The 144,179-nt window shown below is 45.9% G+C and overlaps 2 protein-coding genes across 2 annotated transcripts; one reads left to right on the forward strand and one right to left on the reverse strand.

Annotated features, from left to right (window-relative positions):
- Window positions 1-6,659: 6,659 nt before the first annotated feature.
- Window positions 6,660-18,577, forward strand: PLD4 (phospholipase D family member 4; the record flags this gene model as incomplete). Its single annotated transcript, XM_080619504.1, has 10 exons — window positions 6,660-6,719; window positions 7,333-7,538; window positions 8,217-8,400; window positions 9,748-9,868; window positions 10,229-10,356; window positions 10,513-10,713; window positions 11,110-11,249; window positions 13,725-13,890; window positions 16,772-16,868; window positions 18,163-18,577. The coding sequence occupies 10 exons, from the start codon at window positions 6,660-6,662 to the stop codon at window positions 18,369-18,371; spliced, it is 1,512 nt and encodes a 503-aa protein (XP_080475630.1). The 3' UTR covers window positions 18,372-18,577.
- A 4,627-nt stretch (window positions 18,578-23,204) lies between these two features.
- AHNAK2 (AHNAK nucleoprotein 2) lies at window positions 23,205-97,877 on the reverse strand (the record flags this gene model as incomplete). Its single annotated transcript, XM_080619757.1, has 7 exons — window positions 23,205-41,681; window positions 42,491-42,672; window positions 43,456-43,597; window positions 44,185-44,241; window positions 44,461-44,550; window positions 45,369-45,439; window positions 97,823-97,877. 7 exons carry the CDS (start codon window positions 97,875-97,877, stop codon window positions 23,205-23,207), a joined length of 19,074 nt encoding a protein of 6,357 aa, XP_080475883.1.
- Between the last annotated feature and the right edge of the window lie 46,302 nt (window positions 97,878-144,179).

The raw sequence follows: 144,179 nt of genomic DNA on the forward strand, positions 1-144,179 counted from the left end.
GACCACAGGCAAAGCAACCTCTCTGTAAGCAACAAAACTGTTCTTCAGGAGGTGAGGATAGCAGTTGGATCAGGCCAGTGGTTTCCTGGGTAGCCAGATTCTTTGCAAATTGGAGTGTAATTTTTTTAGTACAAAGCCAGATACATTCAAGGCAGACAGCACAGATGATGCTTTTTCTAATACCTGCACCAGGAAAAGCAACCTATGACTGGAGGGCAAGCGCCAGACAAGGGGAGTGACAAGACTGAGAAGCAAAGGCCTCTGCAATCACTTGAGCTATGAAAATCACTGATTTTTTTAATTTTTTTTTTTTTTGAAACAAAATACCTTTTAAGGATGAGCAAAATTATTCCAAATAAGTGTTAAATATTTGAAGTTAAATGTTTCAAGTCCATGGTTAGATACCTTAGCGAATTTACTGGATTTTTTAAAAAAGTGGAAATTGAGGAAATATTTTAAAATATTTCCAAACAAAAGAATCATAATTTTGGTTTTACTTATGTTCTCTAGGCTTGTCAGCTGAATCACTTCCCAGTTCTTGACCTGAAATGACTTTCCCCCCAGCTCATTTGAGTATACAATCTTTTGGCACAAATTATGCATAGAGCATTTTTCTTTTTAACTACTCCTGCCTCCCGTCCTTCTGTAACTGCTGGTGTTTGGAGCCCAGCCACCCAGTCCTCGTGAAATGGAAAATGTAAATTTGTAGTAATGGCTGCAGTGGTAGCGATGTTTTTGTCTATTATTAGCTCTTGGAGATGAGAACGTGTCAAACTGGCAGTTTCTTCTTAGCAAACCTCCCACCCAGGCGTTAAAAGATCTTTCACTGTATCTTTTAACGCACTTTTCTAACAAGCTGGAGTCCAAGCATGCTTTTTAGAGGGTGTAAGTTAATCACAGTAACGTCCAGTCGTACAGTGAGAGATGTGTTTACTCCCTGTGTGGGGTGGTGGCAAGGCAGCCAGAGCAACTGGTAGAAGGAGCCTTGCCTGAGAGATGGAGAAGAGGAGGAATAAAAAAGGTTGCTTCTTTGCCTTGAAACTTGGCAGTCTTTTTTAATTTCCTCTCTCCAGTTGCATGGGTTGGTCAAATAAATCATATTCTCCCCACAAACGTACTTCCATCCTTAAACCCTCAAAGCTACAACACTGCTAGCAGGGTCAGAAATGCGTCATTGATGTTGGGCTGGTAAATGAGATCAGATAAGCAGAAGGAAACCAGGGTTTTGCAGGCTGGAGAGGAGGAGGGAAGATGATGAGATTAATCAGTGCTGTAAGTGGTTAGAGAGCTGCCAAGGAGGAGGAGAAATACGGGTCCTTTTTCTGGAAGCTGCTCTTCCCATCGATGTAACCCAGCCTCTCCCAGTTTGAACTAAACTGATGGTACTGAAGCAATAAATGATAAGTCCTGAACTTCATATGAATGAATGCTTGTGTGGTATGAGCCTGAACTCGCTGCATCAGTGGGAGCTTTTGTGATTTATGTCAGCATAGTGCATGCCAGGATTTCAGTCCCATGCATAAACAGGGCAACAAGGCTTGTTGTTAAGCTTCCTGACATGAGGTGTTTAGCTGAAATACTTAGTTTGGATGCTCTGCCTCTGAAGTCAGTGGAGAGACAGGGACACTTCCCAGAGGCGATCAGAGCCTTTAGCATGGTGGCTCACTGGAATTGCTTTTTTATTCCTGCCTGCAGAGGAAGCCTTAGTGAAGCAGGATCCTGCCTTCAGCTTTCTGGTAACTGGAGTCTAAAGGGATGGCAGGAGCCTTTGCCTTGTTTTTAAGCTCTGTTTTAATAGAGATTTGAGATGGCCCCAGTGATAGGTGATCTGTGCACAGCAGTAAATTCAGGATAGAGGTGGCTGGTCAGACAGGCATTCTGCTCCACCATCTTCTTTTCTTTCACTTTTGACATTTGAGTTACTGCTTGTGTTTTCATAGAATCATACAATGGTTTGCATTGAAGGGACCTTAAAGATCCTCTAGTTCTGCACCTGTTGCCTTGGTGTTCCTTGGTTCCTTTTTTCCCCTTTTTAAAAATGGGGGGTTTAGTCCCAAGGGAAGCAGAGGATTCATGACACATTCAGCTTCCAGAGAAAGGCCTCTTTCTGCCAGACCTGACTTATCCTCTGGCTCCTTTCAGCTTTTCCATCTTAAGCAGCTTAATATAAACTATGATAAAGCCTTCTGAACATTATCAGTCCTCAGGTATCTCTCCACTTTTAGTCCCCCTTACAGCAGCCTTCCTCAGGTACTGGACTAGGGAACTGCACCCTTTGGTTCAATAGGGTGGAGGGACTGCCTGGAGAATTAACAGCAGCACTGCCATATTGGGTTGTATTGGCTGAAGTGCAGCCTTTGGATTTTTACTGAAGACATAATTCTTAGAAACTGCCTCAAACTCAACATTGCATTTAACTTCCCCCTCAGCAACGTCACTACAAATTCCAAACACCATTTGTTTAAGACAAAAGCTGTATTATTTCAGCAGAGGTAGTTTGCTCCCTTATGTTTGTCCAAGGATGACCGGGTAGGAGAGTGTTGTAAGAGGAACTGGGTAGGAAGATGGATTTGGAGGGTTGGTTTGTCTGTTTGTTTAAAATCAAGCTTCTGGTGATCTAAGAATGAAGCAGTGAGAATAGTGCCATGTCTGGGATGCAAACTGCACCGAAGCTGAGCAGTCCTTTCAACCAGTGTCTTCTAGTGCTGATCTAGGCTGATCTTAGACCACTGGGGGCAGTGGGAGCTTAGCCATTCAACCGAGTTTGGACTAGGTCACAAAGTTACATCAAAGAGGTAAAGATCAGGACCTGGAGCTTAAGAACTGGATCACAACAACTGGATGATTAGATGAACAACCTCGCTTGGAGTATTGTGTACATTTCTGGTGCCCTCAACATAAAAAGGACATGGAACTGTTGGAACAAGTCCAGAGGAGGGCCACGAGGATGATCAGGGGACTGGAGCACCTCCCGTATGAAGACAGGCTGAGAAAGTTGGGGCTGTTCAGCCTGGAGAAGAGAAGGCTGCGTGGAGACCTCATAGCAGTCTTCCAGTATCTGAAGGGGGCCTATAGGGATGCTGGGGATGGACTCTTCATCAGGGACTGTAGTGATAGGACAAGAGGTAACGGGTTCAAACTTAAACAGGGGAAGTTTAGATTGGATATAAGGAAGAAATTCTTTACTGTAAGGGTGGTGAGGCACTGGAATGGGTTGCCCAGGGAGGTTGTGAATGCTCCATCCTTGGTGGTGTTCAAGGCCAGGTTGGATGTGGGCTTGGGTGGCATGGTTTAGTGTGGGGTGTCCCTGCCCATGGCAGTGGGGTTGGAACTGGATGATCTCAAGGTTCTTTCCAACCCTAACTGTTCTATTATTCTATGATAACTTGGGACTCTTAATTGCCAGTGCCTGTTGTGAAACTCTGTGTTTAAGAGGAAGTATCTGAAGCAAGAAGAGGAAAAAACAGAAGAACCCCAAAGAAATCTGCCGGTGAAAAGCACTGCTTCTTGTAAGCAGAGTTGGAGTAACATCAGACTGCAGTAGGAGATCCGCACAGGAGGAAGTCTTGCGGGATGGTAAGTACATTTGCCATAATCTTGAGAGTACTGGGGATTTGTCTGAGAGCAGTTGGTTCATCCGAGGAGCTTCAAACAGCTTCTTGAGGATGGTTTTGTATAATGAAAAGTCTCATCCTTGTGTTTGAAATCCAAAATGTGAAACAGGTTGGTGCTGATGGAGAAAAGAAGTACCAAAAGTCATTTAGGGGGCAGGGAGAAACCAGCTTTAATGTTATAAACAAGTCTCCTGTGTGCAGTCAGCAGATTGTGGTATTAGCTTGTGTTCCAGTCTGTGAAGCAATGGTGAGCAATACTTGTATTTATTGCTCTTGGATAAACTTTAGTCATTGAAATTGGCAGCTGGTAGAGCTCTGAAAGCTTTGAGGAAGCCACAGTTAATTACTGACCAGCTACAATATTTTTCTTAAGCATTCTCGTCGAGTCTGTGCTGTTTTCTTTCTTGAAAGTTAAATTTTGTATTTTAGTGCAGTTCTCATGACTTCTGTAAGGCAGCTGGGAATCTAACCCATTAGCAGTCAAAGACACCAAGAAGCACTTTGACCCAAATGGTACATGATTCTATGATTGTGGCACATATGAGATCTGTTCGCTTTCATATTTTTATGAGAACTGCTGCTTTTCGAAGCCATTTTGTAACTGTTGCTGGAAAAGAGAACTGAAACAAGTTGTTTCTCAGAAGCTCCTTCCTTCTGAAGCCATCAAATGGCTGTAAATGCCCTTACCAAGATTCTGCTTGGGTCGCTTCATTGTACTGTGGGCAGCACTTTAGTTCTGGGGGCCTGAAGGACAAGGTGACACCTCTCAAGTTCTGGTTCTGTGATGAGAACTGGTAGGGACAGCTGCTGCCAAAGCTGTGACCTGCAACCTCACTGGGTGTTCCTGGCCAAGGCTGAAGGGCTGCTGCTGCTGTTTTTCAGCTGCCTTTCTCCTCCTCCTTTAAAATCCCTTTGCCTCAGTTTCCTACAAACTCCTCAGCATCTTCTCTCTTGCTCTTTCTTCCTTTTCTTCCCACTACATTTTCTGGGTTGGTATTTGACCGCTTCCTCTCAAGATGGGGGAATGATGTGTGTTGCTGTCAAGCAGCTTTCTCTGCTTGGTGTGTGTTATATTCCCCTGCTCTGCTTGGGCTGTAAGCTCTTGGGGGTAAGATGCTACATCTTTGTGCTGTGCTTAAAACATGAGATGGGATTTCAGGGGCACGGGGACCTAATATGCACCAGGGAATGGCCCACTGTCTGTCACTGCTGGCAGCAGCTCAGTTCCTCCAGCGCTGGGAGGGTAGGTATTTCACTGCCAGCATTATAACTATTTCTAGTGTAAAAGCTTGCATCTGAATCTGGGGGCAGCAAAAGAAGTGCTAGTGAAAAGTGTGAGTAAAACTGCCTTAGAAAGAAGGTATCGCTGTGGTGATTACAGCTGATAACAACAACAAGCAGGCTCTGGAACAGAAACTTTGCTTTCATCTCTGCAGCTCTAGCATGCTTTTTAACATGACTGTTCATACTTTTGCTTTTTCCTCTCTTATTTCCTCTTAACTTTCTTATTCTCCCTTGTCTGCTCTTTTACCTTGGGTCCTCTCTTTTCAAATCCCTCTCTGCATTCCCAAAGTCATTGTTTCAGATTCACCTCCCTTGTCTCCCAACACATCCTCCACCTCTTTGGTTCAATCATACTAGTTCTTGTGAGTTAGGTCCCATAAGAAGCCTTTGGGGCTATGTCGCTGCAGTGTCCAACTCCTGCTTGTTCCATGTGGTCGCAGCATCTATATAGAAAGGTGGAGTAGGCAGGAGCTGGATGCACCATGGATATGTGTGGCCATACTGCCTTATGCATCTGGAAAGGCAGACACCATGAGCCCATCCAATTCAGGTGACAGTAGCCGTGAACATAGGGCAAGATGGATGTGACAAGCCTGGCAGGATCCTTCGTATCTAAAACTTATTTGAGTGTGGCCACCCACCACATATGCTGTGTTGCCACAGAGCAACTGCATATCTGATACCATGACAGCATGTTTACCTTCCTGGCTACAAATGCCCAGTGGCTCAGGGATAGTAAGTGGTGGATTGGGACTAGGCAGACAGTGATATCACCTGCTAGCACTTTTTGAAATCTATCATATCCCAGGATGTGCCATGAAAAATGTCCAGGTCTAGTGAAAGGTGTCCCTGTCCATGGCAGGGGGGTTGGAACTAGATGATCTTAAGGTCCTTTCCAACCCTAACCTTTCTATGAACCTATGATTCTAAATGACAGCTGACTCCTATGGGATAAATTCATCTCTGCTGATGCAGGGATAATTCATGATCTATTGGGCATGTGTGAAGTTCTTGGTCTGACCTTTTGAGAAGGCAAAGTAGGCCAGGGGCTACCTCCCCCTTGCCTACTAACTGCTTTGAGTTTTGCCGTATTTTGGTACTTTGTTTTGGGGTTACCTCTGCTGGTGATAACACAAGATTGGAGCAATATTGTCTGAGGAGGAAAAGAAGTCAAATTATTTTCTAGGGTCATTATTGCAACAGGAGTGAAGAGGAGTTTCTATTTTGGGCTGGTCCCCATCCACTTCACAAAGTCCCTTCTGGATGTGGCGCTGGCATTGCAGGCAACTCATAGGCATAGGAAGAGAGCAGGAGCCTAATGGAGTCACACACAGGATGACATTGATATTGTATGCTACCACTCACAGCTCCTGCACTTAATTATTGCTTGTTGGCAAATATTTTAGCTTTCAACAGGACAAAAGTGGGTGTTGAAGGATAACTTGAAAAGGCAGCGATGCAGTTCTTTACACATTTATCACTGAAGTGATTTTGGTGTGTAGACAACACCAGGGAAAAAGCACAGGGACCTGTCTCTCCCTCTCCCTTTGGAATCTGTTAATGTCACTCAAGACCCATAATACAGTGAGGATGTTGCACAGATCTGTACTTAAATCTCAGAGTGCTGTATAAAGCAATGGCAGTAACCTGCATTTTTAGTCTGTAACTGGCTTTTTACAAATGCTGCCGTAAAGCTTTATTTTTCCTCTTGCATACATTTCTGTTTTTCAGATTGTGAAAAAAGCATTAAAAACATTCCTGATGTTTAATGAGACCTCCAACATGAAATTAAGTGTGAACAATCAAAAAGACGTCAAAACGGTAATTATTGGGAAACACTACATTTGCTTACAAGAGCTAAGATTACACTGGCATTTCTGAAAAGATATAACAGATTAAGAGAAATGATTTTACTGCCCATTTTAGAAATCCATATAGGTTTCAGTCTTATTTGTAAACAAGTGAGTGACACAGCAATCCTCATTGATTTATCCAGTAGACTGATCAAACCTTGCTGAGAGGGAATAATGTGGAATCTAATCCTGCAGCCCTGGCTCTGGACAGTGTGTTATGGATTTCCTTCTTTTGATTTTTGTGGAGTTTTTGTTGAACACCCATTTGGCTTGTGCTAAAATAAAGCCAATAAATGTCAAATCAATCACAACGTTCTGGAAAAAAACCCCAAGTTTTTCAGTATGTTGGCACAGGAAAAATTAAACCAAAACTGAAATCTCAGTCCTCACATAAACCAACCCCTCTGTAGCTTCTGATCCACATTTTCAGTGGTGTATTAAAGAGTGCTGTCTGCCAGTAGCTGAAAGCAGAACTACTATTCAAAGATTGTGAGTTACCTGTAACAGATAGTCATCCATTAGCTGGTGTGTCAGTGACTTGGTGATCATTTAAATCTTATCCTATTTGCATTCTGTTCTAGTTTCCAATCTTAGGAGCAATTTTGATACTTGGTCTTGTTGTCTTGGTTGTTTACTTCATGAAAGTGGAAAGCACAGTTGATCCTAGCAGAGAAAAAGCAGTTGTCAACATTTACAAGGAGATGGAGGAGAAAGAAGAACTCTATGGAGATCTATCAGGAGCCACAATAATTAAGGAGGACACCAATGAATCAAATGACTCCTGCAGGTAAGCCAGGCTTGATGGCACATGGAGAAGTAATCACCCAGTGGAACAATAGTTACAGTGCTGACAGTATCAGCATGGCTTTTGTTCTCTTCCGATTGTATAACACGTGACAAAGTACCATTAATTTGGGAAGAGTGAGGGGTTTTTTAGGCATTGGGTCATTAGTAGTTGCCTGTTATGAGGGGCAGTAGGAGCAATATCAATACTCCTTGACTGTCCAGTGACTCTGTTGCATCGCCGCCATCTCCAGACATCCTCCCTTTGTGGCAGTGGTGGGAGGCAGCAGAGCAACCACTAGGCAAAGCAGCCGCTGCTGAGCTCACCTACTTTCAGAGGTCAGAGGGGTGAGTGGATGATTGTCCTGGCAGAGGGAAGGGGTACTAAAGCGACATCCAGCCCCAGGGTTTACTTTTCTTTTCATCTTTAGGATGAGAAGATAAAGAGCTCAGAACAGCTACTGATAAGCCATTGTGCTGGATTTAGGATCATTATGTATGATATACGCTTGGCTATAAGGACTGGGCATACAGAGTAGTCCCAGCTTGTTTGTCCAGCTATGCTTGTTTGCTTTTGAGGTTGATGTCCCAAATGGCCAAGTGTATGGCTTGAGAGCTTTCCTGCTTAGTTTCTTGTTTGGGTGACAGTCACTTGCTTCACAATATGCAACTGTCTTTGCAGCTTTGAACTGGTGGAAAATGTTCCTTATGACTTAGCTTTTGAGATAAACAGCACTGCAGCCAAACCCCTGTACAAAGCCTGGATGAGACTCCTTGATATAGCCCAGGAAAAGATTTATGTGGCTTCTTACTATTGGTCTCTTGCTGGCAAGGATATCAATGTCAATGATTCATCTTCCAAGCAGGTAGGAGCAAATCAATGACAAGCACATTTATGGTTGTATGTACATGTGGTAGATGGCAGATTGACTGTGAGGCCTGTCTTCCAGATGCTTCCTGCAAACCCAGAAAGGTTTTCCATGCTGGCCTAAAGCAGCACCCCAACTTTCCTCCTCCGGCCAAGTTAGACGCCATATGGGCTCTGTTTTCTCTGAATATTTCTGTCATGTTTTAAGAGGAACCGGACAGAGATCAGCCTCAAAACCACACTCTCTCACCCTGCAGATGGTCAGCCTGCGGTAGCGGCAGCCAGTGGCATGGGCCAGAGAGCCTGCAGGATCTGTATACACAAGTGAACATGCCAATTCCCACTGGCTAGCTGGAAGAGTCAGGAAACAAAGTCTGCTGGACTTTTACCTGCTTTAGAGGCTGCTTCTCCCCCATGTACAGGCACAGCATCTGCATCCAGCCATTTTGCAGATGTTCCTGAACCATGACATTGGGCAGCCATTTAGGACATTCATTCTTCTCCTGGGCATCCTTTGCAGTCAGGCTTCCTGCAGGGCCTCTCTGTCTCCACCACCAAAAATAAATGAGAGAGGCCACGGCACAGGCTCACCTTGCTACTGTTCAACGTGTTTAAGTGTCCCTTGGCTCTGTTCTGGCCTGTGGCAGCTGGCAGCCCCCCAGGCAATCCTGAGCAGGGTCTGAGGGACTATTCTGAAAAGCAGAGGGGACAAGGTCACCCTGTTTCAGGCAGGTGTGGAGTTTAGTCACGTGTCAGGAATTGTGCTGTTTGCTGACAGACCAGGTCCTGCCTGTTTATTACTGTAGGCCAGACCTCTGTCTCTGCCCTGGCACATCTTCCTTGGCCTCATGGGCTCTCTGGCATTTGTCTTCCTCTCCACATGTTCTGGTGATGTAAGATGACTCATTTCCTCTACAGAAAAAGAAGGGAAAGTGACAGATGTAAGGCTGAGCCTTGTCTCTGCTAAAGGGACAGCTCAGTGTACGGCAGCCTCTGTTATTTTATCCTTGGGGAGAACTGATGCAGTGTATCTCTTGAGCATCACCATCGAGTAGTTGATCTTCCTTGGGGCATTCACCTTTGAATTCTGGAATATTTGTGGTTGTATTTTTAAGCACTATCTCTAATATCATCAAACAACAGAAAATAAACTTTGATTCATACATTGGATCAGAATGTTTGCTCCCTTTTTTCTCTACTTGAAGCAATCCTAAAATAGACAAAATTTGTGACCTTTCTAGTGTTGGGCTTCTTCAAATAAAGCATCCATTAGTAACACTGTACTTGCATGTATCTTACTGAATGTTCTATAACAAAATACAAAAACTAGCGATGTACCATGCAGGGTGAAGATATTCTGAAAAGGTTTGAGAGACTACTTGCAGAGAACGTCTCTGTGTATGTTGCAGCAAGTATTCCAACTCTGGCGACTAATTCAACTGACCTTGAACTTTTAGAGGAAAAAGGTAATTATTCAGTGATGCACTCAGAACTTCTGCATTGCAATAGGGCATCTGAGACAAACTGGTCTCCAGGGCCTATTCTGGCATGGTGCTTATGTGGGTTCACAGGACAAGTGCTAAGTGTTCACTAGTTCATGATTTTTGTGTATGTTGTCATGCCCTTAAGGATTTTTCTGAAATTTCACATTTTGCATATTTTTGCAAGTTACTGTATCCCCAGGAATGAGCACTTGTGAATTTTGGTAGTTATTAGTGGCTGCAAGTATTAGATATCCAGACATGTCCTGGCTATCAGGGAAGCAGTATAGATTACCATCTCCAGCTGTGTCTAAGTTCTTTTTGCCTCTTCCCACTTTTCTTCAGGGGCTCACATAAAGAAGGTTGATTTTGGACATTTGGCAGGAGGAGTGTTGCACAGTAAATTCTGGATTGTAGACATGAAACACATATACATTGGTAGTGCAAATATGGACTGGAGATCTTTATCTCAGGTAAGCTCTGCTTCAAAAAAATGGGGGAAAATTCATGTGCTAGCACATAACAGAGGAACATCATGATGTAAAATACTGATTGAGTGGGAGAAACAGCAAAGAAACCCTTGGAGGCGGCTCTTTCTGGGGCTGTGACATAGCTTGCTCTCTTTGTAGGTGAAAGAATTTGGTGCTGTGATATACAACTGCAGCTGCTTGGCCAAAGACCTCTGGAAAACATTTAGTACTTACTGGGATCTTGGACATCCTAATGCTACCATCCCATTCCCTTGGCCTCTTAATTATTCTACCCACATTAACATGCATCAGCCTCTGGAAGCAGAATTCAATGGAATCTTGACAAAAGCCTATTTTTCTGTAAGTATGTTTAGAAGTATCAGGATAGACTGTGAACTGTATTCAAACATAGGCCAGAAAATTTTCTTCAGCAGTCCTCAGTTACTTGTGTTCCAGTTGGATAATAATTAATTCAACAGGTTTCTCTGGAACTGCTCAACGAATAAGGGCTGACCCAGTTCATCCATCATGTAGTATGGCCAGAATGGGGTGCACAGGTCTTCTTTGATCACCAGTGGGTTCAGTATATCAGTATCTGACCCATCAGGTCATGTAAGGCATGAGGAAAGATAGCGGTTCACTTTAAGCGTTTCGTGCTATTGCAATGAAAACTGAACTGGTCTGAATATAAATGACTCACAGAATCTGACAGAAAAAAGGATGAAATCACTGACCTGTGTGTTTTCTTCTTTTCAGGCTTCCCCTCCAGCATTTTGTCCAGAAGGTCGCACCAATGACCTCTTTGCTATAACCAGTATTATCAGTGAGGCACAGAAATTTGTCTATGTTTCTGTTATGGAATATTTCCCTACCAGCCGTTTCGTTCACCCAGAAATGTACAATTTATATCTTGAACAAATCAGTTGACTGACCTTTTTAAAGGAAAAATATGCTATTCCGCCCCTTCTGCAACAGGAATATTCAGAGTGGAGAGAACTGAGGCTTTGCTCTGAACTCTTGACTGCCTCATGGACTGTGCAAATACTGATGCTACAGGAAGGATGGTATCCAATACTGTCCATGTGCTTCACTAGTGGTTTAAATCAGTCTCCCATGCTCTTCACACAGCAAGAAAACTGTGAAGTGACAGATCAGGAACAATCAGAATACCGCTCTCTTCAAAACATAGCAGAGCAGCTTTGTGAATAGAGAGAGGAATGGAAACAGCAGAAAGATACCTGACATCAGGCTTTTCAGGGAAAATATTCTTGTTCCTCTCTTCCACTCCTGTTTCTTTCTTTCTGTTCTTTACTTCTGAAGACTCTTGACTTCTGGTTCTGCTGCCTGTTTCGTGTACTTGACCCATAGTTTAAAGAGTGATTCTGAACTGTCTTTGCTGACCTCTGCAAGCTGAAACAGTCTCTAAAAAGAAACTTCTGGGCTTTTATTTTCCCTTTTTTACAGTTCCATCTAAGGACATCAAAGTTCCATGCATGCAGCAGGTGCTCTCAAAAAGAAGGTGGTAGTGGTGATCTGGAATGGTCAGGTTTTTTGTAGTGGACCACTGCCTAAGGTCACAGCAGAATTATGCAGACTCTGTACCTCAGCTCATATCTGGGCAATACAAAAAGTTAGTCAGCCATGGGGCAATCACTAAGACTCCAAATCCTCTTAGATATGCTTGAATTAGGATGTTTACATGCAGCCAACTGTCCTGAGTATTATCTGCTTATAACATTTCTGAGTTTTCCAATTGTTTAAATAATCTGACTGAGAAAGAAGCTCAAGCAAAATAATTATGTACAACGTGGCTTGTAAGGAATAGGGTGAGCTCTAGCTTTCCATTTAGCCAGAATTATACCATGCATCATGTCCTTTGGCATGATGGTATAAAGTCTTTTGTTGTTGCTGAGCATGTGTTAGCAGGAAGGATAATAGATAGACACAGATAATTCCACTGTCTTTGAAATGAAATCTCAAAGATGAGCTTCCAGTTGGAGGATACTTTTTATAAATCAAACAACTTCGAGGATTTTCGGTTTCTGTTGTACAGTTGAATCTCTGTGTTTCTCATCTCCTGCTATTAGCTAAGAATAGGTTCACAGAAAGTCTTTTTTCCCCTTAGGAATGAGTGTGTTAATACTCCTCATTCTTCATCTGAAGCCTTAATCCACCATTTATGACATCTAGGGCCTGATCAGATGCAAAAAAGAGTTTGAAAGGCCTAGGGAAAGCGGTGCGGGGCCTCGGGCTATCTCCACAGCAACCAGCTGTAGTGCAACGAATTGAGGCTGATTAGTTCAGGTTAGGTTCCTCCAGCAGCTGAGGCAGAAGGAACAAAGCTTCTATCTTAATGCCTGAGTGTTAATCAACTCAAACCTGATATATTTAAAAATTGGAAACTGTTGAAAAATAGGATTTCTAAATAAGTTTTTCTGAGTTTTTCAGATCTGCAAGACAGCCTGACCCTGAAAGCACATGGCTAGTCTGCCGATTGTGATAGGACAATGTGCAATGGAGAATTAGAGAATTCAGGGCTTTGTACATAAGGCCCAAGGAATAAGTTAGGCAAATTAATTAATCATTGCCCATGGGACAGTGAGCGAGTGCTGGACCTCTCTGTATCAGTCCTTCAATCTGTATTGGAGATGCTTGTTTTCCTCCGTGCAGCACTTGTTAGGATCTACAGGATGAAAGTCCTATATGGGCATTTTGGAGTTACTAGTCTTGGGATGTACATTGTCCAGCACTTAGTGTTGTGTAGTTGGGTCAAGGATGTTAAAATTTTTCCCCTAAGCTACTATCAAAGCAAGTGTCATGGAAATGGAGAGCCCCATGTTCATGAGAGCACAGATGTGTCCGTTACCTCGGGGGCACATGGCATACTAAAGAGGACAAGGAGGGGCAGGGAGGGATAGTGTCCACACTAAGTCCTGAAATGGCCATATTCTACAAAGTGGTTCTTAGGCTTTCCTCTGGGCTCTGCGCTGTCCTTTTTACTTCATGCTGTATGATCTGGCTTTACATTGGAGTTGTTATTGTTATTTTTAGTTTCCTAAAGCAATGAGCATGATGGCACCATGCAGTATGTGTAGCTGTGTACATGTGCTTTACTAAGCTTTAAACTTCTTGATAGTTTTCAACCTAATTTGGCAGAGACTGGAGGTCTCAAAACGCACTGTGAAATGAACTGGCTGTGTAGAAGGCAGAAATCTTACTTATACCTCCAGTGAAGGCACAAGTGCTCCTCTTACTAGGTACTCGAGATCCCACCTGTGCACAATGTTACTCCTATTCTTGGTTTATTATTGCAGCTTTCTACTGAACTATTTCAAAACTGCCCCTTTTTCCACCCTCCTACTTTTCTCTAGATACTGGCCAGCCATTGACAACGCTCTGAGACGTGCAGCTTTTGAATGCAGAGTACAAATTCGGCTTCTGGTCAGCTGCTGGACCCACTCTGACCCAGCCATGCTCTACTATCTGAGGTCCCTACGTGCTCTCAACAATCCACATGCTCACATCAGTGTCAGCGTGGTACGATAAGAAACCTGATTTTGAAAAGGCAGCTTGAGAATACAAGCCTCCCACTGACTTTTTGAGTCTAAGCTGCCAGTTGTGTGTGCAAGTACTAGGTTTTAGAGAAGCAGATTGTCATAGAATCATAGAACCATAGAATAGCCAGGGTTGGAAAGGACCTTAAGATCATCTAGTTCCAACCCCCCTGCCATGGGCAGGGACACCCCACACTAAACCATGTCACCCAAGGCCTCATCCAACCTGGCCTTGAACATCGCCAAGGATGGAGCATTCACAACCTCCCTGGGCAACCCATTCCAGTGCCTCACCACCCTCTCAGTAAAGAATTTCTTCCTTATATCCAGTCTAAACTTCCCCTGTTTAAGTTTGAACCCGTTACCCCTTGTCCTGTCACTACAGTCCCTAATGAAGAGTCCATCCCCAGCACCCTTGTGCCCTTCCTATTTATTGCTATTTAGTCCCCCTGGTATGAGGAGTTGAACAAGATCAGTGCCCTCAAATACAATCCAATATTTTCTGTGGTACTGCAGGGGCAGAATAGCCTGGTGTCACCCATGAATGCCAGCAAGCTTGGAATTAGGCAGTGGCAAATAGATTAGGCTGTTACACCACAAGATACAAGCTTGCTTTCAGTACTTATTACAGGCAGAAACAAGCTGAATAGAGGATTTATTTGGCTCTGACGGTGCCCATTTTAACCCATTACCCCTTGTCCTATCACTACAGTCCTCAGCGAAGAGTCCCTCCCCAGCATCCCTGTAGGCCCCCTTCAGATACTGGAAGGCTGCTATGAGGTCTCCACACAGCCTTCTCTTCTCCAGCCTGAACAGCCCCAACTTTCTCAGCCTGTCTCCATACGGGAGGTGCTCCAGTCCCCTGATCATCCTCGTGGCCCTCCTCTGGACTTGTTCCAACAGTTCCATGTCCTTTTTATGTTGAGGACACCAGAACTGCACACAATGCTCCAAGTGAGGTCTCACAAGAGCAGAGTAGAGGGGCAGGATCACCTCCTTCGACCTGCTGGTCACGCTCCTTTTGATGCAGCCCAGGATACGGTTGGCTTTCTGGGCTGCGAGCTCACACTGAAGCCGGCTCATGTTCATTTTTTCATCGACCAACACCCCCAAGTCCTCCTCCGCAGGGCTGCTCTGAATCTCTTCTCTGCCCAACCTGTAGCTCTGCCTGGGATTGCTGCGAGCCAGGTGTAGGATTTGGCATGGTTAAACTTCATCAGGTTGACATCAGCCCACCTCACAAGTGTGTCGAGGTCCCTCTGGATGGCATCCCTTCCCTCCAGTGTATCAACCGAACCACACAGCTTGGTGTCATCGGCAAACTTGCTGAGGGCGCACTCAATCCCACTGTCCATGTCACCGACAAAGATGTTGAACAAGACCGGTCCCAACACCGATCCCTGAGGGACACCACTCATTACCGGTCTCCAGCCGGACATCGAGCCATTGACCACAACTCTTTGTGTGCAGCCATCCAGCCAGTTCTTTATCCACTGAGTGGTCCACCCATCAAATTGATGTCTCTCCAATTTAGAGACAAGGATGTCATGTGGGACAGTGTCCAATGCTTTGCACAAGTCCAGGTAGATGACATCAACTGTTCTACCCCTTTCCATCAGTTCCGTAGCCCCATTACAGAAGGCCACCAAATTGGTCAGGCAGGATTTCCCCTTAGTGAAGCCATGCTGGCATTGCAGTGACTGTTTCAGGTCCTTGAAAAAATAAAGCCCAAGGAATAATCTTGAAGAAGCAGCTACTGCAAGCTACTAATGATATCAAGGGATGTGCCTAACTGCAGCACTTGTGACAAGAGCCAATGGCTTTAAGATGAAAGAGGATAAATCCAGGTGAGATATTAGGAAGAAATTCTTTACTAGGAGAGTGGTGAGGCACTTGCACAGGCTGCTCAGAGAAGCTGTGGCTGCGCCATCCCTGAAAGTGTTCAAGGCCAGGTTGGATGGGGCTTTGAGCAACTTGGCCTACTGGAAGGTGTCCCTGCCCATAATAGGGGGGCTGGAACTGGATGATCTTTAAGGTACCTTCCAACCCAAACCATTCTCTGATTATCCAGGCAGTAGCTTTTGCTGAGCACCATAACAGTGACAGTTTATATGGCAACCTAGTGCTCTTTTCAAAGACCTTTTCCTATATTAAGCATCTTAAATGGGTCTAATTACTGTCAGTTTTTTACAATTGAAATCCCTGTTGACTGCCTAGAAAAATGGACCCGTTTGTGAACACTATTACACACAGGCCATAGGCACCAGGCTGGAGTGCATCAAGTGGAGGGAGGTGGTATGGAAGCTCCTGACATGATGCAGTTACCATGAGAGAGTGAAGTCACAGAACTAAGATGGAATGTTTTTTACCAAAAGGAAAAAACAAGCAAACAAACAAACAAAAAACAAAAAAAGTAGAGTCTGATAAGAGTTAACACAAAAAGTTAGGGATTATTGCTGCCCACAGTACCCCTTGTGTCTGTGATCAGCCCGTTCTAGCACAAAATAAGAGCAGCAATCAGTGGTAAATGCAGATCTATTAAACAGCTGCCTAAAACTGCATTTAATTGTCTGCCCTGTAATGATAATAGCTGTGCCACTAATGGAACATTGTGAAGCAAACATTATCCTTATCTGATCTCAATTGCTTATCCAATTTTACGTATAGTGGAAATACTATTTGTTAGTTCTCTTGGATAAGAGTAAAATCTGTTTTATGGTACATTTAATAACAGTGGGTGGACTATTCTGTTCTTTCTGTACTATTCTATTCTTTGTAAATATAGAAAATCTGCATTGTGCAATCATGCAATCTGTTCCTCACTATGGTATTTCTATATATATTTTTAATTTCTCTCTCTCCAGAAACTCTTCATTGTTCCAGTTATGAATCACACAAATATTCCTCATGGGAGAGTGAATCACAACAAATATATGGTCACTGATAAAGTAGCCTATATTGGTATGTATTCCATTAATCCAAACACCATATATTTAGACCTGTAGGATTGAGGCTGAGATAAGGATGGGCTGCAATATCAAAAAAGACCCGATTTTGCCATGTAAATCAGTCTCTGGGTAAAGAAGAAGAGATGTGAAAGGGAGACAGTAATATAGGTCAGGTTCAGCAAGAGATTATTTCATATGACTGTGAACCAATAAGAACAGAGCATGACAAGTCTGAGTTCACAGCTTGTGACAAGCACAGTAGGAATTTCACAGACTGTGTGCTCGTAATGATGCAGTGATAGCTGATGCTCTAGTATATAACATGATGCTTTAATAAAACTAAATTGCTGGGAGGAATTAATTCCACGCACTGTTTGTTGAACAGAACTCTAGGAAAGGAAATGAAAAAACAGTAATGTCAATTGCTGCTCAATTCCTGGAAGTCAGATTTATGTTTATTTTTTACTCTCTTATTAGTATCCCTCAAGAAAAGCAATGTGAAAGAGCTCTGCCATTTCAGTCAGCTCATCCTACAAGCAATGCAAACCAGCAAATAGCCTAATCTTTCAGCGGGCTGAGCACTTGCAGCTCCAATTGCATTTAATAGAACTTTTTTTTTACTGAATTGTCTTTTGATGACAGATATGCAGATAATTTGTTTTCATGGCTAAGCACCTTCCGGAATTGACGGCAGATTTTCCTAGCTAAGGCACATACCAGGAGAAGTGCTAAGTGATAAAATGTGTATTTTTTCCACAATATTTGATTTACTGAATTATGGTAGCTTTGGAGAGAGCCCTAGACAATGCCTGCTGCTGGATTCCCAACTTCGCCTCGTTTAAAAGCTGACATTGCATGCTGAGCTCACAGCAGCTCCCAAGGTTTTATTGATCCAGGGTCCAGTTTCTTCTCTTGCTTTCATTTAACAAGAGAATTAAGTCCATTAAGGACGTTTTCTTTAAACACAGAACCTCATATCAAACGCTGACTTTTACCTCTCTTAATACCTCAATGTAGCACTCTATTCGCATATTTGTAATTATGAGGTTTGAGCATCTCTGTCACACGCTGTAAGGAATCAGAAGGTTATGAAGCTTCAGGGTTGCAGTTAGTACTCACTTTCCAAAACCTGAGGTCTGGAATAAGAAGGAGGTGACCTGATTTTTGCTGCTCTATAGGTCCTAATGAGATTTGCAGCTGTACAGCAAATCAGCAAAGCCAGGCAAATGTGGGCTTAACAAGTATGGGGATCAAACAGAACACTGGGAAATTAATGTTTTCTAATTAGGTACTTTTTCATTGCATAGGGACTTCGAATTGGTCAGAAGATTACTTCATTAACACTGCTGGCGTGGGACTAATTATCAAGCAGAATTCAACCAACCTGCAGAGAAGGCAACTGCCTATCCAGGAACAATTAAAACATCTTTTTGAGCGAGACTGGAATTCCAAATATGCAGTGAATCTGGAAGATGTGCAGGGACAGAAAGACTGTAACTGGAGAGGCAGGCTCTGAAGTGAATTGAAATATAGATTTAAAATAAAACAAAAAGCCCCACTTGAATCTTGTTCCCTGTGCAGAACAGGGAGTTTTCTCTTTCTGTCTTTGTCAGAAAAATTGTTTCAGTGTGGTATCCACATTGACATGGGGGGAACTTCTCATAGTTGACTCTGCCTGCAAAACCATTAGTCAATTGACACTTCTCTTTTTTTGTGTGATTACCTCACTCCAGAGTTAATGAAATGCATACAGTGTTATATGATAAGCTATCTGATATTAAAGCAAACCTGGAAGATACAACTGGATCTTAGTACATCAGAGACGCAGATTGCCATGCTATTTTATCTTAGGAAGCTATATACTTCAACCTTAATGTTCCATTAACAGTATTTGCTTACAGGTGTTTAACCATATTTTCAATAAACTCCTGGCCACTTTAAGATTTTGAGCTGTTTAAATAATCGCCTACAATAGCGAGGGCAGATTTTTAAAAGCATTTAGGAATTAGAGGTATGGTGAAATACCCATATTTAAGTGTTGAGGCTAGTTTCTAGAATTAAGAACCTGTGATTTAAATCGGGAGCCCTGAGTGTTTGGGGATGCTTGGATATCTGTGCATTGGCCACAGGCAGTAAATGGGATGGCAAAAGCAGAGCAAAGCTGATGTGTGAGTGCTGGGTTGACAACGGCATCCCACCTACTCTGTGAGCAGTGCTTGGAGAGCCTCCTTGCTCCTTTGGGGCTGTCTTGGTGCTGACCCTGACCAGTGTTGTGTCTCTGGGCTTCCTTTTCTGCTGCAGTCACACAGGGACCATAAACCTGAGCCATCTGGTTCCTTATGTCCATATCCACCACTGTGTGGTGGCTTTGCCCTGGGTGATTCTCAGAAGTGACAGGAAAGGAAAGCAGAGCATTGTGATGGGGAAGTCTGTACTCCCACTACCCAGTCCGTGTCTGCATCAGGAACCAAAATGCACCTGAATGAGGCCCTGCCAAGAGGGGCATGAAGCTGAGCTGCTACAGGCCTTTCGAGGCTGGCAAGATCTGCAGCACTTTCACAGCTCAGAGATGGAGTGCCCGATCTCTCCGTGGTGCCATGCTCTGGGCTCTGTGCCATGAGCACATGTGAGTGCTGAGGCAGTTTGAAAAGCTGTTTGAGGAGTTGCATCTTGAACCAACAAAAGTATTTTCTGTAGCGGAGTGTGCTCCTCTAGATGGCACTCAAAGCTGCGTTTTCACTGATTTGGGGATGATGGGTATTGCAGGAACAAGAAGGAAACTTCCATCTCCACTTGTGAGCTCAAATCTGGATACTGGATAAGCTGTTCAGAGTTTCTGGACAAGCTGAGACTTGTCTTCTGGTAATATAAGACTCATATGGGGTCAGGTTCAGCTTATATAAGAAAAATTGATGCTTATGACAGTGCTCTTTGCTGGCATCACTTGTGTTGGTTTTTCTCCACAAATGAAGGAGGGGTTTACAACTAAGACGATAAACTGAATCTAAGAGGAACTTGAGTTTATTTCCCCGGTTTCTTGTGAAACTTCTTAGGCCCCTTCATAGTTTCATTCTAAATTACTTGTTCTCTGTTACAAAGGTAGATTATGGTGTAAATTACAACCAGGCTTTGAATCTCTTAATAATTTTGTTTTCCATTTAGGAATCAGGGTTAATAATAGTCCGTATCCATCCACCTGTTACTTATTGCTTTCATTTAGATTGTGATTTCTTCAAGTTAAGGAGTATACCAAGTGTAAGCTGGGGCCTCCAGAAGTATTCATTAGCATCTATTTATTTTCCTTGAATGGATTTTCTAGTTTGGTTGCAGGCAGTTCAGATTTTTTCTCAGTATTAGTTTATTAATGTCTAGGGAAAGTTGTTGGTTTGGATCTTGAGCATGGATACTCTCCTCTGATCAGCTCGTCTCATGTACCTATGTCATGCTGGAGTACAACTTAAGCAAACCAGCCTTGCTTTACATGAGTGGCTTTCACGCAGAGCTGCTGCCTGCTCTCCCAGCAGTCTCCTTTCTGAGAGGACTTGGTTTGGTGCAGTGCCTTGTGGCTACAGTGCTGCTGACACCAGTGGCAGATAACAGCAAGACAGAACATAGCTGGCTCTATAGGTTTGTGAGTTCTGACAGGACTAAAAGTCACCTGGCTTCACACATTAGACACTACCTTGTTCCAAGAGCTTTTGTGTTATCTGTTTTCTGTTTTTCCCCATTATTCAGTATTTTCCTTTCCCAGTTGTTCCAGATAAATCATACCTTTGTTGCTTTCATCCAGGTACTGAGAAAAATTCTCATTTACCCTTTATGCTATATCAATGCACACTTAATTTTTTGGAAGTCATAAATATCTCTATAATCCCTGGAAGATAGCTCTTCCATCATGGGCACTGATCCACAGACCTCATTGCTCCCTACAGCTTCCTGAGGAGAAGTGGAGAGTGAGGTGCTGCTCTCTTCTCCCTAGTATAGGATAGGATGTATGTGAATGATTCAAGGCTGCACCAGAGGAGGTTCAGACTTGACATTAGGAAACATTTCCTTACAAAGAGGGTGGTCAAATACTGGAACAGGCTTCCTAGAGATATGGTCAATGCTCCAAGCCTATCAGTGTTTAAGAGGTATTTTGGACAACACCCTTAATAACATGCTTTGACTTTTGGTCAGACCTGAAGTGGTCAGGCAGAAGGTTCCTTCCAAATGAACTGCTCTATTCCCTTCCATTCCATTCTTTAGCTGTCTTGCCTTTGGGATATGTGAGAGGTCCTTCTTCAAATACAACAACAAAATGGCCAACCAACAATGCAAGAAATTACCACGATGGGAGTGTTTTTCTTTTAAATGCATTTATACATTCTTTTAGATGTCAAATCACAGTTGCAGGTTTGTTAGGCTGGAGACTTTATGTAGAGGTTTAGCTGAATAGCCCACTTTTTCAGATGTTAAAAAATACCAGTAATGAAGGAAATCTACCACAGTTAAAAGAACAACCTAAGCATCTCAAATTAAGGATGCAGGTGGGATCAGAACCAGCCTGTTGACAAAATGTCTATGTTCTGCAGGTTTGTATCTGTGCTCCTTGCACCCCTTTGAGCTCTGTTCTTAGCTATGCCTGTAGCCAGACCCTTGGGTTAACCTGGTTGCTTTTTCGCTAACTTTCACCTTTCCCAAAGCTGACAGTAGCCTATTTGGAGGATTGTTTTATTGCTGCTTCTTTTTTCTACTGCTCTTCCCTTAACTATTTCATTAATCTTTGAAAAATATGATAGTGATTACTGCTCTGTGGTCATTGCTGTCTCAGAGCTCAATTTTAACTGACTTGATTCTGCCACCTTTGCAACAGACTTCTACATTCAGCGTTGTGTAGGTGGATTCCTATTTGTGGGCTTAAGTAAATGAACACTACCTGCGAAACATTTTAGGTGAAGGAAGCTTTGCAGGTAAATGCAAGCTGCTGTTAGAATGCGACGTCCTTCATTACATACATTACCTTTTTCTGGACTCAATTTTCCTGTCTTGATCACAAGGTTTTCCTCAGTCCTGGTATATGCCGTTGCCATCTAATGTGGTAATTTTGGGTCTATTGAACAATAACTTTCATACTTAGGGAAACTGCAGGGAAATGTTCTAAATAAATGATACATTTATATAAACAGTCTCTTCAGAGATAATTAGAGTTTTCTTTATAACTGCCAGCAGTTCTTTTTAGAGTATTTAAGCCTACTGCAAGGATACAGAAATGAAGATCATCTCAAGCTACAGATGGTTAGACAACCAAGTACACTTCCTTTACAACCCAGTTCCTAAATGTTTTGCTGTGTCTGCTTTCCCTGTACTAAGTAGAATATGGAGAAAGAAAATACAAGATGAGAAAACTGCTCTAATGAAGCATGTCTGCACATGCCAATCTATAAAACTCACGATTGTAATGTGTGAAAAGTCTTCATTACCACTGTATTTAGAATCTGTGCTGTCATTAAGCAGCCAGTTAAGCAGATAATTGGGTATACTCAAACCTTTGGCAAATTTAAGCTGGGGTTTTCAGATTCAGAAAATGCTAACAGCACTACCAGTAACTCACAATACTCAAGTTATTATTCATATGGTGAGTTTATTGTGAATTAAGAATACAGACAGTGTTTTAATGATACACGTGAAGGCTGTCACATATGCAGTTTGTTTTTTGCTGTGCACTTGAGAGAAGCACTAATATAAACAAAGAAGCAAATAATTATATACATCTCCTGTCCCAGAATATCTTTGAAGCAATTCCACCACTGTGGCAGATCATTCTGTGTATTTAAGTATTCAGTAAATATATACATAAATATTTATTTATTCATATTTCAATAATTATTCTTTGTCAGAATGTTTTGGTTTGGTATCTTAAAAATGTGAGTTAGTTACATGGTTTTTGGTCTTGAGTGTACCCTGGTTTTCTTTTAAAATTCTTTTAAGGCTAAATATGACCCACCACAATAATCAAAAAATGAGGAGAGGAAGACGTAAACCGTTAGTCTCTCTATACTAGTATTTTGGTTTTATTTTGCATTTTAAAATGTTCATGGGATATATATATATAACCTTAGCTGAAATAAAGAAAAATATTTTAATAAGAAAGCAAAAGTAGGTCAGAAAAGTTCAAAATCTAAACAGGTAAGTGTACTTCGCATAGTACTAGGTTATATCCCATTCTGGAAGTAATCTATAATCTAAACATGATCATGAATATGTTTTAGGTTTTGTTTAATTTTCAGTTACTAAAAAATTAAGAAAACATTCTTGTCTGTACATGTAGATTATTTTATTTTCATTGACAATTGAGAAAAGACAATATTCATTTGGTTTTATCTCCAGGAATATTAGATTGACTATCTTTTTCTTCTTCCAACAAGATTAGTTCAGTTCTTGCTGAAGATGTCACGATAGTTCGAGAAACTGGAACATTGGATGAGAGTACACCAGCTTCAACTGTTTCACCCTCAGTTGTATCTTTAGGTGATAAGCTTTCTTGTGCATCAAAAAATACATCAGGTTTATCTGATGGGCTATCTTCATCTGAGATTCTTCCCTCTCCATGAACCATCTCTTCTTTGTCAACAGTTTTAGCCTTTTTGGAAGGAGATGTGAAACCAAGCTTGGGAAATCTAAACCATCCAGTTTTTTCAGTTTGCTTAGAAGAATCATGACCTGATATGTCAGCAGGTTTCACTTCTTCTGGAACTGACTTTTTTACTTCTGTTTTTGAATCTGTGCTAGTTTCATCACCAGAAGATGAAAAGCCAATACTGGGAAGCCAAAATTTGAATCTTCCAGGAGATCTTTTACTATCAGTCTTTTCTTTTCCATTGGTTATGTCTTTTTCTTCATCTTCTAGTGCTTCAGCTACATCCTCGTCTTTAGAGAGAGGATCTGCAGTTATTCCCTGAAGTGATTTACCAGGAAGACTCTCTTCAAGTTTACTGGAAGGCTTTACTTCAACAGCAGATGTTTTTAACTTTGGCAAACTTACTTCTCCAATAGATTCTTCAGTCTCACTGTGTAGATTGTCAGATAGTTTAAGCTCAGCACTGTCAGTCCTCCGTGCTGCTCCCCCAAAACTTCCATCAGCATATTTAGGTGTGTTCACTGACACACTCTCTGTTGGAGATGGCTGCGGGACTAGCACTTCTAAGTTGCTATGTGATTCAGGCAACTTCACTTTGACCAATGAGAATCCCAAGGCAGGAGTTTTGACTTCTGATGAGAGAATCTCTGATTCTTTCACTATTTCAGTAGTATAAATCTCACATCTTTCAATAGCAACATGTTCAGGTTCTACTTTCTCACTCATTTCTTGGCCCTCTACATATGACCAGTGAATGTCTTGCCCTGCATTTGGAAGGGAGGACCCTATGGTAGTAGTCATCTGTGCTGTTTTAATGTCAGGTTCAGTTAGTGTTAGAATTTTGCTTTTTGCTTTTTGAACACTAGCCTCTAGAGCCACTGGTGTTTCTTCAGGGATAGCAGAGCTTTCTTGCAGTTGCACTACTTCAATGTCAGTACTAGATCCCTTTGGATCTGTTACAACTTTTGACACTGAAACATCAGCTTCAATTGGGAGAGCTTTGAAAGTAAACCTTGGTATTTTTAGCTTGGGAATTTTTAGATTTACTTCTGGGTCATCTTGTGATTTGTCTACTGTTATTCTGGCAGATGCTTCCATATGATCTAGAGCTGGACTTTTCAGGCCAATAGATTTTTCTAATTTTTGAAACTGCATCTCTGCTGTGCCTATTTCAGCTTTAGATACTGAATCAGCTTCTGACTTTGACAAATTGATATCATCTTCAAAACCCTTGACTTCTGAATGCAACAATCCAAACTTTGGAATCTTAAACTTGTATGTTTTAATTTTACTTGCTTCTGCTCTATTTTCTACTTGCACTTCCCCTCCTGCAGACATGTCCTTTTCAACACTTTCCACTTGAAATTTCTTTTCAGGATCTACTCTAGCAATTTTAACGTCCATCTTCACTACTGGAACTTCTACCATTAGATCTTCCAGCCTAGCTGTTACATAAGCACCATCTTCTGATCCCTTTGCTGTAGACCACTCACTCATAGGCCTTTTCAATTGGCTTCCTTCACTGTCTTTTCCTGTAATTTTCATCTCACCCTTTATCTTTCCTTGTTTAATTACTGCCTCTTGATTTTGAATATCTAGCTCTTCCTTTGGAAGACTAACATCTATTTTCTCTTGTGTTGCATCCAGAGTAATTTCAGCTGATGATGGTATACATCCTGTTCCTGAAGTCTCTAACTTAGAAGAACTTTTTGCCTTTGGGACTTCTATATCCTGTGACTTGGTTTTATGCTCTTGAAGAGTCAGAGTACATGTAGAAAACCTATCTGTTAAACTGCTATCTTTATCAAATTCTCCTGGAGATACCGTGAGTTCTGAAGTATACATTTTTTGTCCTTCAGCACTGTGCTTAACTATATCTGCATAAGTTTCAGTTTTTGGAATATTCACTGTGCTATCTGTTCTTTCTGTGGACAACAATATATCTCCTTCCATCTTTGCCAAGCTAACATCAGAACTCTTCACAGAATCTCCTATTTTTGGAATCCCTTCATTTCCAATAGTAATTTCAGTGACTGCATGTGGTAATGAGAATGTATTTTCAGGAATACTCATTTCAGTTTGCACTTCGGCAGAGGGAACACCTGTCTGACCTTCTTCCATACATCTTTCGATGTAAGCATCACCTTTTTTTTCCTTTAAGGATGTCCTGCCAAATGCAGGTATTCTGAATTTTGGCATTTTAAACCATCTCTGATGTTCTTCAGTCTGACCTTCTTCAGCTTTTATATCATATTCTTCTTTTAATTTGATATATTTCTCCTCAAGGCTCTCAACAGCTCCCTCTGTCATTGGTTTAGACACTGACTGGAGGCTTACATCTACCTTTGGAGCTTCCATGCCAGCCGTCAGAACTTGTGGTGTTTTTATCTTACAAACACCTACTCCAGGATCTGACATATCAGATGTAAGTTCTGATACTGGAACTCTCACATCAATGTCAGCAGTTTCCCTTGTCATTTTTAGATGGGGTAGCCCAGCTTCTATTTTTGGGGAGCTGATTTCTGTCTCTGGGCCTTTCCCTTTTGTTAGGGAAATTCCAAATTTTGGCTTCTGAAATTTGGGCATTTTAATCTTCCCTTCAGGACCTTCCAAATTAATCTTTCTTCCATCCACAGCTAATGACTTTTCTGTTATTATTTCAGGGCTCCTCAGTTTGATTGAAGTTTCTCCTTTGGCGAACTTAATACCTATTTTCTGAATGGTATCTTCATTGGTAGAACTTGATTTTAAGGCAAGCTGTTGAAAACTCCCCTCTGAAGGAGGCAGAGCAGCACTGATCTTTGCTGAGCTGACTCCCATTTCAGTTTGGGAGGCTCCAGTTTCTATTTTTGAAAAGTCCAGGGTGGGGATCTTAACATCAGATGGTTTTATGCTTATTTGTGTCCCTTCTTCTGTCCTTTCAAAATCACTTCTTTCTATATCAGGTATCTGTATTGAATCATCACCCTCTCTCTCTGATTTAAGAATAGTAGTGTCAGCTTCAACTTTTGATGAACGAGTCTGAGATTTGGGAACCTTGATCTTGGAGAGTGAAATTTTAGGCATGACAAATTGAGGCTTTTTACTTGGACTTTTCTGTTCAGCTTTTCCTGCAGATATTTCCAGATCAAGGTCTGGCCCACTACCCTGATCATCAGTTGCAGTTTCTCTCACTTCTGTGTCTATTCTGCTTGACATTGCAGCAAGTTTATGATCTTCCAGATTCACTCCAGAATCCAGTTTAACACTTGCTTCCTTCTTTGGTGACCAATTAAAGGATGGAAGTTTGAATTTTGGCATTTTAAAATGTCCTCCTTCTCCATCTCCATCTTGCTTTCTTTCTGCTTTAATTTTTAGTCCTACATCTGAATCCTCAATATCAGTGTCTGGTTTTGGAATAGAAATGTCAGCCTCTGATGCCCTGTTGTCAGATTTGGTCATCTTGACTTTAGGGCTGTAAGTTTCTGTTCCTGTACCACATTCCACCTCCCATTTTGGTGCTTCAACAGCAATGTCAGCTATTTCTACCATTGTTTTTAGTTGTGGAACCTTGGCTTCTGATTTGGATTGTCTGACCTCCTTTTCTGACCCTTTCCCTTTAGAATCTGTAATTCCAAATTTTGGCATTTGGAATTTAGACATTTTTGTTCTCTCTTCAGCACCTTCAATTTTTATTTCTACATCACCCATAGCAATTTCACTTGATGTTCTTTCAACACTTGTGTCAAGACTCTTCACCTCAAGGAAGCCTTCAGTTATCATCTTAATATCTGAAGGGGAGAGGCTGGCATTAGCAGCGGCTGATTTCAATGTCAGGTCATTTTCTTCACATGTAGGAAGCATGACCTTATCTGTAGGCATATCCATCTCTATTTTGGGAGCTTTGATTTCTGTTTTGGAAAATTCTGAAGTTGGGACTGTAATTTTTGGCATTTTTATGTCCATTTCTGCCCCTTCTACACTACTCCCTTTCTCAGATTCCAGTACTGAAACACTTTCTTTCTCTTGTTTGGAACCACAAATGTCAGTTTCCTGTACAGGCAGAGACACCTGGACTTTCTGACCTTTAATTTTAGGGAATGAGATCTTTGGCATGGTAAACTGAGACTTCCTGATTCTGCCCTTTCCACCATCTTTTTCTATTGATGTATCAAATTCTACATGAAGGTTTTGATTCTCAGGGGTAAGAAATATTAATTCAGATTCTATGTCTCGAGACAGAGTAGACAAAGTTGGTTCTTGCAGATGTCCCTCCACTTCAGAAGGAGCAATAGCTTCTTTCTTTGGTGACCAACTAAATGACAGGAGTTTGAATTTTGACTTTTTAACTTTGTTTTCTTTCTCTTCAGTGTCCATCTCTCGTGAAAATACTTCCTGTTCTGCCTTGCATTCTAAATCTGGGCCATGGAATTCCACTTCTAGTTTTGGCATGCTAGCTTCCATTGATGGGAGACTGACATCCAACCTGGGAGCATCCAGAACAATTTCAGGTGAAGGCTTGTGCATTTTTACACCAAACTCAGCATCAGAGATCTGAGTTAGTTTGTCAGTATCAGTCATATCAGATGTTGTCCTTTCCCCAGAAATTTCAGATTCCACTTTGGAACCAACGTCAGTTTCTGATGGTTTTACCATGGACACAGAAAACCCAAATTTTGGTTTTCGGAATTTAGGAATTTTAACTGTAAACTCTGTGTCATCTACAGGTATTTCAGCAGATGGTAGTTTACATAATGGCTTCAGACTGACTCGCTCCAAAGAAGCATTTTCACTTACAATTTCAAGATCTGTTACTGAAATATTCTCATCAGCAAGAGATGACAGTTTGGACTCAGATTCTGCTAGATTCATTTGATATTTAGTAAGAGTAATATCACCTTTTGGTAATGGGGAATCCTGCTTATATTTAGAAGAACCAATATCAACTTTGGAGAAACCCAAGACAGGAATTCTGAATTTAGTATTTTTAGAGCAAGTAACTCCCTTATTAACTGGAGGAACATCACTTCCAACACTACCTGAAATAACAGCAGAAGCATGCTCTGTTACAGAATAATAAAGAGATTCTGACAAAGAAATGTCAAAACCAGACTTACACTGCGTATGAGGCTTAACACTTTTAGAAGGAGAAACCTTAGGCATATTAAATAGAGAACTTTCAGATTTACCCAAATCATCCTGTTTTCCAGGAGAGGAATCTATGTAAAGTTCAACAGCAGATGACTGGATCTCAGCTACAGCCAGGCTCACATCTACCTCGGCGCTTCCCGAGGGCACCGTCACTTGGGGCTCCTTGAGGCTGACGTCCACGTCCGCGGCCACGGTGCCCTTGGCCTCTCTGCTGCTGGACCAGCCGAAGGAAGGCATGCCGAACTTGGGCATCTTGAACTTGCCGTCCTTGGTCTTCACGGCCTCCTTCTCTGGGGCTCTGGCTTCCCCTTCGAGGGTGAGGGCTGCCTCGGGCGCCTGCGGCTCAACGCGGGCCTCTGGAAGGGTGACGTCGACAGATGGGAGGCTGATGTCCGCCTTGGGAGCTTTGATGTCCGCTTTGGGCATTTTGAGGGAGGTCTTCTCCAGCTTCCAGCCGGCCCCTTCGCTTTTGCCGCTGGGGACGTCGGCTTTGAGGCCCAGCGCGGTGCCCTCCGCCGCGGCCGTCACACTGGCGGACGGGAGGTCGACCTGTGCGGTGGGCAGGCTGACCTGGCCTTCGAGCGCCTCCGCCTTGGGGGGCGACACTCCGAATTTGGGCTTGTCGAACTTGGGCATCTTTAACTTCCCTTTCAGGCCTGTGGTTTCCAGCTCGGCCGCGTCGAGGGAGCCTTCGGCAGAGGGTGCTTTGAGGTCTATGTCGGGCGCCTGGAGCTCAAGGGAGCCTTCCACGGAGGGCAGCTTGATGTCGGCGGCCGTGATGCTGACGTCGCCAGCCTTGAGGCCAGCCTCCGGCAGGCTGACGTCGACTTTGTCCGCTGAGACGTCTGCGTCCAGTTTGGGAGCCTTGACGGTCGGCTTGGAGAAGACCACGCTGGGCACCTTGACTTTCGGCATGTGTATTTTCATGCCGCCGCTCTCAACTTTGCCGGCAGTCACCTCCAGGCCGCTTTCGGCGTCTGGACCCTGCACGGCGGCTTCGCCCTCCGGGACTTCGGCCTGAGCCTTGGGCAGCGAGGCCTCGCCCTTTGGCAGGCTGACCTGCAGGTGGGGAGCTTTGACTTTGGGCAGCTTGACGCTGGGCATCTTGACGTCGGGCATCTTAAATCGGCCTTTCTCACCGTCTCCTGCGGCGCCCGTCTCGACCGTCACGTCCACACCGGGCGCTTGGATCTCGGCCGCGGGCAGGCTCACGTCGACCTCGGCGCTTCCCGAGGGCACCGTCACTTGGGGCTCCTTGAGGCTGACGTCCACGTCCGCGGCCACGGTGCCCTTGGCCTCTCTGCTGCTGGACCAGCCGAAGGAAGGCATGCCGAACTTGGGCATCTTGAACTTGCCGTCCTTGGTCTTCACGGCCTCCTTCTCTGGGGCTCTGGCTTCCCCTTCGAGGGTGAGGGCTGCCTCGGGCGCCTGCGGCTCAACGCGGGCCTCTGGAAGGGTGACGTCGACAGATGGGAGGCTGATGTCCGCCTTGGGAGCTTTGATGTCCGCTTTGGGCATTTTGAGGGAGGTCTTCTCCAGCTTCCAGCCGGCCCCTTCGCTTTTGCCGCTGGGGACGTCGGCTTTGAGGCCCAGCGCGGTGCCCTCCGCCGCGGCCGTCACACTGGCGGACGGGAGGTCGACCTGTGCGGTGGGCAGGCTGACCTGGCCTTCGAGCGCCTCCGCCTTGGGGGGCGACACTCCGAATTTGGGCTTGTCGAACTTGGGCATCTTTAACTTCCCTTTCAGGCCTGTGGTTTCCAGCTCGGCCGCGTCGAGGGAGCCTTCGGCAGAGGGTGCTTTGAGGTCTATGTCGGGCGCCTGGAGCTCAAGGGAGCCTTCCACGGAGGGCAGCTTGATGTCGGCGGCCGTGATGCTGACGTCGCCAGCCTTGAGGCCAGCCTCCGGCAGGCTGACGTCGACTTTGTCCGCTGAGACGTCTGCGTCCAGTTTGGGAGCCTTGACGGTCGGCTTGGAGAAGACCACGCTGGGCACCTTGACTTTCGGCATGTGTATTTTCATGCCGCCGCTCTCAACTTTGCCGGCAGTCACCTCCAGGCCGCTTTCGGCGTCTGGACCCTGCACGGCGGCTTCGCCCTCCGGGACTTCGGCCTGAGCCTTGGGCAGCGAGGCCTCGCCCTTTGGCAGGCTGACCTGCAGGTGGGGAGCTTTGACTTTGGGCAGCTTGACGCTGGGCATCTTGACGTCGGGCATCTTAAATCGGCCTTTCTCACCGTCTCCTGCGGCGCCCGTCTCGACCGTCACGTCCACACCGGGCGCTTGGATCTCGGCCGCGGGCAGGCTCACGTCGACCTCGGCGCTTCCCGAGGGCACCGTCACTTGGGGCTCCTTGAGGCTGACGTCCACGTCCGCGGCCACGGTGCCCTTGGCCTCTCTGCTGCTGGACCAGCCGAAGGAAGGCATGCCGAACTTGGGCATCTTGAACTTGCCGTCCTTGGTCTTCACGGCCTCCTTCTCTGGGGCTCTGGCTTCCCCTTCGAGGGTGAGGGCTGCCTCGGGCGCCTGCGGCTCAACGCGGGCCTCTGGAAGGGTGACGTCGACAGATGGGAGGCTGATGTCCGCCTTGGGAGCTTTGATGTCCGCTTTGGGCATTTTGAGGGAGGTCTTCTCCAGCTTCCAGCCGGCCCCTTCGCTTTTGCCGCTGGGGACGTCGGCTTTGAGGCCCAGCGCGGTGCCCTCCGCCGCGGCCGTCACACTGGCGGACGGGAGGTCGACCTGTGCGGTGGGCAGGCTGACCTGGCCTTCGAGCGCCTCCGCCTTGGGGGGCGACACTCCGAATTTGGGCTTGTCGAACTTGGGCATCTTTAACTTCCCTTTCAGGCCTGTGGTTTCCAGCTCGGCCGCGTCGAGGGAGCCTTCGGCAGAGGGTGCTTTGAGGTCTATGTCGGGCGCCTGGAGCTCAAGGGAGCCTTCCACGGAGGGCAGCTTGATGTCGGCGGCCGTGATGCTGACGTCGCCAGCCTTGAGGCCAGCCTCCGGCAGGCTGACGTCGACTTTGTCCGCTGAGACGTCTGCGTCCAGTTTGGGAGCCTTGACGGTCGGCTTGGAGAAGACCACGCTGGGCACCTTGACTTTCGGCATGTGTATTTTCATGCCGCCGCTCTCAACTTTGCCGGCAGTCACCTCCAGGCCGCTTTCGGCGTCTGGACCCTGCACGGCGGCTTCGCCCTCCGGGACTTCGGCCTGAGCCTTGGGCAGCGAGGCCTCGCCCTTTGGCAGGCTGACCTGCAGGTGGGGAGCTTTGACTTTGGGCAGCTTGACGCTGGGCATCTTGACGTCGGGCATCTTAAATCGGCCTTTCTCACCGTCTCCTGCGGCGCCCGTCTCGACCGTCACGTCCACACCGGGCGCTTGGATCTCGGCCGCGGGCAGGCTCACGTCGACCTCGGCGCTTCCCGAGGGCACCGTCACTTGGGGCTCCTTGAGGCTGACGTCCACGTCCGCGGCCACGGTGCCCTTGGCCTCTCTGCTGCTGGACCAGCCGAAGGAAGGCATGCCGAACTTGGGCATCTTGAACTTGCCGTCCTTGGTCTTCACGGCCTCCTTCTCTGGGGCTCTGGCTTCCCCTTCGAGGGTGAGGGCTGCCTCGGGCGCCTGCGGCTCAACGCGGGCCTCTGGAAGGGTGACGTCGACAGATGGGAGGCTGATGTCCGCCTTGGGAGCTTTGATGTCCGCTTTGGGCATCTTGAGGGAGGTCTTCTCCAGCTTCCAGCCGGCCCCTTCGCTTTTGCCGCTGGGGACGTCGGCTTTGAGGCCCAGCGCGGTGCCCTCCGCCGCGGCCGTCACACTGGCGGACGGGAGGTCGACCTGTGCGGTGGGCAGGCTGACCTGGCCTTCGAGCGCCTCCGCCTTGGGGGGCGACACTCCGAATTTGGGCTTGTCGAACTTGGGCATCTTTAACTTCCCTTTCAGGCCTGTGGTTTCCAGCTCGGCCGCGTCGAGGGAGCCTTCGGCAGAGGGTGCTTTGAGGTCTATGTCGGGCGCCTGGAGCTCAAGGGAGCCTTCCACGGAGGGCAGCTTGATGTCGGCGGCCGTGATGCTGACGTCGCCAGCCTTGAGGCCAGCCTCCGGCAGGCTGACGTCGACTTTGTCCGCTGAGACGTCTGCGTCCAGTTTGGGAGCCTTGACGGTCGGCTTGGAGAAGACCACGCTGGGCACCTTGACTTTCGGCATGTGTATTTTCATGCCGCCGCTCTCAACTTTGCCGGCAGTCACCTCCAGGCCGCTTTCGGCGTCTGGACCCTGCACGGCGGCTTCGCCCTCCGGGACTTCGGCCTGAGCCTTGGGCAGCGAGGCCTCGCCCTTTGGCAGGCTGACCTGCAGGTGGGGAGCTTTGACTTTGGGCAGCTTGACGCTGGGCATCTTGACGTCGGGCATCTTAAATCGGCCTTTCTCACCGTCTCCTGCGGCGCCCGTCTCGACCGTCACGTCCACACCGGGCGCTTGGATCTCGGCCGCGGGCAGGCTCACGTCGACCTCGGCGCTTCCCGAGGGCACCGTCACTTGGGGCTCCTTGAGGCTGACGTCCACGTCCGCGGCCACGGTGCCCTTGGCCTCTCTGCTGCTGGACCAGCCGAAGGAAGGCATGCCGAACTTGGGCATCTTGAACTTGCCGTCCTTGGTCTTCACGGCCTCCTTCTCTGGGGCTCTGGCTTCCCCTTCGAGGGTGAGGGCTGCCTCGGGCGCCTGCGGCTCAACGCGGGCCTCTGGAAGGGTGACGTCGACAGATGGGAGGCTGATGTCCGCCTTGGGAGCTTTGATGTCCGCTTTGGGCATTTTGAGGGAGGTCTTCTCCAGCTTCCAGCCGGCCCCTTCGCTTTTGCCGCTGGGGACGTCGGCTTTGAGGCCCAGCGCGGTGCCCTCCGCCGCGGCCGTCACACTGGCGGACGGGAGGTCGACCTGTGCGGTGGGCAGGCTGACCTGGCCTTCGAGCACCTCCGCCTTGGGGGGCGACACTCCGAATTTGGGCTTGTCGAACTTGGGCATCTTTAACTTCCCTTTCAGGCCTGTGGTTTCCAGCTCGGCCGCGTCGAGGGAGCCTTCGGCAGAGGGTGCTTTGAGGTCTATGTCGGGCGCCTGGAGCTCAAGGGAGCCTTCCACGGAGGGCAGCTTGATGTCGGCGGCCGTGATGCTGACGTCGCCAGCCTTGAGGCCAGCCTCCGGCAGGCTGACGTCGACTTTGTCCGCTGAGACGTCTGCGTCCAGTTTGGGAGCCTTGACGGTCGGCTTGGAGAAGACCACGCTGGGCACCTTGACTTTCGGCATGTGTATTTTCATGCCGCCGCTCTCAACTTTGCCGGCAGTCACCTCCAGGCCGCTTTCGGCGTCTGGACCCTGCACGGCGGCTTCGCCCTCCGGGACTTCGGCCTGAGCCTTGGGCAGCGAGGCCTCGCCCTTTGGCAGGCTGACCTGCAGGTGGGGAGCTTTGACTTTGGGCAGCTTGACGCTGGGCATCTTGACGTCGGGCATCTTAAATCGGCCTTTCTCACCGTCTCCTGCGGCGCCCGTCTCGACCGTCACGTCCACACCGGGCGCTTGGATCTCGGCCGCGGGCAGGCTCACGTCGACCTCGGCGCTTCCCGAGGGCACCGTCACTTGGGGCTCCTTGAGGCTGACGTCCACGTCCGCAGCCACGGTGCCCTTGGCCTCTCTGCTGCTGGACCAGCCGAAGGAAGGCATGCCGAACTTGGGCATCTTGAACTTGCCGTCCTTGGTCTTCACGGCCTCCTTCTCTGGGGCTTTGGCTTCCCCTTCGAGGGTGAGGGCTGCCTCGGGCGCCTGCGGCTCAACGCGGGCCTCTGGAAGGGTGACGTCGACAGATGGGAGGCTGATGTCCGCCTTGGGAGCTTTGATGTCCGCTTTGGGCATTTTGAGGGAGGTCTTCTCCAGCTTCCAGCCGGCCCCTTCGCTTTTGCCGCTGGGGACGTCGGCTTTGAGGCCCAGCGCGGTGCCCTCCGCCGCGGCCGTCACACTGGCGGACGGGAGGTCGACCTGTGCGGTGGGCAGGCTGACCTGGCCTTCGAGCGCCTCCGCCTTGGGGGGCGACACTCCGAATTTGGGCTTGTCGAACTTGGGCATCTTTAACTTCCCTTTCAGGCCTGTGGTTTCCAGCTCGGCCGCGTCGAGGGAGCCTTCGGCAGAGGGTGCTTTGAGGTCTATGTCGGGCGCCTGGAGCTCAAGGGAGCCTTCCACGGAGGGCAGCTTGATGTCGGCGGCCGTGATGCTGACGTCGCCAGCCTTGAGGCCAGCCTCCGGCAGGCTGACGTCGACTTTGTCCGCTGAGACGTCTGCGTCCAGTTTGGGAGCCTTGACGGTCGGCTTGGAGAAGACCACGCTGGGCACCTTGACTTTCGGCATGTGTATTTTCATGCCGCCGCTCTCAACTTTGCCGGCAGTCACCTCCAGGCCGCTTTCGGCGTCTGGACCCTGCACGGCGGCTTCGCCCTCCGGGACTTCGGCCTGAGCCTTGGGCAGAGAGGCCTCGCCCTTTGGCAGGCTGACCTGCAGGTGGGGAGCTTTGACTTTGGGCAGCTTGACGCTGGGCATCTTGACGTCGGGCATCTTGACGTCGGGCATCTTAAATCGGCCTTTCTCACCGTCTCCTGCGGCGCCCGTCTCGACCGTCACGTCCACACCGGGCGCTTGGATCTCGGCCGCGGGCAGGCTCACGTCGACCTCGGCGCTTCCCGAGGGCACCGTCACTTGGGGCTCCTTGAGGCTGACGTCCACGTCCGCAGCCACGGTGCCCTTGGCCTCTCTGCTGCTGGACCAGCCGAAGGAAGGCATGCCGAACTTGGGCATCTTGAGCTTGCCGTCCTTGGTCTTCACGGCCTCCTTCTCTGGGGCTTTGGCTTCCCCTTCGAGGGTGAGGGCTGCCTCGGGCGCCTGCGGCTCAACGCGGGCCTCTGGAAGGGTGACGTCGACAGATGGGAGGCTGATGTCCGCCTTGGGAGCTTTGATGTCCGCTTTGGGCATCTTGAGGGAGGTCTTCTCCAGCTTCCAGCCGGCCCCTTCGCTTTTGCCGCTGGGGACGTCGGCTTTGAGGCCCAGCGCGGTGCCCTCCGCCGCGGCCGTCACACTGGCGGACGGGAGGTCGACCTGTGCGGTGGGCAGGCTGACCTGGCCTTCGAGCGCCTCCGCCTTGGGGGGCGACACTCCGAATTTGGGCTTGTCGAACTTGGGCATCTTTAACTTCCCTTTCAGGCCTGTGGTTTCCAGCTCGGCCGCGTCGAGGGAGCCTTCGGCAGAGGGTGCTTTGAGGTCTATGTCGGGCGCCTGGAGCTCAAGGGAGCCTTCCACGGAGGGCAGCTTGATGTCGGCGGCCGTGATGCTGACGTCGCCAGCCTTGAGGCCAGCCTCCGGCAGGCTGACGTCGACTTTGTCCGCTGAGACGTCTGCGTCCAGTTTGGGAGCCTTGACGGTCGGCTTGGAGAAGACCACGCTGGGCACCTTGACTTTCGGCATGTGTATTTTCATGCCGCCGCTCTCAACTTTGCCGGCAGTCACCTCCAGGCCGCTTTCGGCGTCTGGACCCTGCACGGCGGCTTCGCCCTCCGGGACTTCGGCCTGAGCCTTGGGCAGCGAGGCCTCGCCCTTTGGCAGGCTGACCTGCAGGTGGGGAGCTTTGACTTTGGGCAGCTTGACGCTGGGCATCTTGACGTCGGGCATCTTAAATCGGCCTTTCTCACCGTCTCCTGCGGCGCCCGTCTCGACCGTCACGTCCACACCGGGCGCTTGGATCTCGGCCGCGGGCAGGCTCACGTCGACCTCGGCGCTTCCCGAGGGCACCGTCACTTGGGGCTCCTTGAGGCTGACGTCCACGTCCGCGGCCACGGTGCCCTTGGCCTCTCTGCTGCTGGACCAGCCGAAGGAAGGCATGCCGAACTTGGGCATCTTGAACTTGCCGTCCTTGGTCTTCACGGCCTCCTTCTCTGGGGCTCTGGCTTCCCCTTCGAGGGTGAGGGCTGCCTCGGGCGCCTGCGGCTCAACGCGGGCCTCTGGAAGGGTGACGTCGACAGATGGGAGGCTGATGTCCGCCTTGGGAGCTTTGATGTCCGCTTTGGGCATTTTGAGGGAGGTCTTCTCCAGCTTCCAGCCGGCCCCTTCGCTTTTGCCGCTGGGGACGTCGGCTTTGAGGCCCAGCGCGGTGCCCTCCGCCGCGGCCGTCACACTGGCGGACGGGAGGTCGACCTGTGCGGTGGGCAGGCTGACCTGGCCTTCGAGCACCTCCGCCTTGGGGGGCGACACTCCGAATTTGGGCTTGTCGAACTTGGGCATCTTTAACTTCCCTTTCAGGCCTGTGGTTTCCAGCTCGGCCGCGTCGAGGGAGCCTTCGGCAGAGGGTGCTTTGAGGTCTATGTCGGGCGCCTGGAGCTCAAGGGAGCCTTCCACGGAGGGCAGCTTGATGTCGGCGGCCGTGATGCTGACGTCGCCAGCCTTGAGGCCAGCCTCCGGCAGGCTGACGTCGACTTTGTCCGCTGAGACGTCTGCGTCCAGTTTGGGAGCCTTGACGGTCGGCTTGGAGAAGACCACGCTGGGCACCTTGACTTTCGGCATGTGTATTTTCATGCCGCCGCTCTCAACTTTGCCGGCAGTCACCTCCAGGCCGCTTTCGGCGTCTGGACCCTGCACGGCGGCTTCGCCCTCCGGGACTTCGGCCTGAGCCTTGGGCAGCGAGGCCTCGCCCTTTGGCAGGCTGACCTGCAGGTGGGGAGCTTTGACTTTGGGCAGCTTGACGCTGGGCATCTTGACGTCGGGCATCTTAAATCGGCCTTTCTCACCGTCTCCTGCGGCGCCCGTCTCGACCGTCACGTCCACACCGGGCGCTTGGATCTCGGCCGCGGGCAGGCTCACGTCGACCTCGGCGCTTCCCGAGGGCACCGTCACTTGGGGCTCCTTGAGGCTGACGTCCACGTCCGCAGCCACGGTGCCCTTGGCCTCTCTGCTGCTGGACCAGCCGAAGGAAGGCATGCCGAACTTGGGCATCTTGAACTTGCCGTCCTTGGTCTTCACGGCCTCCTTCTCTGGGGCTCTGGCTTCCCCTTCGAGGGTGAGGGCTGCCTCGGGCGCCTGCGGCTCAACGCGAGCCTCTGGAAGGGTGACGTCGACAGATGGGAGGCTGATGTCCGCCTTGGGAGCTTTGATGTCCGCTTTGGGCATCTTGAGGGAGGTCTTCTCCAGCTTCCAGCCGGCCCCTTCGCTTTTGCCGCTGGGGACGTCGGCTTTGAGGCCCAGCGCGGTGCCCTCCGCCGCGGCCGTCACACTGGCGGACGGGAGGTCGACCTGTGCGGTGGGCAGGCTGACCTGGCCTTCGAGCGCCTCCGCCTTGGGGGGCGACACTCCGAATTTGGGCTTGTCGAACTTGGGCATCTTTAACTTCCCTTTCAGGCCTGTGGTTTCCAGCTCGGCCGCGTCGAGGGAGCCTTCGGCAGAGGGTGCTTTGAGGTCTATGTCGGGCGCCTGGAGCTCAAGGGAGCCTTCCACGGAGGGCAGCTTGATGTCGGCGGCCGTGATGCTGACGTCGCCAGCCTTGAGGCCAGCCTCCGGCAGGCTGACGTCGACTTTGTCCGCTGAGACGTCTGCGTCCAGTTTGGGAGCCTTGACGGTCGGCTTGGAGAAGACCACGCTGGGCACCTTGACTTTCGGCATGTGTATTTTCATGCCGCCGCTCTCAACTTTGCCGGCAGTCACCTCCAGGCCGCTTTCGGCGTCTGGACCCTGCACGGCGGCTTCGCCCTCCGGGACTTCGGCCTGAGCCTTGGGCAGCGAGGCCTCGCCCTTTGGCAGGCTGACCTGCAGGTGGGGAGCTTTGACTTTGGGCAGCTTGACGCTGGGCATCTTGACGTCGGGCATCTTAAATCGGCCTTTCTCACCGTCTCCTGCGGCGCCCGTCTCGACCGTCACGTCCACACCGGGCGCTTGGATCTCGGCCGCGGGCAGGCTCACGTCGACCTCGGCGCTTCCCGAGGGCACCGTCACTTGGGGCTCCTTGAGGCTGACGTCCACGTCCGCGGCCACGGTGCCCTTGGCCTCTCTGCTGCTGGACCAGCCGAAGGAAGGCATGCCGAACTTGGGCATCTTGAACTTGCCGTCCTTGGTCTTCACGGCCTCCTTCTCTGGGGCTCTGGCTTCCCCTTCGAGGGTGAGGGCTGCCTCGGGTGCCTGCGGCTCAACGCGGGCCTCTGGAAGGGTGACGTCGACAGATGGGAGGCTGATGTCCGCCTTGGGAGCTTTGATGTCCGCTTTGGGCATTTTGAGGGAGGTCTTCTCCAGCTTCCAGCCGGCCCCTTCGCTTTGGCCGCTGGGGACGTCGGCTTTGAGGCCCAGCGCGGTGCCCTCCGCCGCGGCCGTCACACTGGCGGACGGGAGGTCGACCTGTGCGGTGGGCAGGCTGACCTGGCCTTCGAGCGCCTCCGCCTTGGGGGGCGACACTCCGAATTTGGGCTTGTCGAACTTGGGCATCTTTAACTTCCCTTTCAGGCCTGTGGTTTCCAGCTCGGCCGCGTCGAGGGAGCCTTCGGCAGAGGGTGCTTTGAGGTCTATGTCGGGCGCCTGGAGCTCAAGGGAGCCTTCCACGGAGGGCAGCTTGATGTCGGCGGCCGTGATGCTGACGTCGCCAGCCTTGAGGCCAGCCTCCGGCAGGCTGACGTCGACTTTGTCCGCTGAGACGTCTGCGTCCAGTTTGGGAGCCTTGACGGTCGGCTTGGAGAAGACCACGCTGGGCACCTTGACTTTCGGCATGTGTATTTTCATGCCGCCGCTCTCAACTTTGCCGGCAGTCACCTCCAGGCCGCTTTCGGCGTCTGGACCCTGCACGGCGGCTTCGCCCTCCGGGACTTCGGCCTGAGCCTTGGGCAGCGAGGCCTCGCCCTTTGGCAGGCTGACCTGCAGGTGGGGAGCTTTGACTTTGGGCAGCTTGACGCTGGGCATCTTGACGTCGGGCATCTTAAATCGGCCTTTCTCACCGTCTCCTGCGGCGCCCGTCTCGACCGTCACGTCCACACCGGGCGCTTGGATCTCGGCCGCGGGCAGGCTCACGTCGACCTCGGCGCTTCCCGAGGGCACCGTCACTTGGGGCTCCTTGAGGCTGACGTCCACGTCCGCGGCCACGGTGCCCTTGGCCTCTCTGCTGCTGGACCAGCCGAAGGAAGGCATGCCGAACTTGGGCATCTTGAACTTGCCGTCCTTGGTCTTCACGGCCTCCTTCTCTGGGGCTTTGGCTTCCCCTTCGAGGGTGAGGGCTGCCTCGGGCGCCTGCGGCTCAACGCGGGCCTCTGGAAGGGTGACGTCGACAGATGGGAGGCTGATGTCCGCCTTGGGAGCTTCGATGCCTACCAATGTAGTTTCAGTTATTTCTTCTGATTTCTGTGGTGCTACGCTGAATTCTGCTTTTTTCAGTTCAAAATCATATTTTTCAGTTATTTTATATTCTTGTTTCTGTTCACTGTTATTGTTTACATAGGAAGTTTTTACAGCTTGATTTTTCAGACTTGCCAACTGTACCTCTGGACTTTTTCTTATATCCTTATCTTTTGTTTTTCCTTTTAAGGTCGCTATGCCTTTTTCAGTGCTTGGAACCGTCATTTCTTCTTCTGATACACTCATCTCTTGTTTTGGTCCTGCATCTAAAGATACTAGTTTTCCTTCACTGTCTCTTATGTGACCTTCTGTTTGCTCTGTCTCATCTTTTGCAGTTGCCCAGGTAAATGTAGGCATTTTAAATTTCGGCAGTCTGAATTTACTTTCTTTTCCGTTCATATCTTTTTCTCCTGTTTTCATGCTGAAGTCCATTTTCGAAGTTTTATGACTTGTTGGCGTTCCATCTTCTATCAGTGCCTTTGGCACAGTATCTGCTGGTTCTGTTGTGCTTTCTTCTCTTGGTATTTTCATGTCAGTTTTAGGTGTTTTTTTCATTTTTAATGATGGCATTTGTATTTTCCAAGTAGAAAGTTCTGGTTCGGCATTGGGCATGTTAGTTTTCTGACCCACATTCCTGCCGTCCTCTGAACTCATATCAGCTGTTCTTTCTGGTACTGAATGTGGAATATCACTTCCCAGCTTGGTCTTTTTAGTCTCTGCTTCTTTTATTTTGGTCACTGAAATCCCAAATTTTGGTTGCTGAATTGTCAGTATTTGCATGTCTTCTGCTTGTTTTTCACTTGTTTCCAGTGTGTCAGATGTGTGTAATTCTGCTCCAGCAGCTATTTCTAGACCTTTTACCAGTATAGATTCTTGTGCCCTGTGTCCCATCATGTCTATGTTAATTCCACTTTCTCCTTCTGTTTTATCTGCTTTTCCTTTCTGTTTCTTTTTTCGGGATTTAGAGGAGGCTGGCAGTACTTGTTTAGTTGGGCTTTCTTTCAGATCACGTGTTTCTAAACTGGGCTTTGATATCTGTGTTGTTATAGCTGGTAATTCAGGTACAGTAAATTTTGATGTTGATTCCTTGTCTTTTTCTTTTTTAATGCTTATTTCAACTTCAGGGCACTTTTTTGCATGAGACGGAATGCCATTTTGCATATCGTTTAAGTCTTTTATTAAAGTTTCATGTACCTCTCCTGTTTCAGTTTCATAAACAGGCAATGTGGTATATTCAACAGTTAAAATTTCAGGATTTTCCAGGCTAATATCTTCTTTATGTATTTTCTCTCTTTCATTTAACAGCGTAGTTTTTATTTCTTTTTTTGGCCTGTCTTGAGGTTCTGTTTTGGATCTGTGCATTTTGAACCCAATGCTTGGGAACTTCAGTTTCTTTTGGCTTCCTTTTTTTTCTCTGATGTGGACTTCTTGTTGAAATTGAGACTCTGTGTCTGTGCTCGTAGGGGAAATATCCTGTGTAGCAGACTCATATGCATCTGAGGTACTATGAGATCTTCTGTGCCCCAGTATCTTTTTATTTTTGATTGACTGGAATTTTGGCCATGACAACCTATCTTTTTTAGGTCTCTTGCTTCTTCCTACCCTTTGGCTTACAATTAATGTTTCCTTGTCTTCTTCTGAAATGTCTTTTCCTGAAACATGCAGTGTTTCTTCAGGAATGCTGTCACTGAGTTCTTTTTCCTGAAAGAACAATTAATAATCAGAAGATTAAAACTAAACTAAATACAGAATCAATATGAAATAAAATACGTATTATACAATACATAGATTTACTTTTTATTCACAGTATCTGGTTGTTATACAAAAAAAAGTGAAATATATATATAAAATACATGAAAATGTTGGATATAATTCAGGCAGAAATTACATTTAAAAAATGGATTATACGCCTGTAACATATGGATTCTGAAGGTTACGTTCTTTGCAAAACATTTCAGTAAATAGAGGTTTCTATATGTATCTTTATGTATGTCTGTACAAATATATATATATATAACATTTATATGTATATGAAGAGAAAAATAATTTTAAGTGTGGTGGAGACCTATGAGCAGATCATGTCTATACAGATATCAGTGGCTAAACACACTTTCTAGAAAAAATTTCATTTATGAGCTTTTGAGAAAAATATTTACTGTTATTTTACATTTTGAACAATACTGAATATAAATATCAGATAACTTATCTGAGCCTGTTCTATTAGTGGACATTTAACAACAAAAATAAATGGTTCCTCACTAGAGTATGTTTTTCTACCCTAGCACAAGATTGTGGCTTTATCCAAAACCTATAGTTTTCCCAGGATATTAAAAAAGCTGCAAATAGTATGTAGGATTTTTTTCTTCTCATGAACATTCATGCTAGTGAGTTTAAGCACATATCCAAATATTATTATTAAGCTTTATATCTAAGTATAAGTGTGTATTTTCTGGTCTATTTCTACATTACTGCAGTGTTATCCAATTTTTTTAAACTAATCAATTATCTACCTGGCTTCTTCTTTCCTTTTTGTACTGAGCTGTAGAGTGAGTGTGTTCTAACTCTTCTTTCCCAGCAATTTTTCTTTTGAGGCTGAATTGGACTCTGTATGGCTCGGAATATTGGAGAATCTTGAGTGCATCTTCATACTTGATATTATCAAAAAATATCGTAGCACTTAGAAGCTGATCACCTGCAAGTGGAATCAAACATAATTTTAATTAGTGTTTTCTTGCAGTTTTTCAAATTCTGTTGAATTAATGCACATGAAAAAAATCACATCCTATTTATTTAGAATATGAAATTATGTTCACAGAAGAGAATCACAGAATAGTTAAGGCTAGAAAGGACCTCTGGAGATCATCTAGTCCAGCTGTCCTGCTCAGGGAACAGTTAGCTACAGCCAGCTGCTTAGGTCTGTGTGCAGTCAGGTTTTGAGTATTTCCAAGGATGGTAACTTACAACCTTTCTAGAAATCTTGTTCCAGTGACTGAACACCCTGATGGTAATAGTTTTTTCTTACATTTTTCAGTATTTAGACTTTGGACTTTTGTTTTTGTTTAAATCATTATTGTAGTTTTGTGGCATATTATTTTGTGAAAGAATCAAAGGTAGGTTCTTCATGAATGTTATGATTTGGGTTGTTGGGGTTTGGTTTTTTTTCATTTTAGTTGTGTATATATTACTTTCTAGGTATCATTTTCACTCTTTCAGTAAAAATTTGGTAGAGTTCTTTTGATGGTATAAAAATAATCATATTATTGAGAAACTGATCTTTGAAATTATTAATATGGAAAGGTTAAGCTCACACATAACATTAGTTGGTTTAGGATCTACTATTTCTATTACCCAAAGAGATGGCAGATCAGGTAGGTATCTATACGCACACACAGCTACATACTTGATTATTTTAAAATAACATATAAAAAAACCCAATCAAAAACAAACACCAAAATAACAGAAAATCAGACTGTACCTTCTCGCAGGCTAAATATTTTTGAAGCAGGAGACTCTCTCAGTACTTTTTTAATAAATATTCCTTCATTTCCTCCACCTATCACACTAAAACCACTAGCACCAGCTTCCACTTCTGTTTTCAGGGTCACTTCCATTGTCTCCTAGATACAGAAAAAGATGTGAATTTATAATTTTTACTCATTTGTATCAGTGTTCTATGTTACTATAAAAAACTCAATCTCCTAAGTATATTTTTAGTAGCTCAATAAAGATTATCTAAAATAGAGAATGTACTTGTTCATTGTGGGTTTGATTCTCTTCTACATTAGAGCTAAACACGTGTTAGGGTTATGCTAGATCAGGGCTACAGGGAAAATAAATTACAATTTTAAAATGTGATACATATAGAATCTTTTAGGGCTGAAAGATTGTATTTTCTGTGAAGATGTTAAACCTCAATTATAGTCAATGGGCCAGAAAAATCAGACTAAGAGCTAATTCTGTACTACACTCAAACCAGAGAAGGCCAAAGAATGCTAAAAAGGATTATGAAAATATCAAAATAGGACAAGTGTTTATGTCTGTGCCACAACAGGCATTTTGTGAAGTTCCTGGTCAAAACAAGTCTAAAGTGATTCTCTCTCCATTTGTCTTTCCCTCTGTCCACCCATCCACATCTGTGTGTTGTAATAGACCTTAATATTTTGCAAGCCACATGCCTAAAACTACAGAATGCTTTTATACCAACCTCTGGATGACTCTGTTTTGATTTATCTGTAGAATACTTCTTCTTTTCTTCTTGAAGCTGAAAAACAGTTTGCAATTATTTAGCGTTCAGAAGTCATGCTGTTGTAAAGTAATTAGATGCTAAGACCTCCATGCATTGTAACAAAATTTGCATGAATGAATTCCAGAGACCAATTATATTAATACATTTGGGAACTTTTCTGTATGTTACTCATGTAGCATATTTCTCATGCTTTGATCTTTGTGAACATATATTTTTTTCATTTATTTGTCTTGCCTTTAAATATTCTTCTTCTATGGGATATTCATAAACTGGAGAGGATCCTTGCGGCCTTGGACGGATGTCTTCTACTGCCACTTCATTAACCTGTGCAAAAGAAATGAGTGGAGGGAAAGGGATGTAAACTATTAAACAATGACCAATTTTTTTAGGAGAGGTTTCTATTTAGGCATAGTCTCCTTCTGTGTACAAATCTCCCATTGATGAATGTAGAATAACCAGTAACTCTTTTCTTAGGTTAAGAACAAATACACTTCTCATTTAAGGATGTTACCCAAGAACACAGAGAGAATCCTGGGAAACAAAAAAAATGGTGTACTGATTTTGGTGTTCATTCTGTATTGTATGCATCTATGTGCTGAACAGACTGAAAATACTGACAGATCAACTAGCGAAAATTTTAAAAGGCAATAAAAATTCTCTCCTCTGCTTTATTTGTACACCTAACTTTTACATCCTGCGGCTTCAAACTCTATTGCCCTCTAAAACCACGCAAATGTCAGAACAGTCCCATCAGGAATTTCTGCTGACAAGCACTTGGCATGCTTCCTTCTGGAGTCAAACAACAGGGAACCCAAACCAGCTAAAGCTTTAAAGAAATATTACTCTAGTCAACAGTAATGTAATTGTATGTAATAGTTTGTTAAGTCTTGGTATTAAACGTATGCTGGTGAATCACGGCAAAGCGCAACTTTACGTTGGAGCATCATCCTGGCTTTTGAGATGGCAGGAGTATTCCAAGCAAAAAAAAAAAAAAAATTTGATGGGGAGAGAATTCACCAGCAAGACCCAGCTGTAAACAAAATATTTAAGATGCCATTTTAACAAAGTAACTGCCAAATCCCTCCCCCACCCCCCCCCAAAAAAAAAAAAACAAAAAAAAAAACTAACTGTATAAAACTCACAGAATCTTCATCCTCTTCATCCGCATCACCATCTCCTAGAGGCTCAGCTGGTCTCAGCTGTCGTCCAGAACCTGAAAGCAGCATACTGGTTACTGGTGTCAGCAGGAGCCGCACAGAGCACAGAGCAGTCAGCCTGCAAGCTGAAGCTCTCTGGAGCAGCACAACCAGGGGATGTGCGTGGGCTAGCTGTAGAAAGGTATGCTTTCATTTAGATCCATAGAATCATAGAATGGGTTGGGTTGGAAGGGACCTTAAAGGATATCTAGTTCTAACCCCCCCACCTCTCACTAGACCAAGTTGCTTAAAGCCCTGTCCAACCTTGCCTTGAACACTTCCAGGGATGGAGATTCCACAGGTTCCCTGGGCAACTTGTTCCAGGGTCTCAGATCTCATAAGGCTAATCTTTCCAAAGGTACCAGAAATGGTCATATCCAGCAATGTAAAGGCTTTTTTGAAGGAGAAAATCCGCAGAAAACATAGAACTAGAAGTTGGACAGATTTTTTGTTTTTCTTTTTTTTTTTTTTTTTTTTTTTTGGTTACCAATTGAGGATTGAGGTGTGTATTGGGCAGAATCGGCAGGGTTTTGACAGGGTGTGGCTGTGGCGTGGTCTCTGTGGGAGGAGGTCACAGACCACACTGTGAACATGTTTAAGAAAGAGTGGTAAATGCTGGGAAGAAGCAGTAGAAGAAGAAGAGAAAGACACAGAAGACCACACCAGAGCAGGAGGAGAAAGAAGAGATGGCAGAGCAGGAGAAATGCTGAAGCAAAATATGATCCTGAATAGGGGCTAGAGGAAGAAAAGCTGCTCAAGCAAATGCAGAGAGGAGAAGGCTCGACTCTTGTGGGTCAGCAGATGCTAGAGGAACCTACCCTGGGGCAACTGAACTCGAAGCAAGGAGTGGAAAAAGAAAAGCAGCCACCATTTGCTGACCTCGATCTCCTGCAACAGCCCTCATGTCCCCAGAGAGACTGAGTGTAGCCCACAGTGAGGTTATTGGAGATCAGAAAGAGCAGAGATGTTCATGGAGAGGAGCTGAGGTGTTTTTCCTTACATAGTTTTTTTGTTTGTTTTTTAGTTTCAGAATAAGTAATTAGAAATTCATTAATTGCCATTAAATTAAATTTATTTAAATTTCCCGTCTTGAAACTCTTCCTTGATTCTGACAGAGGTCTTAAGAGCTGGGGAGTAAATATCATGAAGATGTTATAGTCTATAAAGATTTTGCTTTCTGCTTTCTTGGTTTTTAAAAGTATTAAAGGCAGAGAGAGATGAGGTTAAGGTGATGGGCTGTTGAAAGTATGATTCTCTTGAAATGTATTAAATTGGGCACAGAAGAGTGAAAGCAGCATGAATGCATCATCGTTTCAGAGATTCAGGCTTAGCCAGTAGAGGACACTGTGGCCGAATTACACATTCCCTGATGCACAGGCTATTCTCATACAAGCGTAGCTCCTTGTCCTGATAACTGTGTCTCTTTACTGTCTTCATGCTTCAATTTTTTCAAGCCATCAGGCTGTCTAGCTCTCTCACACTCAGTTCCACAACTGTCATTAATACACATAGTTTTGGCTTTCCTAAACAGATCATGTGGCTTAAAAATATGCTCAAACACTAGAGAAGACAGCCACAAGCAGAACTGCACAACTCAGTCATCGTCTACTTTAAACGAAGAATCCTTGGGCTGCAACATGACATTTCTGGATGTGGATATTATACGCTGTGTGTGCAGACAAGCTGGCACAACTTACGCATCTATGCAATCACTGTAACTTACACAAGTTGCCAAGCTCTTGTTAGAATGGCTGTGATTTTGCTAGTCTTTCTTCATACTTTTCCAATCTACGTTTATTTTTTCCTTGACTTTTCTGAATATTAAATTATGTAGTACAGACAGGGGTTTAAATAAGTTATGCCATGTCATCAGTGATGGACCACTTTGTTAAGATGAATGGATATAGTATGCTTCCAGCGGGGATATACCACATCAGTCTGTGGGACAAGTTTCCAAACTTGACAGAATAGAAGACATCCTCATTAGCCATACGTACATCATCTTAATCAGCTCTCCTGATTGTATTTTAGCTCCAGAGAACTAGGATCATCTGAGAAAATATCAGGACTGCCAGATCATGCCTCTTTTAGCCTTCACAGAGCTAGTCCTGATGCCTAGAATGGACAATTCTAGAAAACGATCTTAATGCAGACCCCAATTCAGATTAAAGACCTGCATAAATTGGATTGGCTTGTTCTGTTGTTGGGTTTTTGGTTTGGGGTTTTTGGTTCTTTGGGTTTTTTTTTCCAAAATCTTCAGCATTTACAATATTTAGTATCTCAACAAAATTGGAAAATTACCATGACCTTGTTAAAAAATTTACATATGGATTTCTGAACCTGAATTTAGGCATTTTTGCTTGAAAATTCTAGAATCCACTTGTGAATCTGCCCACCACATGTGTTTTAGTAAGCATCATATGAGGAGAAAAGCTGCAGAACTTAGTCTTGGTTGTTTAATTTGCTTATTGCTAGTAAAGATTCAGGTGCCAGCAGAAAATTCTGTAGCTGTTACTAAAATTCCAAGAAATAGTAAAGACTTAGTCTTGTGGCATTGCTGTATTTTTCACTTGGGAGAATCCCACCCACAAGCCCTGCAGTCCAGTAGAATGACTTAACAGAATTGCTACAGCATTTGCTCTTCTGTGCTTAGCACTTCAAAGATAACTACAGCAAAGATCCCTGGTGGCTGCCAATAATTCTGCTACTGGAAGAGAAAAAGGAAAGAATTATCTGGGAGAATTCTTGGGCTGGTTCACTGCTGTTTCTCTTGTTTTATTGTGGTGTAACTTCAGTGATATCTTAGTTGTCTGGAACTTTAGTAAGGCAAATATGAGGTGCTCCGTTCTCAGGACTTGGATGGTCCTGTGTATCTTGTGCCATTGCTTTTTTACCATCCACTGGGCCATACCCTTTGAGCCTATCCTACAGGTTATAACAGAGGTGAAACTTTTAAAAGCACATGTTTCAAACAAAAGAATGATTAGGTGACCAACCTAATTTCAAAATCTTCCTGTTGCTAAGACCTGGCTACTCACAAAACCCAAGAGAATTAGATTACTTCCTGCGGTGATACCTGAACAGTTGTTTCTCATTGGGCTGACATTTTAAAGCAACAAACAACACTGCCAACTCTTGGTCAGTGTGAATGTATAGAGATAGACCTGGTCATCTCATCTGGGTCTGGACCAGGAGAGAAGTTTCTTAATTTTCACCAGCTGTTGATCAAGCAAAGCCATGGGTGTATGAGGCATTATGGTGGCTTCCCATGCTTGGCCAAATATTGGCAGACAATTGCTCTGCTGTGAAAGCCTTTAGTAAACTGCTACCTCTCGTAAATTATCATAGTAGGACACTTTCTTACAAAATCAAGCAACAGATTACTATCCCCAGGTCTAATAGAGATGTGACTGAGACTGCATGGAGGGACATCAGCTATACAAATGACCTTTGTTCACTGAGCTCCCCACCGAGGCTTTTCCATTCACCCTGATTTCCCCAAACTCTGCCCACTCTGCCCCTCTACCATAGTTGACCCATGCCATCAGAGACCTCTTATGCTCCTGATTCCTACTGTAGACTAAGATTTGCTTCAGATTTTTTCCCAATTCAGAATACTTTAAGAACAAATTTATACAAGAGGGGAATTACAATACATCAATGAACTTCATTTTCAGCAAAGCCTTCTTTCTGTGTATAACAGACTGTGCCAATCTGATTTATATGCATGTCATTCTCATGCCCCAAATAGCAGCAATGCCAATATTTTATAGGTTTTAACTTTTTTTATAAACCCTGAACAATCAATGCTTTGTTCAAAATCTTCTCATAAACAAGATGGAATTTACATCAGTGAGTACTTCTAATAGCCACTGAACTGACTTCAGAACAAGAGAATTTTTTGAAAGCACACAGTAGGAGTTATATAGGCTGGAACATTTTCATATCATGTGACTGAAAAGTGTGTTTGCTTTTTTAAATGCAATTAAAAAACAATAATTTATCTTTAATCTAGCAACCCAGCTGGACTGTTCTGGGTAAAAACTACAAAAACATAAAAAAAAAAATTGGGTTTTTTTGTATTCCTATTTTGTGGGTAACAGTCTCCAAAACTACATTTGAGACATTATAACCAATTTTGAATTTGACAGTGTCATTGAATTCAAGTCAAGTGGGTTTTAATATGCTGTATAAACTGAAGTGAAACCTAGCTTTAATTAGAACATTTGCATATAAAATTACCATAATCTGTATACATTAAAATCAAATAAAACAGCAAATTAGAACACTGGAGATGTCGTTAAAAAAAAAAAAAGGAACAATAATGTCCTTTGCTGATCATCCTGGCACCCTTGCTTACAGATTTCTCTGCAGTTCTTAGATGTGGGCTTTCTGCTTTTTAAGATTTTATACTAAAGTTATGTTTACATATGAATGCCTTGAATTTAACTAATCTGCTCTGATCTTTAAGTATATAATATTTCCTGAACTTCTTAGGCATTAACTTTCCTGCTAAAAGTGACTTTGTTTTGTTCTAGTTTATTTAATTTTGTTCTTCTTTTTTTTTTTTTTTTTGTCAAAAATAACTAAAATGCTCTTGTTGTGTTGTTTTCCCTAGGATTTTAATGTAGCTCAGTTAAAACTGACAGTAGTAGCATGGTTGCAATGCACATACGCCTTACAAAGATGCAGGTAAAATATTGCTTATTCTTGAGCAATATCTTCACCAGGAGAAGACATTCACTGTGTACTGACTGGTGTGAACTACTTAACTTCAACAAATCGCTTAATAGACAGAAACGTGACCTGTGGTGAACATTTATCTACAGCTGAAAACTTGTATGTTTTGCTCACTTATTTATTACTATTTGTTAATACATGAAGGTCACAACCTGTGCCTTTTCTTTACTAGGATTTTGGTGTTTGATAGTTACCCTTTCTTAGCTATGATAAGAAATGAACAGCCTTGTTTGTGCAGTACTGTGGAAATTAACAGCTTTGTGTCCATAGCCAGTTAGAAGACCTGTGCCTTGACATGTGGGCAAGGCTGGGCCATCTTTAGATCAGTTTTTTTCTGACAGTTCAAAGCACACTCTGGGCACATAACCTTATTTGTCTTATTAATAAGGAGAAGGAGGAGTGAACAGCTGCAAGGCAATCAACAGCAATTTAATATAATTGTCATTGTTGGCACTGTGTCTGACCCAGCAAAGAATTTATACATGTAGGCCAGCAGATTTCACAGTCATCCCTTGTGTGCTAATGTCTTGTTGTAAATAAGGCTATGCATCGCTGCTGTCAGGGACAGCTTTAGCTGGCTGCTGTATCAGACCTCTCTTCCTGCAGCCATCAGTCCCGGTACCTGTACATGTGCCTGTCCCCGTGCCCCCAGGCACCCTGTCATGGGTCTGTTACTTCCTGTGCACTGCTCCAGAATTCCTCCTATTTTCAAAATTAAATCCCTTTCTCAAAATGAGTAGTGAGCCTGATTTTTTTTCCCCACAGCTCCTTCTCCCTCTCTTGCAGGTATCGCAATTACTGGGATTCCTCCTCAGAGCTCTCACAGCTGCCTGAGCAGTGCTGCTGTGAAGCCCCACAGCCCCTTCTGATTCTCTTCTTATATTTGAAATAGGGAATATTTAGAATAGTTAGAATACCTAAAATCGTGGGTCCCAGTTCAGGAAAGCACTTGATAACAGGAACACTATGCACATGCTTGGCATTCATCTTGGCCTCTCAAGAGCACTTTTTCAGATAGATAAGTTCACCTGACTTTAGTTTACTAAGAGAAATTTTTCACTTCTGGGTTATAAGCAAAAAGGCAGCAATTCAGACACTGTACTTTTTCTTTGACAAGCTCAGTGCTTCAGATTTCCTGCCTGCTTCTTTTTTTTTTCCCATCCCAATCCACTGTCTCTCTTACTTTGATAAGTTACAGAATTAATGCACCTTGCAACGGGTTTTTGGATTTTCCAGGATATCCCAAAAGACCAGAGACTGATGAATAAATGTAGCTCAACCAGCTAATTAAAATGTCACTTCATGTAGGCAGTGTTATCAAGCATATAAATTATTCCTTTTTTTTGTTTTTTTGTTTGTTTGGTTTCTTTAAAGCTCCCATAACTGAAAAATGGTCTAAATCTGGTTTGTTTTTTTTAAAGCCCTCACAGTCAGTGTCAGACTGACAGAAAAAGGAGCACCTTTTCCATCTCAGCTACCATTTTCTGGATAAGAATATAAATTTTGGCACTTAAAATAATTATTTTCTCCACTTTCCAAAATTAACTGTGCTAAAGATCTCTGAATACACAAGCAGATCTTTGTGTTCTGCTAACTGCATCAATTGGCTTGACAAGCTGGGATTTGCTTATCCCTGCACTAAAAATTTTGTGCAAATGATACATACAAGCACTGAGTAATGCCTACGAGTTACTCAGCAGTGGCCCAAAATGTTTCACTATTTCTCTTTGTTTCCCCCAGGGTTTTCGTATTCAGCTCAAGTTACAAATAGAAGTGGTGACCTAGGGCTACATTAAAGAGGACTAAAAGCCTAGTGATGCTGTAATGCTTCAAGGTCTATTGTTAAAAACAAAGCAAGCATGGTAAATTTGTTGTCTAGAACTGCTGTCTGGATGCTATATGGCAAAGAACATCTGCTCTAACACCACACCTTGGGTTCTCCTGTGAATTTCCTTGAGTGCAAACATGGAGTGTAAAGACCATGAACAAGAACAACTGGGAACACAGGAGTGCTGCAGAGTTGCTCAGTGTGAGGGGGTTGGCTGTGGCAGTTCAGGGCAATTATCCCCAACACCCAAATCCTCCTGAGCAGTTTGGTGGTGAAGTCATGTCCTTCCAAGAAAGCAATGCTTGAGGAAAATAATCTTGCAAGCATCAGTTGGCAAAGATAAGAATCTGAAAGTGTCTGCAAATAAAACCTGTGCATGCAACATGTTCCTTGAGGAAGCTGCCATGAGGCTTAAAGCACCTCACAGGCTCTTGTACAGTCTGTGTAGGCTTGACCATAAGCTCCAGCATCCCATGGCATTCCCAGTAAGCAGCTCCAAATATGCTGGGGATCAAGAGGTTCATCTTCTACAGAGATTTCCCAGCACATGCCAAGGACCTGGATTCATTGCATTGTCCTGCAAGATCCCACAGACTGAGTTACAACAACTGCTGGGCAGGGCTCTGGGGTGCGGCAGGACTGCAGTGGGAATGTTGCGGCTGTCACTCTATCTGGGCAGGATTAGTGGCAATGGGGAGATGCGCCAGCAATGTCACAGAACAGGCTGCCTCTCCAAGCCTTCCATCGCAGGAATGTAGTGTTACTTCACTTGAACCACTGTCAGAGAGGCAGCGAGGGGCACCCAGTAGCTCCAGCTAGATGGATCAGCTTGTCAGCTTCAACTGAACAATTGCCACGGTGGAAAAGCAGCTGTTCTGACTCAGAAGAAGTGATAAAGCGAGGAATAGCACCTCCCTTTCTGTGTTTCCCCTCTGCCCTGTGCTGGGAGTAGGACCCACCCCACCAAGCCCTGAAATTCTGGTCTCCCTAACTTTCCCTGGGATGAAGACAACGAACTAGTTTGGAATGAAGAGAAAAGATTGTGCTGCTATTATCTGCAGGATGCAATCAGAACCAGCTAGGCCTGTGTTTAAGGTATACTCCTGCCTTTGTTTTGCATTTGGTTTGGTAATGCCCCCTGGCTGCACTCTGTCACTGGGCTGCATACTTGTGCTGTGATGAATGCAGCTCAGGCTTCGGAGCCAAAAGCAGGGGCTTGTAGCACAACAGAGGTAAAGGAGCAGCTAGTCTCAAATAACCAATGTGTGAATAGTTTCCTTCCATTCAAGGCATGGACAAGATGTTTTGATTCAGCGCCTTGGTATGTTAAGCTGCCCTTGTCGGCAGTTAGAGTACTTCATTAAAAGTCTTCATCTCATCTCAAAATCTTCTGAAAACAGAAAAATATACGTAAGTTACAATCAATGGTCTCCTTGCCCGGCTGGAGACCTGTTTGTGAAATTAGCTCATACTTTTATCAAAAGGAGCTGTACTCTGTTGTGCAAAGTGCATCCAACTAGAAAAATGTAGGGAATTAAGGTTCCTTACAAACCATTCTGAGCTCTGCAGGATTTTATAGAGCATTTTCTACAGGTTGGCTAATACCAGGGAAGATGTGGAAGAGCACTGGCAACTAAGAACAGATATAAACACTACCATAAAAAGAGAAACTAACAGCCCCCAGATGAAAAGGAGAGTGAATGGCTTTCCCATGAGTGTGTGTTTATTGATAAGCTCTGCCCACAGATTTAAAACTATTGAAAGCATGCCTGCTCACACTTTACAATAGGAGCAAAACCCTTAGTGAGACTGATCAAAGGAGCTCTTTATTCTTACAGTGGTCCATCTTTCCTCTGATGGTAAAGATAAACTTAATAGAATCCATAGGACATTTCAGAGAATGAGAATAAATCACTCTGGTGGGGCTCTACACAGACTCTCTCAGCCTGAGTCATATTTAAACATGAAAGGCACACAGGACCTTTCCCCTCCTCCCCTCCTCAACTGTCAATTTGAAATTTCCCAGATCCTCAGTTAAGGAGTTTCATCCAGCTATAACAATTTTTTTTTTTTTTTTGTTATTTGGCTATATAAGAAATGTAATTTGGCCAGATCCACATAACTCTTTTGGTACAAAAATAGAATATTTACTAAAGTATTTTATTAGTCTGATATTTCACTCATTGCTAAAAAAGAATCATGTTCTGTGACAGTAAGACAGTGTTTGAAAAGAAGCTCTCAACCAAAGTTCGTGGTGAGATGATTAGAACGATGTTCAAAAGAGACAGCAAAAGCAGGCAGCAGTGGTTGATACCTGAATTTGTCTCTCCTGGGCCATCCCTCCTCTGGCTAGCTAAAATACAGCTGCAAGTGGCAGGGTGAAAAAGGCAGCTGGAGAAACGTTCATGGCACCCACAAGACAACCAGAGTTTCAGTGCTGTTTCCTCTACCTGATGGTTCTGTATCATAAGTACAATTTCTGCATTATCTCTGTAGTTTTAGTCTAATGATTGCCTGCAGGGTGGGTGTAATGTCCTGCTCTGTGTCTGTGTGTTTGCTTGTCTTAGGCAGGAATTTTCCTCTCTCTCAGGTTCTACGTAACAGAATGGGTTTCCAGTGTGTGATTTACACCAGAACACCATGGAATTCATGTAGGAAGCATATTTATTGTGATGATGGTGTGACAATAGGACCCTCTCTGATAACTCTCAATTACAATCTTTCCGGGGCTGCAGGCCCTCTATTCTCACAAAGTCAGTAAAAGAAAGGAATAAATTTTTAGAAATTGTTCTTGTGTATGTCCTAGATCCTGGACTGAACCAAAATTTCTTAACACCCTTTTGGACAGGGCAAAATCAAGTTATAGATTCGTAGCCAAATAAAGCAATAAAGACTGGTCTAATTCACTGTGATCCTCAACATTTTTATCTCTTGGGACTCTCAACAGTTTTCTCTCTTTGGATATACTGTTTCTACTTGTGATCAAATCCCCACCAGTGCTGTAAATAGTTGCACAAATACCTAGCTAAAATCTGTCCATCTGGATGGTCTGGATTTTCAGAAGGGCATAATGGGCATGTTGCAAGTGAAGTGCTCTTCTCTTGCTTACCAGCTTCAGAAGCCCTAGTAGAAACTACTCTGCAGTTATTTGGCTATCCAAATATTAATTAGGCATGTTGCAGCTTTTGTCCCTCTAAAAGAAACCACTTATATAACAAACTAGACTTGGAAAGTGAATGCAAAGCTTGCTTCCTTCCAGAGTACAGAGCAGTCGATTCCTACTGTCCTCCCTGTGAGATAGCTGTGAACTCAGCTCTTATCAGGACTTTCCTAGAAGTGGAGGTAGGTGAGTGTTTATTGCAGATAAGTCCCATAAAGCTCACACAAATCAACTTTTCCACATTCTTTCTCCTTCCTGATTCACCTACCCCAAGAATACAGGCTTGTCTCAGAGCAGATTGCCTGTTCCACTGCCAAAGCACAGCCCAGCTGAGGTTTAGAAATTAATCAAATGAATGCATTTATTAAAAATTATTGTTCTGCCTGTGCGGTCTTGATTGGCAGCTCTGGAGATTTAATTTCTCTGGCTGCAGAGTCAGTATTGCCTGAGAAGCAGTGGCCATAAGCTCGATATATCTCTTAAGGTAGTCAGAGAGGTAGCAAGGGAAGCTGATTACTTTTTCCTCTCCCTGACACATTAAAGAAGGATTCTTGGTGCTTTGGCAGAGGGTCCCCTACAATAGGTCTTCATATAACAATAAGAATAGAGGGTTTACTAACATTATGCAAAGGCCCAAAGCAACAGACTACTCCAAATTAGAAACAGACTTTTCAGCCCAAACTGATCTTCAAAACCACTGCTTAAAGAAGTCCTTATCAGAATCGATGCACAGTAAAATTTTTTGTATTTATATATTAATATAAACATATGCATACAGAGAGAGAGTTCATATTAAAGATCCTTATGGTCTAGGAAGACTTTTATTTGTCTTTACTCCATTGATAAAATTCAGTGCAAAATTAAGTGTCCCAGATGCAGCAGTATTAATGTAGTGACGTTACTCTGGCCGTCTCTCTGGTATGCCAGGCATAGCCCCTCTCAAAACAGGAATGCAGCAAAATCCTTGTAGTTTTTCCACAACCTTTTATGGGGGCTTTTGTATAAATATCTGCCCTTGGAAACAGGTTTTCAGTTTGCGAGAAAATTCCCTGGGCAACTTGTTTGGATGTAAATCACCATAGAAGAAAATATTTTTCAGGCTTTTAAATTCTTTAATGTATATGTAATACAAGAGATATGGGATAAAGGTGACAGAAAATTATTATGGGAAAATATTTTACATCAAAGATAAATTTAGCAGTTCCCTCACTTTGTTAAGATAAAGATCTTTTCTATCAATAAACAGTGATGGTAGCAAAATAGTACTTGGCACAGCTAACTTTGTCTTGGTTTTGTGTGGTATACAAGAGTTGCTTTAAAATTAGAGAGGAATTCTGGATGCAGACTGTGAATTTACAGAATCATAAAAGCTCATCTACAGATAAATTGATCCATTGGGTCAGATAAATTAATTAGCATAGTTCTGCGCACATTGATGTAATTAAAATCTGAATTATCCAAATCTGGACTGTAGACTTGGGTTTCAGTCCAAAAATGCCAGATTTTAAAAGAATTCAACAGGTGAATTACCAAATGACTTTCAAAATGTTGTCTCCTTATTTCGTTTCATTGGTTTTCACCTCTTTTTTGAATGTCTTTCCCTAGCAGAGGCATACCTTACCCCAGCATTTTCTAAACTTGCTGTTTGATAACCTTCTTCTTTTACAAATTGAATCTTTGAAATTAACCTTTATTGTTTGAAATGACGAACAATTAGATATATAAGACTGAAAAGCACCGGGATTTTAAGTGCATGTTAAGTTCTAGAAGGAAAAAAAAGATGTCAAATTTGTTGCACTGTATTTTTGAAGAAATAAAAAAATAAAAAAACCCTTTGTGTATGTTTTTTAAATGATTCAGTGCTCATTTTCCCTCTCCTTTCCCTCTCTTCTAGCCAGTAGTGAGGCACCCAAAAATAACAAACCAGCATGCTTGCTTAATAGATTAGAGGAAAACACAGTTTAGTTAAGGAAATAGATTTCAGTTTCATGTTTCACAGAGACTAGAATAAATGAGAGGGAGAAGCCATTTTTTTAAAGACTTATTACTGCAGTTTTTTATTTCTTTTTAATTAAAGACTTAAACAGTGAGAAAGTAACTACACTGCAACCCATCCATGTGGTAACTGGTGAATGAATTGAGATGGGTGGAGTTGTTTGAAAGCACCAAGAGGACAATACTTCTTGGATATGATTATCAACTCTAAGAGCGATTCATAATGTTTCCAAACATTCAGAGCCTCTCTGTAATAAGAAAATCACAATCTCTTATGGAAATGAGTACCTGTTTCTTAATCATAATGGTCTACTCACACACAGATTAAATATTTTTAACTCAGTTAAAACCAGGATGCTTTCTTTTTGAAGGCAGATGGCAATGCTTTTCTTGATGACCATCTGTGCTACATTCAGAATAATGTATAAGGAAGAGTAAACTACATTTTGCCCTTTAGCCAGATCAGGGGGTTTTCTTAAATCAACTGCCTTGTACCACTACAGAGCTAGTATAAGGAAAAGGAAAAACCCAGAGCTTTAGTTACAGTTTTTGAGATTTACTGCAAGTATGTGAATCTGATTCTTCTCTCAGGAGAATTCTTCAGAGTCATTTAAATCTGTGCAATAGGAGGACAATCCAGTGGCTTGTCCCTGCTTTGCAGAATGGCAATGACCACCTAGACTTGTGGAGCTATGGAGAGTTTGACTGCAAGAGGATACAATAGGAAGCACCTGGAGATGCCCCTGAGTACATCTGTAGGTTTTTCTGCACCTGCAAAAAGTATTTTAAAACCAATAATGTTTTACTGCTTATGTTCTCTTGCACCCTGCCTCATCCAACAGCCCCAGTGAGAACTCTCTGCTTTCTGTTTATGAGCTGTGGTGGATCATGTACAGCAGAGAGACTAGTACTCTCTCCTAAGGAAGGTGTGGTTGCATTCCTTTCCCCTCCACCATACACAGCTTACAGTCAATAAAGCCAGAAAAGGAGAAATTATCCTCTCTACTATTTACAAGGTGAAATTTCACTTTACCATCAACAAACGAAAAGATCCACCACCATTTCACTGCAACATTTTAAAATACTGCACTCCCAAAGTCCTCCATGAACTGAGATGTCAATAACATTTTATCAATGACTGAAATATTTGCTTTATATAGTGCTGTTGGGATCAGTTTTGACAGTATTTAGCAACTAGACCAAAAGCAGAATGTGGTTGGTTTTTTTTCACTGCAAATATTTGAACACTATTTAATCACACATTGAATACTCTTCAGGGGAAGTTCTATCCCTATTTGACCAAAAGGGAGTAAAGGAAACAGAAAAGCGCAGCACTGATCATTGAAGAAGACAAACAGCCAGAGCTATCTCTTTTTCAGAGAGATCAAGTGTTTCACATTTTTCAGTGCAGTGCTATGATGCAGCTGGGCACAGAGGGGAAAAGGGCACAAACAGCCCAGAGTAAGTCCTAATTCAGGAGCTGCTAACTGAAAACCATATCCTTTTACACTTCTGTAGTAGGTAAATCTACCATGGTAAGATTATCCCAAAAGATTTTGAAAGGACCAGTGCATAGAACCCAGAACAACGTTAAGCCAAGCACAGTGAACAGGGCCAGGACTAAAACGTGTGATCTCCTAGGGCATTTTCTTCTTCTTATGGGTTCAGTTAGGGAAGGGGCTCTTTGAATTTGGGACACAGCTTGGGCAAGGCTTGATGCTAGATCTTGTTCTTGATCCCTGGACTTCGAAGGACCATTCTCAGAGAGCCTCTGCAACACATGCAAACTACATCTTGCCATGGGATCATCTTCTGCAGCTGGAACCACTGGCCCAGTTAGAAACTTCTGGACTGGTAGGTACAAGAAGGCTCTGAGTGTTTTGTTACTGTAATTGCTTGGACACATGTGGATATTACTTGTAGGTCACTCTGCACACCTCTGCAGCAAGCGAGGCCATGAACACTTCACAGCTGCATGTCTGAATAAAGCAGTCTGAAAATGTATCTGAACAATTTCTAGGCAAGTTTAAGCTCTCCTTGCTGAGCAGTGTCAGCTCAGGAATACTGGAAAACACATTTTTCATGCATGTGGTTTTTAGTAAATGCAGCCATCACAAAAGAGGAGGGTTTGTGTTCCTAAAAAGGTTCAGCAAAGACAAGACAATTGGTTGGAATAAAGCATTAACAGGAACGTGCCTACTCTGCCTAGGCAATAAACATCACTTCTGTAGGACCTTCCAGGCAACCTTTTAACTACCTGGCTCAGGCACTAGTAGCTGTCTAGCTGTGGGATTTCAGTGAACATTGCACAAACCCAACTATCTCCCCAGGGAAGCCAGTACTTGCTGCACAAGCCACTCCTTCGCATCCCCAGATCAGCTGGAGAGACACTGGCTCTGCACAAAGTGCACCTTCCCAGTGCTGCATAGGAACAACTGGAGATGATCTTTAACCAAACCTTGCTTTCCCTGCCATGTTGCAGATTATTATTTCCAAGTGCGTTGGGAGTGAACTTAAACCATCTATCCCAATCTGATAATGCTTATCTCTGAGCATTTTGCTACAGTAAAATTACGGAGGTGAAAACAGCAAAGGCAAAGTCAGTGTATATTTCCTTGACAATTTTCCTCTTATTCAATAGATATGGATTCAGATTTCGTCCTCTGATATGAATGTGTATTCTGAAGGAGTTCAGCTGGATTTATATCAGTGCAACAGCAGAATTTGGCCTATGATCTTCAGATGACAACATCAGTTAGCAGACTTGCTTAGTTTATTCTTTGGGTTTTCTGTGAAGTGCCTGTTTAACAAGCATAACAGTCTAGGTACAATGCAGTTGTGTGGCAACAGTGTACCACATAAATTAAGCTAACTCTGGGTAATGTCACAAAAAAAAATGTGTTTATAGCTTCATGCCAGTTTCTGACTAATGCTTTTGTTTGTTGCTATAGCAAACCACACATGAATCTGATAGCCAAAACCATGTTTATGACTAACTTTAGCTCTCTGGGGATTGAAAATATGGAGTAAAAAAACCCCAACAAAACCAAACCCGACAACACACAATGTGGGGAGAACATGACAGGAAACACCTTTTTTGGCACGAGTTACTATGAACATTAAAAGAGAAGAACATCACGAGTGGAAAACAGTAGGAAATGGGAACTGTGCGAATAACCAGCTTTAACCCATGACCATTCAAATACAACTTTTACTTCGCATTACAAAGTTGCCTGTGCAGGACTAGTGCATACTAGAGTATGTTGCAGGAAGTCCTGGCTGCGTGTTAAAGGATGGATATAAGCCTCTGAGAAGCTTTGGATCACACATTAAACCAGTCAGACACTTTACTCAAGATAATTTTTACACCCTGCCTTCACACCTAGGACACTGGTATTCACCTAATTAATTTCTATTACAATTTATACTTTGATAATTTCCAAGAGCTTCTCCCAAGACTGACACCTCATTATGCTGTACAAATACACAACGAATAACAGCGCTGGTCCCGAAGAGCTTTCTGTCAAACTAATGGAGATAGCCAAGGGGAGAGGAGGAGGGACAGAGAGCAGGAGGCAGAGACAGAGGAGATGTGACTGCACCACCCACCAAATCAAATGTTGAACTCAAGTGTCTTGCACTCCAATTCAGTTGACTGATTCAGGTTATCAAATATATTGTTGTGGGAAGAAGAATACATTATGTATCCCACACGGGAGGGAAAATCAATGCAGGTAAAGTGATTCCTAAACTTAGATAGCTTACAACAAAGCTACATTATGTCAGGCAAAATTTGTGCTAGTGTTGCCCTGTTATTCTTAATAATCTTTTTCCTTCATGGTTTAAAAAAAATAAAGGGGAGTATTGCTGTATAGTGTATAAACACAGATCATCTATCAACGTTTTTTATTGATTTTAATTACTGTGGCTCTAGACTGCATATTGCATCTTTATTCACAGGTTTTGTACTGTGCATAAAGGCATATGATCACCACAATTTGTGGCAAGTTCTTACATCATCTGTCCCAACACTCAGCAAAGAGTCTTGAGATTGTATACAGCTTTGTGGAGGGGCAGCCCTGCCCAAGCTCTAGTGTTCCGCGTATTTCCAAGAGGGTGTTCATGAAAGACACCTTGACTCATCAGTAGGATAAACAGGACAGTGCCATAAATGGAAGCTTATACAATCTGTAGGACTCAGATGATAGTTGCTGGTCATTTAATGCCACAGGATCAAATCTTGATGTATTGAGATATCATTCCGTGCCTACTCAAGCAAGACATCTATTAGCCTCAAGGAAACTAATATATGGCATGCTACATCACATTCATCTTGCAATTCAGACTCTGATACAGGTTGAGATCAGCTTTGATTCAATATTGTAAAATCCAGCAGAGCACAGAGCACCGCACATTGTGTATCCTTGTGAGAGTAAATACTTATGGGAAAAAATGCAGGCATATTGTAGAATAGCCATGAATTCAATTAATGTATACAGCAAGTAGCATTAAGACATCAGTGTTGTGTAACGTGAAAAACACAAGCAAGTAAGATATAGGCAGAAGTTTTCCAGCTACAGCCTAAATATCACTTGGACTACAGAGCGATTAATGGTGACATGTGGAAGGCCATATATGACTCACTCTTTGCTTTCACGTGCTTTTTCAGTTCTTCACATTTGGCAGAAAATGCATCTTACAAAAAAAAAGATGTCAGGCTTCTTTCTTCCACATCCACACTGAGAGCCTGAAATCAGCTCTGGAAGCACCATACAGAAACCATTTCAAAATAGCTACCCCATTCCCTGTGACCTCCCCCTAAAGCAACTGCTCTTCTCCGGGAGTGGTTAGGAAATTAAATAAGAGACCCTAAGTATTTCCCCACCCAGAACCGCTTTGCTGTCCTCCAGGGGGCTAAGAAGGCAGGGCACTTGCACCAGAAACAACCGGCTGGTGCACCAGTAAAGAAGATCTCTACTGGTGCTGCCAGGAAAAAGAGACGGGTCATAGTGGTAGGGGACTCTACTTTGAAAGGGACAGAAGCACTCATCTGTCAGCCTGACCTGGTCTCGAGGGAGGCGTGTTGCCTACCTGGGGCACGGATCAGGGATGTTGCAGAGAGGCTGCCTGCTCTAGTGAGTCCCACAGACTATTACCCACTTCTGGTGATCCATGTGGGTGCTAGTGATGTTGATAGCAGTATGCTGGAGAACATAAATAAGGACTACAGAGCCCTGGGAGAGGTGGTTAGGGGCTCTGGAGCTCAGATTGTCTTTTCATCAATTCTCCAGGTCAAAAGGGGAGGACCTTAAAAAAGCTGGGAGGATTTGCCAGGTTAATAAATGGTTAAAAGGGTGGTGCCATAGTCAGGGGTTTGGGTGTCTTGAACACGGGACCCAAGTTAGTAGGCCAGGTCTACTGGGGGCTGGTGGAGCTGATCTGGCAAAGAAGAGGAAGAGTGGTTTTGGTAGGAGGCTTGCCAGACTGGTCAAGGTTGCTTTAAACTAGATGTGTTGGGGGAGGGTGGCATCGTTCCATCCCAACACACCCAGTCAGTTGCCAGCACCTACAATAAATGCTCGGAGCGATGCAGAGATATTCCAGCCGCTCCAGCCAATGAGACTGCTTCATTTTGCTACAAACGCCTGTGGCACGGGGAACAAACAAGAGGAATTAGAGATGTGTGCACGACTGCGGGAGTATGATATAGTAGGCATCACACAAACATGGTTGTATGGCTCCTATGAGTGTTGGAATGGAAGGTTACAGGCTCTTTAGAAAAGACAGGCCTGGCAGGCGGGGAGGGGGAGTTGCTATTTATGTTAGGGATAGGCTGGAGAGTATGGAACTCTGTCTGGGGACGGGTGAGCAAGGGACAGAGAGTTTGTGGGTCAGGGTGAAAGGGAGAACAGCGATGGGAGACATTACTGTGGGGATCTGTTACAGATCACCTGATCAAGAGGAATTTGTGGATGAAGCACTCTATAGGCAGATAGGAACAGCCTCATGCTCGCAGGCCCTTGTTCTCATGGGGGACTTCAACCACCCTGACATCTGTTGGAGTGAAGGTACAACCCAGCACAAGCAATCCAGGAGGTTCCTCAATTGTGTGGAAGACAACTTCCTTCTGCAAGTAATAGAGAGGAGCCGACAAGGAGAGGTGCCATGCTTGACCTCGTGCTCACCAACAGGGAAGGGCTGGTTGGAAATGTGACGCTCCAGGGCAGCCTTGGGTGCAGTGACCACAAGATTGTTGAATTCAAGATCCTCAGGACAGTAAGAAGAGCGTGCAGCAAGCTCACTGCCCTGGACTTCAAGAGAGAAGACTTTGGCCTCTTCAGGAACCTGCTTAGTAAGGTTCCATGGGATATAGCCCTAGAGGGCAGGGGGGCCCAAGGCTGTTGGTTGTTATTCAAGGATCACCTGCTACAAGCTCAGGAGTGTTGCATCCCAACTAGAAGGAAGTGCAGCAAGAGGGCCAGGAGACCTCCTTGGATGGATAAGGAGCTGCTGAGGAAAATTCAAAGGAAAAAAGAGGCTTATAGAAGGTGGAAGCAGGGACAAGCGGCCTGGGAAGAATACAGGGATGCTGTCTGGGAAGCCAGGGACCAGGTTAGGAAAGCTAAGGCCCAGATAGAATTAAACTTGGCTAGGGATGTGAAAGATAGCAGGAAGGGATTCTGTAGGTACGTAGCGAATAAAAGACAGACTAGGGACAATGTAGGCCCCCTTCGGAAGATATTGGGAGAACTGGCTACCCTGGATTTGGAGAAGGCTGAGGTTCTTAATGACTTCTTTGGCTCAGTCTTCACTGGCAAACGCTCTGACCGCACCACCCAAGTCTTGGAAGGCAGACACAGGGACTGTGAGAATGAAGACCCTAGGATCACTGTAGGAGAGGATCTGGTTTGAGACCATCTTAAAAACCTAAACGTACACAAGTCCATGGGATCTGATGAAATCCATCCACGGGTCCTGAAGGAGCTGGCGAATGAAGTTGCTAAGCCACTGGCCATCATATTTGAAAAATCATGGCAGTCAGGTGAAGTTCCCGGCAACTGGAGAAAGGGAAATATAACCCTCATTTTTCAAGAAGGGGAAAATGGATGACCCAGGGAATTACAGACCAGTCAGTCTCATCTCTGTGCCTGGCAAACTCTTGGAGCAGATTCTTCTGGAAGGCATGCTAAGGCACATGAAAAACAAGGAGATGGTTGGTGACAGCCAGCATGGCTTCACTAAGGGGAAATCCTGCCTGATCGGTCTGGTCAGCCTTCTATGATGGGGCTATGAAACTGATGGACAGGGGCAGAGCAGTTGATGTCATCTACCTGGACTTGTGCAAAATGTTCGACACTGTCCCACACGACATCCTTGTCTCTAAATTGGAGAGACATCAATTTGATGGGTGGACCACTCGGTGGACAAAGAACTGGCTGGATGGCTGCACACAAAGAGTTGTGGTCAATGGCTCAATGTCCGGCTGGAGACCGGTAATGAGTGGTGTCCCTCAGGGATCGGTGTTGGGACCGGTCTTGTTCAACATCTTTGTCGGTGACATGGACAGTGGGATTGAGTGCACCCTCAGCAAGTTTGCCGATGACACCAAGCTATGTGGTTCGGTTGATACGCTGGAGGGAAGGGATGCCATCCAGAGGGACCTCAACACGCTTGTGAGGTGGGCTGATGCCAACCTGATGAAGTTTAACCATGCCAAGTGCAAGGTCCTAGACCTGGGTCGCAGCAATCCCAGGCACAGCTACAGGTTGGGCAGAGAAGAGATTCAGAACAGCCCTGCAGAGAAGGACTTGGGGGTGTTGGTCGATGAGAAAATGAACCTGAGCCAGCTTCAGTGTGTGCTTGCAACCCAGAAAGCTAAGCGTATCCTGGGCTGCATCAAAAGGAGCGTGACCAGCAGGTCCAAGGAAGTGATCCTGCCCCTCTACTCTGCTCTCGTGAGACCTCACTTGGAGTATTGTGTGCAGTTCTGGTGTCCTCAACATAAAAAGGACATGGAACTGTTGGAACAAGTCCAGAGGAGGCCACGAGGATGATCAGGGGACTGGAGCACCTCCCATATGAAGATAGGCTGAGAAAGTTGGGGCTGTTCAGCCTGGAGAAGAGAAGGCTGCGTGGAGACCTCATAGCAGCCTTCCAGTATCTGACGGGGGCCTATAAAGATGCTGGGGAGGGACTATTCATCAGGGACTGTAGTGACAGGACAAGGGGTAACGGGTTCAAACTTAAACAGGGGAAGTTTAGATTGGATCTAAGGAAGAAGTTCTTTACTGTGAGGGTGGTGAGGCACTGGAATGGGTTGCCCAGGGAAGCTGTGAATACTCCATCCCTGGCGGTGTTCAAGGCCAGGTTGGACGTGACCTTGGGTGGCATGGTTTAGTGTGGGGTGTCCCTGCCCATGGCAGGGGGGTTGGAACTGGATGATCTTAAGGTCCTTTCCAACCCTAACTATTTTATGATTCTATAGTATAGATGAATGAGGCTGCCAACCCAGCTCCTGCTCTGAATGACTTTTGGACCTGTAGTATCAGAAGACACTGGTTAACAGTACTTATGGATATGTATTTATGCAGGCACAGTGCTACTTATTGATTATCTTCCTCTTTGCACTCTCAGAGGGCACCCTTGCACCCTCTGGGGTATCGATCACCCAGACAGTGTTGCCTAGCACATATGAATATGCCAGCTTGGCAACTGCAGCATTTGGTCATGTTCATCAAGAAAGTCTCTGTACCTTGCCCAGAGCACCATGTGAAAGCAGGCAAGCTCTCCCTGCCTCGCAGAAAGTAAGGTAGCATAGCAAAAAAATTACTTGCTCAAAGTCACAAAGCAGCTGGCAGCAGAGCCAGCAATAAATACAACCCAGATGTTCCGGATTCCACCTCCTCTCTGCACCATGCTGCCTCTCTTCGCTTGAAGCTGGAAGGAAATGTTTTACATTTACTCATCCCTCCTTTTCCTTTGTCAATAGAAATTAAAGCAGGCATCTGACTGCCTGAGCCTTGAATACTCCAATGGTTTCCAAGGCTTGCAGTGAACTCAGCCAACATCTTTATTGAATCCAGCCCTAATGGACAACAAAAGTGTTTGCTTTGCCAACTAGCCTATCAGCGCAAAACTCATCTAAGCAAATACTACATCTATGTAAATATGCACTGTGTATATACCTATATTTCATGACTTTGCAAATAACCTTTTTTTACAAAAAGTACTATTTTTGCAACTGTGATGGTTTGGCTGGGGTAGACTTAATTTTCTTCATAGTAACTGGTATGGGGCTATGTTTTTGATTTGTGCTGAAAACAGTGTTGATAATACAGAGATGTTTTAGTTATTGCTGAGAAGTGCTTACACAGAGTCAAGGCCTTTTCTGCTTCTCACCCCACCAGCAAACAGGCTGGGAGAGCAGAAGGAGTTGGAAGGGTAGACAGACAGTACAGGTGACCACAAGTGACCAAAGGGATATTCCATACCATATGGTGTCGTACTCAGCATATAAAGGTGGAGGAAGAAGAAGAAAAGGGGGACATTTGGAGTGATGGCATTTGTCTTCCTGGCTAACTGTTATGCATGACAGAGCCCTGCTGTCCTGGAGATGGTGGAACACCTGCCTGCTGATTGGAAGTGGTGAATGAATTCTTTGTTTTGCTTTGCTTGTGTGCGCACCTTTTGCTTTACCTGTTAAATTGTCTTACCTCAATCCATGAGTTTTCTCACTTTTACTCCTCTGATTCTCTCCTCCATCCCACTTAGTGGGGAGTGAATGAGTGACTGTGTGGGGCTTAGCTGCCGTCTGGGATTAAATCACAACAGCAGCTCAGCTGAGCAGTGAACAGATTGATCTACTACTATTAAAAATACTAGAATACTGCATCGTGATTTTTTCCAGTATAAATTTTAAACAAGCCTCTGTACTTTTTTACTTTGTTGAAAGTTAGGAAGAGCTGTCAGGATGGTTCTTGCATTGAACTCACTGAAGTCTGCTTAAAGATGAATGGCTAATCAGCATTAATTTTCCATTAATTTATTTTGTGAACAGGATGTCCTAATATTTAAAATCTGCTTAGTAAGCTATCTATGGTGTCTGTGTGGGAGCCATGTCCATGTATTTTCCAGAAGCAATGTAGATCTCATTTCATGGGAATACCTCATGTCCTGTCAGTAAAATATCCTTACTGCTGTCAGCCCAAAGTGAATCCATGTCTCTGAGCAGTTGAACACACTCTTGCCACATTTTTCACCCTCAAGGTGAATGTCAGTCAATTTTTCCTGCCTGTCATGATAAAAATCCATCTGGGAGTTGTAGGTCTTGTGCTGCTGTTGCTATAACTCCACAGCCAATGAGTTGCTCTGGCTTGAGGGGAGCTGGACTGAAGTTAAGAAGTACAGCATTGCACAGTGTATTCTCTCTCCAAACACCCGACGGGCATGACAGCGGGAACAAAAACTTCAGCAGCTGCAGGCTGGCTAAAACACTTAAATCCTCTGTGTAGAACTACCTCATTTTTTTTGACTAGAAAACAAATATACATGAGATTTTGCATTCAGGTCTCCAAGTTTCTGCCCATCTGCAGGACAGCAGTGGGAGATCCCACACACAGCAAGATCACAGTGCCCATGCTCAGTTGTACTACGTGCCTCCACTGTGAGCACTTTGCAGGAACCCACATGCTGGATAACTGCATCCACAGATTTGGTCCAGACAACAGGGATTTATTATGACTGAGAATTTCTAGGGTCTTCTAGACAATGAAAAAAACCAAAACACAGCCCCCCAAAGCCTCCCTTCTTTCTCTGTAAACTGTTTCCACTACTTCCTCATTACTGCCTCCGTTTTGCTCCACTTGCTTGGCACAAAGCTTCTTAGTCCTTGGAGGTATATCCGGGTAGGTGGCTATATATCACTAAACACAGTAGGAACCTTAACCTGCCATCAGACTGCAGCAGCAATAAATGACAAGAATAGGTCTTGACAAACATGGCTGGGTTGTACCATTTTTTGTGCAACAATAGTAAGTTTGTCAAATTTGAGCCTGCCTTCATGCCAGAGACACTGCCTCCTGCAAAGTCTCTGCAAAGCAGGAAACTCTCACCCCTTCTCAAAGCTATTGCAGCCAGGTCAAGGATACTGCTCCTTGCTGCAATTTGTCAGTGCCGACTTAGCAAGTCCCAGCTCCCTTCCTCTGAGCACCTGCGGCTCTGACTGGCATTGCACACAGTTCCAAGCGTGTCCAAGAGCCAAAACCTTATCACAGCCCATCTCTGTCTCCTTGCAAGAACAGTGGAGGAGCTAGTGTGGTCTGTTTCTGCTCATGTGACAGCCAGCTCCTGTTTTGGATTAGAGGATGATGGTTTTCCCTCCCTTTCCATCCCTTTCTAGGCATTTAAAAGAGAAGGATTTGTGGGAAGGAGAAAATGATCATGGCTTTTTATACCTCTTTTGCCCTCCCTTTGCTCTGGTGCAAATGAAAGTCCCAGCTCCTGGGTTATATCTATGTGTGCTGCCCAGGGGCCTGACTTCTGTCAGCCCAGGCTGTGAAATAACAATGTGATAGTGGAGAGGTGTTCGTGCACTTCCCCACAGAGGACTGCTGGCAGAAGACCAGTTTTCAATGCATGTCACAACTTGGGAGAGCACTGCAAAAGCACTGCTTCCCTATCACACAGCAAGGTGGGGATCTGCTGACTTGACTCCAATCCCCACTTTTCAAAGCAAGGCAGAGGCTGAACGTGAACCAGCAATGAGCCTCAGACACAAAGGAGTGCAAATAAATTGATAGGACACAGGTGAGAATGGCAGTGGCCTGCAGTCAGCAGAAACACCCCAAACACCCTGGGTGCTGCAAGGGCTGCTGTGCCTATTGCTGCTTATGTGCCAATAAAGCTCCATGACACCTGAATCTGATGCAACACCTACAACGTTTCCCCTGGGCTGGAAAGGCTATGGCTGTCCACAGGGACAAGGAGGAGGTTTTGCTGTGTGAAATTGTCTCCCCCATACTGGTGTTCACTGCTCTGTGGCTGGATGTGTCTGTGTGTATTGGCTCTTTTGGCTGCTCTCAGTGCTCTTTAGAAATAATCCAAAACCAATGGCTTTCTTTCCCTGCCACTTGCTTCTGTCACTGCTCCAGCATTGTCTTTGACTCCATCACTGCATCACAAGGGTCTGCAGGCACCTTTAGGCAGTGTTGCTGTGGCATTGGAGTGTGCTGTGGACTTCTCTGCTACCAGACATTTGCCAGGGTATCTTCTCCGAGAACTGCTTCTGCTGGGCAGACTGAGCCCAGAGATACCAGCCTGCAAAGGACTTCAGAGTGGGCCTGCCAGAAACTTTATTCACAGGTACTATATTCTTCAGAAAAAAACCCTCTAGAAATGGAAAGTAGGAAATACCATTATTTCCCACACAAGATTTTCATACTCAAGCCTTGCTATCTGCTATGGTCCACATCCAACAAGCTAATCCAGCTCAGCTACTTCAGCCCGTTTCAGAGCACCTTCCAGTGATAACTGCCCTGAATATCCCACCAGTATCGCGCTGCTGGGCTGAGCACCATTTGCCTGCATGCAAACACCCCACCTGCTTAACCATCAACCCATCTGTTCTGCAACCTGCCCACCACAGCCTTCTGTGCTGCTGCACTGTGCAGTTGTTTCCTGGGCAAGCCATGGTCCTATACTGAAAGAGGCGGATTGCATCACTCTTTAAATCAAGAGAGAGAGGCATTTCTGCATGTGCACAGCAATGTGCTCCAGAGCCCATGAGGTGACTGGGACATCATCTTGCACTGACAGGATATGCAGTGAATGCTGCTGTGGAAAGTTGGCCTGGGCACCTTGGAGAGTCCTGATGGCTGCTCTGATCTCCTCACCATGAGACCCAGGGATGATTTGTTGTCACATGCACCAAGCACCCTGATTTCTTTCTCGGAAACAAGCCAGTATATTTAGGAAAGATTACATTTGTTCTTGAGCTTATCTGCAAGTTCTCTGGGCTTTAAGGTTTATTTAGAATAAATAAGGTTTATCTATTTGGTTGGTGAAGTATGCAACATATACTTTATAACTATGTAATTAATGCCCTAATCTCTGTGATGAGCTTTCCTGGCATAATCCAGTAGTTATCCAAAAGCTTCTTTTTAATCTCTAAGGGAGGATAATTTTAGAAAGAAAAATATGATTTCCCCTGCTATCTCTATCCAAACCATTTCATTCACAGATTCTTCTTAGACTGACTGAAGCAGTTGTTAAATACACTGTAGACATATAATCCAAATATAGACGTAAGATCACTGTGCCATTACTAAATGTATTCCATTCTTAACAGTTCCGCTGGAGTCCTGCCTCCATACAGCTCTGTGTATCACTGAAATGTCCCCTTATAAATACCTGCATGTGAAATAACTTTCAGAAGTCTGTTTTACACCACTTACACAGTCAATAATTTTCTAGTCCAACGCATACCCCAAAAGAAGAGAGCGATACCAAAGCCTAGGAACACACTACCCTTCATGACCACTCTAGCACTGTATGTTCACAGGAAGCCTAATTAATAAGTTAGCATCACAACTGCACATCATTGCCTTTGTAGACATCCGTCTCCATGAGTACAAATGCTACATGTAGTCATTCTCACACGAAAATGCCCAGTGCTTCCAAAATAGGCTCTGACTGTCTGGTTACTTCAATTAGGCGCTGAGCTGCCTGAGCTATTCATTGCACAAATAATTTTTGTCTCATAATCAAGCCCACTATGTGAAAAAGTCAACCTTAAGGAGTGCAAGGACACAGTTCATATAAAAATCAATGCAACCTTTCACTAAAGCATAAATCATACCAACTCTGACATAATATGAAAATATTTAGGGAATGCTTAATGACATTTTTGTGTTCTTGTAAATTATTTGCTTTCATGCTTTCGTCTGATTTTAGAAGCATGAATAGAGAAAGCTCAAACCAGGAAATATCAGCAATTGAAACCACTAGCTTTCTCATGATAGCTTCTCATATCTTCATCTCATATACAACCTGCACTCAAATCAAACAGAAAATACAACCCAAACTTTTGAATGGTTATCTGATCTGAGGAATTGCTTCTCACCTCCCTGAGGTTCACCAAAAGCTGATTTCTAACTATTTTTTAAAATAACAGGGCCTAATTCATTCATTTTCACCCTTCAGAATATAATGCAACCATCAGTTAAAGCAGTTCTTGCTGCGTAGAAAAGTTATTATCCCATCTGCTACCAAACTCTAATTTTTGCTCATGCATGCATGTCCTTTGAGTTTCTTCTTTGTACTAAAATTTCCACTCTGACATTCACTCCTCCAAGTAATTCTGCTAAGGCTGGTTCTTTGGATTACAATGAGAATGACATGAGGCAAGGAAAAGTTCCTGCATGTAGTTATTTTGAGGGAAACATAGAGCATTGTGCCTGGCTGACAATCAAAGGGCTCCATGCTGGAACAAAACACACAGCAAGTAAATGAAGAGGTGACCTGTGGAAAGCTGAATGACATCAGCTTTCTAGGGCTGGTATGAAGTATGGGATACTTAGGAAAATAGGGATGGTTGGACTAATAAAATGTGTCTGTTTTCAGGACTCACAGCAAGGTGGAAGATGTTACATCTGTAGTAGTTTATTAGACTATTTAGCTAGGACTTGTAAGAATGGAAAGAAGTATGTGCAGCTTGAAACTTTTGCTTTTCAGTGCTGGTTGACTAAGGCCACAAACATACCACTCTTCAAGGGGGGAGAGCCGAGAGGTCAGTGGGCAGGTAGAAAGGTATTTAAAATCAGATGGCTGCATGGATAACACTGCTTCCTGACTCTGCAAATGTCAGGCACAGCCCACCACTATCAAAATCAATTGGTGTTTGTTCTCTTAACTACAGAGAAGAAATAACATTTGCCCAACAGTGAAGAACAGTTACAATGTCTTTGGAGTCTCAAGTGTTTATCAGCAGGCTTGGAAATCATATAAACCTTATCTCCTTGTTTGTGTTTTTCAAAAACAGATAACTTTGCCTTCTGAAGACACTGCTATCTTTATTGGGTAGAAGAAGTGGGCTCAGCACCTGCTCTTCTTCAGGATCTCGCATTCCTGCTCTGTGGAATTTCACCGGGGTTTAGGCTGTTACCGTGCCTTGGGACTCGCTCCCTGCAGAGTTGCTGTCCCTATGCCATGTGAGCAGATGGGTCCCGTATCAGTTACCTTGGCTCATTTATTACTTACATGCCATAATAACCTTAACATATTTTGACTTGTTCCAGCCACTCTGGACTACGTTTGGTCAGATTTAGATGGCAAACCCATAGGTTCCCCTTCTCTGATAGAAAACTGTGACCCATTCTCTACAATACAGGAAGTCATCGGTTACCTCCAGATATTTGGCTGCCTATAGCCTCCTTTCAGGAAGTAAACATGTTGGTAGGAAGTATTTAAGATGTGACAGGTCCTCTCCTAGCCTGAAGTTTTGTTTTCCAATATAAAATAATGAACTCCAGCCTTGATTTTAAAATCTGAACTGGCATGAACTGGCATGAGCAAACACATGGATTTAGCAAGTTTCCCTAGATGCAGTCATAATCCTCCCGCACTGGGCCTAGGCATAGATGTGGGTCATCCAAAGGATGTTTCTTGCCACAAGAGTGTTGTCTTGGTTTCTGCCACATGTGGAGTGATGGCAACCTAATCTTGGTAGGGTTTAATCTTGGCTCTGCCAGGGGCTGAATCTCCTACATCACTCGGCATTGCTCCACCACTTTTCCCTTCAAAGCCTCCTAAGCAGATTGGAAGTTACAGCTATTGGAGGCAGGAAAGGCAGTAGTTGTTAGACGAAGTTGTCAGGAAAACAGTGTTTAGTGCATTAGGGCTCAGGGACGTGGCAAACTGCCTGTAAGCAAAAGCTCACCCTTGCTGGATCTGCCTGTGCCGGTGCAGAGGGCCAGGTCCCTTCCACGCTCACAGCAAAGCTAATGTTGAGGCCTTTTGCAACCTTACTGGCTGGGATTTAATCTGCAAGATGGATCCCAGAAACTCTGAGATGTTTTTCCAGAGGTGGAAACCCAGATTTTCCCAGTGCACTGCATATTTTGCTGCTCCCTCATGCAAGGGACATCACGGAATGTAAAAATAGTTAGTTGTAATATACAGTTTGGCTCTATTTAATCAAATATTTACTCAGAATACAAGCCAGTAACTTTCACACCTTTCAAATACACTGCCTTATATTCTGATTATTTAGGTCTCCAGATGTGAGAAATCCTGGAAATATCTTCCTTAAACCCCTCAGTTTTTTTACACTTACATAGGATGTACAGACTTCTTTGCCTTAGTAGAAAACTTGAGAAAAAAAACCCCAACCTAAAGCTCTGTGCATCTTTCGAGCTTCAAATCAAGGGAATGTACATTCCTGTGGTTTCATCCAAGACATGACACTTCAGTAAGGTCCTGATGCTGTACATCCTACTGCCCCCGCTCACAGTGACATTAAGTGCCTGTGAAGTTCCTGGAGTGGCTTCCAAGAGACGGGTGCCTCCGAGCACGAGGCACCAAACCCACTGAAGTCAACAGGAGGTTAACTCAGATCACAGCTATTCGCCTGGCCATGTATTACAGACTATTGGATTTTATTTCAGTGATGAGCTTCAAGTACAGCCAAAAGTGAATAGAGGCACGTTGACCTCATAGTTGTGAATACAGATTGCGCATCAAAGACAATTAAAAGCAGAAAATACGTGCCATCTCCAACCCCCTGGCAAATCAGTCCTAGAAGTTACTTCTGCCCTGTCCGAATGCAGAGATGTTAACACACGCTGCAAAGGAGGTTTGGAAGGCAGCCATCCTCGATGGATTGCTTATGAGCACTGACTAGAGTCAAACTAACTTCAGTCAGAGATTTACACAAGCCTCGTAATGTAATAGTAGAGTTTACTTTACACAAGTGCCACACCAAAGATAGTAAAATGCAATTTTAGCTAATAAATCTACATGCTTCCACAGAAAAGCTACAGCCATCATGGAACATGTCAGCACTGCAGAGTGCCTGGCGCAGATTCATAGTTTTCAGTTTATTGCTAAAGAGTTATTGTTAACTCCATTGTTACAGAGTTACTGCAATTAAAAGTTCCAGTCACACTTATCGTTTTTAAACATGGCTAATAAACCCCAATAAATTCTGAGATGTTACATGTATTGCTGTGCTGTTAAACATCTGAAAATTTTTCATGCTGGATTGTGGACTATGTTCGAATTGATTGTGGAAGTAAACTGGTTGTTGTAAGCTGTTTTTCCTTTAATTTGCTCAGATCTGCAAAATTCCATCTAGTTTTTATAATAGCAAAAGATATAGCAAGGCAATACTTAGAAGTTTTCCCTTGTGCATGCAACAGGTGATCATAAGCCAACTTCAGTATCTCTTAAGAGTCACCTTCCAACTTTGTGTTTCTTATTTCATAAATTTTAAAGAATGGTTACTTTCGTTGTAGAGGAGCAGATTTCTAGTGTTTTCTTTCATGTGAGTAACATTTTTTCTTTTCTATCAAAGCTTTAATAATTCTTCATTCTCTGTACAGGTGGCTACAGATACAAATCCTACTTCTGACTGTCTGTACAGAAACATATTACGGTACATGCATGGGGCAAAGAAACTAGACAGGTGGACAGAATGATTTTACCCATTATATTTCCTAGCACTTTGTGAACTAGCCTCAGCAGCCTTGCAGTGAACACATACAGGATCCCGCTACTACTGACAAGGTTATGGATCTATTTTTTAAATGCTTCAAGGTTAATCTTAGTCTCAAATACCACTAAGATACAGAGATCCTACTGCCAAGTCAGTATATTATGATATATACATTGTAAATGGTATCTATTGAGATACAATATCCACACAAATAGAATTCCCTTCGTAGAAGCACAGATAGTATTAAAATCCAAACATATCCCTGGGGAAAACAAATAGCAGAAAAATCATATTCATCAGAAAACAACTTCACTAAGTAAACTGCAGTTTGCACCGTGCAATTCATTGCAACAACTGGGACTGGCTGTACTACAAAACAGAGGTTCACTATCTTCAAGATCGTACTACGGGTTAAGTATACAGAAGAGGAAGTAAGAAAAACAACGTGCATGATCTGGAATAGAGATTCCTGAATGAAGGGGTGTGTATAGGACTGAGAACCAACATCCTTCTGAAGGCTTTGGGAGGCTTAGTGCACACACTTGAAACCTGTGCATTAAAATGTGGATCAAGAATTTTTTAGCAGGCTGAATATGTTAGTTCATCACTGATCCCACTTCTTCCCCATACACAAGAAATAGACCAAGCTTTACACCAGGTGGGATGCACCTTGGTTGAAGTTCTGGCCATACTTTTCTCCAGCAGTATCACTTAATGCACATCATCTTCAGGTTTCACTTATCGAGCACAGCAGCATGGAACATTATGTCTTTATAATCATAATGTCCACTTTCTGTATCAAAGGACACAAAATATCCACGCCCACATCTCTTTGCAATTTTAAGAGCTCACCATCTACCACAAATTTGTGTAATTTGCATCAGAGACTAAAAAGAAAGAAAGGGTGGAGGGAGAGAGAGTGAGGTTTGGGGGTTTTAAAGAAACATAACTTACCAAAAGTAACTGAAGTTCTCTAAAGTTGCTCTGAAGTTGAAATAGCCCAGAACACCAGTGCAGAGCCTGCCTTAAACTCTCTTTTTCACTCCCCCTCTCTCTCCAGCAACTGGAAGGAGGGCTGTGCAGAAATTCAGCAAACAATTTTCCTTCTATGTCGACTGGGGCGTTCCTCTACAGGCAGAAAGGGGATGGCTAAGCCTGGGTGAGGCTTGCTGCTACCCCCAAGCCAAAGAGCGCTGTCGTAGATTACACAGCCTGTGAAATCCAATCCCTTTCTCTACTAAGGCAACAGCTGTACGGCTTCAGCTGAGGAGAGAACGGCAGAGAGACCCTGGGCTTGTTGCTGGTCAGGCTTTCCATGCTGAGGTACGTGGAGGAACACGGGTACACGAGTTTCCATAAGCTCTGTGTCTTCTCCCTGCTTACTCCCTGCAGCTACAGGCACGAGCGTGCACAGGGTGGAGATACGGGGCAATTTCCTTGCGACTGGAAGTACATGGATGTGGGCGCCCATGCAAAACAAATATCTCTTTTCCTGATATTCATTCCCAGGCTTGCTTCAGGATGTAAGTGGGTAATTAACATTATATGTATTAGTAAATTCTCAGGCAAGCATGCACACACACAGGATGTAGTTTGTCACATCAGTAGTGTGGTTAAAACAGGTTTCAAGGCTGTTCTAGTCCCCTCTAAGTTGATTTTTCCTTGTCATTTTTAGTCAGCTGTTTAATTCGTACAAAAAATGAATGCTGAGCTGACAGACCTTACACCAAATGAAGTGTTCTCATGGCTCACAGTTTGAGTGCCAGCGTAGTTAGTGCTGCCTTTGCACTGATACTGACATGTGAAGAAGGCCACTTAGCACCAGCAGAAATGGATTTATCAGAATTCCCAGCCCCTCCTCTCACCTGTTCCTATTTCACCACCCCCTGCAAAGAAAAGAAATTTGTAATATGGTTGATTCCTGTCTCTCTGAGGAATTCCACTGATCCTCTAATTCCTCCTGCTTGAAGATCTAAAGGGATCACAGCAGCAGAATTCACTCCGGGCTTCCTTGTTTCACAGAAGTACTTGGCTGCTCATTTGCACACTGTCAAGTGAGGTGAGAGAGGGTGCAAAATGCAAACAACATATAAGCAGCCCTAGGAGTGTCCTGCAATTGCTCTGACGGCTTTGCCACCACACCAGAGAAGAACATGAACAGGTAAAAAGTACACCAGCCAAAGGAAAACCCGTGTTTACACAGCAACCTCATCTCATGTCAGGGCAGATGTTGCACTGGGTTTTTTTATGCTGTTAGCTCTGAACACATTTCAGTACCTGATATTCTTTACACATCACATTTTTAGACCCAACTGTAGAATGGGCACACACAGTGTCTACCAAGGGCATGTGGAAATCTGACAGTGAAGACTGAGCTCTGCTTCCACCCTGTGTGCATACTTAACGTAGACATTTTGTGAAAGCTGGGTCTTAACAGAACAACAGTATTTATATTAAAGCAAATTCTGTCATGATTTTTTGTAAAATTAATGTATAATATATCTAATTATATATTAATTATAAGATCACATATACAGCTTAATTTAGAAATACCATATATAATTTTATCTAATATACAGTTTCTGCATGAACAGTGCCTCATAAACTTTTTATTACAATCATTCTGTGTATATAGATAAAATATATAATTATATATAGTGTGTGATTATATACTATATATAATCATATATAATTAATATAAATATTGTGTGAAACACTACGCAGTTCATATATAAGTTCTGTCTTCTTTTGAGTGTGGCATCCACACCAAGAAAGAACAAATACATCGTCTGTAGCCAACGTAGGGAAGGAGGGAGATGAGGTGATGGCACTGCATCAGCACAGGGGATATGAGACTCTCCATAGTGGCATGTTTCAAGCAAGACCTGCCACTGCTGCCTCAAGGATGAAGGTGACCAGAAGCAATAAAGGTCTACTGAGGTGTGGTCAGCAGCAGGAAAGTAAGCTGTGATGATTGGGAAAGGAAGCAAGATCTCTCTAATAGCTAGTTTTCAGCTTGCTTTGCTGCTGTTCCTATTTCTGTGCTCAGTCCTTGGGCCTATATCAAGGTCCAGCCTTCCTGAACTGTCTTTCAACACCATCCTGACAAACAACATATATTTTTAGAAACAGACATACAAAATAAGAAGCCCAACCTGACATCATGGTTTGATGCAGAGACAGCTCATTTGGAGGCAGAAATCTGGCTCCTGCCTTAAGAACCAGCAGTGCAAGAGGCAGCATTTCAGCAGGGCACAGACTGTGGTGTAACAGCAGTGGTGTACTCCATCCCCATTCAATTCTTTATTTCAACTGTATTTGCTGAATTTATTAATGTGCATTGTCTCAATCTTTTAAGAATTTTTAAAGGCCACTTGAGACTAAACCTTGGCTAAGTTGAGAGAAGCCATCTGTTTTTCCATAAACCTGGAAGAAATTACTATATTCTTTTTCAAGGTATTGGGAAATCTATGATCATTGTCACCAGCATTTTTCCAGTTTCATCTTGGAACTGAACATGTAAGCCCTAATGTCTGAGCAGTGCCCTGCTGCTGTAACTCCACTGAATGTAACTCCTATGTCGGAGATTTATCCCCACATAACTTCAAGCCTAAAATATTCCCTCTTTCAACCAGTATGGTGGCATTCTGTGACTATCAAATTATTTTAACGTTATTTGACTGACATGAATTCATAATGCTTACTTGGTTTATTTTTAAATATTTATCAACTGCTTTTTTACTGAGCTATTAAAAAAAAAAAAAATGCTACCAAGCTGGTAATTTCCACTTCTCAAATGATTCCAGCAGAACAGAGATGACTTATTCAATGGGCATACTCCCAGTAGCCCTTGTGTTTTCTCTTCTTGATAGATGTCTAAATATTAAAAGGGAAACTCTTTAATTATGTTGAGGCAATATTGAAAGTTCCTCTCTGCTCTACTGCCCTGCCAGGAAGTACCACTGTATCCCACATTTCTCTATCCCACCTCTAACCCTGTTTCCCAACTCCCTGTACTACAAGTTTGTTTTCTTTGCTCGCTTCACAGGTAAGGCTGAGAACACACAATCAAATGACACAAGCTTTCTTTTATTAGTATTATTCACACTCTGACTTGTGAATGGGCCAATGTTAGGCCTGTGCATAAAGGTGTGCTGCTTTACTAGTAATTCAGGAATTAGAAGAAAAACAACGAGAATTTTCTTGTTAAAATTATAATTATTATAAAGATTATAATAAAGCATGCTCTGAGACAGAAATTCCTGTAGTTTGTTGTGAAGGATGCAAAAGGGCTTGTTGCTATTCTTCTTCCTTTTTAGCAATAACGAATCTTTAAACATGCGAGGGGAAAACAGGAGGCCATAGACTTCCACATGTAGACAAGTCTGAATAGCAGAGAAGATCAGAGAAGGTCAGCACAATTCAGAAATCAGCTGAAAAACTGAGGACCTCCAGCTTAAAGAGAATGGGGATGCCAAGAGAATGAAACCCAGAAGAAAGAAAAAGCAAGGGAAAGCCAAGATCAATGTGAACAGAAGATGTAGAGGAATAGATGGAACTGAATGTTGGATTAGTAATGAGGAATGAGTAGATGGCTGTGGAAAGACCTGACCACCATCTCTCAGATCAAGCCCAGAGGAAGATAAATATAACATTAATCACCAATTTACAGACATCACCTATGCTTCATCTCCCATGACTCCATATTTCGTTAAGACACAGAAATGTATAGATTTAGGTATTTTACAATCACTTAGTTTGAACTAAAAAGTTATGTCAGCCAGCCACACAAACTTCCTCTGAATTTCTTATTTTGCAATATATAACCCATTAATTTGATTGATTTGCTTCCACATTTTTTTGCATAAAACTCTTCCAGCTGCAGGTAGGCATATAACCTCATAAACAGAGAGAATGCCAGGTATGGAAATGAGGTTTCATCACTGCCTCTATTAAAGAGCCTTGGTGTTGGACTCAAAGACCTCATTCTGAAGTTAGTCTATTCAGATTAATTGCTCCTCCCCCTCCCCCCCAAAAGTGAATGGGTGTCATTCACATATCTTGTAACCTAACTGGAGTCTGTCCCCCACATAGATTAGCCTTGTGTTCTTTATAACCTTTCCACTTGAGAATTTACTCGAAAGAGTCTTCAGTGTCTACCTGCTATTGACAGATTCTACCAACACTGCCTGCATGTTGCACTGACAGCAAGCTGCAGCAGCTAGTATTTCATATGGTAATAGATTTCTCCTTTGTGGAGATAAACTAATGTCAACTCCGCAGTATACAAGGATGGAGCAGTAAAAGCAAAACTCAAGGGAAAATAGCTCAAACAAACCCAGGGAAGAGTTAATGTATTTTCAGAAAGTCAAATATTCTGTTTTGGGATTCCTGAATGCATATTTTTTCACTTTGGTGGTTAGTGTTCTTGCTGATGAAAACATAAAAATAGGAAGCTAAAAACGCTGATCTGTACCAGCATCACTAAAAAACACCATCAACAACAGAGAAAGCATTATTTAGAGATAAAACAAAATGAGACATTTCCAAGACCAATCCTTTCACGAACAGGAGAAGAAAGAGGAAACTAATTCAGTTTGGACAATTTCTTTTACTTTGTCCTAGGGCATAAGCTCCATCTCCCTTTGACCCCCAGACACGTTTCCACTGCCCCTGACAGTGCTAGCATTGACCTTCTGCAGCCAAATGAGCCTGGACAGAATGAACCAGAAAAAAGGAGCCATCCAGAGCAAGGAGCAGTGCAGCCATGGCTACAGATATGGAGGAAACTGTTATAATTAGCAAGGCCCGTGCAGGAATTTCAGAAAACCATGGTTCTCGTGTTGTTGCCTTCCTGTCCCATCATATGTCTATTAGCTCATTCAGAGCAGAGTACACCCCTCACACACACTGGCCTGATGGATCACCTAACCATCAACAGCCTCCTCCTCTGCTGGTGGGGACCCATCTCTGCATGGTGTGCTGTGGAGAGCTTTAATTAAAAGTTAATATTTATTTCATGTTCCCCCCAACCATCTCATTCCCTTCTCTCTCCTGTTTTTAACTCCTCACTCAATCAGAGTTCAGAGCCAGATGACCCTGGACCTTTATTATTTTCTATTTCAAAACCTATGATATTAGATAGAAAGCAGAACCAGGCTCCTCTCTGAAAGTTAAATATTAGTGACAAACAGCCAACACTGTAAGAATAAAAGCATCTTCTCAGGTTGGAAAAATAAGTGTTAATTACATGTGAATAAGCTGATCATACTAGGTGGCAATACTCAAATATCCAACAAAATAATGATTTGAACCAAATTATTTCTCTTTCTGCAATGTCATTATGCTTCCTGCAGCCCTTTTCTTGCCCCAACTTTGGTACTTCTACTTATCGGCAAACTGGTAATTTTTTTTTTTCAGTTTGGAAACCCAGGAAAAGAAACTATAAAGACTGCTAAACTGTGAATACAACATTCACAAGCTCTTTATTTTTGAGTGACTGCCTACTGAATTGGGTATTTCTGAACAATACATTTAAGAATCTCTGTGGGACATCTGTTGTATTTGATAGAGACACTTCTATCAAATTGAAAGTTAAAGAATGTTGCCACTGATGTTTCTAGAGCTCATCTAAAAAGCAAACACTGAAAAAAGGCAAGTATAAATATTTCATGTAGTAGCTCAGATGCCATTGGGAAAAGCAGAAGTTTTTCATTGTTATAACAAAGCACATTTCAGATCTTTCACTATTGTTGTCTCTTTTCCTTTTTACCAGTCACTGTATGGAGGGGTATAAACTCCTGGTTTTTGTGGGGGCTTCTATAGTCAAAGTCTATTTGCAGCTGTGGAAATGATTTTCAGTGAACTCTCCCTTAGTTTCCCCACCCTCCTCTGAAACCTTAAAAACAGTTCTTGAACAAAAACCTTAAAATAAAAAAGTACAGGCAGATGATCTCACTATGTGCCCTGGGGTTTTCATGGCATTTAGTGAACCACCAGTGATTAGTACATTTGTTAAAGAGGAGCAGATGAAGGAGTAGCTGGGAACTGCACTGAAATAATCCCTTTCCTCTGGTTCTGAGGTCCCAGCAGAGCCTGCCCTTTGTGGTGGAACGGGTATAAATATTCACCTGAGGACCTGTCTGTACCCACACAACCTCACTCAGGAAAAGGCTGTTTGCCAGCAGTGGCCCTGGGCATGGGAGTGCATTTCTTACAGTTACTTCTTTTTGAGACTGTTTTAACCTAGGCCCTTTTATGCATCTTGAATATCACCTCTTATTGGATTACTTACAGCCAATATTTTGCCCTGCTGTGTGGGCAGGAGCTGGCAGATGCTGCTGTCAAGCACAAGTAGGAAGCCCATGTGAGTGGAAAAAACACAGGGAACTCACTCAAACTGGGAACAAGCAAGCACCAGCTCCTGTCTTGCTCATAAAATAAACCGCCTACCTGCAGACCATCAGTGACCACTCCGTTTTGCTCTTCCACTGCAGGGGCACACAGGAATCCAGGCATTAAATGAGGGTATTTCACAGACACAGGGGTTTGCTGTGTGCCTGTGGCTGGCACACACCACCATGGAAAAAACAGGGTCAGTGCTGCTGCTGTGCCTGTGACTCGGTGTGCATCTTCAGGGCGTGTGGGCTGAGACAGAGAAAGGACTCAGCAGATGACAATGAGGCTCACTGTCTGCAACACAGTGCAGGGTTTATTTCTTAATGAAGTGAGTCACTTGATTGGTATCAGGTATCTGTTAAGTCAAGTGATGGGGTGGATCCAAATGTTAGAAGACCTTGTATTCAATATATCATTCACCACTCTGGATTGGCTTGTACTGTGTAAACAATGTCCATGAGAGATGATATTATTTGATTAATTCCATCTCAGGCTGTGAGGTCTCCTGCTTCCCTTTCCCCCCCCCCCCGATTTTCCCGCAACACAAAATTCACCTCAGAGCCCTACATCCCATTACATGTAAGCCTTCCCTTAGAAAAGCCAGAAGTACCAGGTAAATGAAATCAGATAATCCACAGTTATCTGACTTCTGCACTTCAGTTTACTCAGCTGAACTGGCTCACTGGTGTCCCAGAAAGGAAATCTGTGGGAAACAACAGCCAAGAGGGAGTAAGAAAAAGACTGCTCTTTCCACAATACATTTGTGGTGTAATGTTGGCTTCTTCCTTTGCCATTCGCAGCATCCTCATACTGAAATTAAATCTTTAGGTATTAAGGGTCTTGGCACGTGCACCTTCACATCTCGGTGCTTTGTAGATTTTGGTCTTTTCATTCTGTTTGCTGTCACTGAGACCAGCTAAAGTTTTGCCTTCAACTTTAATGGGAGTAAGGTTAAGCCATTTAATGCTTCATTCCTGACTTTCTCCCTGTGAACAGGACAGGTAACAACAGGCACCGACCTCCTCAGTCAGGGGATAGAAATATTTCATGCTGCCTTTAAGCAGGCCAGTGCCAGAAAGAGTAAAATATTACTGATGGGTTAGCACCGACGCTGCCAGGCTCCTCAGTACACATCCAGAAATTGAGTCTAAACTGTATTTTATGCTGCCAGCATAGACAACGATCTTGATCAGTATGAACAGGATTTCTTCAGGTTCCGATGAAGTACTCAGTAGCAAGGTAGCATTTCTGTTGCAAAGTGGAGAGAGAAGGAAGAAGCCCTGGTACCAGAGTGACAGACTGAAAAAAAGCCTTTCCCCAACACTGCACTAATGTCTTTGCGTTCAGCTGCCAACCACATGGGTGAACGAACATACCCAATGTGCAATAATTAATTCCTCCTAATTTGATAATGATGCTAATGGTAAACAAAGTTTCTGTTCAGTCTTGCACAGCACACAGTGCTATGTTTGTTCTGGCTGCATTTGCTGATAGTTTGGAATCAATGAAATGAGAGCAAATAACTCACATATTTTTAAGAGAAGACATTGTATATATTGTGGAGTTTCGACAGCAGAAGCCCTCTCAGTTTCAGATGCAAACTCCATACATGCAAGCTGAGAAGAAAGTCTGCAGAGCCTGAAACATCCAGGGGCTTGGGAGCACAGCAAAGCACTTCCTCTGGAAGCACAGCAAATTGAACATGTTCAGCACTGAGTCCTGCTCTTCCATAATCTGTTATCACACACAAGTGCTTTTGTTTTCAGTCTTTTAAAGAAAAATATTTTAGTTTTTCTTTTCCTAAAAAAGGGGTTTGGGGAAGCCTTTGGGGAGTAGGAGGAAAAATGAATTTTAATGATTTCTCCAAAATGTTCATTAAAGTATTTGGAAAGCTAAACCAAGAAGTACTGATAGATTAGCATTTTCTTTATCCTGTTTCAAATAAAAAGTTATCTAAAATTATGCTATTAATTAAAAGAATCCCGAGAAGTACCTAGACTGACTAGTGAAAAAACACAATAGCAAAAAAGAAGGGAGAGGGGGTGTAGCTTTGCTATTTTCTACCTCATGCTTGGTCAGCTTAATTATATATTAGCTATGTTTAAACACTTCCTTTTTAAAAAATGGGGAAAAAATTGTTCTTAAAAGTTTCTTATCTAAAGGGAGTATTCCTATGTATAAATGGGTAAGATAGAAGTTACTGGGGAGTTTTTTAATTCCCTGCTGCCAAATTCTTGCTCAAGGAACAAAAATGGGTGTGTGTAGTGCTCCTTACGGCATCCCTTGGGTGACCCCTTCCACTCACATGGTCCTGAACTCCCTCCTGAGCCCCACTGGCAGTTGCAGGATCCTGCATGGCCCAGGCTCCTGCCTGGGCAGACCCCAGCATAGGTTTCTGAGTAACGTTAAGTGACTCAGGCAACAAATGCATGTGACAACTCAAAGGCAGGTCTGTGAAGGCTTCCTATGTCACACTAAATAGACATGATTCATCACCACCTTCTGCTGACTACCCAAAGTTAGACTGTACCTAATCCAACAGAGTGGTTCAGTTAAGTAGCACTGATTCTACAGGTTTCCGAACTCAAAATCCTCTTCTTCCTGGTTTCAGGAAACTATTTATTTTCCAAATATTCAACAAATACATGACAGAGGAAAAAGTGTGATAAGGAAATCTAAGAGCAGAACTGCAATTAACATTGTGCTCCTCTGTTAGTCCTTAATGAAGATCTTTGGATCTGCGAAGAGAAGTATGTTATCCCTAAAGCAGTATCCATGAAAGACAAGGATGTTCAATGTGCCAGCACCCCGCAGAAGTCCTGCAGTGCCATGGAAAAACCACATGGGCTCAGCCGTTGGGGCTGCTTCTGTCTCTGCACAAAAACTCACTGGAGTCATCGTAGCTACGTGCAGCAGCAGCAGGCTCAGCTTCTAACGCAACAGAATAAAGCTCGATTACAAAGCCTGATTTAACTGGATTCAAAGAAAGTTTTCCCAGGCATTTATTTACAGCAATAGAAGGGCTCAGTGTGTCTTGTGATAAACTACTGCCTGAAGCTCATTTCCATCTGCAATTGTTAGCACAGCTGGTTATTGTCCCTGAGTTAAAGGAATTGCCCATTATTCTGGGCTCCACTTCATGACTCAGCTCCTGAGAGCTATTTTGAGTGTCAGAGGGGAGAAGCTGCCAGCCTGGCATCCCCTTCTGTTGTCTTTGTGGAAATAGGATGTGGCTTTGCATGACGGGTGTTCGTGCTCTGCAAACTGTCTGAAGGGATTACACACACTGAAGCCATAATCGTATGCTCTGATATTGTTGATGCAAAATAAATGGTCCATTATTCATCCACATGAGGAAAGACAGAGAAATGGAAATTAAAATGTGAAACTAATGAGCATAAGAACAGAGCAAATGATTCATGCTGCATGGAAAATGGGCCTCAGTGGGTATACATCTGTAGCTCTGTCGAATCAAGTACAACTACAGGGAATGTTTGTCTTTCAGTCCTGAAAAATCCACAGGTAAAAATGGCACATGCACCCTGGGTGAGACTTCATTCACCAGATCTGTTTCCCCAGGTGCTTTTCAGCCCCCACTGGTGGCAGAGAGAGGTGCAATTGTGTCCCACTCTTGTGAACATGGAGATAAGAAGGCAGAGCAGCTAGCATGTAATACCAACAGTTAACCAGACTTGATCTGTCTTGTGTCCCCTCCTCTCATCTTCAGTTATGCTGGGTTCAGAGGGTTTCTCATTCACTCTTTTGTCTAAGCCCTTCTTATTAGAGGGGTTCAGTAAGAAACACAAATATCACCACCCTGCCTCCTGCTGAGCTGAAGCGACTGAGCTCCTTGCATCAGGTGCTAAGTGCTTCCAGCATGACCCTCTCAAAGATAGCTTTCTGCTTGCCTTGCTTTTCACATTTTCAGCTCCAAGACTAATTCTGAATGCATCCATAATGACATGGATGTATTCTTTCCCTGCTTTATACTATTTCTATGGTCCATTTTGCCATGGAATCACAGCAAAATGGCTGCAGATTGTTTTTCCTGAGTATCCTCTCACTCCTTGCTGAAAAGGTTCTCTCATCCCTCTGCTGAACAACAAAATTTCAGTAGGAAAAGCAACCGAAATTCAGTTTATATTCAGATATAAAATTCTCACTCAGCTATAAATGGATTTAATGGCCTCAAGCTGTGCCAGGGGAGGTTTAGACTGGATATAAAGAAAAATTTCCTGTGACCATCTCCATTTCCAAACTGATCATGCACCACAAAAAATCTTGGCAGCAATGGGAAGTCCCCAAGGAGCAACCTGAATCTTTAAAACTGGCAAAGGAATGGAGTGAAACATCACAAATGCCCAGTTAGGCAGTATTATTATATTGTGTGTAGTCTCTGTGAAAATCTAACCATATCTCACAAACTCTGAGACAATCAAAAAGATGTATGTGCCCACCCCATAATAAAGTTATTCGAAACCCATCAGGCAGTTTCCAATGTGAGTCATGCTATCCAGGAAGGGATGAGACGGCAGCCAACCACCTTTAAAGAGCAATGTGAGCTTGGTGCATAACCAGCAAATACAGGAAATCATGGATATCACAGACAAGTTTGAACAATATTTTATTTACAGTCTTGCAAATGCCTAAATCTCAACCAAGCTTCAAATCTAACTCTCTGCACTGATGTGGAGGAAAGAGGGTGAGTGCAGACGCCAACAATGGCTTTGGAAATTTATTTGCACTTTGTAGCATCCACCTAACTTTCCAGTAAACTTGGAGAGAGGAGAACCAGGGGCTGTGAGCCACAGGAGCAAGGGCATGGATGAATTGGTGCTGGGTAACTGCATATAAGAGAAGCCTCAGTGAGACCTTAAAAAACAGCTTGGAAAAGTGATTAGTTTTAGGTACAGCATTAATCTTTCAAAAATTTTAGTTTCTACTTTTTTAATCTGAGGAAGCTTTTAAGAAGGGAACAAGTTCTAACAGAGCAGCACTGCAGAACAGCCCTTGGGGTGCCTACGAACTAGAACAGGTTTGGGAATCTGCAGCTCAAGACCCACAGTCATTATCCGTGATCTGCAAAAATACGAATGTCATCCCGCTAGATGTTACCTGGAGCCTTACCAGCTATATCACCCATGGATTTTAAGAAACAGTCACTTTGTGAAGAGCAGACTGACTAGGTAAGAGACAGAGACGGAGAACAGTGCCAGAGCCAAGATGAAGAGATCATTGGGTATGCACTCCTGATAAAGCCAAGAGGAGACAGACAAGAGCCCGGAGCAGCCCTTCCTTTCCAACCACTGCAAGAATTCCTTAGCTACCTAGCTTAGTTCAGTGGCTCTGTTTGTTCCCCCTTAAAACTTCTCTGTTTCTGGATAGAGCAAGTCCCTACTGGGAACACTCATCTAAGAGCAGGAGGGCTTGGCAGCACGTAAGCTCCTGCTTGGGACCAATCTTGCAGACTGTAGAGACGAGACAGCAGACAAAAGCTATGGCAGGCATAACTGTGATACCTGCTAGAGGGATTAGGCTCAGGTACAGACTGGACTAGTTAAGGCTTGGCCAAGGAGAGCACATCTTCACCTGGACTAAACAAGGAGCATGGTGGAAACCTCCTAAACTCTTGGAAATAGACGTCAGCAGTGTAGAAGCAGCTGGATAAATTGTGTGGAGCAAGGAGGAAGGGGGTCCTGGAGAGATGGGTCAGGTAGGAAACAGTCCTCTCAGATGTGTAGCTAGGATTTGCCCGTCGTGCACTTTCTGCTTATCACAACTGCATTTTACAAATCCTCTAGCACACGAGTTCATAAGGAAGAGCCTAGAGGAAGACTATGAGCATGCATTAAGTGGATATAGAAACTTGATGGCAAGGTTTTGCTATCCACAGTGTCTCTGTCCCCAGTGATGGCCAAAAAACACAATTCCCATTTTCATACCCCAAATGCTCACAGCAAAAATCAAGAAAGATCAATATACAGAAGACCCACAGCCGGAGACTTCAAAACTATTGTTATTTCCCCGAAAAGTCTCAGAATCTCTGGCTGCTCAGCAAGTAATTCTCAATCATGAAAGATTTAAGCTTTTAAGGGGCACTTTGCCAGCAGAAAGAAAGGTAGTGCGTGTCAAAAATATTGGTTTTAATTTTGACTGCACCTGTTGACCCTGACATGGTGGGAGATGGAACATGTTAAACATTTCATAAAGCATAAGTACTGTGCCGTTTCACACAGCACACACTCAAGACTTCACACCACATGATACACTGAAAGTCCACTCTTTTTATACCTACTGGCACCTAATAAGGCAACTAAAAGCTGATTTCAAAGCTACTGCTCCCTCCCGGGGATCCACAGCACCATTCTCAAATCTGAAAATAGGGATATCCCCAAGTTCAGGCACATCCGTTAATATGTATATAGAATCAGTGATCACAAGCAATGAAAGATAAGAGCAGCTGGTATAAATAAGGTTGCAGTTATAGGCTTTTGTATCAAGTCACACCATCCCCCCTAACCTCTAGGCTGAGAAATCTGTACATGCTCTATGTCTGCTGGGGTGTCAGACAGTATTTACTTAAGAGCCAATGTGGGTAGATGCTTTGTATTGGACTTCTTCATAATCCTTTCAAGCATCCATACAAGACAGAGCAGCAAGAATTACCAGAAAATTGACATCCTCAAGCAGAAGCAGACTTTTATTCTGAAAAAAATACTTAAATCCAATCTGCTGGTGTGTAATGTATATGCCAGAGGAACAAAGTATGGTGTAAAGTAAGATCTCAGCAAGCTGAGATCCAGCTTACATATTTGGCCTGTTTAATCCAAGGATGAAAATAATTACACAAAGTCAATCTAAGCTATCCCAGAAGGATTTAAACATATGAAATATAGTCATTGCAAGAAGCGGAAGGAAGAGGAAGTTACACCAGTTTCAGTTCCCCTTAACTTAGACTTGTGTGTGAGTTTGGCCCAGAAAACTGTCTGGCATTGGGGATAGTGATCATTCATCCCTTCTATTTGCACAAGAATGTGAGAAGGGCTTAGAAAAAGCTCCTTTTCTCCCATCTGGGGGTTTGGGTGAATGCCAGTTAAGTTCAATGATTCATAACCATTTCAAGAAGCTCCCTACCACTCTCTATTTTGCAGGCATTTATAAGGAAAGCAAATATACATGCTGCACATAGGTTGCTCTATCAGGATGGGGCAGTATCCTACTTTCCTCTGTTATGACTGCAATACCAGAAGGGAAATAAAACCAGTTTATCACCTTAGCACACATCCAGCAAGATTTTCAAACCCAGCAGCTGGAATAAAAACAGAGAAGAAACCTAACACACAGGTAGAAACTCCTGATGTGCTATGTTCTCAGAGAAGCAAGAAGCTGCAACTTCTTGAGGGCACCAGGCGCCTCTTCTCCTGCACATCTGCAGCAGTGACTGCAAGGCAGCACAAGGTAAAGCAATGAGAAGTGCAGCAAGAAGCAAGCTCCTACCTGGAAGCTGTAGACAGATCTCAGTCTTCTGGCTGACAACTGTCCCCACTGTGATGAACAAGATGCTCTGGGTCATTCATGGGCCCAGGTCCAGGGTGGGGCGGGTAGGGCGGCTTCAGCTCCAAACCCCGCCCCACATCATGTGAACCCTTCTCAGCCAGGTCTTTCCACAGGCAACTCCCTTCACCCATGCCTCTGTTCATGAGCTTTCTCTGCACATTGAGCAGCAAATTGCAGCAGTCTGCCTTGTCTTTGAGAGCTCGCCAAGGCTGTGTTTGTTTTCTCTTTGGTTTCAAATGTTCTTTGTATCTATCCAGCTCAGTTAAGTAGCTACAGTACTCAGCTTCTCCATTTTTTAAGTGTTGCCCAGATAATAGCTGATCAAATATAGAGAGACTTTAAAGCCTAGGCTGTAGCTGTGCTGAAAAATGAAGGTGCTATTCTGCCTAAGTCAAATTCATCCAGCTGATGCACATTACAACATCAGAAAAGATGTGGTAGCTTAGGGTTAATGACCATAGTAGGGTTTGTGCCCTGGGTTTGCAGTGCCCTGCAGCCAAAATTATCACATCTTTGCTCCTAGTCCTTGCACAGATGACTGAATTAAGGTAATAGTGAGGTAATTAACAACAGTTGCAGGAGTGGTGGCTGGGACATAAAGAAAGGATAACACTACAAGTTCAGTGGCTGCAAGTGAATATCTGTAACTGGTTCTCAGTAGCCAGAAGGAGTGGGAAGACTGAAAAAGAGGTAGCTGGGGAATGGGAGGAGCTGCTTTGAGATTGCTCAGGAGGAGAGGTAATGAAAAAGAAAGGCTATGCATAGCTAAGAAGATAAGGAAGAAAAGGGGACTCAGATATTTGGAGCAGTTCTAGCAAATGGACCCTCAAATTGTATTTTAAAGATCTGTCTGAGCTGGACTATTACAACCCCATGATGTGGCTTATCTTTACCTATCACAAGGCAGTCTGTCCAGGGGTTAAAACTAAATTTACAGCTATGTGGCAGACTGTTGTAATCCATCTCTATTACATAACCCAGCAAATATTTTGCTAAAGTTCAGTTAAACTGCAGGACTGATGGTGGAGAGGAGCATGTACTCTTTTATTAATTTTTCCCTGTTAGAAATCAGGGTAGTGACATGTAAATGGCAGCTTTTCCTCTTTGTGCCTGATTCAGTAGCTGAGCAAAGGCAGTGTGTTAACCCCTCATGCCAGCTTACTGAGGAAAAAGATTAACATTTCTCCTTTCCCTACTGATGTCTGCTGTGCCATAGGACAGAGATCAGTGTAAGACAGGTGTATGGCACAAGCTGAGCAAAGAACTGGAGAGAGGTTAGGGACGAGGTAAATTATCCTCAGATTGATTTAGGTAGTGCCCAACTATTCTTGTGCTGTTTCAGTAAGGTCACTCTGGCTTAAGAGAGGACACAAAGGTGGAGGGATACAAGAGAAGTCTTGTTACTTAGCTTCTCCCTGAGATTACACATTGCTTGACATAGTTTCATGTTTACAACAAAGCTTCCTTAGGCCTTTTTTTAACTTTCTCCCTTTAGTGCTACTGCTTCCTTTCTGGTGATGTGGGATCTGCATGGCTCTTCATGTCCCATATTTCCTCCTCACCTGTATAGGGATTGGAGCCCAATCCTGCTTCTCCTCATCATGGCCCTTTTCTGTAATACAGGCAACAGCTATTAAAGGCTCAGAAATTCTGACTGTTGGGTCAGATCACCCATTGCTCTATACTTCACAACAGCTTAAGATCCAGCACCTTCACACTTTGCTGCTGAGACTAGCCTTTCTCATCTTCTTCCATACCTTCTGTTTTGATGCTTTTTGTTTTCCTAATTGTTACTTTAAGCCCCATTTACTAAAGCTTTTTGTCACCCAGCTACCTCTTCCAGTTACACTAGTATGAATCCACAGTATATCTACTGGTGTAATTGTAAGATGTGAGATAAGTGTACATTCCATCAACTAGAGCCAAAACCAATGTCACAATTGTCAGCATCTTTCTTGCTGCTGTTCCCTATATCAAAGAGGCTGTAGTCTGGGAATGGTGATCCTAATCATCAGACTTGGAGTTAAGTTGCTTACTTTGCCTACTTGAACCTTCTCCAGATGCTTTTCAGCCATTAATTAAATATAAGAACCCAATAAAGACAAGGGTAATCATTTTCAGGGTGAGGCACTAAGAAGGCACCAGTGTTCTCAAAGGCACATATCAAGGGTCCAACCTGGCTTTGTGGTGAAATCCCTCATTGATTTTATTCTATCACAGTCAGTGATAGGAGTCAACAGAATAGTCCTCATCTCTTGTGCCACAGAAGTGCTGAGTCTTTTCCATGGCACAGCTGCATCTCATTTTGGGTTGGTGGAAGAATTCTTTCTTTTTGATTCATTAAATAGTGGCAGAGAAAATTTGGATATGAATGTCTGGGTCAAATCACCCCATAAAGTATTGGATTCACTGGGGGCTATAGCATTTCCTCTTCCAGACCATGGTAGCAGGCTTTCTGGTCCCTCAGGAGTTTGGGGTGGATTTACCCCTTTCATGCTACTGCTGAGTCTCAAAGCGATTTTATTGATGTTGATCATCAGTCCAAGTTGAGCACTGCTTTTGTGCTGCCAGACCTCAACAACAAAAGCATGTGGAACCTGATCTGTCCTGTATTCACCTACATTCACAGCACCTCTCCTGAACAATGTGTGATGCCACAAATACTTAAATCATCCTGCTTCATGCTGTGTGTCATGAACTTTAAAAATAAAATAGACGGCAAGTCTGGAAAACTTCCCAGACTACGCAGGGCATCTGCCTTCTGTGCCCTAAAAAAAACGGTGAAGGTGATAGGGCTGTTTCCTCATGTTTTCTTGGTGCATAGGTGTGTACCATGCTCTCATACTGCGCTAGTCTTCATTCCAGCTGTGTGTTTCCTTAGAAAAAGTTTATTGAGGTGAGGTGGAAAGCCCTGTGTCCATGAAGGACAGATGAAGTGAGTTTGTTTCTTGTCTCTTAACATATTTTGTGAATGCAGCAGGTAAGAGTGCATGCTATAATTTACAATTAATTTACCAGCTTAAATTTACTAGTATTTCTCCCAGAGTGATTTTAACAACTGGACAGGGTTTTTTCTGAAAGAGGAACTTGCACTGATAGAAATCTAATGGTGCAATTGTACTAAAGAAAACCCTGCAAACGCAGCCAGGACTAATTACTGTAACCTCAGTCTGCATAGTGAGGCTCTGAGCACACGGGCTAGCAGGGTTAGTAGAACAAACTAATGGAGAAACAGGAATGAAAGGTTAGACTTATGCAACCCTTATGGCCCCAGAGACACTGCAACACAAAATGAAGGTGTAATGCTAGTAAGATTTGGAACATAGATTCTACTCCTTAGTAGTAGTATCTACTACTAGTAAGCACATACTGTTAAGCCTAGGAAAATCACGGTCTTTAAGGCATTTTCAAAAACATTTGTGTCTCATGACTGAATACAACTATGTAATTGTCTGTGTGTACATAAAGGCAGGATGTATCTTTGAAAGATGGCTATTCCTTTGGTGTTTGATAGATTGGTGACCTTCACTCCCTAGGATGAATGGGCTCTAGCACAGGGTCAAGGAAGTTGCCTTGTGCAGACAAGCTCTGTGTGCATTTTCTTTGACAGCAACAATAGCCCAAGGAGCTCCTCATTACACCAATGAGCTCCTCATTATAATACCTCTACCATTATATACAGGTGCACTCTAAGTCAGACCATGGTGAAAATAACCCTCCCGCAACCTCAGTGCCAATAGAAAAAGCCATGGGCATATCCCTCTTCTAACTAATGCAGCCCTGATCACCCCACAGATTTGGATTACCTGTGGCAGCTGTGCTGGCAGACACTACGGGAAAGATGTGCTGGGGATGGGATTGTTATTGGGATGAGGGTTTGCGGTGCTCTGCTCAAAGGAAATGCAAGGTTCATCTGCATGGGACACTGGCACTGGGTGACCATGTGCACTGCAAGCTTGGATCCAGGCATATTTGCAGCTCCTCCTTTGTATGGACAAGCCCAGCATGGCTGTTTGACTGCTTGTCTTGGCAGCGGGTCGCCACATTGAACCGAGGGTGTCATTTATCTCTGGCAGCAGCAGCCCTCACCAGAGCAGGTAGCAACAGCAGCAGCCCTGGAGGCCCTCACTGGCAGGGGCTTCCCCTGGCGTTTGTTTTGCATTCCTCCATCTCTTGCACAGTAACAAGGGCCCCAAAAGAGGCTGTTGCCTTGGACAGAAACAGCCCACGTGCAAACCACTGGGCAAATGCATCCCAAGTCCAAATTGCTCAAGAGAAGTGCTCTACTGAAAAATTGAGACCTCTTGATTTCTTCCTCCTCCTCATAGTTTTGAAATGCAGCAATAAAGAAAAATCAGCATTTTTCAGCTGGTTTTGGTTTGCTCATAGGGTATGCCATTTCTCGCATGAATCAGAATCTGTGGCAAACACAATGTGCTGGGCCTCTAATGGGTACATACAATCCTCATTTCTTGCAGTTAGATGGAGAACAGCAATACACTTTATTGCCCAGAGGATGGACAAAGAAAGCCTTGTTGCCTGTGGGACTCTGTCACGCTGTTGTTTCTTTTCCACTTGGTGCTCATATATCACCCAAGGGCCTGTGCATACCCATTGGATATAGAAGTGTAAAACTATTAAAAACCTGTGACACTAATAACCAGAAATAAAAACTTTGGAGGGAAGGAGATGACTCTGAAGGGAAGGAGAACAGAGAGAAGCCAGAGGGATGCAATTCACAGTGCTGGCAGGGAGCTCTCTGCTAGAGCCAGATGAATCAGATTCCCTTTTGGTTTGTGCAGGCACCACAGTTATTTTTGGTGTCACCATGGGTAGAATGAGTGTATACTTAGGAAACACTATTGGACAGTGAGTACAAAACAGAAACAGTTTTTGTCATTCTAACATTATGCTTACTGAAGGAAGTAAGAGGAGGGAAAATTAAATGTGCTGGTATGTCAGGTCAGAGTCTCTCCTGAGAGCCAGAGAGGGTGTTCCTCACCCAAGCTGGGAGTCTGGCTCCTACAGGTTTTGTTTATCTCTGTCGCATAATGGGGCTGGAATAGACGCTGCTGCAGCTCATAGACAAACGTTGAGAAAATATTTCTAAGAAAAAATGCAACTCAGGGGGCATTTTGGTTTACATCCTCCAAATTTGTGGGCCGTGTTTAGCAGCTTGTAACACAGAATGGACACCCAGCCTTTGCTGTGCTTTTGGCATTGCAGACAAGAACAGAGGAGAAGAGATATTACTATGCTTTTAGAGCTTTTTGGATGTCACAGCTTGCAATGGAGTCCTGTTTAGGGACTTTTGCAGCTCTGGATATGCTATTCTCATACGGTGTGAAGATGAACCTGGCAGCTCAGAAGCAGCAACATTGCTCTTCAAGTGCCCATTCAACAAAGTCTTCAAATGCATGTTTTGTTTTGACTCTGTGCTCCAGTCCTGTGGCAATTGGGACGTTACACAGTCTTGCTTAAGGGTCGTACTGAACAGGGTCTAAATTTTAAAGACTGCCATTAGTTTCTGGGGATTTAGATTGCACCCCAAACAAGGCAAAAAACAGGTTTAGAAAACATTTGTGCTAGAAAGACAAATGTTGGGATTTGGCCAATTGCCACAGTTTGCTGATGCAGACATTCTCTTCTACTTATTTGTTGTTCTGACTCAGAAATTATCTATTAAAAACATTGTCTCAGTGTTCATCAACAACTGCAAAATGCTCCTGGCATCCTCCAGATGTTAGATCTGAGTGCATGCATGTGCTTGTCTGGCTAATAAAGAAAACTGGCAAATTTTTGTTTATCTGTTTCTCACCTGTGTCATCATGACAGTCAGCTAAAGCAAGGACAGATGAATATAGCCAGCAGAGACAGCAGCTTATGAAACAAGCCTATTTTTAACAAGCCTTCTTTCCATGCTGTAGAGGAAACAAGGGATTTAATATGAGCTTCTTGATGTGGGATTCACAATGTGGTTTTCCCCACCCTGTTCAGATGAGTCTGCCTCATCACTATGCCAATATTCCTCTCTTTCTCCTGCACTTGGCAGGCTTTCTTAAAACACATATCACATGCCCTGGGCGGGCAGCCAGCCTACCTGTCTGAGAAAAACAGACCTGCTTTTCCTTGCCACACCCTGACCTCTGAGGATGATAATCTGTTGTCAAGAAACATCAGCAATAACTGTTTGGAAAACAGATGCTTGTCAGGTTTCACATGCAACTGGCTTTCCCTGCCATGTCCTTGCTCAGCAAGGGCCTTGTTGTCAGTGCCATGGTCCCACTCCTCTCTACCTCCCCAGCCAGGCACCAGGCTTTGGCTGGTGCTGTGGCAGGACCCAGAGCAGATGTTCCCCTTGCGCATGACTTGCTACAGCATCCTTCACACCACCAGGAAACTGGTACTGGACAGATAACAACCCATGTTGTTATCACTCACATTCTCCCATGTGCCATGGGAGAATTTTGTTTCCTTAGCAAAAACAGCCCCAACCCAAACCTTTTTGCTGATCACTGGGGAAAGCCTGGAGGGCACTTATGTGGAGTGCCCTGTTGGTGTCATGTTTTTATTCATTTCTATTAGGTAGCACCTACAAGTCCCAAATACATCTCTAATGCAGTAAATGGCAAGAGCCGCAAAACTAGTTTTTTGTTAAATAATTAAATCCGTGTAGGCAGATAAATGTTAAGAAAATTATACTACTGAAAAATCACATTTATAAAAGAAGATTTTTCCTCCAAAGCTTACATCAAGTGTATTTTTAATAAATCATATTAAATTACTGTCTGGGTGTAGTCCTAAAATATTTGCTATAACCTTATACTAATTCAATTACTTAAGTACCAGGTAACAAGCACAGGGTTGGACTGGAGCTTTTCGTTGGGTGGAGAGAAAACACATATTCTTTGAGTAGTCTCCTTGACTCCAACAGGGCAACTTAAGCAGTAAGATGCTACTTTGCATGACTGGGAGTCTGACATGCAATTTCTGACTTTCCTTTGTTGTGGAAAACATAATCCTAAACTATTTACAAAAGAAAAACAGAAATAATCAGAAATGTTTATAAAAAAAAGAAAAACAAAAAAACCCCCCAAACTCACCAACTCTCCACTTTAAGGCCATCAAAATGTTTACAGACTGTGTTTTGTAGATTATAACTCATTCTACCATCATAAATAGTGAGGAAATTTATTACAGACTATAGATAAACATAGATTTTGTCTATTTTAGGGAGAAAAAGATACCCTAGAAACATCAGATTCTTGGCATTTTTGCAGACTCAACTTTAAGACTATGAGTTGCTTATTTTAAAATAGGTTAATCTGCGCACAATCTAAAAAGCAAATTTGTAATTTACTGATACACTTCTGCCAGCTAAGAACTGGTCTTTATTGCTCTTTTGACTCGTTCCTGCAATCATCCCTGTTCTGCTTCAGCAACTCTTTATATTAAAATGTGTATATTTTCCCCTTTAAGAAAGAGGCTAACATGTTAATTTCCTTCTGCTCTGCAGCAGGGAAACACAGGGAAAAAAGCCCTTCTTTCATACTGCTGTATTGTTCAGCCAACAAATCGAATACAGAGCATAGGACACGTTGAATTTGCAAACATACACAGCACATCATTTAGCTATCGTAAATGTCAGATAAATTGTATCATGCACTTTATCCTGCTAGTTGCTTCCTAATTGCTATGAGAAATGAAGGGCAAGCATGTGAATTAATGCATGCAACCTGAAACAGTTAATTTAGACACAACTGAATTTAATCTGTTTACAAAGTCAAAGGTTTCCTTAAGCTCAGCTTCAACATAATGCAGACTCTGAGGAAAGTTTAGAGGAGGTAAGGACAGGCTTTCCTTAACTCTGTTTTTCCTTATCTGATTCATGCAGCATCAGAGAAAGCCACACCCTAGAAGCTGCAGGGTTTGCCTCGGAGGTTGATTCGCAGCTAGCACAGCACAGCAAAGCAGAAGCAGAACACAGAAAAGTATAGAAAATGTAAGCCCACCACTGGCTGGAGATCCTGGCCAGTTAGGAAGAACTAGATGAAAGCAGTCACACATCTTGGTAGATTATGGTGGTACAGCAATAACAAGAGAGGAAAACTTTGTCTTTTCAGAGGATCCCAGTGCAGAGTCAGTCCCAATAGAGAGGAGGAGACGGAGACTTTGTGATTCTGTGCTGCAGGAAAAGTGCAGCTAGACTGAAACTAAATGCTGACACACTCCTTAGCCTCTGGGTGAATATACATCCTTGGATGTTAACCAGATTATTCCGGGCCGCCCCGCATTGCATTATGCTTGACTGATTGCTGCTTGCAGAGCTGGAGCTTCAGGTCATTGCAGAGAGAGAAAAGGAGTGATGTGGATGTTCCTAGCAGAGCCCAAAGATACTTAGAGAGACTGATGAAGGATACCTCTGCTGCCTGGCTGCCCGATTGGCTGCTGCGCTCCCCAAGCTCCAGTTGAGAGGGCAGCAGCCTCCCAGTGATGAAGAGAGCTAGGAGAGCCCAGGGGGAAATGGGATGGAGAAATGGCAAGGCAGATTTCTGCATGGTTCCCTGAGAAAACACAGGGAGGCATGCAAGAAAGAGGAGCAGACACTGGGATTTTCTTTCCTTTCCTCTTGAAGCAGGGCCTGATCCAAACTCCCCTGAAGAGAGCAGAATGGATCCCACTCATCTATCAGTGATTAAAATCAAATGCTTAAACCCTAGATACCCAACAAAGGAATGGGCTTGGGACACACTCTGGAAATGAACTTAAGTTCACGGCCAGCAACTTACAACCATCAAGAATTAAAACCAGCAGGATAAACATTATAAGTAGATTTTCTGTGTTGTACTTGTGATAATGCTCAGCCATTTATGCAGCGCACATCAGACAAAGAAACCCCAAAGCCCCTCTATGCCTTTCACTGGTGATTTTTACAAAACATGGAAGTCATGCTGCCATTCCTCATGCAGCCAGCCTGGGGCCAAAACCAGCTGCTGTGCAAAGATGCACGTTACGTCCAATCAAGTGCCCTCTGAGATTAATGGGAAAAGTTTCCCCCACCCTAGTGGGAGCTGAGGGGAAAATGAGAGCAACCCATATGAGCCGGGAGGTGAGCACTGCTGAAACCAGGGCGCTCCAGGACGGGAGAAGGCTGCGGACTGCCGCCTGGCAACGGGGGTCCTGCGGAGGGGTGAGCATCACCCAGCTGCTTTCCTTGTCTCCTCGGGGTAAAACCCACTTCATCACCCTCCTGTTCCTCTTCCAGCGCTACTGGAAAGAAGGCGGCACCAACCCCACTGCTTCCCCCCTCTGGAGCAAAGCACCATAACCCCCTCTCTGCCCCCAACCTTGGGGGGACACGTCCCTCCTTTCCCTTCTTCCACCCCCAGGGCTTGGGGCTGCCTTCCCCAGGCTCGTTCTGCCACCCAGCCCCTCCCAGTCAGAGAGGAGAAAGCCCCACTGCATGCTGAGCCCCAACACAAGTTGTGTCCGGAGTGGAGAGGTACCAGGCAGTCCCCGGAAGCAGCAGGGGTAGCAGGGGGCACCTCGGGGTGTCACAGCTGGGCACTTGGGGCAATGCAACGACAGGGAGTGGGGGGACAGACATGAAGCTGGTGGCACCTCCCATGTGAGACACCCCGAGTGGAACCACAGAGGCAGACTGTGGATACAGACACCCGCGAAGCATCACCGTACTCCCACTGTGCTGTGTCCCTGGCGGTGCCCTGTGGAAATCCTGCTCTCCCGGGGATCTTCTTCCCAGGTGGGGCAAGGGGGACCTCCCAAACCTGCCCCTCTCCCCAGCAGCAGACCCTGCCCACCCCGCTGCACTCCCCAGACACCTTAGTCCCCATAGAGCCAACCCCCGTGGATGTTTTCCCTTGGGGGAATTGTGCAGGGAGAAAATGGGTGCTAACAGCCTGTCTTGAGCTCCCACATGTGTCATGGCTTAAACTCCAGCAGGATCTGGGATTACCCCAGTGCCACCTGCAGTGCAATAACTGGGATCCAGCAAAGGACCCTCGAGCACCCATGGGTGGGCTCAGGCCTCGAGGGGCTTAACTCCATGCCCGGCACGAATTGCACTTGCAGGTCAGGGCCCAGTTGGGTCTGAGCTGGCAGGGGACCAACACCGAAGAGCTCAGCCCCTCTCGCTCTCTTCCTGTGAACACCCCGCCCCTAGAAACACGAGCAGTCGCCTCTCGCCCCTGGGAGGTGCCTGTGTGGTGCTCCTTGTCGGAGGAGCCCCAGCTGGCAGATTGTCGTCGTCTTGCTCTTTTTCTCCTTGAATGTTGCACTGTGCCGAGTCTCTCCTACCTTGGGGGTCTCCCGGTGCCCTGGGGGATGCTTTGCTACTGCACCCTGAGCCCCCCCGGCCCTTGCTGACATCTCTGGAGGTTTTGTGCTCCCGTTTAGGAGGTTTCTGACCCCAGTTGCTTGTGTCGTGAGCAGTCTGGGGGCTGTGTTTCTATTCCACGTTAATGGAGTTGGGCTATTGAAGCGCTAAACCAGGGGCTGGCGCGTTGTTTGAGAAGGGAATCGAGACCGCTCCTCGCCGCGGGTGGGCAGCAAAAGGAGACAAACTTTGTGTTTCTGTTTCTGACTGACTTGCCTGAGAGCACAGAAGGGAACACTTCCTTCAGGTGCTGCCCGTCCAGCCGGATGATTTGCTGCAGGCAGAGCGAAGCAGCCCCTTGCTGGCTGAGCGCCCTCTCTTCTCTTGCACAACAGAGCAAGGGCTTTCATCCAAACTAAGTTAGTGGAACATCCAGAAAGGGCAGCTTAAGGCAACCTGTTTGCAGGGCTACTCAGTTTCTTGTATCAGGGCACTGGAAACAAGCTCCCATGTGTCTCCCAGCCAGACCTGGGATGCTAGTATATGTGCTGGCCTTTTTGTTTTGTGAGCTTTGCATCATTCTTGTTCTGCAGGGGCAAGGCACGTGAGGGTCTTGGTCCTCTCTTGAACATTGTCTGCACTGCAAAGCCAGGCTCCGCTCGTTGAGTTGGCTGAGGCTGCTGAGTTATGGCAGTGTCTTTGTGGGGGAGTTGGAAGAACATCTGCAGGTGTGCTCTACAAAACACTGACACCAACCCTTGCCACCAAAGCATAGGCTGTTCAGGTTTGGTGCTTCCTGTGAAGCTTGTCCCCTCTGAACAGCTGCTGTGCCTGTCACGTGGGGCTGTTGCTGTAACCAGGCTCACTTGGCAACTTGCAGCCTTCTGCAGGGAAGCAGGACTCAGGGCTTGCTCCCTTCTTGTGTGACACTAAGCCTTGGCTGGAGGGGCACTTGAGAAAGCAGCACAAGGGGCTCGTGAAGGGCTGTCTCCAGGATAAATTCCCCAGCCATGATCCTTCCCTTGATGAGGCAGACAAGCACGCTCCAGTAAACATGTACCATGTTACAGCCTGCTGAGGTGGGGGACAAAGCCTGCTGGAGGCGCTTGCTTCCAAAGAGTGACAGGCTGTCCCAGCAGGCCCTTTTGCTTCTCCCCACACCCTTCTCTTTCAGCATGTAAAATGCGTATAAGGGTGCCAAGGGGCTGGCAGCGTGTGAGCAAGGCCAGCCCTGAGTAGTAGACAAACAAGTGTGCCTTGCACCAGACTCCTGTCTCGTAGCTGGGGAGTGTACACAGAAGCCCAGGACGGGGGGATCATCTCCAGTAGCTCCAGCAGGGATCAAACCTCAGAGCCAAACCCCACGAGGGATGTGCAGGGCTGGGTGAGGTATGAAGGCTGTGGATGGGTTTCCTGTGTTTTCCAAGTAAGAGGAACAAATCCTAGCTGTACTCTCTGAGCATAGCATGGCTATTTAGCCTGTTGCAGGAACAGAGTCCTGTGCTGAGAGGATTATGGAATGCATCCACTGGAGTGCATGAAGTTCTTGCAGATGTGTTCAAGCCCCCTTGTTCTGAGCTAATACTGGACCATGCTTTTCATCTTGGAAGCCACTGTTCAAGATGTGAGCAGTGCTGCTCTTTTCTCCTAACTGCTTGACAGACCTGCCAGAAGTAAGGTCAGGGCTTGCTGCCTGCTATTGCGCCACTCGGGCTTGCTTTTACTAGGCTGTGTTTGGGTCATAACTGGAATCGCAGCCCCAGTGACCAGAGGGTTGAGCCGGTGTCCCCTGGGTCGTAGTCAGCACCACAACCTGAGTTCTCATCAGGCTTCGCTTCACACCTTACCCTGACTAGAAGCCAGAAGCAGTTGCTAACCTGAAGCCAGGAGATGACTCAAAATCCCTACCTGCTTTAGGAAAACTGGCACCCTGCATTCACTGGGTCCCAAAGGTTGTGGGGAGACGGTGGGCTGGGGCTGGTGGACGTAAGGACCCAGCATCTGTCTGGCCTGACACAGCGTGGGCCTTGGTTGCCACCCTATCAGCATCGAACCTCAGTGCTTTCCCTTCTTCCCCAAGGTCCTTCCCTTGCTGATGCTGTCTCACTGTGCTGGGGTGGCCCTGTGCTGGTTTAGGGGTCTTGCAGCTTCTGCCAGCCCTGAGGGCTGTCTAGAAAGCGCGACTAGTCCCTGCGGGTGTCTGTGGGGCTCCTGAGCCTAAAGCTCTGCCAGTTCCTGAAGTGAAGGCCTAGGATCCCTCATAAGAGGGTGAGCTTCCTGCCCCGGTACATCTTGTCCCCATCTCTTCATGCCTACTCCCTCTTGGAATTCAATCCTCCCAGCTCGGGAAAGAAGACTACACAGAGCAAATCTCTCTTTAATGACTGAAAATGAATCTCTCATCTCTTTGGCAAGAGCAAGGCATCTGTTCTGCCTCCAGTTTGCCCACCCTCATTCTCCGAGTGCCTGACTGCAGGAGGGAGGTGTCGGTTCTCTGGCATGGTCAGACCTGGAGTTTTCTGCAGGAAAAGATATTCTTGAGGATTCTTTCTGTCAGCGCTTGTCTGATGGGTGACTCTGCTTCCAAGATGTTTTGGAGTCCTCTCCTTCCTCGGGTTGTGTGGAAGCTTGTGTCTGTCTGTGCTGCTTTTTCGTGCTTGTGCAGCTCTTTGCTCTGGAGCAAGATGCTCAAAATGTGTGTGGTGATGCTGTCAGCAGCAGCCTTCCCCCCCAGTATTGCCAGGTCTAAGAGAGAGAGTAAAACTTGTGCTGTTTTTGCCACATAGCTCTGCCCTCCTCGGCAGGACAGCTTGCCTTTCCGGGGCGCTGAGGTTCCCTGGGCAGGGGCTGGCGGAAGCGGGGTCGGTCCCGGGACCGTCACCCGTGCGCTCGAGCTGCGGGACGGGAGAGGGCCGCGGGGCGTCGCTTGGCAACGAGTGTTTTCCTCAGCGCCGCCCTCTGTGGGTTCGAGAACGGGCTCGGACAATGGGCGTCGAGGAGCGGGCGGTGGTGGTCGGTAAAGAGGGCAGGGCGTGGGGCAGGGTCAGCTGCTGCAGGTACGGGGCCGGGGGGCGCGGGGAACGGGGGTCAGAGGGGCCGGCGGTAGGGCTGAAGGGGGCAGAGGTGGTGGGGAAAGGGCTGCCACATCCCTGAGGGAGCATGAGCAGGAGGCAGGCTGCCGGCTGCCCACTGTCTCTCCTACCGCCAGCAGATCAGACGCGTGTTGTCGGCCATAGCAGCAGCGATGGCTCTGCTCAGCTTGACCCAGCTGCTGGACGCCGCCATCGGGACACCCGATGCCGAGGCTGTGAACTTCCGAGCACTGCGCAGCCTGCTGCAGGCCATGCTGGGGCACCTGGGCCTGCAGGACCGCTCCACCCGGGGCTTGGAGCAGCCTGCCGAGCTGGACAGGGCAAGGACCCCGGCCGCGGGGCAGCAGCCCCAGCAGCTGGGTGAGAAGCTGCCTGCGAAGGACCCACTGCAGGACACCACCAGCAGCTCCGAAGCTGATGTGGCTGCTGACGTGCTGGTGGAGAAGGTGGAAACCGACAAGAGCAGCAGCTCTGAGGTAGAGGCTCTCCCCAGTCCCCTGGGTGCTCCCCCGTTGAGGCACCTCATCCTCCAGGGGTGGCTCTTTGCCCTTGGCATCAGCTTCAGGGCTCCTGCACAGAGCTCAGCGGGGGCAGGCAGGGCTGGATGCAGCCCTGCTGTCATGGGTTTGTGTGCTGGCTTCCATTGGGGCAGGGTGGGTGGGGACCAAGTTCCTGGTCTGCAGGGACCCTCCTGTGGGGCTTATGCCTGCCACCCTCCTTTCCTAGGAGACGTCTGTCTACCAGGATCTCCTTGAGGAGATCAGCCAGATGAAGGAGGCGCAGTCCTGCATGCAAGGAGAAATCCGCATGATCAAGGAGGCGCTTGGCTTGGTGAGCTGCTGCTGGTGTCCCCAGGAGGGAGCTGGCCTCTTGCTTCCCTCCCTGCATCGCCCCGTATCTCCCTGCAGACCCTGTCGTCCAGCCTTGGATGTCACCCAGCGTGAAGGGCACTGGGAGGGAAGAGTGGGAAGGGTGCCCCAAGAGGGAAGCATAGGAGCTCAGACCACCCTACCTGGAGCCCCAGGGAGGGCAGAAATGGGCAGCGCTGCCTGCAGCTGAAGCTGCTGGCAGAGGTAACTGGGTGTGTCCACCCAAGCGGCACTAAGACACTTCTTAACTGAGCACCCATGAAAGTGCCATGGCTGCTGGGAAGGACAGTCAAGATCTGCTGGTACAATACAGCAGCAGGCCCCAGGCACAAGCCTGCCCAGCGTCCATCTGTCTAGCGCCCAAGTTCATTTGCAGCTGCTTCTGTTCAGTCCTGCTCCTGTGTCCTGACTGCCATCCCTCTCCTCGCCCCACTCTAGGGGAACCTTCAGGACGCTGCCGGCCAGCTGCCAGGCCTGTGCAACCTAAGGACTCTGGCCAGTGATGTGGTATGGTTACGAGCATGCCGGATCCTGCTACGGGACAGGAGACGGCTGCATCCCTGGGGGACCAGTGCAGGCGGTCCCTCTGCACTAGGGCATGGTCCCCAGCAGTGCTGGGTGTGTGTGGGAGTGCTCCTGTGGGCCTCTCCATGCCCCTGGCTACATGGCTAGGCTAAGCCCTTGATCCCTTCCTTCCCAAGCAAATGCTGAAGGAAAGGCTGGGCCTGTATCCGGACCCGGAGGAGGTCAACAACATGGTGCACTGGGATGTGCTGGAGGATTGCCTGGTGGGCAGCAAAGGAGAACGAGGTAGAGATGGAGGAAGACCCAGAGGCGAACAAGAAGGATACCAGTCTGCCACCACCAAGTCTTCCACTTCAGATGTGGACAATTCACATGGAGCAAGCTCAGTGCTGGGATCTAGAGACAGCTCGGGGGGTCTGAAGGATCCAGGGACGGCTCTAACAGCCCCTAAGCAGCAGGCAGGCGTTCCCTCAGATCAGTGGAGGGGTGCTGGCACCACAGGGATGATGCAGGCAGTGTCTCAGGATGTGCAGACCACCAGCTTGGGGACACAGCCAACACAGCCAGAGTCCATGGGCACCCAGACCACCACCCTGGGAACACAGCCAGAGTCCACAGTCGCTCAGACCACCATCTCAGGGGAGCGGCTCAGCACACAGCTTCACCAGGCAGGCCCCCTGGCAGTAGAGACTCTCTTGCCGACAGCCCAGGGATTCAAGATTCTGCTCAACGCTGATCCCAGGGCCACGTCCCACTTGCAAGAGCTGGCCTTGCCCTCGGGCTCCAGTAGTGCCTACCACAATGCCTGCAAGTGCTACATGGAGACGGTGGAGGCTCTCAAGCAGATTGGGCAGCTCAGACACCTCTATGCTGCCCTGAAGGAGCAGGTGGCCCAGCTAGAAGCCACAAGGTTGGAGCGGACTGAACTGCAGAAGCTGCGCCTGCTCCTCCAGGAGGGAGGTGGGAGCTCTGGGAGGCTTGTGGGGGGTGTTTGGAATGCTGGGTCTGGACTGGTTGTGCTCAGAGCCTGGCCCGTAGGGTGAGACCCCTTCACTGACAGTGTGTCCCCTTGTACCATGTTCTTCTAGGCCAGCAGAGCGTTGCCAGCATGCTGGGTGACCTCCAGGGCCAGGTGTCATCCCTGCAGGGCCTGGCCAGGGACCTGCAGGGTGAGAAGGGGAAGGTAAGGAGTCCCCGAGAGAGATGCAGGGATGCTGGGAGAGTTGGGCACAGAGGAGGCAGCTGAAGAGCCGCTGTGCTGGGATGAGATGGGGGCCATGCCCTGACTCTGCGCCCGCTGCCGTTCCCAGATCAGGGAGCTGGAGAGTGCCCTTGGCAAACTGGAGGCGGCTAGAGCCAGCTGGCAAATGGATTTCAGCAATCAACTCAGCCTGCCATTCGGGTAAAAGGACAGGAGAGGGTTTCGTTCCCTGTGGGGCTGCAAGGAAGCCCAGAAGGGCTGGGAGCATCCCATGTTGGGGGGTGAGGGATGCCCCCTGAGCAACTAAGCTTGTGAAGACTAAGCCTGCCTGTGCCCCCGTCTCACTGATCAGGTCCACACCGCAGGAGGTAAAGCAGGACATGAAGGATATGGCAGAGCAGCAGCAAATAAGCATGGCTGCGCTGAATCAGTTGGTGACCCAGACGGCCGAGGAGGAGCAGGAGCAGGTGAGGTGTGGGGGGGGCTGCCACCACCCGCTGGCTCTTTGAGATGGTCCTGGTGGGGTTCCCAGCCACATCCCCTGGCTGGCTGGGGCCATGGAGCCTCCATGACACCTGGGATTGTTGGTTGCATCTGTTTCAATGAGCTGATTCCTCTTCCCCTTCTGCAGCTGGAAGAGCTGAGAGTGATGGAGATCACAGAACAGGAGGAGGCAGTATGCCCCATGTGCAGCAGCGACAGCAGCATGCGTTTGGGGAAGCTTCTGCAGTGCTATGAGAAGCTGCAAGGGCTGGTGGACTCCCTCATGTTGAGGAAGAAGAGGGGCAAGGTGGTGAGGCAGCTGCCAGGGAAGAGCCAGGTGAGGAGATGGCAGCATGGGGGACTTGGGAGGAGGCTGCCAGAACTATGCCCGGCTGTTTGTGCTTCAGTGTTTTGTGGGCGAGTTCCTTGCTCCCCCCTTATTGTATTGTAAAGTCTGCAGCGGAGAGGGAGATTCAAGCCATGATGCAAATGTCCTGCTGGCACTGAGAGCCTATGGCCACTGGCCCAGTAAGCCAGGTCTGTCCCCATGGGACAGCCTCCTCACCTTGCATGGCACTACCTTGTTATTTTCCTCCCTGGAGCAGGACCAGGAGGTGCTGAAGCACATCCAGGCTGCCATTCTGCAGATGCAAGGGGAGTATGAAAAGCTCAACTCTGTCACAGGGAGCCTCCTGGATGACAGTCGCCAGCAGCAGAAAGATATTGAGGTAGATGGCTGAAACCCGCGTGGGGTTAGAGCACTCTCCAGGCAGAGCCCAGGCTGGGGATCATAAGCGATTTGCCCTGTGGAGATTAAAAGTACCTTTCCCAGAGGATTCTGTGGCGGGGGAGAAGCAAGGGTGCTCCTGCCACAATGTCACAGGATGCTTTCTGTGTTGGAAGGGTCTGTTCCAGTCCATGGAGAGGCTGGAGAAGGAGAAGGCAGACAAGGAGGACCTGGAGCTGGGAATGGATGAGGTACAACCTCAAGGGGCCTAAGCACCAGCCAAGGGGGTCCTGGGCAGGGTGACAAATGGCCCTTGTCCCCTGGGAGCTTGGTGGCAGAGCTGGCCTGGGGGGAGGGAGGATTTTCGAGCCCGGCTGCAGGTCCCTTTGTCTCCCCCCATGTCCCTTGGGCTGGTGGGACCGACCCCATGGGGGTGATGGGGTGAGTGGGACCACACAGCTGTGGGAGGGGCACAGTGGTCTTGCAGGAGTGCTTTTGCCTCTGCCCCTGCGATGAGCTGACCCTGGCTATTGCACCTCTATCCTTTCCCCACTGTCCTCCTGCCTTTCCCTGTTGCTAGAAGGCAGACAAAGGGGCCTTGGAAAGCAAAGTCAGTCGTGCCCAATTTGAGGCGAGTCTGGAGCTGCTGAACAAGAGAAACCAGGAGGTGCTGAGCCGGGTGACAAGCCAGGAGCAGGGGCTGCACGAGGTCCAGCAGCAGCTGCGGGAGGAGATGGCCTCCAAGGTGAGGGGTGGCTCATCACCTCTGCGCAAAAATGGTACCTTCGGGGCTTGGTGGCCCAAGGCAGCATCCTTCTGAGGATTCCTGCTCCTGGCTTTTCCCTGAAGATGCAGTGTCCCATCCTGGAGCCGCTGACTGAGGGAGTGTGTCTGTCTGCAGCTGGATCGTCTGGAGCTGGGGCCGTTCCAGCAGCAGCTGGATGAACAGTGGAAGAGCAGCCTCAAGCAGCTCAAGGAAATAGCACCACCAATGGAAGCTGACGATGCAGCTGGGATTAGGAAGTGAGTGCAATAGGGACAACACTTGCCTTGTTCCCGCTTTGTCCTTGTCTGCATCCCCTGTTCGCACGGTGCTCTTGGATGCCTGTGGCAGTGGTTTGCATGGCATTGGAGGTTTTTGGGCGGTCCCCTCTGTGGATTCTCCTGCACCTAAGATGAGGTGGAGCTTTTTCCCAGGAGGGAGCCCACAACCAACCACTCTCCATCATCCTATCCCCTTTCTTCTGTAAACAGCCAGCAGGCTGGGACCTTGTTGGTGTTGGGGGGGATAAAGCAGGCTCAAAACCAGGTTTCCCAACTCACCCAGCCCTTTCTTCCCTCCCCAGGCAGCTGCTGGCGGATTTCCAGTGCCTGTCCTGTGACAGGCAACTCAGCATGAGAGTGCCTGGCTCGTGAGTACCACCCAGCACAGGCACATCAGGAGTCTGCATGAGTGGGATGGGGGGAGATGGGTGCTGGTGGTGCTCCAGACCAGGCGTGGGGTTCGGGGTGTCTGCCTGCGAGGGTCCGATCCTGCCCAGCACCCTCCACAGGCCTGCCCATCAGACGGGGGGGATTAGGACCCCTTACTGAGGGCAGCGGGCAGGGGATGCCGTGAGGTACAAGCCCATGGGATTTGGGGTGCTGCCACGAGCCAGGGTGAGGCGTTTGTCCCCTGTCACCCACTGATGGCTCTTGCCCTCCCCAGGCCTATCCCGCCCGTCCCGCCCCTTCCACCGCTGGTCCCTTACGTCACTGGACAATCCCACCCTGTTCTAAAGATGGAGCAAACCCACAGGTAGGGGACACGGGATCCATCGCCATCCTTGGGGTGCATGATGGCCCTGCCCCAGCAAGGGAGAGTCCTTCCCTGAGTCAGGGTAAAGGGCTCTGCTCCCTGGGCAGGGCAGGGGAGCAGAGATGTGCCACAGAGGCTCAGCTGTGTTTGCCACAGGCCTGGGGGGTTTTACAGCCTCCCCACTGTGCTGCCCCGTCTCTCTCTCAGTGGCGCTGAAGCCCCATGTTCTGAGTTGTGTGCTGGGTGCTGAGTGTTCCCATACCCTATCCTGCAGGGAGCGGATGGCTGCATGCAGGTACCCTACCATGCCACGGCAGTGTGGGGGCCAGCATACTGTCACACACCTGCTGCAGCGCAGCCTGCACCTCCAGCTTGTTCAGCCCAGCACCCCACAGGCACTCCAGCCATCCACCCTGCTCCCCAGCAAGGTAGAGATGAAGAAAGAAGGGATCTGGCAGGAGTCACTGAGGTTGGGAGGGTGATGCTGAGCATCTGGGGGGGATCCGCGCCTCAGTTTCCCCAGGAGAGATGTGTATAGAGGGTTGTCTGGGGATGCTGAATTCAGCCCCATGCTTTAGCCAACCCATTCTCTCCTCCCCAGCATGACAAGATAGAGCTGTTGGGCCAGGACAGCCGCAGGGCTGACCCCTGCCCCTCAGCTCCAGGCACCACTGGCCCACCGGAACACAGGTCAGCCTCATCCCACAGTCACCTTCTCCAGGTACACTGGCCCCACCCGCCTCTCCAGCCCCACAGGATGGATGCAGCAACCTGGCAGCCGGGAAGGACTGGGGGTCACCGGCTGAATCCACCCCAGCAGGCGAGGAAGTAGCTTCCAGCAGCACCAATAAATGGTGATACTCAGCAAAGCGCCTGTGTGGCTTGAGGGGGGGAACCCTGGCTTGGGATCTGCCGTTTGCCTGTGGCCACATGTCACTGAAGGAGCTGGCCACCCGCCTGCTCCTCATCCCCAGGGTCTGAGCAACCTGAGCTGCTGCACTCCCCCTGGCACCTCCGTGAGCTTTGTGTGGCTCCGATGGCCCCTGCTAGGGGAGCCTGTGGCTCCAGAGTGGGGCTGGGGGAGCTGGGCAGTGCAGCAGGAGGAAGAGGATGCTCAGTTGCTTCTGAAGGTGCTAGCAAATTGGCACCTGGGTGGGAAGGGTGGTGGCAGCACAACACGGTGAGGGACAGCTCTCAACTCCCTGCTAAAAGCAGGGAACTTGCCCATATTGTTGCCCTTGTTTTCTGATTGTGAGTATTGCAGTGGTATTGGTAAAGAGCACAGCGCAGGAAGGGGCTTCAGGGCTTCATGCTACAGTTGGCTTCCTTGGTGTTTATGTCAAGGAAAGCAACATGTGTGGCTGTACTACTTCTGGCATCCAACTTAGATCATACCTAGCCCTTAATTCATCAATAAGCCATGACAGCAGTTAGCTGGGGCCAGCCAAGACTGTGGAGATTTGATACCTCAAATTGCATAGGAGAGCTAACTCCCACCAGAAATAGGGTGTGCGGACTTCTGAGGCTAGGGTTCAGCTCGCCTGGCTTCAGAAGTCTACAGAATAAAAGCTTAACACTGTGTCCCATTGAAGCCAAAGGACTGCAGTCATCTGACCACATGTGGCTGTTAAGAGACTGTGCTGTTGACTTCACTGTCTGTGTGGACCATGCAACCTACAGTCTTCAGTCCATGACTGTGGACCCTTGAACTGCCCTGGAAGCCCTGGTATCAAGCTTAGATGTAGAAACATACACAGCAGTTACCTATAGTTAGGTGAGAGGAAAGCCAGTACAGGTGTTTGTGGGACTGTAAGATGCCTGTGATGAAGTGAACTACTGCAGAGGATCAAGAGATGAGACAGAGGTATGTGGTAAATGCACCAGCCTGTATTAGCCAAATGCCACAGTGCTGCGCCAGTGTCTGTGACAGGCACAGCCTTCAGGGTAACATGTAAGTGGCAGTGTAAGGTCACAACTGCTCTGTTTGTGTAAGTCCCTTATACCCACCTGGACCTCAACGGGGCTTGAAAAGAGGATGTGCACCATGGTCTGTTGAGGCACCACTTGGGTAGGAGCAATAGTGGCACTTGATAAACATTTTCTTAGATCATTATATTCCTAAGCTTTATTTCCTGCTACCTATGCCTGATGGCATAAATTCTTGAACAGCAAAGCCCGTGCAAGGCCCCCAGCTTCTCGCTGCTCAAACACGGAGAAGATCAATCAGAATATAGAGAGGTGACTCGGGGATTTTCTGTGTGCACGCGATACGTTTTTTCTCTATTTGCAGAACCAGCTGATCAGGAGAGCAGTGTGACTTCTGACAAGCAAATTATTCTTAGTGCAGCAGAGGAATAAAAACCCATGAGTTGTATCTTACTGTTGAGAGCCCTTTCAAAATTATGCTTTTGAACATAGTGAAATATTTAATGAAGATGACAAGAGTTCAAGCAAAAATGCAGATGCAAGCACAGGCGCAGGAGAGCAGCACAGCCAGAAGATTTCCCTTATTTATTCATTTCTGCCATATGTTCGCACCTGCAAAGCTAAAATACTTCTTGTAGCAGATCTTTTTTTGGTTATCTTTATTTTTGCTTCTGATACCGGTAGTGAATTCCTGTAGAACACAGAAAGTGTGCAGGATAAGGAATGCATCAATATGTCATCATCTGGCACAGGAAGCAGCAGGGCAGGACCTGGAAGAGATTCATAGTTGGGGACGAGATTCAAATGACATTTCTGAGCTTGAAGCATGATGTGTGCAGAAATTAGTCCAGCATTGTGCTGCCAATCACCCCAGCTCTGCTTGGGCTGCTGCCTAATGCTGAACACAAATACACTCTGGAGGTACTTCATTTCTATTGCCCAAGAGATTGGATCTGCTCCTGCATGTGCCCACATCAGTCCTGTGGGAGAACTTAGGTCCACCCAGACTCCTGAGCCTGCTGAGCCTCTGGATGTTTTGTTAGGTTGTTGGAGCATATTTCATCCACATTTGCATGTCTGGGTTTCTCCACCTGCAGTGGTTTAGGGTGGTACCCACTTTTACCATAATACTCCAGTTGATGGAGCACTCTCCTGCCATATTGATGGCCTTGGGTTCACTTCTCAGTCTGTTTTGCAAGGATGAGGGTTTGGATCCACATCTTCCTGATTTCAGAAAAGCCAGAGACATGAATAAGGAGCAGCATTGGGTCTGGAAAGCAGTTTTTCTCGAGGCTGTTATGAAGGCTCTGTGTCTCTTGTTTGCTGAATACACTCCATGAGACAAGTCTTCCCAAATGCAGATAAAGGAAAAGTGACAGCCACTTCATGAAGGAAATTCAGGAACTCACAAGAATTGCCTTTGAAGCAGACGTCACAGTGGCAGTCGCTCCTGAAACATGGGGTTGTCTGTGGTGCTTGCTGATGGAAGGGATCAAGACTTGGAAATGGCATAGCACACAGAGAGCTGACATTAGTAGACTCCAGTATGCTTTGTTTGCACGTGCCAGCTGCATGGAACCAGGCTGGCTTGTAGCTGCATAACTACATAGAGACCTGCCAGCCAACCTCTGCACAGCCAAAGCTCAGCCTATCCTCCCTCACCTCCTCCCTGCCTTCCTGCTGCTCTCTGCAAGCGTTCTCAACCTTTGAATAGAGCTGATCCTACAGTTCTCTGAGCATGCCTTTCTCTGTAAAATCAAAATGTCTCATCCTCTGAAAATAACCTCTCCCCAATCGTTCCTTATCTTTAGCCAGGTGAAGATGCCCTCGGGGCTGGCAGCTGAGTCTGACAGCCTCAGGGTGAGTGTGCCATGGAAATGCGGACAGATGACGGAAGAACAGGGAAAAGCAGTTGCAATGTGCTACCGCTCCCTCGGGGGCTTCGAACAAGAGTAAGATTAAAAAGACAATACCAGACCTTTCGCATGACATTTCATAGCCCAGAAGCATTGTGGTGGGGGAAGAGCAGTCCCTGGTACAAGTGCCCCAGTGGGCTGTGGTTCGGGAAAGATGCCTGTCTGGGGGCTTTTCTCCATCTGCTCTGCAGCCCTTCACTGCTTGTCATGACTTTAGTCCCCTAAGGAGGCTGAGTTGGCCATGGGATGTCAGAGCTGCAAGGCTGGACCAGGCCACCAACTTAGCAATGTCCCAGAGCCTAAAGTCATTATCTATCATAAGGAGGTTGGTGGTGTGATGTTTCTGGACCTTGTTTCCTATTGAGTCTACAAAGACCCAAGAGTGAGATACTGGGGGGGAGTATGTTTGTATGGCTAACAAAAGGGAAAAACTGCTTCAGTTTTCTGAGAGGGACATGTACAGTGTAAGTTAATTTTCAGGGATCTTTTTACAGTGCCTGGAAAGACACATTGGAGGAGAGATTCCTCCCCCATCTCTGGTGCCAGGTATTGAAGATACATATACCTCTCCATTGCTGCACAGGAAAACTGAAGTATGGATTCAGTCCAGTTTCTCCATTTTCTTGTGTGTGCACAGGTACACAGTGCCATCCAGGCACCTTAGAGCCTCTAGACGTCTGCATGGCCTGGCAGATCCAACACAGGAGCTGGGATAAACCTGTCCCCTTCCAGAGAGGCCAACTGAGGCAAGGCAGGATGCCCTGGTCTTCTCAGAGAGCACCACTTGCTTAGGTGAACCGAGCCAAAGAGGTTTCACTTTTACATCGTTAAAGCTGGGTCAGCAGGTCTGTTCTGGACCTTGACAATTTGAATAATGAATTCCATGCATGGAATTGGTCTGAGCTGCTTATTTATTTTTCTACATTCATTGTTACTTCTTTTGTTTGATTTCCCTTGCTGTTCAACTTTTCCAAACACTGAAGCACCTGAAGAGACAGCTCCTCAAGGCAGCTTGTGTTTCTGTTCTCTCTGAGCGTGCTTACTGGATAGCAACAGTAACTGGGCTTCTTGTTAGAAACTTCCTTCTCTGCGTGTGTGACCTAGTTCATTTCATGGGTAAGGCTCTTCTAGTAAGATTCATGGCTCTGGCCCAGTACACCACGTTCCCTCTGCATTGTTCCAATTCCGCGTTGTTGGAGGAGGGCAGCCTGTGCAGGAGCACAAAGGCAGGACACAGACCAGCTGCCGGCTAATGGTGGCTGTGGCACCTTGCTCTCAAAGAAGGGATCCCTCTGTTCTTTACTACTGATTCTCAGGTGCTGATCACTGGTCAGATGGTGCTGCCACACTGCATGGGCAAATATGCAAAACGGGTGGCAGAGATTCTTCCACTGAGGTCTATTTGGGCCTGCAGGGAGATGCATTGTCCTGGGAACCATGTTCACACTGTCATGCCCAACAGAGGGTCCAGCTGGTCCCTCCCCAGCCTCCACCTGCCCCTTCAGTGGCCTCCTGAAGTGAGCCCATTCTTATTTGCTAGATGTCTTCTGCTTAGAGTTATGCTCTGGCCAGTTCAGCTATTTGAGATCCTGCAACTTCTCCTGAATTACCTAGTATCTTATGAGATGTATCTGCCTCTGTGCTTCTTTTATAGGATGTCTTACTTAACTTTCTAGATGATCAGGTGTTTTAGTCTACATGGCGTGGACACATGCCAGTGACTTTTAACACATGACTTTTGTTATCTGCCGAGTTATAGTCTCCTTTGATGGTACCAACCCAGTTAGCCACCTCCCTAAGGTAAAACTGCTCTAGGGAGCTGCTCTCATCCCAGACACATGAACCTTTTCTGGCACAAATGCAGTGTGAAAGTAAAGCAATAGAGTTAACTGGAGCCAAATGAGTGTCATTCATTTCTGGCGTGTCTTGCTGCTTTAAGCAGTACTGCAAGAACAGAGAAGAGAACTTAAAAGCAAGTTTAGAAGTTGCCTGAAACTGTTCCTACAGGCAAGCAAAGTAATGAATTGTTAATGGAAAAAATAGATACAAAACATTAAGATATTTTCCCTGAAATAAAAGAAGACCTCAAGCTTCCTCTTCCTGCCCCATCCCTGCTTCTTAAATATGTCCATGATTTGCTCTGCTGCTGGACATACGCACATGTAATATCCAACATGTGAGACTGCATGGTTTCTGCTGCAGCCCCTCTGATGCAGAAGGAGCCCAGGTCCACTGGTCTTTAGCCTGCACCGTTCAGATGCATGAAAAACAATGGACCTTTCCTAAGAAAATGCGGAGCAGCTTACAGTTTACATTGCTGCTTTCTCTCTAGCCTGAGATCTTTTCTAGCCCTTACTTGGGGCCACACCACTTTGCTGGACTGAGAGAAGACTCCAGAATCTGGGTCCTGATTTTCAAGAATCTTGTTATTTGGTTGGGTTTGGGTTTTTTTCTGTGTATGTATTTGGTGCAGGCAGGCGTGTACTAGCACCTCCGTGGGATAAGGGAGGAGGAAAATATACGGTGTCTAGGTAATATGTAGTCCGCATGAGACGCTGTAGGGTCATATTTTGATGTCCTGACTCAGCTATTCCTTAGGCCAAGCTCCACTGACCAGCTCTTCAAGGCCATTTAGATACTGGACTTCTCAGTATGGTTAAGCATCTGACTCAAGCTGACAGAGTGCTGGGCAACTGCATACTCTGAGGTTATGAGTCCAGTTCTGAGGCTAGTTGATTTTTTTGTCTCAGCCTTATGAATCCCAGAAAATCAGTTACAGAAATTACTTCTTTTTCAGAAGGACATAGTTTGTATTGTTATTTTCCCTGAGCTCTGAAGAGGTACTGTGAGACTGGGAAAATGCCTATTGGTTATCTGAAACCTGCTAGTTTTCTGTAGCTCTATTCCCCAATTTCCTCTTCACAGCTGAAAAGAACATACCAGTGCAAAAACACCCCTTCTTCCACAGTGGTCAGATCAGCACTTCTCAATTAAACAGCAAAAAGGTAACGATCTATTGGCTACCTGGGCAACATGCAGATAGATATAGAGGTAGGACTGTGAAAGGATTCAGGTGTTGCAGGGCTGAGTATTTCAGGGCTTTACCTCATACATTTCTCTATCCAGCTCTGATTTGAGTCCTGTACAGATCCTGGAAGAGCTGGGCATGTACGAGTGGGATTCACCAAAGCGAACAAGGGGCAGTCACCTAAGTAAGCCTGCAGAAAATGGCAAGAAGAGTAGCAGAAACCTGCAAAGAGATACAGACACTTAGCTCTGAGCTGCAGAGATACTTGCTCCCACCTTGGATCTGTAACCATGGATTGTTTTCCAGGAGATCGTGTCCAAGCCATCGTTTTGTCACAAAGCACAGCTGGGAAGATGCCTGTCTCCCTTTGCACACAATAGCTCTGTGTTTGCAGGACTCTGGTAAGAATCTGAAGAACAATTACCTCAGTTACCTGAAGAAGGGTGCCTGAAGGTGACCTCTTGCTCCACGAGTCTTTTGTGAGCATTGGCTACACCAAAGACAACTGCTGCAGTAGAGAAGAGGTGCTGTGTCCTACAAGAAAACACTCCTTGACCCAGCAGGGAAACTGTTTGATCTGGGCTCTTGCATGTGTGGGACAAGGCTTTGGCAGGCAGACACTTCTTCTTTCTATGTTGCCAGAGGCCCTGCTCCAGAGCTTGCTGGCTTGGAAGGTGCCTGTTTTGTAAAGCTCATCCATGACTCATCTCTGCAAAGGAATCTCCCACATGAAAAAGGCCTTTTAACCCAAGGGTTTCATGGGTTGCCCCAGTGCTGAAATCCACCCTGTCCATCTTTGCTAATAGGTCTTCTCCATCTACTGTAGACTTACATGGCACTTGTGCAATGCTTGCCACTCCATTAGCCTTTGTTCCATCTGCTCTCTCTGTCATCTTCATCCATGCCAAGTTCATTCCTCTGATTTCTCAAGGTTGGCTTTGCAAAAAAAGTGAAAAATGTTTTACTCTTACAGAGATGAGTTCGTAACGAGTGGATAACCACCCTCCTGGCCATCTCCCTTCCTCATCAGTGGGATACCACAAGGGACCACTCAGAAGATAATAGTGGGTTAAGGCCCTTTGAGTGTTAGCTGGCTGTCACACTCTTGTGCTGGCTCTCTGCATGTACAGTTCTTGCACCCATGGCAATTCCTCAGTGACCAGACAGGAAGTCTCATGGGTTTCTTTTGCTGTGTATGCACTTTACACTCAGCCTGTGTCTATCAGGTGGCAAGAAGCACCCAGTAAGCTGGAAGGAAAGTGCACTAATGAGCAAAAACCTGGTGAAAAGTAGTATCTGAGTTAATCAGAAGCCATTCTCAGTGACTGGGGATTATAGAAGTATCTGCAACACCTCAAGTAAATCTGTTACAGCTTGAGCCACTGGCTTCCAGGGCAAGTGCTAATGTAGGATAAAACTGGTTAATGGTTAAGGTATTGGGAAGAAAATTAATTCCTGCTCAGGACTCCTCTGCTGAGGTGACAAGGGCTCTTGACATCAGGACCTTAACCAATACGGACCTGGGGCCAGTCCTTCCCACTGAGGATCACTGAACACACAACATCACAACAGTGGTGTCCCTCTGTGACTCCATGGCGGTGGCTCATGGTGCTGACACCAAACTCCCACTGGTGGCCAGGTTGGGATGGGACCCCCAGCATGGCTGGGGGTGACAGGTGGGGAGCTTCTCTGCCCCATGTCCAGCTCTAGGATGCCTCTAACACTGTGGCAGCCACCAGCTCATGCATGCTGCTCACTCAGAAAAACGCAGCACGTGGCATGGCATTAGGAGCTGCTTGTGATTTCCACACTTTGCCTGTGCTTCTGAAAGGGCATCGTACAGCTCTCCAAATGATATTGGTTCAAAAAGAAGAGCATTTGCTCAGTTCCTTTATCATTTCCTGAGCAGGCGCATTTGTCTCCGTCCTACTTGTGGCTGGCAGCCAACACCTGGATCTATGCAGGAAATCTGCCTTGACCAACATGTGAGCACTGCCAAGAAATGCACTGCTGGTCCCCACAGGCACCAGCAGACAACTTTATCATTACTTACCCTCAGGAGATCAAGTTGTGTATGGTGTTCTTCTCCAAAAACCTAAGCACTTTCATATTGCACAGTAGCTCTGCTTGGTGAGAGGAGGAACAGTGCCTGGGGCTGTCAGCAGATCCAATTACAGAGAAGTGCTGCAGGAGTGTTTTGGTGTTGCAACCTCCATAGCATCCACCTGAGCTGTCTGCTGTAGAGCTCACCAGGCACTATTGCAGCGGGGAGAAGCGTGACTCACAGGGGATCAACATTCAGAGCCCGGTGTGTGCTTGGCTTTCTGGAGGCCAGGGTCTGGTCTGCACCGAGTGGTGTGGCTGCTCACTGCGTGCAGGGGATTTCCCCTTTCTGTTTGCTCATGCCATACACCAACCTCAGGTTGGTGCTGGGGCCAGCATCCACTGATGTCTCTGCGTGGGGCTACACAACTTGTGTGTTTGCGAAACGCTTCCTACCCTGGGGGCTCTCTCAGGGATGAGGGGAGAACATTTTTTCATGCTTAAAAGCGCAGAGGCCAAAGCCTGAAGTCCTGAAGGAGGTTTCATGCAGCCCTTAATCTGCTCTCGCATCTTTCCCTGGCAGTGAGGTCTGTGCCTCTCCAAGCCCAGGCATCTTCTCTCCCACCAGGATGGGGAATGCCTGTGGCAATGGGAATTTTTCCCCCTCTCTGCTCGTAAAGGAGAGCAGGGTCAGCAAGCTCAGAGGAGGGAGAGGCACAGAAAAGGTGATCCTGTTGGAGTTTCAACCTGGTCCCCAGTGAGGTAGGAGCCTTTCAGCAGGGCTGCTGCTATTTATGTATTTCATATGTGCCATACCTCTGCAAAGGAAAAGCGTGAGAGTGACTCAGCTGCTGCTGCAGGGATTTGTGGCTGTAGCCAGGCACACGGGGAGGGCTGGCCACACTGCCAGCACACATGGACACACCATCAGCTGCAGCTGCTGCTCACCACCTGCCATGAAAGTTTGGGACTGGTTCCCGCACTGCTGATAACAGGAGCCATCGTCATGCACAGTAGCACATCTCTGGAGACAAGCCAGCCAGGAGGGCTCGCAGGGATGGCTTTTCTCCTCCTTGGTTGGCCTGACAATGCTGGGCAGGCAGTGTTGTTTTGCAGATAATATAGACAAAAAGCAAATGTGTGATGCTCTTGCACCAACCTGCCTTGGAGAGTACTCTGCTTGTGAGCAAAAGATTATACCAAACACAAAAGTGGTAGCATGATGAAATATGTATATGGCTGGAGGAGGGACAAACAGTCAGTGAGAGGGAAGATAACTCCTGTACCATCACAGGTAATGGGACTCCCTGAAAAATAGCCCCCTCCTACTCTGTGGAAAGTGAGGGCATCTCAGCACAGCATTGTGCCTTGCAGAGAGTCGGAGCATTCAGGCAGAGATTCTGCAACTGTGTGCTTGACAGAGCCCTCTCTGGCAGCCAGCAAGTCTCTGGGGGCCACATGGCCTCTGCCCTTCTCCCAGTTTCCACCTGCAGTGGCCCATTAAGCATACTGGTTTCTTCACACTGGCTGTCAGTGGCTGATACTGCAACAGGGGTATTACTATCCAGCACAGGACATACCTGAAAACTTGGCCCTCTATGGGACAAGCATCCATTTAAGGGTTGTGAGGAGACATCTACAACCAGCTGGGATCCACCACCCAGGACCCTTTCTTGAAGGAAGCTGTAGATGCACCACCTTTCACAGACCTCACCAGAGCTGCTGCTTTTCTTTCCAAATTAATTCCCATTCCTCTTTTTCAGTGATTACTCCTCTAGAGGCTGGACCTTTGGTCCAAGAAGTGGGGGAGCCAGGTTTAGTGAGTGAAGGGATTCAAATCCGTGCTTGCTAACCAGTTAGCCCAGTGAGGGTTTGTGGGGCTTCCCATCACTCTCGCTGAAAATGGGTCTGCTGTGCAGCACAAAACTACAGACTGATCAGACAGAGAGGGCACTACTGCAAATATGACTGTGAGTTAATGGTCAGGGCATGTAGATGTCTGCCAAACCTTGCTGTGCATTTTGCATTAAATATTGAGCGGATAAAATAAGGAAATAGTTTTCTGAGCAGAGTGCCCATTCTCCTAGGTGAGTGGCTTGACTGCTAAACCATCCAAGTCATCATTTTTCCCCTGACACAGATGCACGGAGGTTTCTTCGCCTTCTGCAATCCAAAGAAAAACTTGGCAGTTAAGAGCTCTCTGTCAGAGGAAACTTCCAAAATATTTCACTTGGGAACACTAGAATAGCATTACCCAAACACTGCTTTTTGGTGAGGTTACAGGATCTTTGCCATGGCTTCAGCTTGCAGGGTTTTGAATTATTTTACAGTGCAAGACTACCCTAAGACAAATGAAGTTAACTGCTCTTTCTTCTATGCTGCCCCACCCCTATGAAAAATGAAGGCGATAATATGGGTGGTTTTCACTCTGCTTGTCCATGGGGTTTTGCTGTGAACTCTGAGCAGCCAAAAGCACAAAGAGATCTTGCAGTTTGATGGGAGAAGTGGGTACATCCAACTGCAGCACATAGTATTTAACAGCGGCTGTAGTCATCCAAAGGGGTTGCTGAGAGAGGCTGCCATGGCTTCTCTACTGCACTAAGCCCTTAAATGAAGATTTTTATCTTTAGGAAGTCTAAAGGTTGCCTAGTACTTATCACAGATAAAGAGTCAACAAATGGGTATGAATACAGGGAGACAGAGGGCACAGACAACTCAGGGAGTCAGAAGGGGCAGAAAAGGAGGGACCACAGGGACTGAAGCTGTTGCTCAAGGAGCGAAGTGTACAGCTAACAGGCGGGGTCAGGAACAGGCTGTTAAGAGGGAACACTGCTTTGGAAAATAACATAATTTGGCTTGTTTGTTTTAAAGAAAAATACAGTGTCCTGTCTGTGTAAGTCCATGCTGGGCCGCCCTGTCCGACCTGGCTCTGAACCTGGGTGTGTGACCAGTCGTTATCTGGGGCCATGTAGCAGTCTGCTGTAGGTACTGTTTGCAGTATATATTCCTACCAAAGGAAGGAGAGTTGTGCCAGGAGCAAAGGTGTGGGACAAAGCCCCATCGACAGTGAGGTGTGGAGGGGGTAAGGGCAGGACCGTGGCTGCCCAGCTCCTACACCTCAGAGCCGCTGTGCAGCACAAGCACACGTTCCCAGTGCGCACCCCAGCTCTGCGTGCCTCATCCATAATTCCTTTTGCATGGTTAACTTGACATGATGTAACCCCTGTCCTTATGACTCAGTATGCCAAATATAAGCATCAAATGACTAGAGTCATCTGATTTACAGGATTCTCACTTATAACAGCTCATTACCGAGCCAGCAAAGAATCTCTGAGCCAGCCAGCGGAGAGCCCATTGGAGAGCTTATGAAAGTGGATTTTGGGAAGACTTTTCTAGTCAGGCCTGTGAAACCATCTATTTGCAGCTGATAAGCAAAACCACCCTGCCTTATGTTTTGTTTTTTCCCTTCACATCTCAGTATGGCTCAGGAAGCCAAGCTGCACCAACTGAAGCTGCCTAAGGAATGCTCTAGTGAGGCTGTTTAAAACCAAGCTGAGAAGAAATCTGGCTGAGAGCTTAGCACTAGAAGTAAAATTTTCCACCAACACCATGTGAGAGCAAAGAAAGCTCTAGGACTTGCAACTCTACCAGTGGCTGAATTTGTATGCAGCATCTCTGCATCTCTGCTAGCGTGTCTTTTTGTGGGTCAGCTAGCGGTCTGAAGCTCCTATTGGGTATGAAGCATATTGTTTACGCACAGGCTGTCTGCATCTATTGTATTACGTAAGGAGAACCAGACTCCCTAATCTTCTTTGCGGCTCACTCTTAAAAATCGTAGATATGGTCAGTCTCTTGGGTGGGTAGTTTAGGCTAAGATGTCTTAATTACTAGAGCTAAAACTACTACCATGGTAATATCCTGGGCACTAAGCTTGTGTTATTTGAGTGCAAAGCACCTTCTTGACATCACCTGTCTTTAAGCTCGGTTAATATAGGAAATGGAGACTCTTATATTCAGAAGTGTGATGCCCCAAATATTCTGCTTTTGCCTAATCTAATCCCTGCTGTCACATCTGTTTCTCTTCCAGGGTTTGTACGGGACTGCCTGTGCTCTGAAAACAAGAACTCAACAGGGATGGTGCTCCAGCTGCTCTCAGAGATCTTGTACTCATGAATATAGAAAACACATGCCCAAAGCCCTTATCCACGTGGTTCAATGCAAACATCTCTCTAGCATGGTAGTTCCCTAACCTTCAGCTTCTAGGATACTTGGGATAAGGTTTTTCCAGGAGCAGGGATGGGCACCTAGGTCTCTCCAAAGTTACAAGGGTGTAACTCCAGTCCCTCGCAGCCACAGGGGAACCAGAATGGTTTTATTCCAAATCTCTGGGCTATGCCCAGCCCCATTTACCCTGCTTTTATCACAGCTGCACCCATGTGATTGCCATGCTCCCTACTTGCACATCTCTTCTAGTCAACAGCAGGTTGCCATGATTTAGGAAATGCAAGTAACGGACTCAGGATTTAAGGAATCATAGAATCAGAATCATAGAATGGTTTGGGTTGGAAGGGACCTTCAAAGGTCATCTAGTCCAACACCCCTGCAATGAACAGGGACATCTTCAGCTAGATCAGGTTGCACACAACCACATCCAGCCTGGCCTTGAATGTCTGCAAGGATGGCGCATCTGCAACTCCAGAATGGTTGGGTGTACCCATGTTAATCCACGGGTACTTTTCATACTCTCTCACCCTTTATTATGCTAAGCTGTCACGGGAGGCATGTGACAGTCAGAATCTCTTGGACTTTGTCCGTGTATGACCGTTGTCTTCAGTTACAAACAATCCTGGCAGTGCTGGTCCCCAGTTGACATGACTTATTGCTTCAGGATCAGATTTTCTGGAACTCTGTGAAATCCTCCAGGATCAAAGCAGCCTAATGAAGGTAAGGTGCTGTTCTCATTACGTCTTCAGTCACTTTATTTTCCCCACAGGGAAAATCAATTGTAAATGCAGTTTGTGTCTGGAGGCAGTATATTCTCAGAAATGCCACTTATTACTGTGTTGCTTTTCATTTGCAGAGGTGAAAAGCAATGTGAAAATGCCTGGAGGATAAGAAATGTGGTAATACAAATCTCATTTTACCATGCCTAGAAGAACCTCATGCAGACAAGGACTTGATAAAAAAGAGTCAACACTGAATAGAAAATCCCAATGAGAGCCCTATCAAAAGCAGCACTTACACAGCGAGATGTATTAACTCTCGCCGCTTCACAGAAGCCTGTGCTAGTGAGTGCTTGCTTGGCTTTCTTGTAATCTGCCCATACACCTCCTGTCCTGAAGTCATTGATTTCTTTCCAGCTACATGTGTACCTCTTGGAACAGTTGGATGGTCAAAAGCACAGGGTGTGGTGCTGGGTGCTGGGGCAGAGGCACTGCAAAGTCATTGCTCCAAGACAGGGTACTGGAAATTCCCAGTTCCAAGATAAAAGAGTTTTTACCCGTGACCAGTGGGTTACCAGCACTTTAAATGGAAACATCCTGTTAGCCCTGAACCTGCTAGGAATCAGCAGTGCTCAGCAGCTCAGGCACCACTTGTGTCAGTGGGGGAACAGACGATTCATTTTCAGCGCTGGGTTTGAGAAGCAGCCTATGGGTGGATGGGGGGCATGTGGGGGCTGTCATAGGATCAAAGTTTTTTGGAGGGGCTGGAAGACCCCAATTTGTGAGTGTTACCTACGCCACGTATGTTTGGGCACCACCCTGGTTTGTGCCAAGCAACAGAACCCATGTACAGGGGCAGGTTTTTGAACACCATCCCAGGTATGCCCAACCTGATATCTGGCAGCACTCCCTTTGTACCAGCTGCCACAGTCACTTTGTATCAGCTGTTTTGTCACTGCTTGCACCACTTAAGCTTGTAGAGCATTTCCTTGGGCAGGGATGTGATGTTGCAGGCTCATTTTCACCCTTTCTGCCCTGGAGTTTGCCCCTGCAGCGCTTTGCAGTGAACCTAAGACTTACTTGCTTTGCTTTTTCCATTTTGAGGGGGTAAAGCACCTTTTGCAAAGCCATGCTCTATACATGTATCCCCATGGATCATGTGAATCTTCCCCACCACCTCCTTGGAATGCCACACACTGGGGCTGCATCTTGTTCGCAAAGCTCCCACAGGGCAGCAGATATGCCCGCGGTACTCTTTGCAGTGATGGCTATGTGTGTTCAGTCCCTATTCACTCCTCTCCTGCCATAATCACTGATGCTGCAAAACCGCAGTGCAGGAAAGCCCTCTTGCAGTTTACTGCTGGCTGGAGAGACCCTATCGAGCAGCATCATTACTCTCCCTGCTCTCAGCTCTGAGCCTTACCAGCAGTGAGGCTGATAAACCAGGGCAGTGCTGTTGGAGGCTGTGCTACGTGCATCTTGGCCACACACACAGAAACACATGTGCACACACATATTCTTGCCAGGCAGGAGGCAGCAGTGAAGCTACCAGTGAGCTAGAGGGACCTGGAGGGCTCTCAGGCAAGAACTGGGCTTTTAGGAACCCCTTTGCATTCAGTATCTTTCTCCGGGTAGAAGAGTATTTCTAGCATCTCATTTTCCCTTTAGCAAAGCCATGTCACCTGCTCTGACTGAATTATTTCTGATTTCACTCAGCATGAAACAGATTCTTCTGCTGACCCATTTATAACTGGCCTATCACAGGGTGTCATATATCCTGCTGTTGGAGTGAGCACTCATGATTTGTTGAGTACGCCTCCATTGAGAAATTACTCATCTTCATTTGGGGCAAAAAAGTTACGCTTTTTCTTCATTCTCTCAAATTTTATCACAACGTCGTAAAAAAAAGGGCTGAAAGGGACTTTTGAAAGTCATCCAGCCCTGGGGCAGAGCCAGAACACGCTGAGCATCTAAATCCCTTTGGACGTTATTTGGCCCCAGTGTAAGGGCACAGCCACAGAGTTACAGCATTGCAGTGTAATGATTGCTCTGTAGTAGGCAATTTTCAGGATTCATCTCACCTAGTATTTCAGGAGCTCCAAGGCAGACCTCTATCCTTTTCTACCAGTGAAAGTTTTGGTTTATTGTGCATCTGAGAGTAGACATGTCTTTCTCAGATATACTGATGGGCAGGTTTTCACTCAAAATGTGTATGTTGGCATGAGACAACACAAAAGAAACATCCACATCTGCATAGGCAGAGTCCTGGGGGTCACAGGGGTGCAGGTGCTGCCGGTGTTTGGCCAGTGGAGGTTGCTGGATGAGCAGACGTGGCATGAGGGAGGTCTCACCAGAGGGAAGATGTTCCCATCCCTTTGTCTCACTCAGCCCAATGGGACCTCTGTCTTTTCAGTAATCAGTATGCTCCTGCAGTTATACCATCAGCAAGATGTACCAAGCAAGTCCATCAGGCATCCAGCAAACCTGCTGCAAGCAGCCGGGTGGTGGTTTCCTCCATGGGGCCTGTGTGGAGAGTTGAGTGCCCATGGTACCACTGCCTCCAATACCAAAACATAAATCTACTTCTTCCCATAGTAGGATGAACATGTTAAATAAAGCAGGCCACCGTGCTTCTGAACAAGTGTTCGTCTTCTCAACAGTCACCAGGTTTCCAAGCAGATGTGTTTTGTAGTTTCTAAAACAGCTGGGTGGGAAGCCGCATGGTGCCAGTGTTACCGCTGTATGAATTCCTTTTTCAAGCATTTATTTGTTTGCCAGTGTCCTTAATGCGTCCTTGCTGTAAGTGTAGCATAGTGCCAACAAAAACCTCTGGAAACTTCAGCATGGGCATCTGACCCTATAGTAGTTTTCAGGAACAGTGAGTATTTTTCAGCTGGTATTTGAACTTAAAACCTAATCATGATTTAGAGCCCCACAGACCTCTTTTGCTAGTGCTGTCTTTCCTTCTTCCTTTGGACAACCTGGCTTTGTGTCAGCAAGTGCTGTGACTAGGTGACACATATGTTGGTGATTCCAGGGCTCTCACTGGAGTTTGTCCGCAGACAAGTCCTTTCTGAGCAGGGATTCACTCTTTTCTGAAGTCATGTCTTGCAAAAAGTGGAGTTATGATGAAGTTTACGACATGTGGACACGGGGCAAAGTTAAGGGGGGACAGACAGCTTTTTGAGTCTGTTTACAAGTCTTCATTTAATCCATGGAAACAAAGAGCTCATCCTCAAGAGCAAGGTTCTGTTGCTTTCCCTCGCTTCTGCAGTTTCAAGATCAAGAACATTTGTTTATCTGCAATCTAATGTCTACACAGAGTGCTCAAATCACACCAGTCATTCTATTTAGTGCTGTTAATGTGCTGCTGAGAGAGCAGGCTTTGCAGTCTGATGCCCATTTATCAAACTATGTAAATGTGAGGGAGTGAAAAAATCCCTAAAGACTTTATTTGTGTAACTATCTACATAAAAATTTAAGCCACTTCAATAAAGTACACACAAATAGTTTGCAGTCTGTTCTGAACCCTAGCTGTTCTACTGTGATTTCTAAATAGAATGTGATTAATGTTAAAAATAATCCAGTAGATGAATTCTGTCTTTTGGATTGTTTTTACCAGGTCAAAGGCCATTATTGCAGTAATTGAATAATCCCACAGACCTTTGCTCCAGACATTCACTATGGAAACTAAGCAACAAGGACTGGCTATTCTATTTTCCTATTATCCAGACAGTGTTTTAATGGAAAAGTCTGATGCAGTTAAAAGCCCCTCTAAAAGCAGATTATGGGGAGAAAATAGATGTTAGATGAGATGTAGGCTGGTGATTCACTTCAAAATGCTGTAAATGTTAAAAACTTTGATAATTGCATTGGCAGGAATGCAAAAGACATATAAATGCTTTTCCTCCTTTGTTCTTTAGGTTTAGAGACAAGAGGGAAGGGCTGTTTTCTTTCCACAAGACCAGTGAAAAGCACAGATTTTTAAAATATAAATCAGAGTATTTTTCTGAGAGAGTTTTGTGACTACCACATGAAAAATACTCTGCTGTTAGAAGTTTTGCATGTCGTATTTAGACAACAGTGAACATGGCCATGTTTATTAATTATAGGATAAGCTCATCTAATGACTGCAGCTGAGATCGTGACATAGTGTGCCAAGTATTACATACACTTTGTGCACTGAGGTGTAAACACAGCCAGGGACATTTTAATTCTAAGTACAGTTGTAACTGATCACTCTATTTCACCTGTTTCTACATCCTTGCAAATCCATTTACTCCAGTTGAGATGCTCTTGATCTTACCTTAACTTTAGATAGAGAAAAATCATAGAAAAATTTGTTATTCTTATTTTATCTGAGAATGGGACAAGAAAAAGGTGTTAACTTGTAAGTCACAGGAGTAATCCATGGAAAAGGCGCCATCCAGATACAGTGTCTTAGATGCCTAAGTCTCTTTTCCTCCTATCAGAAACCAGGAAAGCTCATTCCAAGATGAGGGAGAGTTAGCCAGAGACACTTAGGTATTGTTTGGTGGTGAATCTCTAGCACTTTTCCCACATACCCTTGCAGTTTTTGCTAGCACCCTGGCAAGATTGCATCCCCTGTGGTCCTTTCACAACCACCAAGAAAGATTCTGTAAATCTTTGGAGATCCAGTGGAAGCAACTGAAAACTGAAATGCAGACATGAGGCCTGACCCAAACCTTTGACCATGCAGCGCTAACAATGCAGCACTCATCAGGCCAGTAACTGAACCAGTCAGACTCAGATGATGTTCTAAAAATCATAATGGAATTCAGTTGCAAAATTTAACCTTTAGAAGTCCGGCAGCTGCTTCACAGGTCCCCTGAGAGGCTGAGCAGTCATCTTTTAAGATCCCAGATTTGAAGCCTTGCAGATTCATTTTTTCATGCGTCTTCAATAACCTAAAAAAAGCTAGGTCTGCTGAGTAGGTACAGCTGCATTACCGGGAGAGAACCATTTAAGATCTGGCACAGTGAAGAGCAAATGTTTAAAAGACAAGCCTATCAGTCTTCAATGAGGTTATATGGGGACTGAGTGGTCATCTCATTATTGAGTAATCCTTAATGCAATGTGCACCAAATCTATAATTAAAGCAGCTTCCACCTGTATCTCACAAGATAAATCTTGATTTCTCCTAGTTCTTGCGAAACCTCCCTTAATTTTAAAGGTACACTTGATGTACCCATGAGCCTTGAAAGCATTCATCTTAACTAAGCTCGGGGCAACTTGAAGGGCTTACTTGGAGTTGTACAGAAGAACAAGAAACTCAGATCCAAAATGGTGTTTCCTATACAGCAAAACAAACTAGGTTTCAACAGAAGGAGGTGATTTTATCAATTGTTATTACCCACAGGCACTTGCTGCAGTGTGGCTCCTGCCTGCTCACGCTTCTTCCCTATGGAGAAAGTCTTCTCTGCTCCTTCTTCAGAAACTCCACTTTCAACCCAGAGGCCTTTTAGATCTCCTGGGATTCTCCTTGCCTTTTTCCCCACTGAAACCTCCCCTACCTGAGCCATTGTAAAACTCTTCAACAGCACTTGTTGCTGACAAAAGCAACTCCAGGCAAAATAATGACCTTTATTTCTAGAACTTACAGCTTGGAAGCACTTAGTCAGGCTTAATGGCTGCCAAGATACCCATGGAGATAAGAGAAAGAAGGAAGCCTATAGATCCTAAAGGATAAATTCTCACAGAGCCAAACTGGCAGGAGTTATGCCAGCCCAAACCCTCTGCCTGTCTTTCTTGGCCAACCGTGCAATTGTTCTAAAAGCACAACAAAGGACATTATCAGGTAATTTCCTTGTGGTCCAGGCACTGACCAACATTTTAGCGTTTTCTTTCAGTTCCTAACTGTATCCCAGGTTCCTTGTGTGACCTTCAGCAAGTCCCTTAGACTAAACTTCCTCTCAAATATCTGTGTTCTTAATTTCCATTGAATTAGGTCAGTATGTGCTAAGGACCTCTGCAGCAGTCAAGCTCTGCCTCATGACCCAGCCTGTACAGCCCTGTCTTTCTCCTGTTGGCTTTCTTGCTTCTTTGAGTATTTTGGGACTGGGTGGCAGAGCCTGTCTCCTTTGCAGCACCCACCAAAGCAGAATTCAGGTTTCGATTTGGGGCTTTAACACATCTTCAACCACAACACAGTAGTCATAAACTACAGATGGTAGTAAAGCTTTAATGTATAAGCAAGAAGTGCACAGAACACTTTATCTTCTTGCAGCAGATAACCTAAATAAAGCCTTAGTTTTCCTCCAGACATTGAGCTAGAAGTGTGCACCAGGCGTAGTTTCCACAAAACAGTAATTTATCTAATCTTGTAGCCATAGAGCAGAGCCATGCTGACAGCTGTCTCACCACAAAGAGATAAACATGTCAAGAGTTTCTCCTAAAGTAGGAGCAATGCTTGGTCTGTGACTGTGGGAACCATGTTGCCACCATCAACAACTCAGAAGAACTGGTGTGATTTCACAGCACCACTTGTACGTAAAATGAGAGGTTTTTGAAGGCAAGCAAGCTGAGGGCATCCTTCTGAACACGCCGAGTGTGTTACAAATAGCTCCTGAGAGCTGTAGCCAAGTCCAGCTGAGCTCTCCCTGCTGCTGGAGCAGGCTTCACATGCACTATGCCTGCTGCCCATATCATTTAGGTAACGTCCGATGGATGGGAAGGGCTCAGCCCTGGGTGAGTGGTCCATGGTCTGCATGGTCCATGGTACAATCTCCAGACTTCTCATGTCAAAGCAAGTCTACAGCATGGTCATCCTCCTCCCATTCACTGTGCCTAATTCCTGCACAAATCCCGGGCTTGCAAGGTGGAGGAACACCTTAGTCTGGTCTGGCTAGGGAGGATGAAGAAGGCCTGCTGCTGAGGGGACGTTTAGATGGTGACCTTGGAAAGGCAGTCCCATGATCTATTAATGTGCTGACCATGGTCCTTATGTTTGCCCTTCACAGGCTTGGTGTGGAGCTTGGGAACCTGGGGCTCTGAAGGGAAGTTAGCCACTAGAAGGGACTTTCGGGGGTGGGATGTGATGAATTTTCCAGAGCAATGCAGCAACAGGGGCGCTAAACACTTCAAGCAAAATGTTGCATTTTGTTCCTAGTTCCTCTAACATATAAAGCCATCACAGCTAAATGCAAAGGGACCCCACAGCGATATTTCACCTCACCTTTATTGAAATTAATGGGAATTAGGCATTAGGAAGCTAAATGCATTTCTGGCTCTAACCCTAATTCTACAATGTGTCCAGTGTCCCATTAAGAAGACAAACTCATTAAATGTCACAGAGCCTCTGAAACAAAGGTGACTGATGTATTGGTAAATTGGAAATGCAATTTGCTCCATCTTTGGTTACAGAAGTGTGTTCTGCATTTGGCATTGGTTGCATTATATTAATGTTTTTCTTTTTCTTTTTTTGGAGATCACGCTCCCAGGGAATTTGAGTCATATATAAATCAACCTGGCTTACATTTCAAATTTGTTTTATTAAATTGAACAACTACTGGAAATTAGAGTTTTAGGAGACAGCTTTCAAATTAATGCAAAGCTTGAATTATTCTTATACTGCAAACCAGTGGGAAGGAGTAAAGTTCCCTCTGACTGGCAGCCAACAGCCACTCAAATTAAGGGAGAATCAAACCTTTTGCCGGTTTAGAAAAAGCCAGCACATCTGTCTGAATTATGAATTAGGGATGCTGATCTTAGACCAAAAATATGGGCAAAACCAGATCTGGATCTTCACTTTTGATGCAGAGGACTGAACTCTGTTACTCCTACTTTTATGTGTTTGTCAAAACAATGTTAAAAGCATCTCTGCTTAAATGCTCAGTAGAATACTGACAATCCTGGAATCCCTTGATACTTTTCTTTAATTTAGGTGTTCCTTTGTTGGTTTGCTTACGCTAAAACTCCAGCTTGAAATTAATGGCAGTTTTACTCTACACTGAAATGATTTGCCATCTTCTGCCTTACTGGGAACTGTTTTGTATGTCGTCTCAAGTCATGTAAAAAACTAAATTTTAATAGCAGTTTTAATTATAATTTAATTATTGCGTATGTACAAATTATATATTAATATAATTTGATTATAATTCCATTATAATAGCTATTACCAACCCCGTAGGTAACATTACTATGAGTAGGCTTCAAAGTATTTCACGAAGGGAGTCAATGTATAATTAGCACTGTTTTACAAATAGAGAAACTGGGACAGGAGCTGGCTTGGCCAGAAGACGGCAAAAGGTTAGCACCAGGTACTGCACCTCTGTCCTCTGAGTCCAACTCCATACACAGGCCCCAGGTGCTGATGGGTGCTCTGACATCTTTCTGACAGCATAAGCTAAGCTGTGTGTCTGGGAGATGTAATTTCTTTTTCCAAACGCTCTTCTCTCTGCTTCTCTGCTCCTAAGTCCTAGACAAAATCCACCTCCAAAAAACACATTAAGTAATACACGCTAATTATTATTGTGGCAAAAATTTCTATCTTTGGCAATCAGTCAAACAAGAAGCTGTCATGGAAGGCTTATACACCTTTAGTCACCTCTCTAGCTGTTAAAAAAATACCTTTGAAGTGACTAACCTTGTTTAGACATCTTGAGGCTTCACTTCTCCAAACCAATGTCCCACTTGCAAGCCTTTTGTTATTGGGCCACCTCCTATAATCCTTCTAGCTGTTTTGCTAGAGCTGCTGTTTAGCCAGCCAGCACAAAAGCTCATGGTATTTTTTGCCAGATCATCATACCAAACAGATAAACAGATCTGGATTGCTGCAAGAACTGTGTGGGTGAAGAATTCATCCTTGCTTAAATTGCTGCTAATAACTCCCTAGCTGTGACATAACTCCATACTAAGCATTTGACTGTACATAGTTTCAGACCTTAAGAAAGCAGAAATACATACCTGAACCACAATGTGATCCAAAAGGTGTGTTTATAAAGAAAAGGCGGCTATACAGGGAATGATTTATAATAATAAATGAGGATGTAAAAAAAAAGAGACAGAAAAATAAGAGGCAAAGGCTTTGACTGAAGCAGTGACTGATCTTCCTTACTTGGGGATTGCTGATGATGATTTCTGTCATCATAATACTCAAAAGAGATTGAAATATGATTATTTTTATTTTACTTAAAAAAAAAAAAAAATTTTCCCTCTGCACTGGTGAAATGACAGTGCACTTTCTGGAAGAGAGAAGAGAGAGACATAGTTCCAATAATTCATAAGGAATGCAAAAAGTATGAAGTAAAGATATGTCTGAATGAATCATGCGTATACTGCTGGGAGAGATGAAGTTACACAGGAAAGTTGTCATATTTGTAAAATTTCCTGCCCAGATTGTGCCAGCAGAACTCACATGTGACTTTTGAACCTGCAATAGCCCTCATGTGTCTGTGCCAGGGCTTTTGTCTGTGCAATAGTCTCTTTTGCTGCTTTAACAACCCTCCTGGCCTCAGTTCAGAGGAGAGGGTGGATGTAGAGGCACAGCAGCCAATGTGTGAAACGTGGCCTGGGACTTCAGAGTAATTTTCATTATCCCAGGAAGGTGAGAACTGAAGAAGAGGTGTTTTGTACCATCTTGCTTAAAGACCTACAACAGTGAGCATCGCACTGAAGTGAAGGGTCCCCAGATTCGAATCCTGGCTTGCTGTGTGGCTTTGGACAAGACCTTTAAAAGCCTCAGCTTCCCCTTCATGCAAAGAAGACTGCCCAGGCATTTTTCATGGAGTACTCCAAGATCCACTGATGGAAGAGACATGTATGTTGTTGTTACCTTTCTTTAGTCCTTCTGAGTGTGTGCAATGGGTGGGTCATGTCCAGCAGTCAGAAGGCTCTGACCCAATATCACATTTAAGTTTTAAGTGTGGCAGCATGACATGACATGACATGACATGAAATGACATGACATGACTAGAATAGAATATTATCACAACTACTTCATAGCCAAAGATGCCAGTGCCTGGAGGTGCAAGGATGCATAGAGCACACTATGACCCTATGCAAGACCCCATGCAGTGAGCCCCCCGTTATACCACTCACAGCCTCACTCCAACCAGGAACTGCTGTGTGGCTCCCTCAGCTTTTCCTGTGCTGCTGCCCATGGGCACCCTGGTTCTCATCAAAGAGATCCAGAGCTTCCTTCTCCCTGGAGCTCTGTCATTGCCTAATTGTGGTGAAGAGTTAAAGAGCTTGCCTTGTACACTCACCTAATCCAAGGACATAGAAAGGGAAATAGAGGACGAAAGGTATAGAAGAAACACAGCATAAAACGGTGAGAGGAGTGAGGAACAGAATGTGGTCCATTGTGATGATGTTGCATACGAGAGCTACCAGCACACCTTGAAAATTATGTTCCTGGTGGAGGGGATGGTATGGAAGATGGCACAAAGCAAGGCCAGGGTGAAAGGGATAAGCATCACACTTGGGCACATATGAGGGAGTGTGGGACTAAAGGGAAAACATGGCCTAGAGACAAGAGAAGAATCCAGAGACAGGATAAAGAACCATGACAGGGTAAGAGCAAGAGTGTTCAATGGTAAACAGAAGAAAAACTCTCTGTGATAATATTAATAATGAAATAATTATGAATATTGCATTGCATTATTGCTGGCTTGCTTTCACCATAGCAATTACTGAACAAACTCCTCAACTTATTAAACACATACAGATACTCAAATGAGCCGTCTTTAAAGACCATGTCAGCTTGCATCCCTGGGGCAACTCTCACTTGCAGTCATTCCTATGTTTATGGACATGGTGACCCCTTGATCCAAGCATGTTATCGTCACTCCCGACACCAAGTGAACAGATAGCAGTGATGTCCCACTCCCACCATTGCTGTTAGATGCTGCTTTCATCCCAGTCTCACTGAACTGACTCACAGCAAAAGAAAAGAGAAGATTATTGCTGTGTAAAAGCGATGGAGAGACCCCATTTTCCAGTACCTGGAGTGCTGGCCAGGAAGTGCATCCAGGAGATGGGCTGTGCCCTCTGGAAAGGGCTGAGTCCCATGAAACTAGATGAGGGAAGCTACAGGCATCCCTGGGATGTGTGAGAAGGCTCAGAGGCCCATTGAGGACTCCTTTTTGTTTGGTGCTGGGAAAAAAGGAAGAACAAACAAGAAAGCTACAGGGAAACAAAATTAACACATTATTTTTCCTAAACCAGGTGCAACTTTCAGGGTCAAGACAGGAGGTCAGAAACTCTTTGCTCTTGCCCAGCCCTTTGTCAGCTCTCTGCCCTCCCTAAGATCATTCAGCAAATCTCCTGAGAAAAGCTCCACCGGTGTAAATGCCTTAGCTTCCCTGGCTCTGGGTGGTGATGGGGATATTGTTGATTTGAACAAGCCGAGGCTCTGGCTTCTCTAAGCCCAGATGTGTGAATGAAGTGCCATCCCAAACAGGAGCGTGCCTCAGTGAGCTGGAAGGACAAGACCAGCCTGACTGGTGAGTGCTGTCTTGAAAAATCTGATTTTTGCAGCACTTATGCCACTTGCATTTGTCATTCTTCATCGGTTCCTAAAATCTAGGTTTCAAGACGTCTCTGTGCTACTGCTAGCTAATGAGAAGTCTGTGTATCTCATTCAGATGGTATTACTCTAAGTGAATGCACTTGTTAGGTTTCTCTACTTACCCTCCTCATGTTCTCATGTAAAAATGACTAAAGAAAAATAAAGTATTTCCTGGAAGAGTTCTTGACAGCTTGTTTACCACCTTCCATTGATCACCTATCATAGGCTTTTTCTCTGCTATAATCACTCAATATCTCAGGGCCAGGCCAAGAAATGAAATTAAGCAGAGAAGATTCGCACAGTACATCTCTGAGACAGAGGAGCTCTTTGAAAGGTTAAATGCCGGGGTCTGCAGCACTCTCCCTCTTGGCTGAAGGCTGAAATGTTGCAGGCAGGAGTGTAAGACAAGCACTTTGCAGCAGCCCTTGGCAGGCATTGGGACTGCCCTCTCAGCAAAGGCTTTAGGAACTGATGGAAATGGGAGCAGTTCTAGTCAGAAGATTAGAACAATTTATGTCTTCCCTCCCCTCACAGAACTTTATTGTGGACCCCCCTAAGTTCCATTATTGCCAGACAGGAGTATTCAGGATGGAAAAGCAGAGAAGAAGAAACAGCCACACAAAACTTAAATGAGAGAAAAATGTGAATTATCTTGAAACACCAGGAAATGTTTCCTTCTACTATAATTAAATACAGTTTTGCTTAAAAATTGAGAGTGTTGAATAAGTAAATAAATAGCCAGAGATGATCTTAAGGTCCTTTCCAACCCTAACAATTCTACAATTCTATGATTCTATTTAAAAAATAATCTCTTATTTCAAAACATCGCACACTGACAATATTTTGGGTTGTTACCAAAATTTGCCTTTCGGATTCCTATATTTCATAAGGTCTCTGAGGGTGGGCTGAGTGAAGGTCAGGGCGATGGGATATGGGATGTTTGGAAACACAAGACATTCTTTGCTTTGCACAGCTGGAGCATTACCTGTGGCTCCCACCCCAGTCTGGACACTGATCCCCCAGTGGTGGTGGCTGAGCAGTGGGATGGCCCAGCTAAGGGTGCATGTCCCAGAAACAAAGGGCCTGTGAAGTGGACCTTCAGCCAGAAGCAAGGATGGAGCTGGTGGGGGCAATGCCGCCTTCGGCCAGGCAGGGCATAGTGCCCCAGACTTGTGATTGCTCTGGATCAGTCCGGAGCCAGCACGCACTTGCTCACAGCACAGTATTTCATTAGTCATTTGCTTTCATTAAAATAGGTTGGTGAGCAGCAGGACTTTCCAACCAATCCATTTTTAGGTAGGCTTGCAAAGTCCATTTTTCACCATTGACACTAATAATCAATGGCTAGCTGTGCAGGGGTGTCATAAAAGCAAAGGTTTGTATGTGGGGGCCTGAACTGAGTCACTTTTGAAGAGAGGATTCAGGGCATTTGTATGCAGTGAGATGTGAGTGAGCGTGGTGGGCTGCTGGGATGATAGAGCACATATTGCACAGGGAGGGGAGCATGGACCCCTGACAGATGTGCATCCTTCAGCCAGGGCTGCACAGCCCACCTCTACTGGGAGGTGCTTCTACTGCTGATCCTGTGCCCCCTGGTCCTGAGGGCTGGCATGTTCCAGCTGTACAAGAAATGTGATCATTGTCACTGTGGGGTTAGCAGATCCCACCTGAATCCTTGTGGAACCATCATAAAAGTAGAATAGGATATCCTTTGATTGCTGTTTGAAGTTCCTTCCCATTTCTCTGCTTCCCTGGTTGCTAATCTTGCCCTTACTGGGTAGCCAAATGATGACTTTGCCAGAGTTCCCGGTTGAGTCCATTAATGATTTAACCCCCCTCACACTGAGTCAAGTACACAACTGTCTGATCCACCTCCTGCTGGACTTAGCCTTGATTTTGCCCATGGTTTGTCATGGAGTAGTCAGGCCACTCTGAGCATCAACATAGTCACCCCAGCACTGCCCCTTAATCATCACCCAACAAAGCAGATTAATGACTTTCTCCCTTTCTCCCTCATCCACTCCATGCTCCCTCACATGAATAGCTTCTGAGCAGCCGACTTTAGCATAATGCAGTGATCCAAACACAAGCAGACACAGCGGGATTTACTGGAAGACATCGTCTCCCACAATTTATTATTTATAACAATGCTTTATGATTAAACCTGAAGCCATTAGAATGGAGAAAGCTCAGGCTGGGACAATGTTAGCTTACTCAGATGCACATGGGCATGGCCATACCAGAAAAAACAGATTTCCCTGCACTGTCTATGGGATATATAGGAAAGATTAAGCAAGCAAATAAGATGACAGTGTAAGGCTGAAGAGATTGATTCTGATCTTGTGGGAAGGCACCACAATTTGTGTGGGCTGCTTGCTGGGGCCAGTTTGTCTGCACAGAAGTGGCTGGACATGCAGCAGCATCCTACTTCTCCCTGGCCTGGCCTGGATGCAGGTGCTCTCTGGGAAGGTGTATCAAGTCCCCCTGGCACATCTTTGCCCTGGTGTCCCCCACAAACCTCAGCCCCAGCACTGAGCTCTGCAACCCTGCATCCCTCTGACATTGCCATTTACATATGGAGGTGTACTACATCCCAATGGTTAATCCTTCTGCTGCTGATGCATGTACAAAGAGCTCCCAAGTGTGACCACAGAGCAAAACATCCCTCCCAGGGGGCCTCTGCTTGGTTATCACCCTTCCACCCTCCATGTCACCATGCACACTACAGATGGGTCTGTGTACTTGTGGAGGCATCAAAAACAAATGAAATGAAACTCTAAGCCGGCCAAACCCAGCATACTCTTTCTCTCCTCTCTCCAGTACATAATCTTGGTGAATGAGGAGAGACAGCCAAGGAGAGCAGAAAGGAGAAATAAAGGGAAAGGTCCTCCTCCGAGAATCACACAGAACCAGAGCTGTAGAGTAGTGATTACCTGACAGCTCCTTGCCATACTCTCAGCTCAGCTCATCTTCTCTGACTGTGATGGCTCCACACCAGACATAGCAGGAATAATTTTTCAGTGTCCTTCAAAAATGTTTGCACTGATGCTCTCCAGAGCCATCCTTCTGATACCCCTTGGTTTGACCCCTTCCTCATCCGTGGGCTGACCCTGAACTGCCTCATTTGTACGAGGGGTCAAAGGCCAGAAAGGAAAGAACTATTTGCTCCACTGAAGTAAGCAGAGGGGGAAAAAACCACAACACAACACACAAACCCTACAAACCCCCTGCTGGCAGCAGTTTGCCAAAGCAGGATCTCTCAATGGCAAACATAATACCAACATGGATGGCATCTTTCCCACCGAATCATAGAATCATAGAATAGTTAGGGTTGGAAAGGACCTTAAGATCATCTAGTTCTAACCCCCCTGCCATGGGCAGGGACACCCCACACTAAACCATGTCACCCAAGGCCTCATCCAACCTGGCCTTGACCACCGCCAAGGATGGAGCATTCACAACCGCCCTGGGCAACCCATTCCAGTGCCTCACCACCCTCTCAGTAAAGAATTTCTTCCTTACATCCAATCTAAACTTCCCTTGTTTAAGTTTGAACCCGTTACCCCTTGTCCTGTCACTACAGTCCCTGATGAAGAGTCCATCTCCAGCATCCTTGTAGGCCCCTTTCAGATACTGGAAGGTTGCTATGAGGTCTCCACGCAGCCTTCTCTTCTCCAGGCTGAACAGCCCCAACTTTCTCAGCCTGTCTTCATACGGGAGGTGCTCCACTCCCCTGATCATCCTCGTGGCCCTCCTCTGGACTTGTTCCAACAGTTCCATGTCCTTTTGATGTTGAGGACACCAGAACTGCACACAATACTCCAAGTGAGGTCTCACGAGAGCAGAGTAGAGGGGCAGGATCACCTCCTTCGACCTGCTGGTCATGCTCCTCTTGATGCAGCCCAGGATACGGTTGGCTTTCTGGGCTGCGAGCACACACTGAAGCTGGCTCAGGTTCATTTTCTCATCGGCCAACACCCCCAAGTCCTTCTTCACAGGGCTGCTCTGAATCTCTTCTCTGCCCAACCTGTAGCTGTGCCTGGGATTGCTCCGACCCAGGTGTAGGACCTTGCACTTGGCATGGTTAAACTTCATAAGGTTGGCATCAGCCCACCTCACAAGTGTGTCGAGGTCCCTCTGGATGGCATCCCTTCCCTCCAGCGTATCAACCGAACCACACAGCTTGGTGTCATCGGCAAACTTGCTGAGGGCGCACTCAATCCCACTGTCCATGTCACCGACAAAGATGTTGAACAAGACCGGTCCCAACACTGATCCCTGAGGGACACCACTCGTTACCGGTCTCCAGCCAAAAATTGAGCCATTGACCACAACTCTCTGTGTGCGGCCATCCAGCCAGTTCTTTATCCACCGAGTGGTCCACCCATCAAATTGATGTCTCTCCAATTTAGAGACAAGGATGTCGTGTGGGACAGTGTCGAACATTTTGCACAAGTCCAGGTAGATGACATCAACTGCTCTGCCCCTGTCCATCAGTTTCATAGCCCCATCATAGAAGGCCAGCAAATTGGATCACAGAAAAGTGGTAAAGACTGATGTAAAGAAGGCATTCAGTAATTCTACCTTCTCTGTGTCTTCTGTTTTCCAGGACACCCATCTGATTCAGCAGAAGCTCCACATTTTCACTTACCTTCTTTTTGCTGCTGATGTAGAAGACCTTCTTATTCTTGATGTCCTTTGACAGACTCAATTCTAAGTGGGCCTTGGCCTTCCTTATTGCATTCTTGCATACCCTGATGATGTTCCTATAGTCTGCCCACTTGGCCTGTCCTTTTTTCCACATCCCATAAATTTCTTTCTTGAGTTTAATATTTACTAGGAGCTCCCTCCTCATCCATGCAGGTCTCCTGCCCCCTTTGCCTGACTTCATCATGGAGATACACTGGTCTTGGGCTTGGAGGCAGTGGTGCTTAAATATTGACCAGCTCTCTTGAACTCCCTTCTCTTCTAGGGCCCTATCCCATGGGATTCCTTTAAGTAGGTCTTTCAAGAGGCTGAAGTAAGCTTTCTGGAAGTTTAGGGTTCTAGTCCTGATTACTGTTTTGCTTCCCCCATGCAGGATGCTGAGTTCCACCATCTTCATTTCTCCACTGCTAAAGAGTAGGAGTTGTAAGTCCACTGCAGATTTCTCATAGCCAGCTTCATAGCTCAGGCTGTGGAGCCACAGTTTTTATGTCTGCCACTTCTAGTTCAGTCCAGAATAGAAGCTACTTCAGTTATCCTTGCTTTTGCTGGATATGCCTTACTTTATGGGTCTTGACACTGCTTCAGCTTCACCAGGAACAGGATTAGGGTCAATATGCTCAGTTCCCAGCACTGGGCAGTCTGTTCTTGCCTTTTAGAAAATCAAAGTTCCTCTTCTTCTGCCCAGAGCCAGAGGCTGACAGTGCGTAGAAAGGCTGAGCAAAACTGGGAAGGCTGGAGAGCAAAAAGTGCAGAAATCAATGCACTTTTGGGGACAGTTTCACTATCTTATAGAAGAAACCAATTGAGCTCTGCTTCTAGGTCCCCTTTCTGTTCTCAGTCACCCTCTTTTCCCTCGAGGTGAATCAAGACAAGATGTTTTCACATATTTTTTTATGAGAACCTCTAGCTGTCACATCACTACAGCATCTGAACTCGCTTGGTTCCTTCCGGGAAGCCACAGGGAAAATCCCAAGATTGCCCAAGTACCCTGTCTATCATGAAAGGGTCACAAGTGCGAAGAACAGCTCTCCAGTGAGGTTTCATCAGTAGCTTGCCAGCCCAGCTAAAATACACTGAAAGGTTGTAGTTGTGGTATGGTGATGGCATCTCAGAGACCATGAGGGAGTTCTGGGGAATGGGACTGTACTCAGCCAGTGCTATATATCTGTCTGTGGCTTTTCACCATTAGAGATCATTTTGTCTGGAGCAGGAGACCTGCTTGGGCACCACAGATCCCTTCTGACCTTGTGCCTGATCTGGCCCCATAGGAGATCACCAAGATGATAAAAGGAGTTCACTGTTGGCATAGCTGGTGGAACAGGTCACATTTTATTTACACAACCACTCACACAGCAGTGATCATCTTCAGTTCACCTTTGCACTGGTGCAAATTAGGAGTAGCAACACTGTGGTTCAGAGGGATAAACCTGTGATGAGTAACAGATTCCCTTGTATTTCCTTATCTCACTGCTGTGACCTTGCTGCTGAAAAGTAACCTCAATCCATCACTTTGGTAGAATAAATTCCTTTGCCAAAGTTCAGGCCTGGATTCTGTCAGTCCCTGGCTAGCAGGGTTAGGAGTTTACTTTATGCTACCTGACCTCTGACACTTATGAAGGCTCGTCTACGGCTACCAGTATTCATAAGTTTTTAATATTTTCATATTTTTATCTTTGTGCTTTCATCTGTCTGGCTGTAACAGTAATGAGTGAAAAAAAATACCAGCTTTGTTAAACTTGCTGCCTCACGGGGGCACATACACACTGGGCACAGTGGCCAGACATTTTTCTGCACTTCCATCACATTCCTTTGGTATAACCTTACCTTACACCACCCCAATGGGGTCAGTCCCATGACTCTTATTCATTTCAAATTACATTGTCAAACTGTTTTGAAAGAAGAGTTACAGTTTGTTAACTGGTCATGAGATGCCAACAAACATGGCAAGCATTTGCTTATTCTAATGAACAAATCCTCGCCCTGTGTTGAGTAAATTTCTAGTTTTCTATCACCCTAAATAATTTCTGGGTTTGTTTGAGGTTCATTCCATTCTTTTAGAAACCCTCTGAGCCAAATAATGTTCCAGTTACCACCAAAATGAATGTGTGGTTTCAATAGCATTTCCACACCATAAAGTTCCAAAATCTTACATTTGTATGACCCAAAGCCAAGCAGAGCCATGTTGGGCATCAATCATCTCTTCTGAATTCTGTTGAGCTGTACTTTGGACTAGTTTGTCCAAGGATTCATTACTGAACAAAACAAAGACAAGGCAGGTTTATTTTAGCCAGGAGAGACACACTTCTGTCCACACTGTTCAGATGATGAGCCCTGTTGAGCTCAGTTTTGCTGTGGTTAAACTTAGTATAGCAAAATGAAGAATGGAAGCTGGTGCATTTAGAAATAGGTGATGCAAGTATCACAGTATCACAGTATGCTAGAGATTGGAAGGCACCTCAAAAGATCTAGTTCAATCCCCCTGCCGAAGCAGGAACACCTAGATGAGGTTACACAGGAATGTGTCCAGGTGGGTTTTGAATGTCTCCAGAGAAGGAGACTCCACAACCCCCCTGGGCAGCCTGTTCCAGTGTTCCGTCACCCTCGCTGAGAAGAAGTTTCTTCTCAAGTTTAAGTGGAACCTCTTGTGTTCCAGTTTGTACCCATTACCCCTTGTCCTATCATTGTTTGCCACTGAGAAGAGCCTGGCTCCATCCTCGTGACACTCCCCCTTTATATATTTATATACACTAATAAGGTCACCCCTCAGTCTCCTCCAAACTATAGAGACCCAGCTCCCTCAGCCTTTCCTCATATAGGAGATGCTCCACTCCCTTAATCATCTTAGTTGCCCTGCGCTGGACTCTCTCCAGCAGGTCCCTGTCCTTCTTGAACTGAGGGGCCCAGAACTGGACACAATATTCCAGATGCAGTCTCACCAGGGCAGAGTAGAGGGGAAGGAGGACCTCTCTCGACCTACTGACCACCCCCCTTCTAATACACCCCAGGATGCCATTGGCCTTCTTGGCCACAAGGGCACAGTGTTGGCTCATGGTCATCCTGCCGTCCACTAGGACCCCCAGGTCCCTCTCCCCTACACTGCTCTCTAACAGGTCGTTCCCCAAACTATACTGGAACCTGGGGTTGTTCCTGCCCAGATGCAGGACTCTACACTTTCCCTTGTTATATTTCATCAAGTTTCTCCCTGCCCAACTCTCCAGCCTGTCCAGGTCTCGCTGGATGGCAGCACAGCCTTCTGGCGTGTCAGCCACTCCTCCCAGCTTAGTGTCATCAGCAAATTTGCTGACAGTACACTCAATTCCCTCATCTAAATCGTTGATGAATATATTAAATAATGCTGGTCCCAGCACTGACCTTTGAGGCACTCCACTAGATACAGGCCTCCATGCATTTGTCTTCCTGCATTTGTCACCATCCTGAAGTGATGTTCTTGGTGATTTTTTGTCATCTTTTCATGGGTACTTTTACCTTTGGCTCATCAAGTGATCTATCCACTTCATAAGGATCATTACTGGTTCAGGCACATGCTCCTCAGGAAGCACAAAGCTGCAAGAAGAGCTTACAGTTCTGACTTGGGGTCCAGCCAGAAAGCTCACAAAGCAGGAAAGGTCTTATCCTTCTTGGCAGGAAAATGTGAGGTGGCCTCCTCAAATGAGGGCACCGTCAGAGCCTAATAAATCCTCTGTTCAGTTTGTTTCTGCCTGTAATAAGTACTGAAAGCAAGCTTGTATCTCGTGGTGTAACAGCCTAATCTATTTGCCACTGCCTAATTCCAAGCTTGCTGGCATTCATGGGTGACACCAGGCTATTCTGCCCCTGCAGTACCACAGAAAATATTGGGTTGCATTTGAGGGCACTGATCTTGTTCAACTCCTCATACCAGGGGGACTAAATAGCAATAAATAGGACGGACACAAGGGTGCTAGGGAGGGACTCTTCATTAAGGGCTGTAGTGGTAGGACAAAGGGTAATGGGTTCAAACTTAAACAGGGGAAGTTTAGATTAGATATAAGGATGAAGTTCTTTACTGTTAGGGTGGTGAGGCACAGGAACGGGCTGCCCAAGGCAATTGTGAATGCTCAATCCCTGGCAGTGTTCAAGGCCAGGCTGGACAGAGCCTTGGGTGACATGGTTTAGTGTCCCTGTCCATGGCAGGGGGGTTGGAACTTGATGATCTTAAGGTCCTTTCCAATCCTAACTGTTCTATGATTCTATGAATTATTAAAGGGGGGCAATAAAGAGGGTTTTACAGTCACAGCAGGTGTGGAGAAGGTGGCTCAGTGACAGCAGGTCATTATTTGTAATACATGAGAGCTGAAGGGTGCCTACTGAACAGATCAAGTAGCAGATTTATTTTAAAATAAACAAAGGGAAATACGTGCTCACACAATGCATAACTGGATCACGACTCATAGCTGCAGGATGTTGTGGAGGCCAAAAGCCTGCACAGGTTTAGACAAACTCAGGGAAAAGAAGTCCATTGAGGGCTATTAAATAAGATAGTTCAGATACTAGCTATAGCTAACAGTCCGTAAAGCACTGGTTGCAGGGAACTAGGCTGGAATGGCATAAGCAGGGCAGTACAATACTTGCCGTGTTTCTTACCTCTTCCCCCAGGAATCTGTTTCTTGTTGGTGACAGAGAGAAGACCATGCTAGATAGACTTTCTGACTTAGCTGGCATTTATGTTTTGAACACAAGCTTATTTGTGAAGCAAACTGTGGTCGTATTGATGACATGCCTATGGGGAAGATTGCTTTGAGGGAGTCTTCTGTGTGTATGGAATGTGTTCACACACCTCTTGTCTAGAATAAATCAATGGTCAGTTATGCATTTGAGTGTGGGAGTGCCATTACTTATTTGCTTTGCTTCCAGGCTGTGCTGTGATCAAAATCACAACTGGTGAGTGCTGCTTTTGTCGCATCCTTGGAGGTTTACTGTGAAGGTGAAGGGCATAGCGCTCATAGAGGGACCCCAGTCCAGCAAGCTTTGCTGCTTGGTGTTCTTCTAAGAGGTGGGTGAAGGAAAGAAAGACTATTTTGACACTTAAATAAGTAATTTATAACAGGCTATCTAAATACAGGATTGACATCTCACTGTTGGAGAGCCATGGTTTAACAGCCCCAAGGGTAGAGGGTGTGAACAGCTCTCACGCCTGCACCATGTCTTGCAGGACAGTGGTTAGCCTGGATGTGACTTTGAAATTGTCTGTTCTCCAGCTTGTAGC

This window comes from Psittacula echo (genome assembly GCF_963264785.1).
Source record: "Psittacula echo genome assembly, chromosome: 5".
Classification (NCBI taxonomy): Eukaryota; Metazoa; Chordata; class Aves; order Psittaciformes; family Psittacidae; genus Psittacula; species Psittacula echo.